At 53.4% G+C, this 135,826-nt stretch overlaps 12 protein-coding genes across 20 annotated transcripts; 9 read left to right on the plus strand and 3 right to left on the minus strand.

Moving 5' to 3' along the window:
* Positions 1–5,244: 5,244 nt before the first annotated feature.
* On the minus strand, positions 5,245–5,699 carry LOC142458062 (large ribosomal subunit protein eL36-like). Its single transcript, XM_075559115.1, has one exon. The coding sequence runs from the start codon at positions 5,683–5,685 to the stop codon at positions 5,284–5,286; it is 402 nt and encodes a 133-aa protein (XP_075415230.1). The 5' UTR covers positions 5,686–5,699; the 3' UTR covers positions 5,245–5,283.
* Positions 5,700–24,733: 19,034 nt separating this feature from the next.
* On the minus strand, positions 24,734–25,824 carry TMEM256 (transmembrane protein 256). The gene is made up of 4 exons (XM_075560839.1): positions 25,699–25,824; positions 25,363–25,394; positions 25,047–25,127; positions 24,734–24,954 (listed from the first exon to the last, which is right to left on the minus strand). The coding sequence occupies exons 1-4, from the start codon at positions 25,781–25,783 to the stop codon at positions 24,811–24,813; spliced, it is 342 nt and encodes a 113-aa protein (XP_075416954.1). The 5' UTR covers positions 25,784–25,824; the 3' UTR covers positions 24,734–24,810.
* Positions 25,825–26,488: 664 nt separating this feature from the next.
* On the plus strand, positions 26,489–41,511 carry NLGN2 (neuroligin 2). 2 transcript variants are annotated; one of them, XM_075560840.1, is made up of 8 exons: positions 26,503–27,279; positions 29,745–30,446; positions 33,936–33,986; positions 36,082–36,231; positions 36,426–36,611; positions 36,712–36,904; positions 37,246–37,842; positions 38,624–41,511. In XM_075560840.1, exons 2-8 carry the CDS (start codon positions 29,990–29,992, stop codon positions 39,495–39,497), a joined length of 2,508 nt encoding a protein of 835 aa, XP_075416955.1. In that variant the 5' UTR covers positions 26,503–27,279; positions 29,745–29,989; the 3' UTR covers positions 39,498–41,511. The 2 variants fall into 2 exon arrangements, with proteins under 2 accessions (XP_075416956.1, XP_075416955.1); XM_075560841.1 differs by lacking the exon at positions 33,936–33,986 and having other exon boundaries at positions 26,489–27,279.
* Positions 41,512–41,935: 424 nt separating this feature from the next.
* Positions 41,936–43,114, plus strand: SPEM1 (spermatid maturation 1). Its single transcript, XM_075560842.1, has 3 exons — positions 41,936–42,123; positions 42,201–42,258; positions 42,402–43,114. The coding sequence occupies exons 1-3, from the start codon at positions 41,983–41,985 to the stop codon at positions 43,112–43,114; spliced, it is 912 nt and encodes a 303-aa protein (XP_075416957.1). The 5' UTR covers positions 41,936–41,982.
* A 2,030-nt stretch (positions 43,115–45,144) lies between these two features.
* SPEM2 (SPEM family member 2) lies at positions 45,145–46,975 on the plus strand. The gene is made up of 3 exons (XM_075559564.1): positions 45,145–45,279; positions 45,476–45,530; positions 45,657–46,975. The coding sequence occupies exons 1-3, from the start codon at positions 45,145–45,147 to the stop codon at positions 46,973–46,975; spliced, it is 1,509 nt and encodes a 502-aa protein (XP_075415679.1).
* Positions 46,976–47,716: 741 nt separating this feature from the next.
* SPEM3 (SPEM family member 3) lies at positions 47,717–51,261 on the plus strand. Its single transcript, XM_075559565.1, is given in 5 exon segments — positions 47,717–47,854; positions 47,984–48,041; positions 48,169–48,553; positions 49,241–51,224; positions 51,226–51,261. Coding segments are annotated over 5 exon segments (2,601 nt in total).
* Positions 51,262–55,452: 4,191 nt separating this feature from the next.
* Positions 55,453–57,751, plus strand: TMEM102 (transmembrane protein 102). The gene is made up of 2 exons (XM_075560848.1): positions 55,453–56,108; positions 56,206–57,751. The coding sequence occupies exons 1-2, from the start codon at positions 55,895–55,897 to the stop codon at positions 57,534–57,536; spliced, it is 1,545 nt and encodes a 514-aa protein (XP_075416963.1). The 5' UTR covers positions 55,453–55,894; the 3' UTR covers positions 57,537–57,751.
* Positions 57,752–57,932: 181 nt separating this feature from the next.
* Positions 57,933–64,760, plus strand: FGF11 (fibroblast growth factor 11). Of its 5 annotated transcripts, none has more exons than XM_075560843.1 (5): positions 57,933–58,449; positions 61,395–61,505; positions 61,753–61,856; positions 62,470–62,668; positions 62,917–64,760. In XM_075560843.1, the coding sequence occupies exons 1-5, from the start codon at positions 58,080–58,082 to the stop codon at positions 62,985–62,987; spliced, it is 855 nt and encodes a 284-aa protein (XP_075416958.1). In that variant the 5' UTR covers positions 57,933–58,079; the 3' UTR covers positions 62,988–64,760. The 5 variants fall into 5 exon arrangements, with proteins under 5 accessions (XP_075416958.1, XP_075416959.1, XP_075416962.1 ...); XM_075560844.1 differs by having other exon boundaries at positions 62,554–62,668; XM_075560845.1 differs by having other exon boundaries at positions 58,306–59,712.
* Positions 64,761–64,906: 146 nt separating this feature from the next.
* CHRNB1 (cholinergic receptor nicotinic beta 1 subunit) lies at positions 64,907–72,882 on the plus strand. Of its 2 annotated transcripts, none has more exons than XM_075560853.1 (11): positions 64,907–65,028; positions 65,117–65,256; positions 65,814–65,858; positions 66,303–66,412; positions 66,519–66,627; positions 67,004–67,151; positions 67,432–67,641; positions 70,683–70,906; positions 71,249–71,430; positions 71,887–72,034; positions 72,299–72,882. In XM_075560853.1, the coding sequence occupies exons 1-11, from the start codon at positions 64,965–64,967 to the stop codon at positions 72,437–72,439; spliced, it is 1,521 nt and encodes a 506-aa protein (XP_075416968.1). In that variant the 5' UTR covers positions 64,907–64,964; the 3' UTR covers positions 72,440–72,882. The 2 variants fall into 2 exon arrangements, with proteins under 2 accessions (XP_075416968.1, XP_075416969.1); XM_075560854.1 differs by having other exon boundaries at positions 66,306–66,412.
* A 928-nt stretch (positions 72,883–73,810) lies between these two features.
* Positions 73,811–92,459, minus strand: ZBTB4 (zinc finger and BTB domain containing 4). Of its 3 annotated transcripts, none has more exons than XM_075560852.1 (4): positions 92,340–92,459; positions 81,283–81,353; positions 79,784–80,826; positions 73,811–78,440 (listed from the first exon to the last, which is right to left on the minus strand). In XM_075560852.1, the coding sequence occupies exons 3-4, from the start codon at positions 80,815–80,817 to the stop codon at positions 76,490–76,492; spliced, it is 2,985 nt and encodes a 994-aa protein (XP_075416967.1). In that variant the 5' UTR covers positions 80,818–80,826; positions 81,283–81,353; positions 92,340–92,459; the 3' UTR covers positions 73,811–76,489. The 3 variants fall into 3 exon arrangements, with proteins under 3 accessions (XP_075416967.1, XP_075416964.1, XP_075416966.1); XM_075560849.1 differs by lacking the exon at positions 92,340–92,459 and adding an exon at positions 91,653–91,804; XM_075560851.1 differs by lacking the exon at positions 92,340–92,459 and adding an exon at positions 90,896–91,114.
* On the plus strand, positions 91,892–95,448 carry SLC35G6 (solute carrier family 35 member G6). The gene is made up of 2 exons (XM_075560855.1): positions 91,892–92,168; positions 93,338–95,448. The coding sequence occupies exons 1-2, from the start codon at positions 92,037–92,039 to the stop codon at positions 94,352–94,354; spliced, it is 1,149 nt and encodes a 382-aa protein (XP_075416970.1). The 5' UTR covers positions 91,892–92,036; the 3' UTR covers positions 94,355–95,448.
* Positions 95,449–95,710: 262 nt separating this feature from the next.
* On the plus strand, positions 95,711–119,071 carry POLR2A (RNA polymerase II subunit A). The gene is made up of 29 exons (XM_075560856.1): positions 95,711–96,209; positions 104,783–104,915; positions 105,043–105,179; positions 105,276–105,449; positions 105,627–105,908; positions 106,186–106,347; positions 106,457–106,677; positions 106,891–107,023; positions 107,380–107,504; positions 107,608–107,818; positions 108,241–108,450; positions 108,553–108,721; positions 108,879–108,973; positions 109,108–109,311; positions 109,446–109,668; positions 110,027–110,210; positions 110,586–110,757; positions 110,841–110,946; positions 111,049–111,254; positions 114,130–114,354; positions 114,480–114,726; positions 115,180–115,280; positions 115,919–116,023; positions 116,103–116,285; positions 116,437–116,640; positions 116,772–116,958; positions 117,044–117,157; positions 117,252–117,401; positions 117,496–119,071. The coding sequence occupies exons 1-29, from the start codon at positions 96,117–96,119 to the stop codon at positions 118,650–118,652; spliced, it is 5,913 nt and encodes a 1,970-aa protein (XP_075416971.1). The 5' UTR covers positions 95,711–96,116; the 3' UTR covers positions 118,653–119,071.
* The last annotated feature ends 16,755 nt before the right edge of the window (positions 119,072–135,826 follow it).

Genomic DNA, 135,826 nt, shown 5'->3' on the forward strand with positions numbered 1-135,826 from the left:
CCCACACCTGAGCTCCTCTGGCCCCATGGGGAAGGACAACCCACCTCCACATCTGCCCAGGGCCAATTGCTGCAGGCCAGTGCTCAGACACCCCTCGCCCTCCAACGTTCTTTATCTCTTCTGACTGGAGCCCTTCCTCCCCCCACAGGGCGGGACTTTCCCGCCGGTTTCGATAACTTGTTGCAATCGTGACAGACCCCACTGAGCAAACGCACAACCGTGGGGGTTATCCCATCCACCAAGTCACGGCTCTCTCTCTGTCCTCGGCCTCTTGGTCGTCCCTTGGCCTCTAGTCCGCCGGCCCCAGTAGCCACTGGCTGCGCTGCCTGACCGGCTCAGAGTCTTCTCACCTTGCCTCTCTTTGCTCTCAGAGAGGCATGGGGCCGCTGCCTCTGCCACTGTAGACAGGGGCTTCCTACAGGCTCTGATGCTGGCTCTTCTTCCTTGATGGTTCCAGAATTTCCCTTCGTTCCTGCTTCTGAGAGGGCTCCTTCCTAGAGCCAGGTGAGTGGCACCTAAAACCCTACAGTTTATTGGAGGGAGTGAAAGACACACACAGGGGTAGTTACATAACCTGGTGCCAACTTGCGAAGGAGTGGAGTCTAGCCTGTCAATCGGGTTGCAGCTTGATGACCTCATTTGGAGGCTCATCGGAGGTGGGACACACACTCTCCCTGTGAGACATTCCTGTTGACAAGCCACCTGGAGCTGCACTGATGGAACCAGAGCCCCAGAGGTGGAGGAGCCACATGGACACCCACGTCAGCGCTGAGATGCTTCCACCACCACTGGATCCACAAGACTTTCCACCCACTGGCCTGTGATCTTCCTGCATTCAAGGTCATTGCATGTGTTGTGTGAGTCTGAAGAGGACTTTATAGACTGGTATCGGACATATGGGCTAATATCGGACTGATGGGCTTGAACTGGACTGGGATGTTTTCTTATATAATTGCTCTTTGATATAAAGTTCTTTTTTCTTTTCTTTTTTTATAAAGTTCTTTCTTACACACATGAGTGTATATGAATTTGTTTCTCTAGTCTACCCAGACTCATACATGGATAGAAAAACCATATTAAGAAATCTCACTTCACCCCAATTTGTCAGAGGATATTTGGACATGTGTACCTATGCTACTATGCATACATTCACGAATAGAGTAGAGTACACTGAGGGCCAGGTTAGGAAAACTTCTTAGACATAACCAAATCCCTTGAAGGTATGAGGCTCAGGGCCATAGCCTTTGGAGAATTCCTCCGTTATTACCGTGGTTCACAAAGAATGCTCTATGTCCTACTTTGGTGAGCAATGACTGGGGCTTTAACGGCTCGTACGTGGCCATCAAAGGTACGACGCTTGGTCTCTCCCTGTCTGGAGCGAGGAAGAACGAAGGACAACAAAGAGAAGTATGGAAGTAATCCAGTGGCATAAACTCCAGCTTCCACTATCCCGAGACCAGAAATACTACATAACAGCCTGCTACAGTTACCAACCGCTCGGAGAGGGATCTCATGAAAACACCCTAGCTCCACTGGGATAAACACATGGAGCAAAACTCAGAATACAAAAAATAAAACAAAACGAAAAACCAGACTTGCTGGGTGGGTAGAGACTGAACCCCTGAGGCCTAGGTGATTGAGTCAAGTTCAGGCCTGGACCGGAGCTCACCCCTGTGGCTTAATTTTCAGGCAAACAATAGACAGGCCTATAAGGGGAGGAACCACCTAAGTAGGTAGGAAATCCTGAGAACCTTAGAATAATTAACTCTCTGTGATCAAAGGCGAAGTTCAGAGCCAGGAGAGGAGGCTCGAGGGCGGGAGTGCAGGGATGTGATGGGAGGTAGTGGCCTCCATTGTGTGGGGTTGCCATCAATGACAGGGAAAAAATTGCAATATGAACTATTGACTATGGAACAATGCTCAGCAAACCTTCCTCAATTCACAATAAAAAAGTTAAGGAAAACAAAACAACCTCTCCCCCCACTAATTTCTGGCATAAATAGACCATGAGGCACAATTAAAAACGCACAGCCAATCAACTATGAACTACAGAGACAGGGCCTCCCCCTAATGAAATTATTTTATCCATCCAGAGACTTCATCTAAAGAGTAAAAAGAAACCCTGGAGCTTTGGGAAAGCATTTTGGCCACAAGATCACTGACAAGGTCCAAATCTCTAAAACGTATGGAAAACTTCAACACCTCAACATCAAAAGACAATCTAATTTAAAAATGGGCAAAGAACAGGAATAGACACTTGATCAATAAGGACATCCAGGTGGCCAACAAGCACATGAAGAGTTGGCTTTTCAAGAGCTACAAATCCAAACAAAAAGAAGAATGTCATCTCGCTCCAGCATCATCAGCATTGTTCAAAAAGCAGTCAACAACCAATGCTGGCAAGGCTGTAAAAAAAACCCTCAGACACTTCTGAGGGACTGCAAAACGGTACAACCCTGTGGTGAAGCGTATGGTAATTCCTGAAGAATGTAGACTCCGAAATTCCTTAGAATCCCTAGATGATCATACCAGAAATTCCTAGGAAAATAACAACTATCCCACAAATAGGCGTAGGTATGCTGGAGTTCTCTGTTTCTGCTTCTGAAAGGGTTCACTTTGTAGCCAGTGGAATCGCAAGACTGACCAGCCCCTCCATTAGACTTCCACAGGCCCTACTTTCACCTTCCCATGCAGTCATGTGGCGGAGTTACAGCCGATGGGTGGGGGAGCCATACCATGTCAATTTGCTTCACAATCTGAGGTGCTCATGGCCCAGCCAATGGGATTGGGTAGCGTGTTAATGATGTAAACAAGGTACATAGCACCCTGGTGGTACAGCCATGCAAATAAGGTGTGTGCAACCCTAAGAGGGGATTGGTCCAGGTTACCATCCTGCCAGATTTAAAATGAGCCATCCTACAGGCCGGAGTGCTCCTTAGAGACAAGGATGGTGAGACTTTGGCTTATACCAAAAACATTTTTTTTCCCTCAAAGCTATATATTTGAATTTTTTTTACAAGACAATCTTATCACCTTCAAAGTACTCTCCATTACACTTCATACATTTTTCAAACCTGGGATTCCATTCTTGGAAACATTTTTCAAACTCATCTGTTTGTATGGCTGACAGTACCTCCCGTGTTTTTTTCTTCACCTCTTCTATATCATCAAATCTCTGTCCTTCATGTCCCTCCTCATTCGAGGAAACAAAAAGAAGTCGCAGTTGCACAGAGCGAGGTCCGGTGAGTCAGGTGGGTGGGGCAAGAGACACATGCTGTTTTGCCCAGAACTGGAGCACTGAGATGGCTGCGTGAGCAGGTGCATTGTGGTGGTGACACAACCAGTCCCGTCCGCCACAAATCAGGCATTTTTTTGGTCACACACTGTTAAGCAATCTTTTCAGAATCTCTAAGTAGAAAGCTTGATGAACAGTCTGACCTGGTGGAAGGAATTCCAAATGCACTACTAGTTGACATTTTTGTCCTTTCAGGAAGTTGACAGATGTTCAGAATGAGATTTGTCATCCACCAACATTTCACTTTTTGAAAGGCGAAAACTCCTCTTACACTGGAGTTTTTCCTCACAGTGTTGTGCTTATAAGTTGCATTCAACATCACGACAGTTTCTGGGGCATTTTTTCCTGAGCCGGGAACAAAATTTCACAGCTGCACATTCTTCTCTTAAATCAACCATCACAAAAAACTAGGTCTGAAAAAAAAAACAAACAACCTGGGTTTGTGCAACACTGCTATTATGAAAAATTCACTGTGACCAGAGAGAACCTTCCCAGGTGACGCCACTGGGTGCACTAACTCAGAGCGAGTTGTTTGATTCTCGCCTAGTGGGAAGAATGTATACCAGGAAAGCAACGCTCTGCCCAGCACAATTAGTTTTGGGGTGGTACACCCTCGTTTATTTTGGACATGTCAGAAGAGTCTAGTCCCTGGAGAAGGACATCAAGCTTAATAAAGCAGAGGGACAGTGAAAAAAGAGGAAGGTTTTCAAGGAAGTGGATTGACACCCTGGCTTCAACGGTGGGATCGAGCATAGGACCAATGGGAGGGTGGCGTGGGATTGGGCAGCATTTCAACCGTTGTATGTAGGGTTGTTATAGTCAGAACCAACTCTATGACAGCTTAGCAACCACAACAGGCAGAAAAAGGATCTCACTCACATCAGAAGAACCGCCCCCTGAGTAGTTTCTGATCCTGCATTGTAACCGCTTACTTCACTAAGAAACCCGGAGTGTTGTCTGTACATTTGTGTGGCCATTGCAAGGAATTATTGAACCCATAGAGAAGTAGAGTGTGCCACAAAGGATGACAGTTGGTGTCAGAAGGTTAGGTGTGGACGCGTGTCTGATCTCTGCCGCAGAGGACTCTGCCTTGGGCTGGTGCTGATGCTGATTTCCTTCCTCACTCCTTGTGAGGTCAGAGAAGGTCAGGCATTGCTGCCACACTTTTTTTTTTTTTTTTGGTAGTTAGTTCAAGGACGGTTTGTTGGCTTTTAGGGGAGTTTTCCAGTCCAGTCTGTTGGGGCACCACGCCCTGGCTCCAAAGTCCACCTTCAGCATTCCCTGGGGACTTCGACGCTCCATTCCCTTGCTGTTCTGTTGCACCCCCTTAGTGTTTTGCCTCGGTGTGGCAGGATCAGATCAGGTGCAATTTCCACACTGTGTCTCTGGTGTCCCCTATAGGGCTATGGGTCAGTGAGGGACATCATGTCTCATAGTGTGGCCGGCCATGTGGTCCTCTCTGTGGACTGGCTGCTCTACTTGGGAACATTGTCCTCATGGCCTGGTGGGCCAGGATAAGCTCCACTCTCTTCTCCTCCCGATGCTACACTGTTTTTACCTGAAACATTGATGCAATAAAAACAGCTAAATTCAACATAGAAAGTTATTTTAGGAGGGGGATTCTAGAAGGATAATCCTGATGTATCTTGTAGAAGGATACAGGATAATCATGGAGGCTTATTATGAAGATGTCTTAAGAAAACAAAGCTATATGGATGAGAAAAGGGGCAGGAAATGGGACCAAGGAATTTTCTTTCAGTGCAACAATGTACCTGCTCATTCTCTGAGTGTAGGAAGGACTTTCTTACAAGAATTTCATTTGGAAACAGTACCCTGTCCACCCTGGAGCCTTGATCTTGCCCCTCCCAAACTTCTTCAGAAGTGCATAGACCTAGATTGGGGCTATTTGAAGAAATAATTGCTACACATTTTGATTTTTTTTTCTGGAAAGACTTTATTTTGGGGGTGGGGAGAGGGGGGCACGGCACTCAGTCCTTGGCAGCGGCCTTCCTCATGGCGGCCAGCATGTTGCTCAGCTCCTCTCTCTTCCTCTTGGCCCGGATATGTGTGCCCACCCGCTTCTTGATGAACTTCAGTGCCCGCTTGTCCTTGGAGACCTTGAGCAGCTCCATGGCCCTCCGCTCGTAGGGTGCGAAGCCGCACACCTCCCGGATCATGTCCCGCACGAACTTGGTGTGCTTGGTGAGGCGCCTGCGGCTGCGGCTGTACCTCGGCTTGCTCACGTTCTTGGTCACCTTGTGGCCCTTGTCGAGGCCCAGGGCCATAGGGTACGCACAGCCATGGCTGCGACTCTTCGGTGGGTGCCGCGGCGGAAGGCCATTTTGATATTTTTGCTGAAGAAAGGTTCCTATCAGGATCCCTGATGGCATAGTGGTTATGTGTTGGGCTGTTAACTACAAAGACAGCAGTTCAAAACCATAAGCTGCTCCTTGGGATAAAGATGAGACTTTCTACTCCTATGAAGGATTACAACCTCAGAAACGCAGAGGTGTCAGAGGAAACCAGTCCCCAAGAACCGAAGGGCCAGAAGGTGCAAATATACAGCAATAATATATAAAGATTATAGTAAAATCATAGAGGATAAGAAAGATAGGCGAGAGAATAAAACAGACACATTTGATGGTAGCATGCTCACCACAGCTCCTCTCTCTCTTTTACTTTACTTAAAAAAAAACAGAGTTTTTTCTTCTTAAGTACTTATTTATTTTCAAGATCTTCTCACTGGGAGTTCTTACAACTCTTAAAACAATCCATACATCAATTGTATCAAGCATGTTCGTATCTTGATGGACCACATGGAACTGGCAGGAGTGAGAGCCTCGCCTTTACTATCTCAGGGCAGGCAGACGTAAGGCATGCACATCCAGCAGTTACAGAGGTCACAAGGCAGGTGGTATCGACATTAAAGGTCCCCGAGCTCACAGGTGAGGAAACCTAATACCTGCATTGGGGGAAGGTATAAGGGAGGTTGGGTGGCAGAGAGCGCAAAAGGACCATGCCTGTTTCTATAGCGAGCTAGACTCAACCATGCGCTCACTTTAAGGCAGCATAGCTGTTGAGGGGGCTACCTGGGAATGATTTTTAAAGCAGGATAATGTACCTAGACTTGATCTCTAACTTAACCAAAGTGGAGGCTTTCCTACCGTGGAATACCAGCTTTCCAGATCCCTCTGTAAGAAGTTAGGGAAGGAGGGAGGGGAAAAAAAAAAAGAGGACCTGATGCAGAGGGCTTAAGTGGAGAGCAAATGCTTTGAGAATGTACGGATGTGCTTTATACAATTGATGTATGTATATGCGTGGATTGTGATAAGAGTTGTATGAGCCCCTAATAAAATGTTGTTTTTTTTTTAAAAAAGAAGTTAGGGAATACAGTCCTCATCCTATTTCCCTCACTGTTGGTTTCTCACACGTAGGGATGAGTCAGAATCAATTCAATGGCAATGCGTTCGCGTTTGAAAAGTTTCCATGGTTTTGTCACGATTCTTTTTGACTTAACCTCACATAGTTCAGTATCTGGGGGCACACTGTGTAGACATCGGAACTGAACTGCTGGGCGTGACTACTAAGGACCAATCTGGAGGCACACCTCGGCCAATTAGCAAGCATGGTTCATAAGTATCATTGTCGACATCCTAGTCTGGTGAGCATATTACAAGCTTATGAACAGACATCTGAGGGACAGATACTGGTCTCTGCACACCTGGATCAAAGGAGAATGAAGAAACCCAAGATTGGGCGTGTTCTTAGTCCCCGTGACTCAGTGGCCACAGGAACCACAGTCTCCCCTAACCTGAGACCAGAAGAACTAGATGGAGCCTTGCTACCACAAGAGATGGTCCCTGTGAGGAGGGGTTTGACACAGGAACCTTAGGGTCTGCAGGAGACGGACTAGATGCTCCCTTCAATTCCCCAAGGCAGCTTTCTAACTTGACACTGAGACATCCCAGAGGCAGACTCTCAGCCAATGACTATGAAATAAACAAGAACATCCACGAAGACCAGTCAAGTACACGAGCTCAAAAGGACATTTACCCCAAAGCAGAGGCGCTGACAGGAAGAAATGGAAAAGACACACAAACACAGTATATACATACACAGAAGAACGGAGGCAGGAAAAGTCCGAGGGGAGAAAGGCAGAGAGCTGACACATTCTGGGCATGGCATCCAGCATCAGGGAACAATTTGTGTGAATTTCCTGTGAGAAAACTAATTTGCTCAGTGCACTTTCACCGGAAGTACAATAAAATGTTCAGAACCAAAAAGCTCTCTCGCCCTGAGCCCTCCTTGTTATAAAATGAGCCACGAGTCTCGACAGACGCGGCTGTTTTTAAACCGAGCCGACGGATAGCCATGTAGAGCTTGACTGCTTTCTAGAGCTCACGAGATTGTGCTCAACACCTGCTAGTCATTCACAAACAAACCAAAGACACTGCCACGAGTTCCGTTTGGACACAAAGCGACCCTATTGGACAGAGTAGACTTACCCCAGTGGGCCTCCGAGCCCATACATCCTAATGGGAGTCGAAAGCTTCATCCTTCGACCCGTGGAGCGGCTGGTGGGTTCAAACCACTGACCTTGCAGTTAGCGGCCCAACGTGAAGCCCACGATGGCGCCAGGGTTCTTCTGCTAGCCAGAGAGGAGATACAAATCATGCCTAGCCATTCAGTGGGACCCTCTGACCCAGAGCCTCCCCAGCTGGCTTCCAGGGGACATTCTGTGCCTAGCTAATGCAGGGACCTCCTCTTCCTGTGAGTTCCCTGGTCCCCTGTCCTTGCTGCTGGGTCCTCCCAGGACTTGCCTCTGGAGCGCCTCCTGCTGCAGAGAACTGCCTCCTGCATCGTGAGCGGTCACTAGCCGGGCTCCAAAATAGAGGGCTTTGTTGTGCAACACTGCTATCTGGTGGCCATGTTGTTTTTCCTCCGATGGACCCCAAACGCTCTCGAAGTCTTCGCACCCCTTCACAGCAGTTAAATACAACATCCGAGGCTTGAGGGGCCAGTCCCAGACCATTCTGGGGAAGTCCCCCGGCAGATTGGAACGTGCTGCAAAGGGTGCCCACCGCGGGGTGGCCAAAGACTGTCTCACAGGCCGCTTTGATGAGCACACACTCTGGAGAGCAGAAGGAAGGACGTTTTGTCGACGTCGAGGGGAGATGGGCATGCCAGTGGGGGCCGAGCGACAGCAACAGAAGCAACGAGAACCGGCCAGAGTCTGGCTCTGTCTTCGAGCCAACGGGCTTTGGTGATGGCTTGGCTGTGGCTTGTGAGAAAGGAAAAGAGCAGGCGAAGTTGCCCCTGCTTTGGGCCTCGGCCGCTGAAGGAAAAGCCCCTTCACTGAGATGGGGCGGGCATCAGAACAGGGCTAAGGGCCGGCTGGGGATGGTTTGGGCCTGTCCAACAGAGCTCCGTCCCTCTGCCCCTCCCAGTCGGGTTGGATGCGTCCTTCTTTCCACCTCTTGGGTGTCTGTCTGTGTGTGTCGAGCTGCGGTGCCTTGCATGTTGCTGCGGTGCTGAAAGCTATGTCGCTGGCATTTCACAGACCAGCAGGGCACCCAAGGTGAACTAGTCAAGTATCCACAGAGTTTCCCACCCCTGAAGAGATGGCGAAGAAGGAGCAGTCTGCACTTCGGAGGAATCGGCCACTAGGAACCGTAGGAATAGCTCTGGGCCGGTGTCAGATGCGGACAACCTCCTGAATGGCAGCACAGCATTGCACACAGCCATCGACTTGAACATGAGAACAAGTGTGGGGTGGCAAGAGACGGGGTGGCTATGAGTGGGACCTACTTGATACCTGAACAGCCAGACCACTCATTCTTTACCAGTTGCTCAGGCTCATGCCCATCGATGCCACCTGCAAGATGCTGCAGATAACCACCCACACCCTTCTCTAACCCACGGCCAGTCCAGTACCGTGTGTGTGTGTGTGTGTGTGTGTGTGTGTGTGTGTGTGATGGAAGACCTATGCTCCATTGAGTTTCCAGTGGCTGCCATCTTGGAAGCAGATTGCAGGCCTTTCTTCAAGGTAGCCCCCAGGTGAACTTGAATGACACCCTCTGCAGTTAGCAGCCTAGCGCATTAGCTATTTCTACCATAGATGGGTTGTCCCTCATTTTCAAAGAGCCTCCCTCCATGGTTGGTCTTCCTCCGTGATCGTCATTGTCCTCAAATCCAAGCCTCGGCGTACAAACCAGGGGACTTTGTTGCACAGTGCCGTCGGCCCGCTCACGAGTGCTTCCCATCCGTCTACCTCATCCTGGGTGGCAGTCTGTTCTCCCTACAGACTCACGGTATTACCAGTACCGTCTACTTCGAAAGCAGCAAGGACATAGACTAGAGCAACACATTCATCCACACTCAGCTATGTGTAAGAGAGAACTTTATATCAAAGGGCAATTGAAACATCCCAGCCCAATCCAGATCAAGTCCATAAGTCCTCTATCAGCCCATATGTGCGATACTCATCCATAATTTTCCTCTTCAGACTCATGCAATGCATGCAACACGCCAAATGCAGGAAGATCACAGCCAGTGAGTGGAAGGTCTTGTGGATCCAGTGGCGGTGGAAGCATCTCGGCACTGGTGTGGGTCTCCACGTGGTTCCTCCAGCTCCAGGACTCTAGCTACTGCATCAGTGTGTCTCCATGTGGCTTGACAACAGGAATGTGAAGCAGAGTGTGTGTCCCGCCTGCGGGGAGGAAAACGGGAGATCCCAGCATCCTCAGGAGAAGGCCATGCCCACACAGAGGCCTTTGCTATGACCTGATTGACAGGCTAGACTCCACTCCTTCACTCAAGTTGACAGGAGATTATGTAACTGCCACAGATACCAACTATGTTAGGCTGGGTTCTCTAGAGAAGCAAAAGCAGTGATATATATATGGTGGATACGGAGGCAGATGAATCCAAGGTCACAGGGTCAGGTGGCAGGCTCCTAGGGTTGGCAGGCAATATGGCAGGCCATTGGTACAAGTCCAAAGAAGCAGAGGTCAATGAGCCGGAACAGCAAGAAGGAAGACGCTCTCCACAGTTTTGACTTGCCTATGCAATAGGCCACACCCGGAGGAAACATCATTGGGGTTGTGTCTGAAGTACATACGGAGTTGCATTGCCCCCTGCCCCCCACCCCGGATTTCCCCACAACTGCCTGGCTGCTCACCGCAGACTCCATGACAGAGTTGATTACATTGTGTTAGATCACATCCTGGGGGAGAGGCCTCAACTGACAAACTAAAGAAAATCCGGGCCCAGGCAAGTTGCCACAAAACCTGATTATCACACCCACAAGTGTGATAGGTTTGGAAGAAGATATTTGTCCCAGGACACTGACCTTTGCTGCAAACACATCCATGCAGATGGTGGAGCACACAGGGAGCACAGTTATGAACACTTCTTAGACCTAACCGGACACCTTGAGGGAATGAGCCACTGGGCCCAAGGACCTCAGGACCATAGTCTCGGGGGGCATCAAGGTGAAGGGGCATAACATAGCTCGCAAAGACATTGTGCTACATCAGCAGTTCGCAACCTGTGGGTCGTGACCCCTTTGGTGGCTCAAATGACCCTTTCACAGAGATCATCTGATTCATAACAGTAGCAAAATGACAGTGATGAAGCAGCAACAAAAATAACATCATGGTTGGGGGGTCACCACCACATGAGGAATTGTCTGAAAGGGTCGTGGCCTGAGGAAGGCTGAGAACCACTGATCTACATCTGACTTTGGTGAGGAGGACTGGGGTCTTCTAAAAGCTCGTAAGTGGCCATCTAAGGGGCAACTATTGGGCTCACCTTGTCCAGAGAAGAGAAGAGTCACAAAAATTGAAGACACGTGGAAACAAACAGTCCAATGGACTAATGAGCTGTTCAAACGTCAGTCTCCACAGAAACACGACGGGATGCCCAGCTACCACCACCAACGGCTCTGAAAGGAAGGGGGTCACATTAGAAGGTCCTGGGTACATGGGGTGGGGAAGAGAAACAGAACTCAAAGTCATAAAAGCGACCAGGCTTTCCTATTCAGAGAGACCAGTAGATCCTCTGAGACCATGGCACTGAGCCTCCTGGTGGTTCAATTTTCAGCCAAAGGATAGACAACTCCTATTAGGGGACTGGTAACCCTAGGAAGGTACACATATCACTTGAGATCCAAGGAGCAGCCTGTGTCCAAGGACAATGTTCAGAAGCTTTCAGCTAGGAGGAAGAGGACGAGGAGGGGGAGGAGGAGGAGGAGAAGGTGGAGAAGGAGGAGGAAGAGGCAGAGGAGGAGGAGGAAGAGGCAGAGGAGGAGCAGGAGGAGGAGGAGGGGGGGAGGAGAAGGAGGGGAAGGAGGAGCAGGAGGAGGAGGAGGAGGGGGAGGAGGAGCAGGAGGAGGAAGAGGAGGTGGTGTGCAGGCAGGTAACACCGGGAGGAGGTGGGATGAGTGGCGTTGCAATAGGAGGAGATGGCGACGGTTGAAATGAAGCCAATTGAAGTACAAACCGAACCGCAAGATGCAAAACGCAGGCTCTCTCATCCCGAAACCCTGCCCCCAATTCCCCGTGACCAGCTCAGGAGACAGCTCCACCATCTTTTCGTGCCATCTGAACTTTTGAAGCAGAGAGGCACGGACGAGCCTCTGGAAGAGTGGACACAGCTGTCACCAGGCAACAGAGACCAAGGCCTTCCATGCCGGACAGGGCTGTCGAGGAAGCGGACGCGGTGCCTACTGGCCGTCGGAGCAGGCAGCTAGTTGCTGAGGTATCCTGGCAAAACCACGCGTGTCAGAGTAGCATTGTGTTCCATGGGGCTTTCGGTGGCTGCTTTCCCTGCAGCAAATTGCCACAACTTTCTTCTGAGGCACCTTTGAGGGAACTTGAAGTGGCCACTTTTCGCTTACCCGCTGGGTGCATTTGCACCACCGGGACTCGGGACCAGCAAGTGAGCAGACTTTTTTTGGTTCCCTAGGAGCCCGGCCCCCTGGCAGGACCAGAGCTCAGGAGTGAGGGGGGCCGTTACACAGAAAGTGATCAGTCCACTGAGCCTCTGATCGATCGCCTCAATGTCAACTTCCCCCTCCCCTACCTGAGATGAAGGGTGGGAACACAGGGAGAGGACTGCTTTTGGGAGGAGGCAGCACGCTGGGGGTTAACTCTGTTCCTCTGCCACTGGCCCTCTAACAGAAGTCCCTTCCCCTCCGAGGCCTTGCTCACTCATGTGCAAAATACATAGTATGTAAAAGAACTATTATGGCTCTACCCCACACGTCCCATAAAACTGAACCTGTTGCCAGCAAGTCCATTTCAACTCCTAGCAGCCCAATAGGACGAAGTAGAATCGCTCCCTGGAGCTGTCATCTTTATGGGAGCACACCGCACATTTCTCCCGTGGAATTGCTGGTTGGCTGTTTGCATCTGGGCTCTGGAACTCCTGTCCCACCAGGCTTCCCTGCTTCCCTCTCTCTCAAGTGGACCCCAAATCACGCCGCCTTTGACAGCATGCTCTATTCTTCAGCTGGGTTCAATAATTCAGGGCAGTGGCCACACAGAACTCATGATGCTCATGATCACGGGGTGTATGCGAACGTTAACAGTAGTAATTCATGTAAGAAATTTTCCAGATGGAGTTGTTCAGTGAGGACAGTTTCTTCTCTATTGGGCCCACAGGCAGGCCTCTCTCTGGCCCTCAGCCTCTTGGTCTGAGCTCTGCCTTGCTTGAGTAATGTTACAAAACGCTCATAAGGTTGCCAATAAGTGCCCAAAGGGCACACCACTCCACCATAAGCTTCAGAGCTCGGCTCCAACTCTTTGGGTCAGCAAACCTAGCTCCCCCATATAAGTGCCAAGAGGTACTCTACGCCACAAGTCAGTCTCCTGCCCCAAAGCACTCAGTTTACTTGCTGTGAGTTAGGAAGTCTACCACTCTGTTTTATGCTCTGGCTCCCAGTTCTGCTGCTGCTCCACTGTTACCCCTCTGGGGTCCCACTTTTCTCCCAGGCCAAGGAGATTCCATACATGTGTCAAGTTCTAAAAGACACGAGCCACATCAAAGAACAACAAAATCACATCATTGGGTGCACACCTCCATGATACTATCGCTGAGGACAAATGGGTGCATAAGCAAATGTGGCAAAGAAAGCTGATGGTGCCCGGCTATCAAAAGAGATAGCATCTGGGGTCTTAATGGCTTGAAGGTGAACAAGCAGCCATCTAGCTCAGAAGCAACAAAGCCCACATGGAAGAAGCACACCAGTCTGTGCGATCACAAGGTGCCAAAGGGACCAGGTATAAGGCATCATGCAAAATATATATATATATATATATATATAATATATATATATATATATATATATATATATATATATATATATATATAGTAGTGAATGAAGGGGGAAGTGCAGAGTGGAGATCCAAAGCCCACTGTCAGCCACTGGAGATCCCCTTGCAGAGGGGTCTAGGGGAGGAGATGAATCAGTCAGGGTGCGATGTAGCACCGATGAAGAATACAGCTTTCCTCCTAAGTGCTTCCTCCTCCGCCCCCGCATCCACCCCACTACCATGATCCAAATTCTACCTTGCAAGTCTGGATAAAGCAGAGGATGTACACTGGTGCATATAGGAGCTGGAGGCACAGGGAATGGCGGATGATGCCTTCAGGACCAGGGGTGTGAGGGGTGATACTGGGAGGGTAGAGGGAGAAGGGATTGGAAAGAGGGAACCAATTACAAGGATCTACATGTGACCTCCTCCCTGGAGGATGGACAACAGAAAAGGGGGTGAAGGGAGACATCGGACAGGGCAAGATATGACAAAATAATAATTTATAAATTATCAAGGGCTCATGAGGGAGGGGGGAATGGGGAGGGAGGGGAAAAAAAGAGGACCTGATGCAAGAGGGCTAAAGTGGAGAGCAAATGCTTTGAAAATGATGAGGGCAATGAATGTACAGATGTGCTTTACACAATTGATGTATGTGTGGATTGTTATAAGAGTTGTATGAGGCCCTTATAAATTTTTATTTTTAATTTTTAAAAGACACGAGCTGCTCCTGACTCTCTTGCTGCTAGTGAGATTTCCCGCTTTCTACTCCCGAGATGGCTCGTTTTATACCCAGAAGGCTGGCAACCACAATGAATCCTTCATAATTACTCACTGCAGAATTGTATAATCTAATTAGAACCTTCCCTCGCCGTCTTACGCAAACCCACTATGAAAACAGACATTGTTTGGAGGGAGCAACACAAGTTATGGCTGAAAGAGCCCCGTGAAATGATTCCGGGGTTGGAGAGGACTCGGTGGCGTGGACTCGATGTTGCAGTGTTGCCTCCTCTCGTGCTAACGACTATTGATGGGCTTCAAACCAGTCCTCAGGAACGCTTTCCCGTCTCTAATGAGCTGGGTGCCCTCTTGCTTCAGGGCTTCCTCCCTCTCGCTCTCTCCTGGGACAGGACCACGTGTGGTTGTAGTTGGTAGCTGCCTGAATCAGGGCTCAGGAGTCATGGGGACCAACTGAACAAAATGCCTCCCAGTCCTGCTCCTTCCCCATGACCGGCTGCAAACCTAACTTGTGTTGTGGATAGTTTTCCTTGGCTTAACTTTCGGAAGTCCATCGTCAGACCTTCCTTAGTCTGGAAGCCCCTCGAAAACGTGCTCAGCAGCATCGCAGTGGGCAAGCCCACCTGACAGAAGGAGCGACCACACCTGCGGGGCACTGACCAGGACCTGGACCCAGGTGCCCTGTATAGATAGACAGGGAGAATCTACCACTGAACTAGCAGTGTCCCTAGACATAACACAGTTCTAATGGGTGCTCCCCACCTCCACCCCACTATACTTTTGGAAATGATTGCTTTACACTGGGTAGAGAAGGCGAAGCTGGCTTTAAAAAAAAAAGTCACACAAACATTTTGATTAAAGACTTTGTAGAAGAATACCAATCAAAAGGGGGAAATGCAGACTGCCCTGGAGTCATCTTTAAACCTTGATCCAGAGCAGCCCCTGAAGTCATCGTAAAACCAAACAAAAGTTCAGCACCACCAGTAAAGAGTTTCTGCCTAAACTGGACATCCCCTTACAGAAGGTCTTGGGAAGGAGACCAGTCAGTCAGGGTGCAGTAGAGCACCGATTAAATATTCAACTTTCCTCTAGTTCTTTAATGCTTCCTCCCCCTCTCCACTATTATGATCCCAATTCTACCTTACAAATCTGGCTAGACCAGAGCATGTACTCGGGTACAGATAAGAGTTGGAAACACAGGGACTCCAGGACAGATAAACCCCTCAGGAGCAGTAATGGGAGTAGTCATACCATGAGGATAGGGTGGGGAAGGGGAGAAAGGGGGAACCAACTACAAGGATTGGTATATTAACTGCACCCCCCACAGGGGGATGAACAATAGAAGCGTGGGTGAAGGGAGACAGCAGATGGTGTAAGATATGAAAATAATAATAATTCATCAGGGGTCCATGAAGGTGGCGAAGAGATTGGGGAAAGAGGAGGTAATGCCAAGGGCTCAAGCAGAAAGAAAATGCTTTGAAAATAATGATCGCAACATATGTACAAATATGCTTGATACAAGTGATGTGTGGATTGTTATAATATCTGTAAGAGCCCCAATAAAATGGTCCATTTAAAAAGGGAGAATTGTTTTTCATGCACTTCCTGAAGTTCCCTCACATTCCCAACAACAAAATACATAACAAGAACAAGAAAAAGAGCAGCCACAGAGATAGGGCCACTCACGAGGGGGCTGTTGCCGAAGTACCAGCAGTGTTTGAGGACAGGGGAGCCGCTGGCCCGCGGAGTGTGCGGAGAGGCCGAGGAAGACGAGAGCGGGGAGGACATGGGATCATGGCATTTGTAGCAAGAGATGGGCTAGAAGCCTCACCGCAGAGGACTGTCGACTGGCACTCACTCTCCCTGAGCTCCCCAAGTGCCTGAGGCTGCCACTTGGATACCAACCCCTTAATCTGCCCCTCCTTCGATGTTTCTCACCTGAGTCATGGCACCTCCATCCACCCTGGTGCTCAAGCTACAAATCTCCCAGTTGCTCACATAGCCAACCTTTCTAACCATCTGAATGGCCTCTTCTTCCCATAGCAAGCCACTACCCTCGCTGGGCACCCTGGACTTGGACAATGGCCTCCTGGTGGCCAGGCAAGCCAGTTCCCCACATCTTTTAGAAATAGAATCAACCAGATCAGCCAGCCTCCTGCTTTTAACCCCCCAGTGACTGAGTATTGCACCGCAAATGAAGCCACAATGCCTGGGGCCCCACCCCTTGTCGTGGGGGGCAGCGACACTGGTTTGGTTCTTTCTTCAGCTCCCCTAAAATGTCTCCTGTCTCGAGACTCTTCTCAATCTGTTTTGTGGTCTCGGTTTTCCCTGCTGGATGCAGCGGACGGTTAGCTCCCTGTCAAGGTCCAGCTTCAAGAAGACCAGCGAAGCCTTCCCTAGGCGTGCTGGCTAAAGGGGTACACTCTCTCTTGCCCACTCTCTCTTGCCCACTGCTCCACGCCTTCCCTGCTCTTTCTTCTTTTTTTTCCCTCTTCTTTCTTTCAAGCATGAATTACACCTCAGCATGGCATATGGGTGCCTTGAAGGTCTTGCCATATGGGGTTTTATCTTTAAACAATTAATAGATGCTCGGGTTTATCCTGACGGAACTCATTTAAGGTTTTCAGCAGCTACTTCCTCTGAAATGGGCGGCCGACTCTCTCTTCCTTGTCTGTTCTCAGTCTGGAAGCTCCGCTGAAACCCATTTCTTTGGGGCAAGCCTGCGGGCATTCGGAATGCCAGTGACATCGCTTCCAGCAACACATGAGCTCCCTGGTACCTCAAACTGACAGACCAGTGATGAGGATGGTGCAGGACCAAGCAGTGTCCCTGTGGGTCGGAAGCGACCCTGAGTGCCCTACAACTATGAACTCATTTCTTTTGTAGCGAGGTGGTCGTGGCAAGACACACAAGTAAGGCATCGCTGCATTTCCTTCATAACTGGAGAAGCTGAATTAGCAACTACATTGGCAGGCCCACGTTTCGAGCCAAACCTTTAGACTTGAGGCTTGTCATTTCTCCCCAGAGGTCTCCTTTCTGAGAAGGCGGTTTAACCATTGCTGGAATTCAGCAGAGGCCTCTCAAAGCTGGGGCCCAAGAATGGACAGAATCTCAGTTCCTTCTCCGCTTTCTCTCAGTAAATGAGCAGAAATTTAGGACTCATCTATATGAATTTGTCACCTTGGTTCCAGTGGGACACCAAAGATCAGCCTGTTATGTCTTTTCTCCAGCTTTACAGCATCATGCATCTTCTTTTCAAGGTTAGAGATTAGAAAGGTCGTTTTTACAATGTAAGTCTAAAAAACTATCACCACAATGCGCTGGCTCATGCAAGGCTACTCCACGGGCATTTCAATGGGAAGCCTGACTCCATCCACTGAAGCCCTGATCTTGCTCCTTCAGACTTCTCTCTCTTCTTCAAACCCAAAGAATACTCAAAATAAAAACAATTTGAGTCCCTCAAGGGTGCCCAAAGGTGAGAGAGATGGAAACACTGCCTTCAGAAGGGCATACGTGTATAGATCTAGGTGGTGGCTATGTTTATAAACAATAGCTTCACATATTGATGTTTTTGTTTAAGAAAGGTTTTCTGTTAGGTTAGATTCTCTACAAAAGCAAAACCAGTGGGAAAATATATATATATAACCAGAGAGAGAAATATATAGCAAGAAATTGGCTCACACAGTTATTGTACAAGTCAGTCTGGTCTGGTTCAAGTTGTGTCAGATGTGAAGCTGGAGGCTTCTCCTGGCTCCTGTAGCTGCACAGGAGGTGAATGAACCAGGGAGCAGGAAGATCACAGGCTGGTAAATACAGAGGCATTGGGCTACTAACTGCAAAGTTGGCAGTTCAAACACAGCAGCCACTCTGAGGGAGCAGATGAGGCTGTCTGCTGAAGGATAGCTTTCCAGTCTTGGAAACCCTACCAAGGGTTGCTATGAGTCAGAATCTACCCATGAGCAGTGGCTCTACAGCATGGTTCTTCTATGTTTGTTTGCCAACAGCTTCCTCCTCCTGTAACTGTTATATTGCCAATGCCCCCACCTCCTTGGTTTCTGTAAAAATTATGGACATTCTTGCCTTTTTGTGCAGCAGATTTACCCAGTGCAACTCATCTTTTGATCTCTTGACTGCTGCTTCCATGAGCATTGATTGTGGATCCAAGTAAGAAAAAGTTCTTAACAGCTTCAACCTTAGAACCTTACAGCCATATATATTTGCGTGTGTGTGTTTAGTCTCATTATAGTATAAGAACATTGTGTATGTACATAGGCCAATATACATATATTTATATGGCAATACATTGAGGAAGTGGACTTTGGGCCTGCGCTCAAGCCTTCCCTCAATGCAAGAACACTTTGTTCTAACAACCTGGAGTTCTGTGATGCTCACCCTCCTGACAGGATTACTGAAGACAGAATGGGTGCATAAGCAAATGTGTTGAAGAAAGCTGATGGCGCCTGGCTATCAAAAGGGGTTTTAAAGGCTTGAAGTTAAGCGGTCATCTAGCAGAAAAGCAAGAAGCCCACATGGAAGAAGCACACCAGCCTATGTGATCATGAGGTGTCAACAGAATCAGGTAACAGGCACCAGAAGACCCCAAACAAAACGAAAAGCATTGTTGAAAATGATGGGGATTGGAGTGGAGAACCCAAATCCATCTATAGACAATGGGACATCCCCTCTCAGAAGGGTCCCAAGGAAGGGATGAGTCAACCAGGGCACAGTATAGCACAATATCCCCCTGGTTCTTTGAGGCTTCCTCACCCCCCACTATCATGACCCCAGTCCTGCCTTTCAGTTTTGGCTAGAACACAGCATGTACACTGGTACAGGTAGGAGCTCATAACACTTGGAATCCAGGTCAGATAAACCCTTCAGGTATAGAATTGAGAGTAGAGATACCAGGTGGGTAGGGGGAAGGTGTGGGGAGGAGGGGAGGAAAGGGGAACAGATCCTAAAGTTCCGCATCCCCTCCCCAGAGGGATGAACAAGAGAAACATGGTGAAGGGAGACAGCAGTTAGTGTAGGACATGAAACCAGTAATGATTTATAATGTATCAGGAGAGGTGAGGAGGGAGGGAGGAAAGAAGATCTGAGACCAAGAGCTCAAATAGGAGTGAATGTTTCCAAATGATGATGGCAACATGCATACAAACGTGCTTGAAACAATTGATGTATGGAATGTTGTAAGAGCTGTAAGAGCCCCCAATAAAATAATTTTTTAAAAGACATTGTTTAAAAAATAAAATATGCTTCAGAGGAAATGGTTTGGGGGGCACCTCTGCCCTTCTGGGGTACACAGGGGGGAGAGAATCTTACACCCCACATTAACCTAAGGCCAGTTCCTCTGAGGCAGAGGTCAGCCGGGCCATCTCCCTCCAATGTTTTTAACTCTCCTTGCCTCACATCCACTTCCCTCCCACAGTGCTCTGTCTCAGTTGGGTTCAGTCATCTGCTGCAGTGACTGCCCAGAGTTCACAGACAACACTCACCATTAGGGGATTTATGAGAGAAGCTAATGGGTTACAAAATGTTTAGGACACAGTTATTTTGTCATATTCTCTTCCAGCTATGCCCTGAGGCACACCTTTCTGGTGATCAGCCCCAGGCAGGTGTTAGAAAGCTTTTTCCGGGCTGATCTGGGGCCCCAAAGGTAGCCCACTCTGCAGGCCAGCCTCCAGCCTGAAGGTACTCAGCCTTGGCTTTTTGCTGTGGGCTGGGAAGCCCACCATTCTGTCCCAGTTTTCTGCTTCTCTGTACAGGGATGTTGGAGCCCAAAAGACTTGCTTCCCTTTTGGAGCGTCTTTCTTTAAAAAAATCATTTTATTGGGGGCTCATTCAGTTCTTATCATAATCCATCCATCCAACCACTGTGTCAAGCATATTTGAACATTTGTTGCCATCATCATTCTCAAAACATTTTTTCTACTTGAGCCCTTGAGATCAGTTCCTCATTTTCCCCACCCTCCCTCAAGAACCCTTGATAAACAATAATTATTTTTTTCATGTCTTACACTGACCAAGGTCTCCCTTCACCCTCTTTTCTGTTGTCTGTCCCCCAGGGAGGGCTTATATGTAGATCATTGTGATCGGTTCCCCCTTTCTCTCCCACCTTCCCTTTCCCCTCATTTTTGGTCCTGAGGGGTTTATCTGTCCTGGATTCCTTGATGGCCATGAGAGTCTCTTCTTTCCTGCTTCTGAAATGACTCACTTTATACCCATAAGGGCAACATTGACCAATCACATTAGAGTCCCATGCACCTTATTTGCATGTTCCCACCCAGTCATCTGGTTGCAGTTACAAAGATTGTGGATAAAAGAGGCATTCCAGGTAATATCAGCATCTGGTTACATATGGGGCTGCTAAAGGCAAGGTCAGCAGTTAAAACCACCAGCTGCTCGACAGGAACACCACCACGCTTTGTACTCGCACAGTGACAGTCTCAGAACCTTACAGGCGCAGCTCGATCCTGACCTATAGGTGTACACTATAAGTTGGAATCTACTCGATGCCAGTTTGCTTGTTTGTCTGTTTGTGTGGTATGGCAAAGACCAAGGAGCCCCAGTGGCATAGTGTTATGTGTTGAGCTGCTAACTATGAGGTTAGTAGTTCAAAACCACCAGCTGCTCTGTGGGAGATTAACGAGGTTTTCAATTATTGTAGAGTCAGTTTCACAGTGGGGCTGGCCATGTGGTCTTCTCTGTGCACTGGCTGCTCTAATTGGGGTCATCGACCTCAGGTCCTGGTGGGCCAGGATGTGCTCTACTCTCTCCTCCTCCCCCTTCATCTGCCCCACTATGAGACATGATGTCCCTCACAGACCCATGGCCCTGCAGGGGACAGCACTGGAGACTCAGTGTAGGAATTGCACCCGACCTGATCCCACCACACCGAGGCAAAGCACTGAGGGAGTGCAGTGGAACAGCAGGGGAATGGAGTGGCAAGGTCCCCAGGGAATGCTGAAAGTGGACTTTGGGGCCAGGGTGTAGTGCCCCAACAGGCTGGACTGGAAAACACTCCTAAAGGCCAACAAATGACCCTTGAACTAACTACAAGCTTTTTTTCTTATTGAGTTTTCTTTTGTTCTTTGTCAGTGGTTTGTTGTTTTGTTGTATATTGCTGCTTGGTTTTGCTCTGTCTTGTTTTTGTGCATGTTATTATCTCCGCAAGTCTGTCTAAATAAGATAGGCTGGGTGAACTATCTGGAGGAAAAACAACGGGACTGACAATTCCAGTGGGACATAGGACATGGGGAAGTGGGGGGAAAGGGAATGGGGTTAACAAGCCCAGGGACAAGGGAACAACAAGTGATCCAAATTGGTGGTGAGGTGGGTGTGGCAAGCATGCTAGGACATGATCAAGAGTAATGTAACTAAGAGGTATAGCTGAAACCCAGGTGGTGACGGAGCATGATAGTGGGACAGGAGGAAAGTCAAAGGAAACAGAGGAAAGAGCTGGGAGGCACAGGGCATTTATAGAGGTCTAGACAAAGACATGTACATATGCAAATATATATATGAGGTTGGGGAAATAGATCTATGTGCCTATATTTATAGGTTTAGTATGAAGGTGGCAGAAGGACATTGGGCCTCCATTCAAGTGCTCCCTCAATACAAGAATACTTTCTTCTATTAAATTGGCATTCTATGATGCTCACCAGCCTGACACAACCGCTGAAGACAAAGCAGGTGAACAAGCAAATGTGGTGAAGAAAGCTGATGGTGCCAGGCTATCAAAAGAGATAACGTCTGGGGTCTTAAAGGCTTGAGAATAAACAAGCGGCCATCTAGCTCAGAAGCAACAAAGCCCACATGGAAGAACACACCAGCCTGTGCGATCAGGTGGTTCTGAAGGGATCAGTTATCAGGTATCAAAGAACAAAAAAAATCATATCATTGGGTGCACACCTCCATGATACGATCACTGAGGACAAACGGGTGCATAAGCAAATGTGGCAAAGAAAGCTGAATGGAGCCCAGCTATCAAAAGAGATAGCATCTGGGGTCTTAAAGGCTTGAAGGTAAATAAGTGGCCATCTAGCTCAGAAGCAACAAACCCCACATGGAAGAAGCACACCAGCCTGTGCGATCACGAGGTGTTGAAGGGATCAGGTATAAGGCATCATCAGAACAAAAAAAATCTTACCATAGTGAATGAAGGGGCAAGTGCAGAGCGGAGACCCAAAGCCCATTTGTCGGCCACTGGAGATCCCCTTGCAGAGGGGTCTAGGGGAGGAGATGAGTCAGTCAGGGTGCGATGTAGCAACGATGAAGAATACAGCTTTCCTCCAGTTCCTAAAGACTTCCTCCCCACCCCACCACTATCATGATCCGAATTCTACCTTGCAAGTCTGGATAGAGCAGAGGATGTACACTGGTGCAGATAGGAGCTGGAAGCACAGGGAATCCAGGGCAGATGATACCTTCAGGACCAGGGGTGTGAGGGGCGATACTAGGAGGGTAGAGGGTGAGTGGGCTGGAAAGAGGGAACCGATTACAAGGATCTACATGTGACCTCCTCCCTGGGGGACAGACAACAGAAAAGGGGTGAAGGGAGATGTCAGACAGGGCAATATATGACAAAATAATGATTTATAAATTATCAAGGGCTCATAAAGGAGGGGAGAGTGGGGAGGGAGGGCGAAAAAAAAGAGGACCTGATGCAAAGGGCTTAAGTGGAGAGCAAATGCTTTGAAAATGAGGGCAAAGAATGTACAGATGTGCTTTACACAATTGATGTATGTATGGATTGTGATAAGAGTTGTATGAGCCCCTAATAAAATGTTTAAAAATTAAATAAATAAAATTAAAATGATAACAATACAAAAAAAAAGTTAGTCTCAGGAAACACAGGGGCAGTTTTACCTGGTCCCAGCGTTGGATTGACTCCACGAAAGTGAATTTGTTTTCTGTTGTGTTTTTCTTTTATGGCCAAGACCTGGGTTTGAATGCCGGCCAGTGCACTCCCCCGTGAGTTTCCCAGCCTGTAACTCTCTATGGGAGTACCAGCAGTCACCGCCCATCTGTCAGTGGAGGCTTGCGCGTGCTTCCACTCGGAGCAGGTTCCTGGGGGGCCTCTGGGTAGGCTTGAATCTTCCCACGGCTCAGTTGGCCAGCTGTGCCATCCACGGGCTCCTCCTGGCATCACGCAGCAGAGCACTCTGATGAAGGCCTGTCTCTGCCACCAGTCCAAGACAGTCAGGGAAAGCACGGTACAGTGCTGGTATAAGGACGGCGCAGTGACTCTGTAAGACAGGGTAGAACTACCCCTGTGGGTTTCCAAGATTCGAACTCTTTACCGGTATAGAAAGCCTGTGGAGGGAGGGGTGCCAGCCCCCCACACTAATCACGGGTTCGATAGGTGCAATTGTATGGTTATTATATATAAAGATTATAGTAAAGTCATGGAGGGTATGGGAGATAGAGTCAGACACATTTCATGCTCACCTCCTGGATGGCCGTGATCTTACCAGCCAGGTCTGCGCACAGCGTGGGCCGAGGCGAGGTGGGACAGGGACTCGGCAGGATGCTAGGGGACACCGTTTATTGCTAACCAAGGGTTGTATCTACTTGGGGGGCGTGACTGTAGGTAACCACACATCACAGGAAGGGGCAGTACCATAGGCACACACATTCTAGGAAGGGGATGAGCTGGAGGTGTGCACATAGGAATGGGAGGGACTAGGGGATACATGTGACAAGATGGACAGACCCTAAATTCATGATGGCTGCCTAGCTTAGGTCACCCCTGGGTGGGCTTGACCTCTCTGGGGTCTTCTACAAGGAAAAGTCAACTATCCTTATGAGAAGGGAGTGGGCTCTACTTATTGTGGGATAAACAGTGGTGACTGCTTGCTCTAGATGGCTGATATCCCTTAGGGAGAATGACCCCTGATCTACTTCTGATGACCTCCAAGTGTATAGTCATTCACAAGCAGCTAAGTTTGGCATATATTTGGAGGAGACAACTTGGGAGAAATCCTTCTGTTTCCCACAAAAGCCCTGTCTTTCTCCCACAGAACTGCTGGGGGCTTCCAACGCTGATCTTCTTAGCAGCCTACGGCATAACCACTGTGGCACCAGGGCTCAGAGTGTACAGCCAGGATCACATTCTGATGGGCCTCAGAACCACATGGTGAGCTTATTAAAATACAGATTTCTTGGCCGAGAGGCTTGCTTCAGTAGGAATCATCATCATCCGAATTATTCCTTATGAAGCACTGTAAGAACCTGACCAATTAACTTCAAGTAAATGAAATCCCCAGACTTCAGGCTCCTGCATCCAGTTTCAGCAAAGGGAAAGCATTCAGAAGTGGACAATCCTACCATTCCTATGCCAGGAGGTTAAAAGAAAAGAACAGGGGAAAAAAAGACTGCAAAGTTTTTGTTTGTCTCTTTTAATCCGCTCCTTGTCCCAACTCTAAATTTTTTTTACTCAGGTATCAAATATAAAAGAGTTCAGAGAGCTAAGGCAAGCCAGCCCAAAATAAGCAGGCTCCCTCCCACGGGGGCGGCTCGCTGGATGCTGGGGTCTCCACTCAGAGCCTGGTAGTAAAAGCTGGTGCAGAAGCACGCGGTTCCAGCGGTGAGTAGGCAGCCGGCCTAAAGGAGACATCACAGGAGAAGAACCTTGTCAGACAAGGGTGGCCATAGGCCCAGGGGCTTGGCCAGGGCAAGGCAGAGGGATAAATTACCCAGAGGGGTTTTCTGCAATGGGGCACAGCTAATAGGGCCAGGCTGTGTAAGAAGTGGTGTTTGTTGGCCTTTTCAAAGAGCTGTGAAAAAAAAAAGGGGGGGGGGACTAGGTCAAGGATACACAGACGGGGATACACACCCTCACCTGTGAAGTCCCGGCTGTCTGTCCCCAAGCTTGTCCTCAAGCCTGCAGCCTTTGCTACTCAAGAGAAACCTGGACCACCACAACCCCTCTCCCCAGCCACACTTCCCACAGGGACCACAGACTCCATGCCCTCGTGGACCCTGAAGTGGGAAACAGGGCAGTTACTTCACCTCCTTTCCGTAGGCATCCGGGAACTGGGCCCCTGTGGAGAGAGGCAAAGGTTAGGAAGAAAGCCTTGTCCTGGGGCCAGCTCAGGTCACCCCTTTCCTGGGGCCGCCCTGGGGAGCATTAGAAGGGACACCCCCAGGAGGCTACCGATCGGTGGAAACACGCATCGGACAGTTGTGGAAATCAAATGCAATGGACTAAGGGGTTTAAAAAGACTTAAGAATTCGCGCGCGGTCTGGGGGAGACAGGCCGCTTCCGAGAGGCTCCGCCCCTGCACCAGACCCCAAAGGTCGCTCCAGAGATACCCACAATCCCAGCCCCAGTCCCTGTCCCCTGACCGTGAGCCCCGTAGGTGGCCATGCCTAAGGCCCCGGCTCCGGACACAGCGCCCAGACGCCTAAAAGCAGCCCCCAATCCAGCCATGGCTGGAGATGGTCACGCGCCAGGAGAACGGGGGCCCGGGCCACCCAAGAAGCCAGCCAATCCCGATGGCCCATGCAAATAAGGCACTCGAGTGCCCAATCTCGGCCGTGTTCATTTCGGCGTCCAGGTCCTCACCCTGGCACTTGCGCCTTTGTAAAACCCCCTCTGAGTGGCTAAGACGTCCGGCGGGCGGAGAAACCAGAACCAATTCAGAGCGGAGCAGCGAAGCGGTGGTGGGCGGGTTGAGAACCGGGCTAAAGGATTTACGTCACGGATTGGCCCACTTTCCAAGTTGGATCGCCTCTTTTTATCAATACCTGCCCCCCCGCCCCAATCGCTGGACAATTTCCAAAGTCCCGCCCCTTTCCCCACAAGCTCCTCCTGCTCAACCTCAAACCAGACCCCCTCCCAAAAAGAGGCGGCCCACGGAAACCCTGGCCCCACCCATCGGACCAAACCCCGCCCACCGTCCTGATGACCCCGCCCCGAGCCAGAAGACCCCGCCTTCTTCGCGTGTTACCCCGCCCCTTGTCGCTCACCCGTTCTCTCCCCGGGGCCGCGAGGACCCCGAGGGTGGGAGATCTGGGGGGTGGGGGGGATGTCTCCTTGTTGTCCAGCTGTCCGTCCGTCCCCGCCCGCCTCCTTGCCCCGCCTCCAATCCCCCGCACTCCAGAGGGCGGGTGGGCCGGCTGGTGGGAGCAGGGGGTGTGCGCCGCTCTCTCGGCGGGGGGCGGGGGAGGCGGCCGCGCGGTGACGCGCGGGGCTGCTGCGGCTGCTCCGCCGGCGGATCATCACTCTCGGGCTGGGATGGACGCGGGGCGGGCGAGCCCCGGCGCGCGGAGCCAGGAGTCCGGGCCTCCCGGCTACTGAGCACCCCCTGAACCTCCCTTCACCTCCGCTTTCCCCCCTGGAAGCCGCGTAGACCCCCGGCCCCGAGCCTCCCGACTCGGCTCCCGCCCTCCTCCGAATCCCCAGACCTCCCCCGCCTCCCCGCCCGCCCTCGGGATCGACTGGATCCCTCCCCCCCCCTGAGAATTCCGGCTGGATCCCTGCCCCTGCACCGCGGATTCTGCGCTCCCGGACCCCTAGCTCCAGGGGAGTGCCGTGGATTCCACCTCCCGCACTCGGATCCCTTAGTATCCTTGGCCTGGGCCACCTTTTGGTTCCTCGAAGCCGACCAAAGGAGCCAGTAGATCCCTGATCCAATCCTGCCCTGTTGCCCCCTCCTCACTCGGTCGTCCTAACTGCCGGGTTACCTGTTCCCGGGTTCCCTCTGACTCTGTCCCCTATCCTTCCTCTCCCCGGGGATCAACTGGATCCCGGCCCCGCCCCCCGGGGCTGGGGCGATCCCCCTCCCCCGCCGGGTGAGACGCTGCGGGCGGGGGCTGGGCCTGCGGGGCCGCGGGGGCTCAGAGGCCGCCGCCCCCCTCCAGAAGCCTGTCCGCCCCCCGCTCGGAACCCTGGACGGAGGCACCACAGCCCCGGGGCTAAGCCAGGTAAGAGCTAAACCCGGCCTGGTGGAGGGGGCTGCGTGGCGGTCCGTTGGGGTCTCCCTGTCCCCGTATCTCTCCCTGCGCCTGGTCTCCCTCAGCCTGCTCCTTCTGCGTGTCTCCGCCTAGGGATGCTCTCGCCGTGTCTCTGCGTCTCGGTCTCTTTGTCTCTGCCTCTCTTCAGTCCATGAATGATCCTTTGAATGGGCCCACAGACCCTGTGTGTGTTTCCATCTCCCCCTCCCCCTCCGCCTCCCCTTCCTGGCCAAGCCATTTTCCCCACTGCAGGAAGGGAGGGTGATGCGGCCTGAGCCCCTGTCCCTCCACTCTCCCGGGCTGGGGGAGTAAGGCCTGGGCTGGACCCGAGAGAGCCGGGCAGAGGGATGGGGAGAAGAAGGTGGGGGGAGCAAGATGTGGCAGACAGAGATGGGGAGAGCCGAGAGAGAAAATGGGGGAGGTAAGAAGAGGTAGGAAAAGAGAGGGCAGAGCTGGAGCTTGTGGGAGAAATTTGGGGAAGGGATTTGGAGGAGAGAGAAAGGCAGGAAACACCAAGGAGAAAGATGTAGGAGAGAACAGCAAAAAGGAAAGACTGGGCTAAGAGACAAGGGAAGACCCAGAGCGAGCTGAGCTGAGCTGGAGAAGGCCGAAGATGATGCTGGGAGGGAGCGCTACCGAGAGAAGAGAGATGGGGGTGGAGGGGGGGGGCGGGTAGGGCTCCAGTGGGAAGGAAAGACATGCTGGTGAGGATGAGGCCAGGGGCCCAAAGTACTGAAGGGAGGGGGCTGTCTGTCTGATGGTATTGGCGTGAAGGATGTGGTGAAGGGGGCCACAAGGCCATGGAAGCCAAGTCCAGGCTGGCTGGCAGAGAGGAGACCATGGAGGAGCCAACCTGAGCCCCCTCCAGGTGGCAGGGGTACAAGAGCTTAAGAGGATCTGAAGAGGGGGGGAGGGCAAGACTGTGATGTGTGTGTGGAAAGGATTCCTGTGTCCTCATCTCTGGAATAAATTGACACCTGCAGAGAGCCACCGGAGGGCTGGCGCCTGGCTCTGAAAGCCCCGCGTCAGCAAACAGCTCTGGCGGCAGGAGGTGGGGGTGGCAGGAGGGTGGGGGCAAGGGGGCTTGGTAAAATGACCTGGGTGCCTGCCCTTTTGGCTTAATCTCTTCCCAGAGCCCTCTGCCCTGAGCACCCAGGCTTCTGAGCAGCAGCTGTGAGGGGTTGGCAAGAGGAAGGGGAGGTGATGGGATTGAGTGAGAGGGAAGGAAGGGGAGGTCTGGCCCTAGGACGTGGGTCAGATTTTGGTCAGGGCAGTAGTGGTGTCTGGGGGCCCAAGTTGCTCAACAGTGCAGGAGGGGAGCCTTGTTTGGACCCAACTGAAGCCCATCTTAGCACCCCTTCTTAATCAGAGGCCTGGTCGCTAAAGTCAGCTCTGATTGGCCAACAAGGGGAGCAAGAGTGGGCCTTTTAGGGTCCTCTCTGCACCCCTATTCCTCCAATTTACATACTTCACCCTCTATCCTGAGCTAGGAAAACTCTAGCATTTTGACTGCTCCCCTGCCCTCCCCCTCATGCCCTGAATGGACCCCAGAGCCAAGCCAGCCCCTTTTCCTCTGCCTCCAGACCCCCCTTCCAGGGTTAAAGCTGCTGCCCGTTGCCGAGGTAACATTGCGGGGCAGCATCCCGTCGCCCAGCAACGGGCTGCAGGATCACGCATCTGTCCCTCGATTTGCCCCTCCAGCACCCCCTCCCTATGCTAGCCCCTGCCTCAAGGCACCTCAACTTCCGTGGGTGGGTGGGGGGGAGGGAGAGGGTCTGGAGAGATAATGGAACCTGGGACCACATGGATCCTTTGGGAATTTGATGTTGGGAGAAGGTACTGGGCTTATGCAGTCCCAAAGAAAGATGGGAGTCTGGCCTGGGGTGGGGGTTCAGTGCCAAGAAATTACAGCTCAAGAGTAATTAACACGTATAAACAAACCCGCCACTTCCTGCTAATTAATGACTTGATATTTTTATTTTATTTTCCTGCTCTATCTCATGTTTTCCTAGCTAGGTGGAAATTGGGACTCCTGAGTCCCTACATAGAGTCTGAAAGGATGGAATAAAGGGTCTGAAAGGGGTGTGTGCTAGGCCTGGGGTGCTGACCTGCTTTCCCCCCCAGCTTTGCCTAGAACCTTTACCACATCCTGGATCCACCCTCAACCTCTCAGGGTGTGTGTATGGGGGGGCCTCCCTTTTGGAGAAAAGGAGAGCATTGTGGATGTATGTGGGGGTGGGTGGGTGTCCCAAGGGACTAGGGGTGGAAACAACGGGTTGGCTTGGTTTGAATTCCAAGTCACTAACCACTTGTCTCTTCTTTTCCCTTCTGTCCACCCGTCCAATCTCTCTTCCCTTGTTCCACCCCTTGTCCCATCTGTGTCTGTCTGTCTGCCTTTTCCACCTCCTTGCTCTCCCCACAAACACCACCACCAGGTCGGGCCTGCCTTTCCCTTCTCCCACCTTCGTCCCCTTCCCCACCCCTTGCCCCCTCCATGGAGAGGAACAGGCCCCTTCCCCATCCAGTCTAACCCCCACCCCTTCCCACGCCCCTCCTCCCTCCTTGCCCCCGCCCCCTCCTCCCTCCTGGGGCGAGGGGGGCCTCCCTCCCTCTCCCCCCCCCTTCTCTCTCTCTCCGAGGGGGGGGGTCCCGGGGAGGGAGGGGGGGTCCCCCGATCAGCATGTGGCTCCTGGCGCTGTGTCTGGTGGGGCTGGCGGGGGCTCAACGGGGGGGAGGAGGTCCCGGCGGCGGCGGCGGCGGCGGCCCCGGCCCCGGCCTCGGCAGCCTCGGGGAGGACCGCTTCCCCGTGGTGAGCACCGCCTACGGGCGGGTGCGCGGCGTGCGGCGCGAACTTCACAACGAGATCCTGGGCCCGGTCGTGCAGTTCCTTGGCGTGCCCTACGCCACACCACCCCTGGGCGCCCGCCGCTTCCAGCCGCCCGAGGCCCCCGCCTCGTGGCCCGGCGTGCGCAACGCCACCACCCTGCCGCCCGCCTGCCCGCAGAACCTGCACGGGGCGCTGCCCGCCATCATGCTGCCCGTGTGGTTCACCGACAACTTGGAGGCGGCCGCCACCTACGTGCAGAACCAGAGCGAGGACTGCCTGTACCTCAACCTCTACGTGCCCACCGAAGATGGTAAGGGCGCCGGCACCAGTCCGGGCACCCCCTGTGGACGCAGCCCACAAACGCACACACAGACCCTCAGGTACTGACTAGACCCCTGGGCCTGCAGGACAGTGCCGGGCACTGTGTCCGCGAAGCCTCAGCGTGAACTCCAAGGATGGTAAGGGGGCTGCAAGCAGTGCCCAGGACCCAGTCCATAGACAGCCACCTCAGAACTTCTGTATACACACGGACAGGGCATCCCCCACCTCCCAAAGACACACACACAGGGCCAGCCACCGAACCAGGCTGTGACCACCCAGCTGCCTACTTGGACCCCCACTCCGCCCCTGCCAGCCTCCGGCTGCTCTGGGGCAGAATATCCACTCTATCTCCATGTGCACCTCAAGACCGATACAAACTCCTTCCTGCCCCTGGCCAACCTGGACGGACTTCCCTCTACGGCCTCACCCCCCAGAGACTCATATTTGAGCTCAGGGCCCTTGATGTGGTGCTCACAGCCTGCCCTTCTCTGTGAGCTCTGGTCCCTAAACCCACCGGAAGGGTCAGTGCCCTTCCTTCAGCCCCTGACCTCTATCCCCAGCCAAACACCTGCTAAGTCAGCCGCTCTCATGATGCACATTCCTGTTCACTGCAGGGACCCCCGGCTTACTCTCCCAGACAGCTCTCTACCTGCCCAGCTGCAGCCCCACAAGACTAATCGAAATCCACTCACCTACTTACAACAAAGAGTCACTGGCAGATCTCCAGCCACCCCAACAGACCATCTTCACAAGTAGACCCCTCTTTCCCTTTCAGTGGCACCCTTCCAGGGCACCCCAACACCCCCAAAGAGATGATCTGTTCTAGACATGGGCTGGGTACCTAGGAACCCCTATATAAATATATATGCCCTATACACTCTACTCTCTCATATAGTGGAGGCCATGGACATCTCAGCTACTCGGCACATCCATCAAATACCACGTGCCCCCAAACCCCACACATCACAATTCCCAACACCTTTACATACAGCACACGCCCCAACATTTCTCTCAAAGTACGCACCCTATCACCCCCAGGCTTCCTACTCCCCATAAAGAGCTACAGCCGCTGAACCTTACCGGGGCAGTTCTCCCTTGAGCTGTAGAGCCGCTTGAGTTACCATCCCTCCATGGCAGCAAGTGTTGAAGTTTATCACCCACACCTATCGGTGCTTCCTAATTCTTCTTGACGTAGGTTATGTCTTCTTCTAGCCCACACGCATACACCTTGACCATATGCTCCGATATTCCACTCACGGGCAGTCCCCAGCATTCTCAACACCCTTTCCACCACATTGGTCACCCCAAGCCCTGCCTAGACATTATCTGCACCATACCTCAGGTGATGAAGATACAATTCTCCATCAATCAAGTCCTCCAATCATACCAATCACATACACCCCGTGCACCTTAACCCACTTCCATTCCAAGATCTCCCATGGGGACCACCCATTTTATAGGCCTCACACCAGCCACGCACCCTGGCACCTAACTACCTCTCCCATATAAACCAGGCCTCTTAACAACCTTCGGGCACAATGCACAGAAAGCCCAATCCCATTCCAGATTCCAAGTACCCTACTCCCTCCCTTACTGCTGACTCACAGTGACCATGCCGACTCACAGTGACCCTATAGGACCAGCTAGAGCTGCCCCTGTGGATTTCCAAGACTGTCACTGTTTAGGGGACTCAAAAGCCCTGTTTTCCCCACGGAGCTGCTGGTGGTTTCAAACTGCTGACCACACAGACCCAAGCATCCTAATGCCCCATGTACCGTTTACCCCAAATCCCTTCATACAGTTTCGTCTACTCCATCACCCTCTGTCTAAAGACCTTCCCATTGACATTGCCCCCTCCTGCTGTGAACCACGAAGCCACCTGCGAATCCAGTACCTCCACGTTGGCCACCTCAACAGTCCACAGTGTGGCCTCTACTCCCACACCTTCGCTTAGGCTGTCTACTCCAACATCCTGCTCATGGGGATTATCGCTTGTCACACACCTCCCCCGATGTGAAATGCCCAATCAACACTTTGCACTAATGGACTGTCCACCGCAACACCTCCAGGCAAATTATGCACCCTCATGCCACCCATGCCCACACCTTCTGTATTTTTAACCATCGCTTATGACAGACCTGCTTGAGGCCTGTCACATTCAGGTGACCTCACTGAATCGGCACACCAGCTTTGGGAAGAAGAGGTTGCCCCCGACACACACACACACGTACACAGCATCCTCACACACATGCATGCCCTGCTAACTTCACCCTCATGCCAGCAGCTTACAGAGGACAGGCCCTGCTGCCAGTGGGTTCCTCTGGGGGTGGGTTGCCAGATGGGAGAAAGCTTCCGGAGGCTGGCCTAGATCTTGGTAACCCATCCCCTTAGGCCTCTGGTGCCAGCTGTCCCCCACCCTACCCCACCCCTCCTCTGGAAAAAGCCTAGAGGGAATTTCTGGGCCCAGTCTGGGGTCTTTCTTGTCTATGTGTGCACTTCTGTCTCCCAGCCCCTCCTGACACCTTATGTGTCAGGTTGGCTCAGGGCACCGTTTCCTATTTCCTGCTTGAGGACTGAACCCCAAATGTGGCAGTAGGTTTGACATGAAAGCTTGGATGGGGCGAGAGGGTGGTGCCCCTAGTGGGAAATTAACTGCTCGGTTGTAAGGACAGTAGGCCTGGGTAAGGGGTAAGTTTGGTGTTGGTCGGGGGGGTGGGGGTGAGGTGGAGTGGAGGGCAAGACCTGATGACCCCTTTCCCTGCTTCACCCCACCTTGGGGAGATGGGGTGAGAAGCCAGGCCTGTGAATATGGATGGAAGAGACAGATAGCTGGCGAGAGGCTGGGTAGGTGGGCAGGTAGTCCTAGCTGACCTACCTATAGCCCTCCAGTGGGGAGCTGAGGGCTTCCCGGGGCTATAGGAGTGGAGTAGGCAGCCCCATAACCCCTTTCTACCCTCTGCCCTCCAGAGTGGTCCAGAGCAGCCTCCCTCCTCACCTGTCCTTTCTGCAGCCTGGGGAGCAGGCAGGCTGTTTGCTGCCCCTGGAGGGGCCTGTGTGAGAAGTGGCAGGGGGCTGGACTTGGGTTCCCTTTGGGCTCCCCTCCCTCCCCTTACCTCTAACACTGTTTCATTTCCAGCAATTAGCAAACACACGGACAAGCCAAATCCCTTCCAGCCAAGTCCCTGTGTCTTAAGACAGGCCTCAGCCCACTCAGGCACCCCACCCCCCAAAACCAGCCTTTTCTTTGGGGCATGACTTTTTCTGGGGAGGGGAACAAAATTGGGTTATAGAAACGTTTTTCTCTTTTCTTGGTTTCTTTTTCTTGCAAACAAATTTTGCTTTTTTGGCTTATTTTTTTCTGCCCCACCCTCCCCTTTTCTGCTTTCTCTCCTCCCCTCCCCATCCACCACCTCCCTCCGACCCCCATCTTTCCCCACAAAATTGTCCTTTTTTCTCTGTTTTGTGTTCCCGGTCTTAGGTCCGCTCACAAAAAAACGTGACGAGGCGACGCTCAATCCGCCAGACACAGGTAGATTTAAAACTCCCGCGGCTGCATGTGGTTGCTGATATGAGGACGCTCACGGCTCTGCCCCCTAACTAAATGTCCCCACAGCCCTCCAAGCCCCTCAGTCGTTCTCCCAACTAAAAACAAAAAAGAAAAGAAAAAATTTTAACAATTGGAACAAAGAATTCTGAAAACTTCAAACAAAATTTGAATGATGGACACATTTGAAAACCTGCAGGAAAAGCTAAACATGGTGAATTCAGTTGAACGGAAAAAAGAAATTGGACTGTCAGGGAAACAAACAAACAAACAAACAAACAAAAGAATTGGATAAACCGTTGAAGGAAATTTGGACGATTTCAAAATTTGAGAAACATCGTATTTGACAAGCCATTTTAATTTGGAGCAAAACAATATTTGAATTAAAAAAATTAAGTTGGCAAATTGGTATGATGGAAACACCAGAAACCTGCTCTGATTTCCAAAAGCCTGGCAGATGCAGAAAGTGCAAAACATTTGAGGTGAATGAAAGAATTTGGAAATTTTTGAAAGCAGGGCCCACTATCTTGAAGTTTCACCACAAAATTTTGAGAAGTGCAAAGAACTTTTTTCTTTTTTTTCCAAAATGGATTTTTCTTTTTTTCTTTTTGGTTTTTTCTTTTCTTGTTGAATCTGCCCCCGAGAGCTTCTTGCTTTTTGGTTGTTGTTTTTTTCTTTCTTTCTTTCTTCTTTCTTGATGCTGTTTTTTGTTGTTGTTGGTTTTGAGATCTTGTTGCCCCGGCCCCCCCTCCTGCTCCTTCCCCTTCTGACTCCCCTATCCCCACACTGGGAGCCCTGGTGGAGGTGCAGGGTGGGGAGAAGGGTAAGCCCCAAGGAGAATGCATAGGAGAGGGCCTTGAAAGAAAGGCGATTTCAGCTTTGCAGTTGCTCACAGGACACTCCAAGTGAGGGAAGACGTAGCATTTGGGGAGGACCCAGAGGATGCTGCCTGCCTAGACACCCTGGCCAGAGTAGTCATGGAAGAGAGGGTGACAGAGGAGGTCACGCAAGACAGCGACCACCACTGGGTGGGGGGGGGGGCTGTCCGTGGGAGTGTCTTTATGACCTGCTAGTTGCCCTGTCGGGAAGGAAGTTTCTAGCTGGCTGAGGGATGTGGGCAGACATGCTGGGCACCGGTTGTGGGTACCACCCAGGTCTTGTTGGCGGAGACCCCCGAGTAGTCGGATACTGAGGTGTCACCGAAGAGGGGTGCCCATTGGGTCAGAGGTGAACCTCAGCCCTGGCACCGTGCTGAGTCCTGGGAAATCCTGCTGGAGAGGGACCGGTACTCTAGCTCGGAGACCCTCACAGACCCTCCCGCCTTTCCGAATCCGTTGCCCCTCACACCTGTCTGGAGCCCCTGAACACCTACTGCCCTTTGTGGCGGAGCTGATGGGGTCCATTGGGGAATGACGAGAGCCAAGTGCAGGGTGGAACCCAGGGCTCAGGTCATTCGGGGGTCCGGAGACTAGAGCCTACACCCTGCTTCATTAAGCAGGCTCTTTCCCACCCTGCCTCTTGCCACATTAATTAGGCTGGGGGTTGCCATGGTAACTAGTGAGGTGACCTAGAAAGGAATTAGGGCGGGGAGGAGACCAAGCCCCCAGGGACCCTAGGGCCGGGCACCCCGGCACCCACAGACCAGGGGACCACGTGGAGCTGAGGCCCAAGGCCTGAGTCCCGAGGAAAGGCCAGGACCCTCTGTGTCTCCAGTTCTAGCTCCAGCCTTGGGAGCTCGCCCTGCCTGGGAGCAGGAGGGCCACTTGATGTGGGCATTGAGAGCAGGAGGTTCCTTGGTCCCAGCAGGTGCCTGGAGGAGGCCCACCCCCATCCCCACTTGGGTTGCCCTTCTTCGGAGTTGTGTGGGCCTTGGAGAAGTGTGATGGCAGGCTGGCAGGGGTGGGGAGAGAACTCCCGCCAGAGCTAGATGGGGAGGGACCGAGGGGAATCCGGTCTTGCCCCCCAGGGACGGGAATGACATGTTCCCTGAGCTTCCCGGCCTGGGAGCTAGGCGGCACTGCTTCTGGTGGGTCTGACTGTGTCCCTGTCCCTCACTTCCTGGCCCGTGCCCCCACCCCAGATATCCGGGACTCAGGGAAGAAGCCCGTGATGCTGTTTCTGCACGGCGGCTCTTACATGGAGGGCACGGGAAACATGTTCGACGGCTCCGTCCTGGCTGCCTATGGCAATGTCATCGTGGCCACGCTCAACTACAGGCTTGGGGTGCTCGGTGAGGTTGGGCAGCCAATTTGGGGGGAGCGGGAGCCTGGAGCGGAGGCGGGCCCGGTGGGCGGCGTCTGGCCTGGTGGGTGGGGATCCTGACACCCCTCGGAATGGCTCCTGGACAGCACCGAGCTGCCCAGAAAGGGGGCAGAGCTGCTGTAACATTCCCCAAGGAGCCCCTTTCTTCCTCGCCTCGGACAGGTTTTCTCAGCACCGGGGACCAAGCGGCAAAAGGCAACTACGGGCTGTTGGACCAGATCCAGGCACTGCGCTGGCTCAGTGAAAACATCGCCCACTTTGGGGGTGACCCCGAGCGCATCACCATCTTTGGCTCGGGGGCAGGGGCCTCCTGTGTCAACCTTCTGATCCTGTCTCACCATTCAGAAGGTACCAGCACCCTCCCCTGCTCCCTTCCCTTAGCCACGCCCCCAATCCACGCCCCCTCCCTCAAGGCTGGGCCCTCACTCCCTTACCCTTACCTCACCAGGACTGTTCCAGAAGGCCATCGCCCAGAGCGGAACGGCCATCTCCAGCTGGTCGGTCAACTACCAGCCGCTCAAATATACGCGGCTGCTGGCGGCCAAGGTGGGCTGTGACCGGGAGGACAGCGCCGAAGCCGTGGAGTGCCTGCGCAGGAAGCCTTCCAGAGAGCTGGTGGACCAGGACGTGCAGCCCGCCCGGTATGGGGGTGGGTGAGGGCCGGGTCCAGGCCATCACTCTTTGCTGGCTCCCAGGAGGTTGAGGTGAGAGGTGCTCGCAGACATTCCATTTGGCAAGGAGGAGAGGTGGACTTCAGGCCCCTCTCGGGCCCCTGCCTCTTGGAAACCTCCCCTAAGTGGAGGTGCCTCAGCAAAGCACGTGTTCCTGGGTGCCACAAAGCCACGAAGGGCTTTCCCAGGGAGGGCACGCCTCCGGATGGTGTCACAGGCATTGCTCAAGTTGGGGAAAGGGTCTTCCCGCCGGTGGGCTCAGGCAGCCCGAGATAAGGCAGGTTGACAAGACTCTGACCCCTTCTCCCTAGCTACCACATTGCCTTTGGCCCCGTGGTGGACGGTGACGTGGTCCCAGACGACCCTGAGATCCTCATGCAGCAGGGAGAATTCCTCAACTACGACATGCTCATCGGCGTCAACCAGGGCGAGGGCCTCAAGTTCGTGGAGGACTCGGCGGAGAGCGAGGACGGTGTGTCGGCCAGCGCCTTCGACTTCACCGTCTCCAACTTTGTGGACAACCTGTACGGCTACCCCGAGGGCAAGGATGTGCTGCGGGAGACCATCAAGTTCATGTACACAGACTGGGCCGACCGGGACAATGGCGAGATGCGGCGGAAGACCTTGCTGGCACTCTTTACTGACCACCAGTGGGTGGCCCCAGCGGTGGCCACCGCCAAGCTGCACGCCGACTACCAGTCCCCTGTCTACTTCTACACCTTCTACCACCACTGCCAGGCCGAGGGCCGGCCCGAGTGGGCGGATGCGGCCCACGGGGACGAGCTGCCCTATGTCTTCGGCGTGCCCATGGTGGGGGCCACTGATCTCTTCCCCTGCAACTTCTCCAAGAATGACGTCATGCTCAGCGCTGTGGTCATGACCTACTGGACCAACTTTGCCAAGACTGGGTGAGGGCCCAGGGGGCTGGGTTGGGGTGCCCCCTGGAAGCATAAGCCACAGCCTCCCTCCTAGGAGGGAGGGCCTATCACCTGCCACTCACTCTTGCCTTTCCCTTCTCGCTTGCTCAACTCCGACACCTGCTGGACGCCTGCATTTTGTCAGGCACTGAGCTGAGTGTCTGCTAGTCTGCAGAATAGCTCCCAGGGTTCCCTGGGCTGGGCTCCTTCTACAGCTTCACCTGGTGTCTCCCTCTCCTTCCCTCCTGCGCCTACCTATCTTCTTTTCCTCTCTGAGTGCCTCTGCCCAGCTCCCCCGCGCCCCCAGCCCCATCTGACCATTTGGCTCTCTGTGGTCACTTATGTGGATGGGGCCGTTTCTTTATTTTGGTCTCAATGTCTCCCTCCATCTTGTGAGAGGCCCAGCCATCCTTCCCTCGGCCTTCTTTGAGCTGTTTGCTTTTGCTACCTCTGAATACCTTCTGGTGCCCCCAGCCCCCGGCTGTCCCTCTGTCTCTCGCTCACCCTCTGTTTCTGCCTGTCCTTGCCTCCGTGCACCCTCTGGCAGTTTCTCTGCACCCATCTGTCTGTCTGTCTGTCTCTGGCGGATCGTTTTTCTCCCTGGCTGGCCGTATTGCCTCTCCATCTCTGCCTCGGCATTTGACATCTTGAGCTCTGCCTTTCTTTCTGTCTCCCTGGTTTTGGGCGTCTGTCTGTCTCCCTCCTGCCCACCCTATCTCCCCGCCTGAGCCTCGTCATCATTGCTCCTTTTCCTACCCTCCTGTACCCACAGTGACCCCAACCAGCCGGTGCCGCAGGACACCAAGTTCATCCACACCAAGCCCAACCGCTTCGAGGAGGTGGTGTGGAGCAAGTTCAACAGCAAGGAGAAGCAGTACCTGCACATCGGTCTGAAGCCGCGCGTGCGAGACAACTACCGCGCCAATAAGGTGGCCTTCTGGCTGGAGCTGGTGCCCCATTTGCACAACTTGCACACGGAGCTCTTCACCACCACCACGCGCCTGCCTCCCTATGCCACGCGCTGGCCGCCACGCCCACCACCCGGTGCCCCGGGCACACGCCGACCTCCACCTCCCGCTACCCAGCCTCCTGAGCCGGATCTTGAGCCAGGCCCCAGGGCCTATGACCGTTTCCCTGGGGACTCCCGGGACTACTCCACGGAACTCAGCGTCACCGTGGCAGTGGGTGCCTCCCTCCTCTTCCTCAACATCCTTGCCTTCGCTGCCCTGTACTACAAGCGGGACCGGCGGCAGGAGCTCCGGTGCAGGCGGCTCAGTCCACCTGGGGGCTCAGGCTCTGGTGGCCCGGGTGGGGGCCCCCTGCTCCCTGCCACTGGCCGGGAGCTGCCCCCAGAGGAGGAGCTCGTGTCATTGCAGCTGAAGCGAGGTGGTGGCGTCGGGGCAGACCCTGCTGAGGCCCTGCGCCCAGCCTGTCCACCCGACTATACCCTGGCCCTGCGCCGGGCACCGGACGATGTGCCTCTCTTGGCCCCTGGGGCCCTGACCCTGCTGCCCAGTGGCCTGGGGCCACCCCCGCCTCCACCGCCCCCATCCCTTCACCCTTTTGGGCCCTTCCCCCCACTTCCCCCGACTGCTACCAGCCACAACAACACGCTACCCCACCCTCACTCCACCACTCGGGTATAGGGGGCAGCTGGGGGAGGCCCTCCTCCCCAGCCCTCCCCGGCCCCAGTGGGAAGCGCCCCTCCAGAGGGAGGAGGGAGGACTCGGCCACGGGGCTCTGCTCTGTGGAGCTCTCCCGCGTGGAGGAGCGTGAAGGAGGACCCGGATCTCCTCTCGGGGATGGGTGACATCCCCGTGTTCTTCTCTGGACCTAGGCCTTTGGACAACTGGAGGGGGGGTGTTTTTACCCCTCCCCCAGGACACCAGCCTTCGGGTGTGTGGCAACATGGGGGGTGCTTTCTCATGAGGGGGTGTGTTTTCCCATGTGCAGGGTGAGGTTTTTTTTGCTGCCCTGGACACATGTTGGCCCCCTCAAAGAATGTCTGCAGGGGTTTGTGCCCCTGCGCCCTGTTCCCTCATGCCTTCTCCTGCCTCGTCCCCCTCCCCACCCCCTGGAGACCCTGGAAGTGGTGTGTTCGAGGCACGCTGTGGGCCTTGGCCACCAGACAGTGCAGGGTGGTACTGGGAAGCAGGATGAGGAAGTCACAGGCCCTTCCCCTTGCCCCCCGCCCCCAGTAAAGCATGCCGATCCCCTGGCACGCTGCGAACAGCATGTTTTCCCGGGTGGGCCCGAGCCTTCCACGGACAATGGCGACGGATACAGGTTTCCTGTCGGGGGTGGGGGCGGGGGAGAGGGAGCAGATCCACACCTTGAGGTGCTGCCTGAGAACTTGCTCTCCCAGGGGCTCCAGGATGCCTTTCTCTCAGTGGACACACATTCTTGTGCGCGCTTCCCCATGCAGGCAGCCCCTTCTCTCCAGCACTTCCCTGCACCCCCGAGCCTCAGATCTAGCACTCCGTTTCTCCCCACAGAGCAGGCAGCAACAGACTGGAAATGACAGATGCTGAGGCGGGGAGGGGGAGATATCCAAATCCTGAGTGGGGGACAGCACTGCCCCTTGCTGCCGCAGAGATGCGGAGTGGAGGGGGGCCACCCATAGGGGCCATGCATGTTTGACCAAAGTCCTCACCCAGGGTCTGAGGACAGCCTTCACCCTCAGTCTGCGGACAGTCACTCACATGTGCCAAACCGGGGAGGTGGGCTTGAGTGGGCAGAAGACGTTTCCCGAATGTGCCAAGGATTCCCCAGTCCTGGCCCAGGGCAGGGGACCCTGGGGGTGGGGCGTGCAGGTAAAGAGCCTAGTGTATGTCTCATCACCATGTCTCATCCCTCTTTTCTGCCCCAACCTACTCCATCCCGGTCTCCCTCTTTGAACCTGTCCCATCTCAGAGCAACCTCCTCCCCTGCCCTGCCCCAGCCTCCAGGGCCTGGGAAAGGAGAGCTGGGGCCAAAGATTTCACAGGACAGGTTGGGGAGAGGATGAGGTCAGCCGGGGCTGAGAAACAGGTGGAAGGCGTACTGGGGGTGGGTGGGAGTTGGGAGCCTGAGACCTGGCCTGACAACCAACAGGAAGCATTTGGAAGGAAATGCGTGTGGTGCACCCCCACACCCCGCCCAAGGAGGATGAGTTTGAGCCTCTGGAGTGAGAACCAGCGCTGGGAAGACAAGGGAACCACAGCGAGGAGAGACCCTGGTCTGCTGGCCTTTGTGGAACACCAGTGCCAAACTTGGGTAGGGGTGGGTGCTGTCCTCCATTGACACCCAAAGCCAGACCCCTAGTCTTGAATCCCCAGAACTTTACCTCCCGATTGTCTTTACCTTCCCCTCCCACTTTCACCCATGGAAATTTAGTTATTTTCTGATCCCTTCCCCTGCCTGTTCCAGCTCCTCCCCAAACAGTCATGCCCTCCAAATGCTAGGGCCCCTGGGCCCTGAACCCTATAGACAGATGCCCCCCCCAGAATTGGGGCATGGGAGAGGGGCTGGGGGACCCCATGATTCAGCCACGGACTCTGATGCCCAGCCCCTCCCCACCCAGAACAATTCCCTGACAACCCTGTCCCCCGCGGCTCTGTCCACATTTTTAAACCTGGCAAAAGATGAAGAGAATATTGTAAATATAAAAGTTTAACTGTTGGTCAAGACTGCTGTGATGTGAGGGGTGAGGGGACTGAAGATGGGCCCCCCCATCCAACTGCCTGCCCCTCCTTTCCAGGGAACGGCTCTCCCACGGCCTCAGAGAAGGGAGAGTAGGGGCTGGGGGTGATCACCCTAGTAATGGGTTGTTGGGGGAGTTAGGACAGGACCCTGGCATGGAGGTGGGGGCGGGCAGAGGTCAAAGGGAATCTATGGGCTGGCCTTGGCAGCTGACTTGCTTTTCGGGTGCGGAGTCGGCCCTCTGCTGCAATGTGGGTGCAGGCTGGAGGGTCACACCTGAGCCCAGGACGCTGAGGGGAGCCCTTGGCCCATTGTGAGGAGCATCCTCAGCGTCATTGTGACCCGCTTGCTCCCAGGAGCCCCGGGGACAGGTAAGCCCCTGGGAGCTGATGCGTGGAGCAGACAGAGTGGGTTGGGGGCCTAGGGGCCCAGGTGGCCCTGAGGACCCCCATGGCCATAGCTGAGCAGCCACCGCCTGAGTGGGCTTCCTATCACAGCCCCACCAACAGCTGCCAGGACCTGGGCAACTCCATCCTGCTGCTCCTGGGCCTCATCATCTGCATTAACATTGGCATCAACATGGTGACCCTGGTCAGAGGGGTGCCAGGCGGGAGGGTGGGTGGGAGGGAGGGTGGGCCTGGAGGGTCACTGTGTCCTCCCCCACCTAGCTCTGGCGCAGACTCCGTGGCTTCTTACATCAAGCGTTCCATTATATTTGTGTGAAAGGTAAGCAAGGTTGGGGTTTGGGCTGTAGGAAACCTTCATGCTGACTGCTCCCCCTTTCGGGCTCCCCTGCCGTGCAGTGTCCCGCTCCGCCCCTCTAGCAGTCAGCAGGCCCACAGGGCCCCTCACCTCTCCCCCACCTACAGAAGCTCTTAAGTCATCCACATCTGGAAAGCAGACCACCCATCAGCCCTCAAGGAAAAAAAGCTCCCCTCCAGTCCATCTCCGCTGCACCATGGACCCTGTGAAGATGTCTGTGACCCCGCCACCCGCGCGCCGCCACCGCCGTCGGGACGCTGCGATGCACCGTGCCCACCACCTCGCCGACTGGTGCCCCGACACTGACGAGGACGACAAGCACCCGGCAATCTGCTCCCACCACTGGGATTGCCCGGACCACTGGGAAGGCTTCCAAGCCACCCAGGGAGCCTGGGACCCCTGGGCCCAGGACGCGATGGGGCCGCCTGCCCAGACCATCCGCTTCCAGCAAACCGTATCGGAAAGGCCCCTCAAAACAGAGGTCCGGTCAGAGATGGACCTAGAGGCCTATGTGTACTCCGTGAACCCCCCACCGCCCAGCCACGAGGCCCTGAACCACAACAACAGTGGGGTGGCGGCAGAGGACGCGGCCTGCTCCCCGGCCCCACCGCCTGTCCTGGGCCCAGCGATCGTCCCGGACATTCCCCGTAGGCGATCCTCTTTCCGAGTGTCCTATGATGCCCGGGACGTGAGGCGGCGGCTGCGGGAGCTGACTCGGGAGGTGGAGGCCCTGTCTCACTGTTACCCCATGCCCTCCAGATCCAACACCAATGAAGGCACGAGCCAGGCCTGGGTCTACCGTCCCCTGGCGGGGAGGTAACTGGGGAAATAAAAGAGAGAGAGAGGTGCTGGTTCACGTTGCTGTGTGGGGGTGGCAGGCATCGCACCTAGACACTCTGGTTGCTAAGGGAATGATCTCCCTGGCAACGGGGCATGGAGGACCCTGATGAACCTCTTGCCCTCAACAGACCCTGCCCTCAGCCTTGTCCTAGACCCTGCCTGGTTCCAAGGCTCCCACCTGCCCCTCCACTGCTTGCTTTAGTGTCCAGGAAAGCCTCCCGGATGCCAGCCCAGATCCTCAGCCAGTCTTGCTCTTCAGGGGAGGACCCCCATCCCCATGCCCATAGCCCCTCAGTGGCCTCTGGCAGAGTCTAGGTTTGAGCTGTAGTGGCCGGTGAGGTAGGGACAGTCTCTCCCTCTAGGACCTGCTTCTCCGAAGGGGAAGTGGCAGTACCCCAGACGGCGCTGTGTTTCCCAGGCAGGACCTGAAGCAGATCCAGAGACTTGCTCAAGCGTTGCCTCACTAAAATATCAGGGTCCCCGGGCCCTCGTCCCTTCATTAACGCCCCCCGCCCCATGTCACGAATATAAAGGATGGAGACGCAGAGGTCTAATGACTTGCTCATGGTCGCGCAGACATCACAAATCAAGCTGGTGGCCTCAAATGTTCCATCTCCCTGTTCCTGCAGGTGGCTTCTTTTGCCAGCCTGGCCCACCAGAATCTCCCACTGTCCTCCGTTCTCCACGTCGACTTTCCATCCAGAGAACCAAAGGCCTAGAGAGGGTCACGTGCACACACATGCACACAGAGCCAGGTGAGCGCGTCCAAGCTAAAGGAGTTGGACTTGACCGTACACACCAGATGGATTTCTGGAACTCGCCAGACCTGCATGAATTAATTACCCTGCTGCTATGCTGATTCATGATCACCCAACACTTTCGGTGGATGTAAGATTCCATTAGGTGGGAATGAATCGAGGACCCCTCTGTTGGGTAGGACGCCTGATGGTCAATGCTGTCCTTTTCCCGCATTCTGTTTCTGGTGAGTGGGTCCCTGTTTTCCTGCTGAGGGCAGCCGAGAGCCTCTCCCGCTGCTCCCAGTCAGTGAGGCACCTGGTGTAAAGCAGTTACGTCTACTTTGTGCTTTGTGGGCTTCATGTGATTGTCTTAAGGGGTCGTTGACAGTTTTTGGAAAGGGCTAATCAGACCGTCAGTTGGTAAATAAAAAAACAAACAAACACTGACTTATGTCAGTGGAGGCCTACTCATGGCAACCTTACAGGACAGGGTAGAACCAAGTGCCTCTGTGAGGTTCCCAGACTGTCACTCTTGATGGCAGTAGAAAGGTCTATGTCCTGTGGAGCAGCTAATGATTTCAACAACTGCTGACCTTGAGGATCGCAATCCACGACGTACACACACACACACACACACACACACACACACACACACACGCCACCAGGGCTCCTCGCAGTTTGTCAGGAAGGACCGGCATCATGGCTGTGGGTGGCAGGGGCAGCAACCTCCGTTTAAAGCTTCCAGTTGCGGAAGAAGTGGGCTCAGTGATCCCAATAGTAGAACTTCAATCCCTGGATGTCAGAGGACGGATGCAGTAGCGTGACCTCGGGCTGGATCCTAAGGGCCATCGAGCTAAGAGCTCCAGAGGAGCACAGGGCAACGAGCGACTGCACAACGGAAAAGAACAATGAAGGGCAAGAAGTCTCCCGTGCGTGGGTCAGCCTCTAGGAAGGCTGTCTTGTGACTAGCTAACAGGGGTCAGGTGCAGGGTCACGCAAGCTCCCGTGGAGGCAGAGAGACCGACGAAGTCAGGATAGTTTGGGGCTGGACTCTGTAAGTGGGCAACAAGGGTAGGGATGGTCGTGTAAGGGGCCCACAGAGAAGACGAAAGAGCTGCCGCATCTGCATTGTGATGCCCTGCAATTTGCCTCATTGTGACCTGGCTCCTCACCAACTCAGGAGGGGGGTCCCCAAATCTTGGCATGAGTGCAGTGAGGGCCAGGGCTGGTGGGGGGGTGCACGGCCCAGGTGGCCCTAGGACCCCCCCCCACCATGGGAGACCATCCATATGATGCCCTGGGGTGCTGTAATCAATACCAAGAAAGCCCCCAGGACACTGAGGACTTCCTCCTCCTGCTGCTGGGCCTGATCATTCTTGTCAACATTGGGGTCAACATGGCAATTGTGGTAAGTGATGGCCGCAGGCAGGTGCTAAGGGTGGAGAAACCCGAGGAACTGTGCGTGTGTGGGGCCTGGTCTGTTGGGGGTGGGGAGGTGGGAGTTGCAGCTGGCATCTCCACTTGTGGGAGTGGTCTTGGCTGGGATGGGGTCAGGGGCTGGGGGTGGGGAACCTGGCCTTCACTGTCGCCGTCCCCACCACTAGATGTGGCACAGGTTCCGGAATGTCTTAGACAAGATCTTTTGGATTAATCAGAAAAGTAAGTACGGCAGTGAGAGGGGTAGGGGCCCTCCAACCACAATCCCTGGAAACCCAGGGCTCGGTGCTCGCGAGCCTGACCTCTTCTGACAGCTCCTGACCTCTTGGGGACTCTTGCCTTCCTCAGATGCCTTCCAGTCCGATCCAAACTCTCCCGAAGATCCGTGTCAGAGCCCAGCCAGGGATGTCCACATTCACTGCACCCTGGACCCTGTTGAGGTGAAAATGACCCAGTCCACCCACTGCTCTTCCTCTTCCTATCACCTTGGCAACCACCTCCACAACACCCCCCTCTGCCGAAGACGCCGCCAACGCCGACGCCGCAGCCGCAACCACCACTTCCACGGCCGCCACCACTGCAGCCACCAGCAAAGGCCAGTGAGCTACAGACCATTCCCCCATGGTCACCCAGTCTTCAGTGGCCTGCATCACAGGCACCAGCCGCCACCCCTGCAGCCCAGGCCTTGCTTGGGCAGGGAGGATCAGGACTACTACCCGGAGGACAACAACGAGGAGGACCGGCCACACCCCATGCACCCACCAGGGGGCTGGAGAGGACTCTATCCCAGGTTGGGCCTGCCCTCCAGGCCAGGCCTGTGGAGCCAACAGAACCGCATCCTGGCTAGTCTGCCTCCACCCTCTGTCTACATGTCCCCTGAGCTGCGCCGCATACCCAAGCGAGTGGAGGCCAAGTCTGAGCTGAGGCTGCAGACCTTTGGCCCCCGTTGCTCACAATCCCACGTTTGGGGCAACGTGGAGGCTGAACACTGGGCCTCCACTCCTCAACCAACATGCCGCCTGCCCCCTCCCCCCGCCTGGGTCCCTGGGGGACATAGCCCTCAACCCTCTCGGGGTCACCTAATCTATGATTCCTGGGAGCAGCGGCGGAGAGGTCTAGATTGCCCTGAGCCGCCCCCACTGGTGCCCCGGAGCTCGACCCGACCTGAAGCCCAGGGTTACCGGGATCACTATTCCCCACAGTCCCACCGGCGGGCTCACCCTAGCCATGCTTACAGCCAGCCCAACCGCAGCCCCCACCCATCCTCAGGACACTTGCCATATAGCGCTCGGGAGCCCCATGAGGCTCGGCGTCGGGTGGCTGAGTGGACTGAAACACTGCCCGGTCGGCATCTTCTGACCACCTCGACCTCCCTCACCATGTTGGGTGAGGCCTCCTGCCACCGGGGCCCAGCCCCTGGCTCGACCCTACTCCACCACTCCTCCCAGCCCTTGTCTGTGGCCCAGGCAGAGCCTGCCCCAACCCCAACCACCTTCATCCCACTCAGCCGGAGCCCGGGGGGCAATACCAACTACCAGGTGTACGACAGCCTGGAGCTGAAGCGACAAGTGCAGGAGGGCCGAGTCCGGGCTAGCTCGTTGCCACCACCTTCCACCTCAGCCTCCAGGCCCTCTCTGCACCATAGCCGGGCTGGGAGACTTAGCTGACCAGCAGGCAAGGCAGGGGCAGGTGGCAGGGTCGGACATGGAGAAAGAAATAAAGAGAAACAGAGTCCAGGAGACACTGGAGTGGTCTGCACTTTGCAAGCACTGTCCTCTCTGCCACTCTGGACCCCTGCCCTTGGCTTTCAGATGCCAGAAGTCAGTGTTTCTGGCCCCTCGTGGGTTCGCACCATGCACTTGAGACCCTGCAGCTGCACGCTCCCGGTCATTGATCTCTGGGCACTCACCCCCATCTGTCTCAGCTCTCTCTGTCCCCAAAAGGGCTCAGAAGCCACACAATAAGAGGCTAGATTCCAGCTTGGGGAGTTCTAGTCTGGACAAATGCATGCCCCCACCCCCTCTCAGCCTGGGGAACCACAGGGGCTCCACCCCAGGGCTCTAAAACCAAGGTCTGTCGGTTTCTAGAGTGGAAAAGGGACAGAAAGAGGGAGCCAAGCCGGAGGGGTGGGGGGGGGGAGGGGGCAGGAGTGAGGGAGGAAGCAGAGAAAAATGAGCTGGCAGCAGCTTTGGCTAAACTCCCCCAGGCTCAGGTTCCCTAAGCCCAGTTCCCAGGGAACTCCAGCCTAGACCTTTGACCACCTCCTCTCTCATTGTGACCCCACTGCCTGCCTCATTGTGACCCAGCCTTTCCCCCCTCCCCCACCAGAAGAATCTGGCACCTAGCATGTAGGGGGGGTTGGGCATCAGGGGGACCCAGGCAGTCCTGGGAGCCCCCCTCCCCCGGCCATGGGTGACCGAACCCACCATGAAGTCCAAGTGTGTTCGGGCACCAACCCCAGGAAGTGCCAGGACCTAGGAGACTCCATTCTTCTACTTCTGGGCAGCTTCATCTTGCTCAACGTGGGGATCAACGTGGTCACTCTGGTTAGGGCGGGGTCTGGGCAGCAGGTGGGGGGAACCCAATGTCTCCAAGGGGCTGAGGTGGGATGGCTGCCGGGGTGTGTCCAGACAAGGGCTGGACTTCTGGGTTCTCCCCTCCCCTGCTTCCCTCAGCTCTGGAGGCATCTGAAGAACTCCTTACGGATTCTTTTCCATCATTTTTTCCCCAAAGGTAAGTGTGCCTAGGCCAAGGGGGTGGGGGTGGGGGTGGCCCACTCTCCTTCCCCCGACCCTAGCTCTTTCACCATTCTCAGCTCCTCAGGGACCCAGGCTTTGTCCCAACCCACTTCTCCCTGCAGACAAGAAGCCCAGCTCTGTAGGCAGCCATCCTGTGTGTATATGCTGCTCCGTGGACCCCAAAAACCTGTGTTCAAGAGTCTCTTCCCGCTTCCATCATCGCCCCAGCTTCCTCCTTGGACAGTCTAGTCATCCCGACTCCTGGATACCAGACATGAATGAAGAGAAGCCTCCTAAATGCTGCTGGATGTCACCTCAGTGCAGACACACAGGGGCCCCCGCAGAGGCTCTGTGGGGCCTGTGGAAAGAGGAGATGATGGGAGCTGGGGAGACTCCTCCGGGAACACCTGTAAGACCCCAAGTCTCCTTTTTCTCCAGGCCGGAGCATTCTTCCCAGTTCCATGCCCCTATGGCCACGTTCAAGGCTCACAACCTGAAGATGGGCAAGTTGGACATGGCTCCACTGCCATTGCCCCAAGAGAGCAAGAGGAAACCTCCAGCTCCGACCTCCTCCCAAGGCCTGAACCAGTCCTCAGTCCAGTCCTTGGCCCAGGATCCTGTGCAGACCCCGGCTGACCCCACAGTCCACACTTCAGCTCAGGCCCAGTCTCTCAACCCTGAACACATCTCAACCCAAACCCAGCACGATGGCCGGCCCCCCAATCCTGAGCACCCATTCACCTCTGCCCCAGACCACACCCCAGCCCAGGCCCAAGATCCTGAGCACACTCCAACCCATACCCACACTCAGACCCATAGCCCTGAGCACACCCCAGTCCAGACCCCAGTCCATAGCCCCCTCCATGCACAGACCCATTCCCCGGCCCATGTTTCTGAGCACCTGTCAACTCAAGTCCGTGCCTCTGAGCACACCTCAACCGATGGCCCAACCTCTACCCTGGCCCATGCTGCTCTAACTCACACCTATCCCCAGGACCCTGGCCAAACCTCTGCCCCAGGTCCTTCTCAAACTTTTGCCTTAGTCCCTAACCTAGCCCCCGTCCAAACAACTGCCACCTCAGAGGTTACTGCCTCGCTGCTTGCCAGTAACCCAGCTCCTGTCCCTGTCCTAACCTCTGTTCCCGCTAAACCGACTGGCCCCTCCACTGGACATGTGGTCTATGATGCCCGCAGGGGAAAAGAGCAGTCCAGTGCACCCAGTGCCAGGAACTATGAGCATGCCAGCAAGGACCTGGGCACCTCCTCCAGGGGCCAAGACGGGCAGGACCTGGTGAGCTGCTGTGCACCCGAGCAAACTTCGAAGCAGCACAGTGAGGATGGCATCAACCCCCCTGCAGGGTCCCTCCTGGGGTACTTGGAGTTGGAGAAAATGGATCGGGAAATCCCAAATGATGGTAAAGGCCAATTCGTCCAGCCCATGACCCCCATTTACGGCAACAGCCATCCCTGCAGTTCCGGGAAGAAAATCACAGACGCCCAGGCTCCGTTCTACCCCAAGTTCCTGGTCTACTCACAGGATCCCGCAACTCCTCAACTTTGCTTACATTCTCCAACCACTGCCCAGACCCCACTGAACACCCTCCCTTCACCATGCACTCTCTCCCTGCCTCTTGTTCCTCCCAGATCCTTTGTCCTTCCTGAACTCGCCAGTTGTCAGAAACCGCTAGCCTCAATACAGCCCTCCCCCACTCTCCCAAACACCAAGTCTCCCCAATGCATTCCCCAGCCCCAAGCCCTCATTTCTCCACAGGCCGCCATCTCCCAACCCTCAACCCAACCCCAATCGTCTGAACTGCATAAGAGTCAAGGCCTTAACCAAGATCTTGGCCTCCAAAGAAGCTCATGTCTTTCAAAAGACTCTAACATTCGTAGAAACCCAGGCCTTATCCAAGACGCAGGCCTCCATAAGCACCCAGGTCTCTATAAGGGCCCAGTTCCTCCCCAAGACTCTGGCTATCGCACGAGAAGTCCAGGCATTACTCAAGATCCCGACTCCCCACAGAGGGCTCCACAAGACACCGGCACCACGAGGAGCCCATGTGTCACCGAACCATCTGTCCTCCAGAACAGAGGGTTTACCCACATTTCCAGCTTTCAGAGAGCCCCGGGCTTTATGCGAAATTCCGGCATCTATAGAAATCTAAACCGAGAGCCTTTGGTCAACAAGCATCAAGGTTTCTCCAAAGACACTGGCCACCATAAAAACACAGGCCCTCCTCAAGAAGCTGGCGGCTGCAAGAGGTCAGGAGTTCCCGGGAATTCAAACCCAACCCAAGAATATGGTGTTCACAAAAGTGTGGGCTTTGCTCAAGCCTCTGGTCTTCCTAAAGACTCAAACCACACTCAAGACTCAGGAGACTCGAAGAAGCCAAGCCTAACCCAAGATGGTGAGGTCCACAGGAATCCAGAGCCTTCCCAAGATTCCAACCTCCCCAAGAGCCCAACCAATACCCAAGCTACTCAAGTCAGCAAGAAAACCATCTTTGCACAAGACATTGGAGTGAACAGGAACCCAGGCCAAACCGCAGACCCTAACCTCCACAAGTACTTAGAAATTCATCAAGATCCTGGACAACATAAGGGCCCAGCCCTGACCCAGGACAGTGGCCTCCCCAAGACTCCTACTCTCTCTCAGAAACCTGCCCCCCAGAATGACCCATGCCTCTGCAAGAGCCCGAGCTTTGCTCTAGGTACTGACTCGGTCCCACTCGTAGGCCGCCTTCAGACCTCCAAGTCGGCCTCATCCCTGATGAAATCATTTGACTCCAAGGAGGTTTCTTGGATTGACACCGAACCACAGAAATCTTGGTTTTCAGTCCCTCTCCATCAGAACGCTAGCTCTTCCAAGTCCCAGACCATTTGCAATGATCTACAAACCTTCTCAGAGATCCCTGTACTAATTGAGCTACAGTCTTCCCGGCGGGCTGGTGGCCAAGATTGGGTATACCGTCCAATGGATACAGTGGCTTCCGCCTGCCAGAACTATCGACAGATGTCTGTGCCTCCCAAAGTCAACTGGAAGGTCCACTGCCATGAACCAGGACCCCGATCAGGGCATGTGCTCTTTGATGCCCGTCAGACACCAGTAGCAGTGGGCAAGGGTAAGCGTGAAGTTTTGTCTCCCAAGCGCCCTCAACAAGAAGCATCCGGTAACTCACAGGAGGCCACCAAAGAGTGGGGATATCAGTTTGTAATGAAGGGTTTGGAAAAGGGCGGGAAAAAGTGACACCACTAATAAAGATGCAAGAGATGCGTTCTGTGGTGGTTTGAGGCCTCTCACCCCAGTCCGAGCCCCAGCTCCAGGTCTGACACTGGTGACGACTGGAATTTCCCCCCCCAGGGCTGCTGTTCTAGACCTTCCGAGTGTCAACTCCTCATCTTCAAGACCCTAGCTCTCCATCGTCTCATATGGTACAGTCGCTACTAGCCAGATGCGGTGGATAGGAGTCGAAATGAAAGATTAAGGGGAATGAATTTAAGGGACCACATAATCCACACCCCAGTGTCCTCAGTACTCACATGTGGCTAGTGTCCACTCTATTGGACCGTCCAGATTTAGAACATTTTCACCGTCACAGAAAATCCTATTGGATAACAGTGCTATCGAGTTTTAGGGTGAGACCCTTCCCTGTCCCTTCCATTCCACCTCCAGCATCTTCAAAACTCCCCCAGAGTTGAGAGAACATACTTCCATTTAGGGTAACTCAGAGCTCATCATCCAGGGAGAAGGTAAGATGTAGGAATGTCTGATGCCTGGTTACCCCAGACCAAGAGAAAGGACTCAGTTATCAGTGTCCCTCACCTGGACTCTTGGATCACAATCCAAAACACACACATACACACACACACACACACACACACAGTTGCCATCAACTTGAATCTGACTCATGGTGCCCTCAAGTATGTGAGTGAAACTGTTTTCCATAGGCTTCTCATGGTCGTGACCTTTTGGAAGCAGATTGACAGGTACCATCGAGTCAGCTCTGACCTAGAGAGACTCTGCGCCCAACAGGACATGACGCTGCATGGTCCTGTGCCATCCTCACAACCCTTCCTATGCCTGTGCCCATCTATGGATGAAACCATTGTACGCATCCATCTCATCGAGGGCTTTCCTCAGTGTGCCCGCCACTTGTTGGTCAGTTTGTCACACTGTGGTGATTTGTGTGATGCTGGAAGCTATGTCACTGGTATTTCAAGTGCCAACAGGGTTACTCCATGTGAACAGGTGAGTTAGTTTATTGTGCCAACCTGGCCGATAAACACATGTGGGATTAATTGAAGGGTGGAGGGATAAATGGCTTGGTGAGCCTTTCCTTCCGAGTTCTCAGATCTCTTGCTTTGTGATGGTCGCACCAGGGTGCAGCTGCCTTAGTCAGTTCCCTGCTTCAGCTGGCAAGGCTGACTTCTTGTAAGACATCCCCAAAGATAAGCCACATGGACTTACGCCAATGCAGCCCTGGGTGCTGGAGCAGCCGTGTGGAGACTCCTGCCAGCACTGAGATGCTTACATGTTCACTGATGCGGCTTTCCTCCTGCAGTCGGCATCATTGCATCTGTTTTGTGAGATGGAGGAGGACTTTGTGGACTGGTGCTGGACATAAGGGTTAATGTTGGACTTGTGGGCTTGGGCAGACTGGGTTGGGGTATTTTCTTGATGAGCACTTAACCTTTACATAAAGCTCTCTCTCACACATGAGTTTCTGTGGATTTGTTTCTCTAAAGTACCCAGACTATTACAACAGGTTTTAGCGGAGTTTCCGGACTAAGAACAGACATTGAGGAGGAGGAAGAAGCCGCTGCAAAGCCTTATGCATAGCTTCGAAGTACTGTCAAATACTGAAGGCCGGCCTTCTAAGGCCCATGAAATCATCAATACCAACTAGCATCACAAGCCTCGCCAAAGAGAAGCAGATTCCCCCCGTCACAGAGGGGAGTTCCTTAAATGTGTGGCCAGTATGGCCCGCGAAGCATATGGGAAATATCCAGACGGCCCTTGGCAGAAAAGGGTTCCCTACCCCTGCAATTCAAACACTGCTGTCTAGTCAATTGCGACTCACAGTGACTCTCTAGGACAGAGCCGAACTGCCCCTTTGGGTTCCAAAGTTGTAGATCTTTATAAGAGTAGGAAGCCGCCTCTGTCTCCAGAGAAGCTGCTGGTGGCTTTGACCTCACGGTTAGCAAACCAAGGCAAAACCCACTACAACACCAAGAGTCCTGAGGTGTCTCTAGGTGGGTTTCAACTGCCAACATTTTGGTTAGTAGTCCTGTGGCAGTTACATAATCTGTCAGCTTTAGGGAAGGGGTGGATTCTAGCCCGTCAATCAGGTTATAGCCAATGATGCCTCTGTGTGGACCTGGCCGCCTCCTGAGGATTCTGGGAACTCCCATCTGCCTCCCTGGAGGCAGAGCACACACACTCTCTGCTTCACATTCCTGTTGACAAGCCACATGGAGTTATGCTGATAGCAGCCAGAGCCCTGGAGCTAGAAGAGCCATATGGAGAGCCTCACCAGCGCTGAGATACTTCCACAAGACTTTCCACCCACTGGCCTGTGATCTTCCTGCTCTCGGCATCATTGCATGTGCTGTGTGAATCTGTAGAAAAATTTATGGACTAGTATCAGGCATATGGGTTAATATTGGACTTATGGGCACATGGACTTGATCTGACTGGCTGGCATATTTTCTTAATATACAATTACTCTTTGATATAAAGCTCTTTCACACACATGAGTGTCTCTGGATTAGTTTCTCTAGTCAAACCAGACTAGCACATCAAGTGTTTAACCGTTTGCACTAGCCATGAATTCCAGGGGTCACACACAACCAGATTCATGGAAACGGCCCAATCCTGGGCTGTCTTGGACTCTTGGTACGGAAAGGACCTCAGTCCTGGTTGCTGAGGGGGATGTGCTTCCTTTGTGAGGTCTGCGTGCCTCAGGCCTGGATCCTCTCCTTGAGCCTCCTCTGGAAAATGAGAGTCCTCTCCTTGATCGAACTCACTCACTGCCATCAAGTTAATTCTGATTCAGAGAGACTCTATCAGATGGGGTAAAACTGCTCCTGTGGGTTTCCAAGACTGTCAGTCTTTTGACAAGTTGAAAACCCCTTGGGTCAGCTAGTGGTTTTGAACTGCTAACCTTGTGATTTACATCCCAAGGCTTTCTGTCTTTTCCCCCTTGATAGACTTCCCATTTTTCTAGTTTTCCTACTTAATTGTCTGGGCCATAGCCTTAGGCTTACCCACTCTAGAGTAATAGGAAGAGAGGATGTACAAAGTCCTGGCAATTCAATAAATTGGTCTGATCTCTGTGTGAGTCTACCTAATTTCCTATCTTTCTATGCCATTATCTTGGCCCCAGGCCCCATCAGGCATTTAAAACTGTGTCCTGGTTCCTGAAAGCACATATTGCTGAGAGCAATATTCCATTGCCTTGCCCCAGCCCTGCTTTGCGTTTCCATTTTCTCTGCCACCTCTCATGCGTGTCTGTGTGGGAGTCACTGCTAGTTGAAATGGCTCTCTCTCTCCCTGGATCAGATGCTCATTCTTGAGTCACTTCCTGTGTGTGTACTTTACACAACCATCACGAATCCAGGGAGATGCTCAGCCAGGGAGCGAGCCCCTTTCCAGACCTTTCCTGGCTCTGTGACATTGAATAAGTCATGGGCAATTTTCCTAGGCTGCAGCCTCCTCGGCTCTGAAATGAGGACACCAGCCCTAAGGTCATGGTGGAGTCCTTCCAGAGCTAAGTGGCTCTTCTACTCACACTATGGTCTTTATGTCTCTCTCGCCAGACTCAACGGTGCATCTCCCAGTGTTACTTTTTATTCACCTCCATAAGGAGTCTTGGTGGTTTGGTAAGCCACCCCCTCAGCGGCTAAGCACAAGGTCAGCAGTTCAAAACCATCAGCCGCTCTGAGACAGAAAGGTGAGGCTTTCTGCTCCATTCAAGATTTCCTGCCTCAGAAACCCACGCAGTTCTAGTCTGTCCTATTGGGCTGCTATGAATAGTGGGCTCGGAATGGACTTGGTGGCAGTGAGGTTTTTGAGTATTCAGCTCCATTCCCTTATTCCTCTACCCCAACCCCTATAAATGTCCTGTTGGGTGCAAGCTGGGCTCACAAAGATTTAGAATAGCCGATCTCCATAGAAACTACGACTTCCATCAGACACTGCTGTGGCAGAGCAGGAAGGGATGTGGAGGCGTGGCTCCGATACCCCGGAGATCCAGAAATAAACTACAACTCCCAGGATAGCCAAGAACTCAGAGGGCGAAAGGAGCGCCTGCACTCTGATGGGAGGAGCTACTACACTCTGATGGGAGGGGCGTGAACGTAATCCGGGGGCGTGGCCAGGTGGGCAAAAGGAAGAAGTTACCTGTTGACTCCTTCTCTGTCCATTCTCTTCCCCACCCTGACCAGCTACCCATAAGAGGTAGACCATAAACCTCTACTGAAAAGAGGTAAGAGAAGGGAGGCAAAGGGAGTCGTCGGGTGGCGGCAGAGAGTGCCTATTGCATCCCGTGGAGGTGGAGGAAGCAGCGACTTTGCACCTGCTGAGTCAGATGAGCCAGTCTCCGGGGGCGGGGACCTGTACGAGAGAAAAGGACAGAGCCCGAGAAGGATTTATTTGTTCGCTTTGAAGACAGATTACATTTAGAGACCTTCAGTCTGCAGACCCGGCTGTGGCCTGCGTCTAGGGCAGACCTTGGGAAGGGGGAGATTGAGGGTGATTTTTAGGTCACGAAGAAACGATCGACCCGTCTACGCTGCCCCTAGCCCACCCCCTTCCGTGTGGTCCTTAGCCCAAATCGGTAGAGCCACATGGCTTCTGTGGTCTGGGGGGGTGGCTCCTGGTGGGGCCCTCCGCCTCCGGCCCCAGCCCGGCCGCTCACAGACATCGACTTCTGCTCGGGAGCCCAGCTTCAGGAACTAACCCAGCTGATTCAGGAGCTGGGGGTGCAGGAGAGCTGGAGCCACGGGCCCAAAGCGGGGTCAGATCTCCTTCAGGCCAAGGACTTTGTCTTCTCCTTGCTCAGTAAGTAACCCTCCTTGCCTTGGGAGAGAGCCCAGCCCGGGAGCCAGGCCACGCCCTCTCCCCGCCACGGCCCCACAAGCTTTGCCTTCTCTCTTAGGTCTGGTTCATCGCCGCGACCCCCGCTTTCCTTCCCAAGCCGAACTCTTGCTGCTTCGTGGCGGGGTTCGCGAGGGTTCTCTGGATTTGGGGCCTGCACCCCTGGGTCCCTACGCCCGGGGGCCTCACTACGATGCCGGCTTCACGCTCCTGGTGCCCGTGTTTTCACTGGACGGCGCCGGGCCTGAGCTTCAACTGGACCTGGAGTCCTGTGACGCCAGGCTCCACCTCCCAGAGTCGGTGCGCGGAACCTCGGTCCAGGAGGCGTGGCAGGATTGCCTGGGACCTCCCGTCCCAGCGGGATGGGGTTTGATCCGCCGAAACGAGGACGAAGGATGCCCCACGGACCAGCCAAGCTCCTCGGACCGACAGCACGATCGCGTCACTGAGCCTGAGCCGCAGGTGTCTTCGGAAGAGTCACCGAGTGACGTTTCAGGGCCCGAGTCGCCTCGGCCTGACGTCACTGATCTTGGTGCTCGGCCACCCTGGAAGACACTGTGTGGTGACGTCACCAGGCCAGCTGTCGTCCGAAGCCCGGTCGGGAAGCCTGAGGCGCCGGAAGGGTGGCCCACGTTGTGTCCCGCCCAAGTAGCTGCTTGGTTCTTTGCTTCGCTGGCCGCGGTGGCCGAGGCCCTGATCCCCGTCCCTGGTGCCCCGCGCCTGGTGCACGCCGCCCGCCACGCGGGATTCACCACGGTCCTCCTGGCCACGCCAGGGCCCCCGCGCCGCCTGCTTCTCTTCGACTTGATCCCCGTGGTGTCCGTGGCCGGCTGGCCCGAAGGGGCCAGGAGCCACTCCTGGGCCGGTGCTCCGGTGCCCGAGTCAGCCTCTTTCTATCTGGTGCCGGGCGGCGGCACCGAGGGGCCGGGCGTCTTGGGCTGGCAGCTCTGCTTCGCCCGCCAGGAGCTGGCGCTCAAGACGCGCATCCCGGAGCCGCTGAGGCAGGCGCACGCGGCGGCCCAGGCGCTGCTGCGCCCCCTGGTGGCGGGGACCCGGGCCGCGGCGCCCTACCTGCTGAGGACGCTGCTCTACTGGGCGTGCGAGCGACTCCCCGCGCTCTACCTGGCGCGGCCCGAGAACGCGGGCGCCTGCTGCCTCGGGCTGCTGGACGAGCTGGGCCGCGTGCTCGAGGCCGGCACGCTCCCCCACTATTTCCTGAGCGGCCGCAAGCTCTGTGCGGGAGGGAACGCCGCCGCTCTGCTGGGGGCCTTGGCCCGGCTCCGCGGGGACCCCACCGGGGCGCTGCGAGCAGCAGTGGAGGAGGCCAAGGCGGCGCGCAAGGGGGGCGGCTTGGCTGGCGTGGGGGTGGGGCCCACTGAAGACAGAACCTGAGTGCCAAAAGCTGCTTTCAAGATTACCCGAGTCTCTCCGGGGAACAGACTGTGCCCAAAGGTCCAGTACCGAAAGGCCCCGTCGGATCTTCCCATACTTTCCCGTCCTCGGGTGCCCGCTCCAGACTGTCCACGCCTACAAGCGGTCGCCCGCGCACCTCCCGCCCCAGGACAGTCTAAGGCAACCGTCTCCCTGCAGGCCTTTTGGTCTTTACCCTTAGGAGCCAATGGCGATATCTGGGAGACTATGTGCTGACAAAAAGCATAAAGGAGCGAGCTATATGCAGACTGGGGCTAGTCGATCTGATTCACTCAAAAGCAGGGAATTTAAGGAGGCCGGCTTTCGCCCTGGGTCCACTCACTACTACCATCATCTCTCCAGTTCTCCCCCCTTTCCGTCCTCAGTCTCCTCTCGTGCTGTAGGATCCCCCTCTACATTCTCAGGGTGTCAACCATTTCATCTAACGTCCAGTCTCTTCCACCCCAAATCCAGGGTTGGCCTCAGCGGAGTCCCTTTCCCGTCCCTCCGCCCTGCCAAGCCCAGATGCACAGCTCAGCCTGGTTCCGGCCCCTCTGCCCGCCTCCAAGGAACCCTGGGGTTCCGCCTCCGAGTTTCTCCCCCCCCTTCTTTCCCTGGCGTCTCCGCCCCCTGCCCCGCCCCCAGACCGGCTCTCAGAGGAGGGGGAGCTGCTGTCGCCGCCACCGCCACCGCCGCCACCACTCCGCCCGGTCCAGCCGCCTCGCCCAGTGCTCCCACTACACCGGACCGGGGCGCTCTGCAAACACCCTCATTCCTTCCTGGGGGCCCAAGGCATCAATATGGGCTCGGGGGGAAGCTCCTCTCGCGAGGGACCGTGAGGAGGGAGGAGCCTGGAGCCAGCGCCACCCGTCGCCGGATCAACAGGACCGGACAGGTTGAGGGGCGTCGGGGAAGGAAGAGGGGCTGCTGTAGGTAGCCAGGGGAGGACGAGGAAGCCGGATGGACGGAAGCTCAGACTGATGCGCTCCCACTAGTAGGGGGCCTGTTCACAATTGGGAACTATTGACAATGTGGGTGAACTCCACTCGGGGGGCTGGTGGATTTGGAGGGCGTGGGATCTGAACAGCACCAGCTGTCCCCAGGGAAATTTAAGGGGCAACCAGGAAAAAAAAGAAAAAGAAAGAAAAAATAGCACCTAACACCACTTCTTTCCAGGTGACAGTGAGCCCCTCCGACAACCACCTGGTGTGTCGCTAGGAAGGGTGAATTTGGAGGTGACTTCTAAAGGAGTGGAGGGTGGCTAGGCGAGGAAAGGGGGTGGGTAGCAGAAACATGGGGGTGACTGGGTAAAAAGGAAAAAAGAAAAAGGTATTGTCTAAAAAGAGGGCCTAGGAACCTCTTCACAGAACCTGAAGAATCTGGAAATTCCAAGGCATAGGTCTGGGGTATTTCACTGAAAAGTGGGGGCTCCTCTTTATTTCGGGGGTAGCAAAGGAAACAGTAGCAAGGTTGAGTTCCTCTCTGACATTGGCGGTTCCCTCGTGGAGGTGGGTGAGCCAATATTCTCAAAGCAGAGGACTCACGCTCTGTAGATACAAGAGTGGGTCTGCTAAGGGTGCAGGGCCCCAAAATCAGGTGGAGAGGTGTCTGGCGATAGTGGAACAACATCTTGGTAATTTGGGGGGTTCTCCCCTTTGGGATTGGAGCCAGAACACTGTAGAGCAGTGTGTGGGGGCTTTCCGTAAGAGGCACATTTTGAGGGCAGGGTCGACTGAGCGTCCGGAGGGCTGCCGGGCCCGGTGGAGCGAGCACGGCACGGGGGATCCCCGAAGGTCGGAACTGGTGACTGAGTGGGGGGGCTCTAGGGCTTAGCCTCAGATCTTGTGGGTGGGGCGGTGAGTCCCGGCCAGAGGCACGAGCATGCCGTGGTGAGCGGGTTTCTCTGGGGGAGCCCGGTGCGCTCCGAGCGCCGGCCAGTTTGGGGGTGCCTCCTCCTGGGGCGCCATGGCGGCGCTGGCCAGTAGCCTGATCCGGCAGAAGCGGGAGGTCCGCGAGCCCGGGAGCAGCCGGCCCGTGTCGGCGCAGCGGCGCGTGTGTCCCCGCGGCACCAAGTCCCTCTGCCAGAAGCAGCTCCTCCTCTTGCTGTCCAAGGTGCGACTGTGCGGGGGGCGGCCCGCGCGGCCGGCCCCCGGCCCGGGTGAGTGCGGCCGGGGCGGGGACTCCGGGCCGGGGGGGTGGAGGGTCTATAGCTGCGAAGGGAGAGGCCAGGGAGGCTGAAGCGTGGGGCGAGGGGTCTCCCCGGAAGTGGAAGAGGGTGGGCCCGGACGACAAAGTCCCCGCCTGTCTAACTGCACCTCAGTTTCCTCTCTCTCCCACAAAGCCTAGGTCTCCTTGCTTTCGAGGGCAAGGGGAAAGCTTGAGGGGTGAAGTCTGGCGCCCCGAAGCCTGGCAGCTCCTGTCCCCCCCCCCCTTACACCAAACACCGGCGTCCCCACCCCCACTGCCCTCCGCCTACGTGCCGGCTCTCGCGATTCTTTCCATCCCGAGTCGAGGGGGCTGGGGGTTCTGGGCGCCCGGGTCACCCCGAGGTTTTCTGCGGCTGCCCCGCCCCCGCCCCGGTGCTCCCGCTCCTCCACGGTTTGGCTGGGTTCTTCCTAGCCGAGCCCGGCTGGCTCGGGGCCAAGCTGCCCAGCTCTCCCCCGGGTGCCCTTGCAGCTACTTGGCCAGCCCGCCCCTTGGTCCGCCCTCCTCCCGTGACCTGCGCTTCAAGATGGGCGCTGGGTACCCCCCACCCCCACCCGCGAAAGCCTCCCCGTGCGACTCGGAAACCGAGTCCCCGAGGCTCAGGGGACCCTCTGCCGGGAGGCACTCAGCTCCAGTTGCAGCTCCAGTGTGCTGGCGAAGAGCCCGGTGACTGGGGGGCTGGTACCACCGGCAAGGGGGGACACGGGGAGTCGGCAGCAAGCAAGCGACGGAGAAGGAGAAGTTGTAATGGGTAGCATGTAATCCCCGTCCAGGTAGCACGGGCAGGAAGTCCCGCTGGCCCCGCTCCCGTCCGCTCCCAGCTCCCCTGGAGACGGTCCCCTCACGCCCTCCTCCCGCTGGCACCGACGGTCCGCAGTGGTACGGTCCGCAGCCCACCCTCTGAGTGGGACCCAGCCCCCACGTGACTCCGCCTGCCTCTCCACCTCCTCGACCCCTCCCCCAACTTCCTGGGTACCGTATTGAAGGCCCCTCCACCCCAGACGGGTTACCTGACTGTAGGAGAGAGGCTGAACCTCATGGTGGGCTGCCCTCCCCCCTCCCCTCCCCCGCACGAGCCAGCTGAATGACTGACAGACAGACCGACAGATGGGTCAGTGTCAGACAGGAGGGCTCTGCGCCAAGCGGAGGCCGAAGCCAAGCCAGCAGCCGCGCGGCAGCAGGTGCTGAGTCAGCGTCAGGCCCAGCCCCACCCCCTCTCCTGAGGGGGAGCCTGCCCTGTGGTCACCCTGCCTCCCCCCTCCACACACACATATATTCGCAAACACACCACCCCCTTCGCAGTCCTGCTTATCTCCCTCCCTCCCTCCTCTGCCTTTTGATATATCTCTCTGTTTCCTCCTCCTCCCCTCCCCCCTTTCGTTTGAGCTGTAGAGTAGGAATTAAGCCATTGGAATAAATCTCTCCATCAATTAAATGGAAAGCTCTTGGTTATGGGAAGCCAAGAGGGCCCACACCCCATCTTCCTCAGGAGTCCGAGAGGTTAGAGAGCTGGGGCCCTGGGACCACCCCCTTTTTGTACCTCCATTCCCTTTTCCCACCCTTAGATCCCGCCCAGTGTAGGAATGTTCCTGGGAACAGAGATGTCATTTCAAAGATGAATGCCTCTCTCCCCAGAGCCTCAGCTCAAAGGCATCGTCACCAAACTGTTCTGCCGCCAAGGCTTCTACCTCCAGGCGAATCCTGATGGGAGCATCCAGGGCACCCCAGAGGACACCAGCTCCTTCAGTGAGGGGCACCGTCTGCTGGGAAGGGTGGGGGGAGTGAAGGGGGAGGAGATGATCATGCTAGTCCTCCTTCAGGCACAATCCCTTTGTCTCCTTGACACACACACACACACACACACACACACACACACACACACCGGCCACCCCCCCCCCAGGGAAGAAGTGGAGCTGGGTGGGGGTGGAGAGGGGGCTCAGATGAAGGCTAGAAGCAGCCTGGGGGTGCTGATTTCCACTCTCTCCACCCTCAGCCCACTTCAACCTGATCCCCGTGGGGCTGCGTGTGGTCACCATCCAGAGTACCAGGCTGGGCCACTACATGGCCATGAACGCCGAGGGCCTTCTCTACAGCTCGGTGAGACGCTGAGGCCCAGAGGCATGGGGTACAGGGCACTCCCCCTGCCTACAGCTTCCCTCAAGGACTGGTATTCTACAGCCCATGACCAACCCCTTCTTCTCCCAGCTTTGACTGAGAACCTGCCATCACTGGCCACCTGAGAGCAAGGACACTTCCTCTAGAGTCCCTCCGATCCCTGCTCTTCGCACAGCCTCTCCCGCCCCAGCAAAAGAAAACAACACCACCCAGGCCCTTTAAAAGTCCAATTTCTTTAGCCTTCTAGGACCCCTACGGTGGGTCTCCTTCAACCTCTCCCAGCATTAGTTATTGTTCCCTTCCCCAGAGCCCTTCAAGATAGGGGATGGTGTGAGGGCTGACGGTAGAGTGGAGGGAGGGAATGGTCTTAGTTCAGGTCCCTGGGAGTCGCGCTCTTAGCTCTCAGGGGCCTACCAGGCTCCTTCTCCTCCTGGTCCTCCCCGTGCCTTAGGTCCTGCCTGGACTCAGAAATTGGGCTCCAATGGAAGTGCATGGGTGACATCCCATCATATTCCTTCCCAGGGCTCCTTTCTGCTCAGTGATGTGGCTGTTTGTCTCTGTCTGTCTGTGACTGTCTGGGTCTTTGTCTCCTCAGCCACATTTCACAGCTGAGTGTCGCTTTAAGGAGTGCGTCTTTGAGAATTACTATGTTTTGTACGCCTCTGCTCTCTACCGCCAGCGCCGTTCTGGCCGGGCCTGGTACCTAGGCCTGGACAAGGAGGGCCGGGTCATGAAGGGAAACCGAGTCAAGAAGACCAAGGCAGCTGCTCACTTTGTACCCAAGCTCCTGGAGGGTGGGTATGACCTCAAGAAAAGATGGGCTGCTCGGGACGGTATTGACCTTGACACGGGCATTTACTGACACATGACAGGTCAAGCCACAAAGGCTTTGGTCTTTGCAAGTCTGGGGGGTGGTCCTCTTTCTCTGGGTTGGGGGTTCCCAGAGGGTGAGTGTATGGGAGGGGAGTCCTTTCAGAGCTCCGGCTGTGTGGATTCTTCGGTGCCTAACTCACCTTCCTGTTCCTTTCTCTCCCCCTTACAGTGGCCATGTACCGGGAGCCTTCCCTCCACAGCGTTCCTGAGACTTCTCCTTCCAGTCCCCCTGACTCCTGAAATGCGGTCGCCGGGCCGGAGGCTTCCTGCACTCCCACTGAACCAGCCACCACCACCGCCTCTCCCTGGCCCGGCTCTCATCCCTGCCTGCCACGTTCATGCTCTGGGCAGCCAGGTTCCACCAGGTGCTGTTCCCTGGGGGTGCCTTGGAGCTGGCTGGGATTTCCAAGACCCACCAATCCTGGAGCCCAGAAGGGAGGCACAGAGAGTGTCTGAAAATGGACCTGGTTGATCACTCTCCCCTTTCCTTCCATGGCCACACTCCCCACCAAACCTTTTCCTGGGATAGCGCTGTGGTTTCCAAAATGGACAGAACCAGGACCTAAACACCCCCTGCCCCAGGCCCTGCCAGTTCTTGGACCTCATGGCCCTTCTCCATTGCCACTGGACCATAGACTTCTAGTTCCATTGACGCTCAGGATTAATTTCCCTTTTTCCCCACTCCACCTTCTGCCTTGGACTGGACAGGTTCTGGAACATCAGCCCCGCCCCCTCCAGCCAGGGCCATTTCTGCACTAGAACTTTGTGCTGGAATCTAGGCACGCTGCCAAACTGTTCTGAATCCACTAGGCTTCTGTCCTTCACCCAGACCCTTGGTTTCCAAGTAGAGGAAGGCTGGATTTAATGCTTGTCAGGCCGACGCCACAGTCTGAACTGGGACCAGTCTCAGATCACCACAGGCTTAAACCTCCTTATCCCAGAGACAACCAGTTCTAGAGCACGGGGTTCTAAACCTATGTGGAGCCATACTTGTCCTGAATCTCCGCTCTAGGACATAGACCACAAATCTCAGCGCTTCCTCCCCCAGCCCCACAGGATGGGACTGGGCCCTGCATAGCCATAGTATTGCTCTAGAGTAGGTTCTAGATTCATACTCCCACGCTTCCACCCGTTAAGGCTGGGCTCTGGAAAGGACCCTGTTGTGATTCACAAAGAACAAAGTTCTGGATGAACTAAGTACCACTTCTTATTTTTCCTAGAGAATAAAGAGAAAAAATTATTCTTTCATATAGAATGCTAACCTTATTTTTAAATGCAATTTATAGCTCCTGGAACCCAGCTGGGGTCCTGCCAGGGGAATGGAGTCTAGAAAAGGCAGAGGAATTTTGGAAGGCTCCCTAGCCTATAATAGGGAAGCTGGGATGGGAAAGGGGCAAAACCCATGGCATGGTGGGACCTGTGTCTGGGTTTTGGGGGGACATGAGCTACCTCAGCAAGCGTTCCTTCCCAGCAGTCCCTTTAAAGCTGAGTTCTTTAGAATGATGATCTGGAAATGAAAGGACAAAGGGACCCAGCCTTGATCCCCAGCGAGGAGACCCCAATTCAGCAATAAGTCTCATTTCTCTCCCCTTGACACGACGACACACCCTAGATCTTCACCCGCTGCCCCAAGCTTCTAGCTTTGCATTCATTACCTTACAGGTTATGACCTCAGCTGGGTTTTAGGTACCCAAAAAAGGCCTGACCAGACTTTTCTGGAAAACAGAGAAGTAGGGGCAGGCCTAGAAAAGGCTGGGTACCCACAAGCCTAGGAGGTGACTTCCACATGCCTCAAATCGGGTGGGGGCGGGGCGTTGAATGTGAAACCTTGAGGGAGGGACTTGGGCCCTGAGCTGGGTCACTCTCCCCCGCCCTTTCTCCTAGTTTGTCGCTGGAGGGGTGGATGCCCCCCTCACTCCCACAAACGCCGCTTAGGCATCGCCCCATCTCTTGGCTCCGCACCCCGGAGAACGGGTGTCCACCCCACGCTTTCTCAATTAAAGACGATTTATACACCGAAGAAGTTGTGTCCGTTATCTGGGGGCGGCGGGCACCCGCAGTTGTCGGGGGCGGGACCCAGGACCCAGCCCTGGGGGCGGGGCGGGTGGGCTGGCGGCTGCCCCCCAGCAACAGGTGCACATTCCCGGGAGCCTCGTCACTTCCCCTGGGTTGGCAGTGCAGGCTAGGCAATTCACTCAGCCAGCTCTGCCGGCGGCCATGACCCGGAGGGCGCTGCTGCCGCTGCTGCTGCTGGGAGCTCTGTGGGCGCCACTCCCTCCGGGTGAGTGCGGACCCCGAGGGGGCAATGGCAGGCAGGGTCAGGGAGGGTGGTCCGACAGCGGCCTTCACTGCGTGCGCTCCTTCCGCAGGCGCCCAAGGCTCAGAGGCGGAGGGTCGGCTCCGCAACAAACTTTTCTCGGGCTATGACAGTTCCGTGCGGCCGGCACGAGAGCTGGGAGACCGCGTCCGGGTCAGCGTCGGCCTCACCCTGGCGCAACTCATCAGTCTGGTGAGGTCGCTCGGCGCCGCCTGGGGTCCGGCTCCCCGACGGGCCGAGGGGGCGGGGCCTGGGGCCGAGGGGCGGGGCCTGGAGCGAGGCGGGAGATTGAGTGGAAACAGGACCAATGGGAAAGTCGTGGGCGTGTCCCTTGGCCAGGCTCGGGGTGGAGCCGAGAGCGTGGTGGGTGGGCTGGCCTTGAAGAAGCAGCTGGAACCCAGGGAAGACCTTAAGGCCCGGCTGGCTCAGAAACTGCTAGGCTGGGGCGCACCTCGCACCTCGGTGCCCGACAGAGTAAGAAAAAAAAAACCCAAAATCAAAACGAACTAAAAAACCGCGGGAGGCGACGCTCAGGGCCGAACGCGCACGGGGAAGCCTGCGAAGGAGCCAGTCAGAGGGATGGGCGGAGCGAGGGCGGCAGACAGGCAGACTCCCTGGTAGAAAAGAGTCTGTGGAAATATGGGAGGAGTTTGGGTTCAGGTGGGTGGGACTCAGAAAAGGGGACCGTGACCCTCATCTCTCCCCCGACATCCCCTTTAACCTCTTCCCTGTATACATTTCCCTTTTAGAACGAGAAGGATGAAGAGATGAACACAAAGGTGTACCTAGACCTGGTACGGAAGCCCTGCGGGGTGGGACAGCCTCCTGCTACCTAGGCCATTTCCTTGACTGTCCAGGCAGGACGTCCTTCCTTTCCACCATCCCCGAAAACACATGTATAACGGAAAGGGAAGCTTCTGGAAACACTGCCGAGCTGTGCTACAGGAGAGGAGTTACGCTCCATGTGTTTTTCATTCTATTATTTTTAACTACAGGTTTTAGGCCACCCGTTGTTTGTAAAGCAGTATCGTTCTTTTTACGGAATAAAATAAGTGGGGGCTGGAGCCCACCTTAGCTAAGGCAGCGGCCGGGCGGGAGCCTGAACCCTGGGCCTCCTGACCCCACAGCCGCTCCCCGGTCCGGTCCGACGTGGTTCCTCTCCCTAGCACGCTTTCCAGGAACAGTGGAGTTCCCTCTCAGCCTCCAGCCCTAGTTCGTTCTTCACTCTGTTTTCCGAGGAGTGGACGGACTACAGGCTGAGCTGGAACCCCGAGGATTACGAGCACATTGACTCGGTGCGCGTCACCGCGCAATCCGTGTGGCTGCCAGACGTGGTGCTCCTGAACAAGTAAGGGGCCTCCAGAACCTGGGGGGGGGGGGGTGGGCAGGGTCGCGGGAGGGGCGGGGCCACAGGACCACGCCTGATTTTAGACCGAGATCCCTTCCCCTGACAGCAACGATGGAAATTTTGACGTCGCTCTGGACGTAAACGTGGTGGTGTCCTCCGACGGCTCTGTGCGCTGGCAGCCTCCGGGCCTGTATCGGAGCAGTTGTAGCATCCAGGTGCCCAGGTCATGCCTGGAAAGCTCGGGGCGCTTTTAGGAGCCCTCCCTCTCCTCTGACTTCCCGGATTGTCCCATCTCTTCCATGGCCCGCATCTCTTGTGCCACCTTGGTTTTTGGTTGGGTTGCATCTTCTCTGTACACCCTCACTGACCCCACCCCCAGTCTTCCTAAGTAACATCCCATCCCGTGTTTACCCAATGGCCTCAGTTAATACCCTGCCAATGCTCCTGTAACCTCACTTCCCTCGTCACCCCTGTCTCCTCAGTACCCCATAACCTCTGACCCCCATCTGCTCTGGCACCTCCCCTGCAAGCTCCCTCAGTCCCTACCCACTCTCTTGCCGTGCTTGCTAACAATTCCCCCCCTCTGTCCAGGTCACTTACTTCCCTTTTGACTGGCAGAACTGCACCATGGTGTTCAGTTCCTACAGCTACGACAGCTCAGAGGTCAGCCTGTGGACAGGCTTGGGGCCCGATGGAGAAGAGCGGCAGGAAATTCACATTCACGAAGGTACCTTCACTGGTGAGTTGGCACGGCCCCCATGGCCCTGGGCTTTACATTTTCCCATTTCTAACAGGCTGATAAATATACTGGGTCAGCAGTGCCCAATACAACCCTGGGTGGCCAGTAAAAGAAGTAGGACAGAGAAGGAGATAGAAGCTAGTCCAAGGTCACTGGAGATGGGGCTGCCCAGCCCAGTGTTCATAGCTAGCCCCACATCAATCTCGAGACTGGAATGTGGCTGAGCAAGCCATATCTGGGACTGACCAGGAAGACTCCCGCCTCTGTTCTCCTCCCCCAGAGAACGGTCAATGGGAGCTCATTCATAAACCCTCGAGGCTGATCCCGCCTGTCGGGGACCCGAGGGGAGGAGGTGAAGGACAGCATCAGGAGATAGCCTTCTATCTCATCATTCGCCGGAAGCCTCTCTTCTACCTGGTCAACGTCATCGCCCCCTGCATCCTCATCACTCTCCTGGCCATCTTTGTCTTCTATCTGCCTCCCGATGCAGGTAAGGGGGTAAGGTTACCCAACGCTTCTTGCACCAAGGCTCAGCTGTGAATCCAGGCAGGGTTTTCTTGCCTACTGAGGACACCAGAGTGCTGCTTCCAAAATCCCACCCTGGATTTTCCCTTCAACCAGAGAGACCCCGCTGGACCCTGATTTTCCTTGCCTTGAAGTGAGCCCAACCCCTGGTTTTCTGCCTCCCCTCTGCTACCCTCTCTCTAGTCTGGTGGTAGGACTCTAGAACTGTTTCAGTGAACTCTCAAATGGATACAATTCCTCTTTTCTCCATTCTGAGCATCCCCCTTCCCTACTTTTTCAGATATGCCCTTAACCTCCCAGGGAATTAACAGCCAGCGTTTCTCTGCAAGACAGCATAATGTAGTAACAGGGACATTTCTGTTTCTCAAGTTTCCTGATATGGAAATGGGGGCAGTACTATATAGAATTGTGGTGAGGATTAATTGCCCGGTACCCAGTAAACTCTTTAACGTGTTGGTATTCTCTGTACTAGTTTTGAGCACTTGCTATGAGATTATACAATTAGCACATCACATATATGAGCTCACTTCGAGTCTTGACAGCAAACCCAGAGAGGTAAGTACTGTACGGTCATTTCCATTTTACACTGGAGGATCAGGAGGCAGAAAGAGCTTAACTCACTTGGCTGGCCTGATAGTTAGCGAGGGGCAGTTTGGGCATTCCGACTCAAGTTGAGACCAGTCGGTTTCACGGAGGAACCCCAGGTCATTCGAGTATTCAAAATAAGGTTTCCTCCTCTCCTTTTTATGGAAGGAGATTGCAGGGTACACCCTGCCACTCACTTCCAAAGGACACTGCCCACTTCTTCTGGGAGCAGGATACATCTTGGAACCCAAAGTACTAGAACTAAAGGATTGCAGATCATGGAAGTCACTTATTTCAACACTTTCCATGAAGTTTTCCGAACCTGTTATATGCCACAGGAATGCCCAGCCACCTTGCATATCCTTGAATACTTCATTTCGTTTTAGACTCTTCCAATGGCTAAGAAGTTCTGGTAAAGGCTATAGGGGGGTTGGTGCATTTATTCCGAGGTTGAGCATCTAGTAGGTGCTAAGCACTCAGAATACATCCGTGAAGAAACATTCCAGTGGGAAAGTCCATGTACAAGTCATCGACTAGCGATGGAAAAACTGGCAAAAGCCAGAACCTGTGTAAGATAGAATCCTGTCAGAGATGGATTATGAATGGCAGTAATTTTCCCTAAGTGAGAGCAATAGAAAAATGGTAAGACTGCACCAGGACAATGGTGGAAAGTTTGCAACACCCAGGAAAATAAGACAGTTTTATCAAGTTCTGGCTCACACAGGTTCCCTTGTGAAGGGAACTAGTGCAGAAGAGGAACGTAAAGTAGAAAGGAGTGCTGGGGAGGTTGCAGACTGGGCGAGGGGCTGCATTTTATGCTGGCAAACCCTTCACTGAAAAGGGGACGATTGAACAAAGATGGGAAGGAAGCAGGCGAATGAGCCAAGCAGCTCTCCTGGAGAAGATCGTTCCAGGCAGAAGCAAAGAGTGAGCGTAAAGGGAGTGGGCTGAGAGCGGCCATTGTACTGAATGAAGTAAGTACGGGGAACGCAGTGGGAGATGAAGTCAGTGAGATAATGGGAAGGTCTTGTAGATGAGACTCAAGGTTTGGGCTTCTGTGTGGAAGGGGAGGAGGAGTCGCTGAAGGGTTTTGAGAAAAGGAGCGATATGAGTTGACTTACATTTTGACAAGATCATCCTGGCTGTTCGTTCAGTCAAGAGCACTCTGCAGGGAACCACGGATGAGGCCAGGAGAACAGCTAGGCAAATTCTGTTGTTTTGGTTTTTGTGGCAGTTCTTTATTATAACCAAGACAAGGGTAGTTTGGACCAGCGTGTTAGTGGTCGAAATGTTAAATAACTAGTTTCAGGCAAGATGGGGGCAAGTCAGAAAGCGTTGCTGCTAGGTAGGCCCCAGTTATTTATGCGTGGGTTTATTCCAAACCGTGTTCAGCAGGTGGATGGCTGCAGACAAGTTCCCTCGGTAGCATATTTGTCTTAGTTTCACGGGGGTCACCTTCAAAACACACGTCCAACCAAAACTGGCTTCTGAGAGAATGCGCTGGATCATTAAATTCAAGGCACAGAGTCTGCTCAGAAGGTTAGGGTGACTATTTTGCAGGTTACAAAGGAGTAATCTTGGTAGATTTTTCTCAAAGGACACAAGATGATCCTAAAGGTTTATGATGAAGTGTTAAGATCACTGAAAACTGAAAAAGCGAGACAAGTTGCACAGAGGAACAGTCCTGAGACTGTCCCTGCTCATCTTTAGAGGGTAGAAGGGCTATTTTATAAGCCTTTCCTTGGGAAACCTTACCCCATCCACCCTACAGCCCCAATCTTGCCCATTGGTTTTGTTCTCCGACGCAATGAACATTCAAAAGCAACATAGTTTTGGTCCCTTGACGATGCCAAAACTGCCCTTTTGATGTGGTATCAATCAAAGAATACGGAATTCTTCAGAGGAGGGTTAGAGAGATAGAAACAGATAGATGGTGGATAGACTTAGATGGCGAGAAGGTCTATAAACAATAGTTTCACGTTTCGATGTTTTTTACTTAATATGTTTCTATGACTATAACAATCACTTTTTTAATCTACCCTCATATTCTTAAGTCAATAGTTTGTTGTGGGTTACCTATGGGAGGAGACAAAGAAAGGAAAATTAAGGCTGACTCCCAGGGGTTGAGTCTGGGCCATGGGAAAGATGGAATTGTCATTTATGAGATGGGCAAGAATATGAGAGGAACAGGTTCGAAGATAGGAGACATGTTAAATTTGACATGGCTATTGGGTAGCCAAACAGGTTACGTACGCTGACAGGTGGATTTGATCCTAGATTTCAGGAGGGGAAATCTAGACATTGGAGTTGCACGAATTCGTTGTGTGCAGATGGCCTTGAGTGGACTGGAAACAGTCACTGATTATGCCATAGAGCATGCCTTCTAGAAAAGCCTAATTCTCCTTCCTCTCTGACCCCCAGGGGAGAAGATGGGGCTCTCCATCTTTGCCCTGCTGACCCTCACTGTGTTCCTGTTGCTGCTGGCAGACAAAGTGCCTGAGACCTCCCTAGCAGTCCCCATCATTATCAAGTACCTCATGTTCACTATGGTCCTCGTCACCTTCTCAGTCATCCTTAGTGTGGTGGTTCTCAACCTGCACCACCGCTCACCCCACACCCATCAAATGCCCCTTTGGGTTCGAAAGGTATGAAAGATCTGTACCCCCGATCTGTGTTAATTGCCAAATCGAGTATTTAACTTTCTGTCCCAGTGTCGTTTGACCTAATTATTCTTATCCATCTGTCATCATGCCATAGTTACTTTACATTCTAAAGCAATATTATCTGCTCTGAGTCCACGAAGAGACATTCTCCAGGTTGGAAATTATACAAGAGCTCTTACGGTTGTAGAGTGTACTTCCTAGTTAGTCTCTGGGACTAGATTTATGCACACAAAGAATGGGCCCCGGTAAGGAAGGTGGTTGCTTGTTTTCATTATGTCTGAAAGCATACCTCTTATTCAATACCTCTTATCCACTCATCTGCAGATATTCATCCACAAGCTACCACGGTACCTGGGCCTGAGAAGGCCCAAAACTGAGAGAGATCAGATGCCGGAGCCCCCTTCTCTCCCCCTCAGAGATTCTCCAGGGAGTGGCTGGGGTAGGGGAATAGATGAATATTTCATCCGGAAGCCTCCAAGTGATTTTCTCTTCCCCAAACTCCACAGGTAGGGCCTACTCTCTATCGACCACAGAGAAGGGAGGCGGGGAAACTACAGGTCCCAGAAGTCTATGCGAAAATAGGCTTATGCTCCCGGATGGTACGGTGGTTGAGCATCATGGGAGTTGTAGTATTCCTTCCGCTGTGGGGCGGTAGAAAGTAGAGGAGTGGGAGGACTTGGAGCAGGCTTGTTCGAAACCACCAACTGCTCCACGGGAGAAAGAAGAGGCTTTCTCTTCCTAAAAAGTGCCAGTCTCCGTTACCCACAGGGGCAGTTCTACCCTGTCCTATGGGGGTCTCTTTGAAGTTGCAATCGACTCAGGGGCAGTGAGCTGGGGGAACGCGGTGTTGTTGAGGGTTCCCACAGGCTGGGAGAGTCCGAAGGGCGTTGGGGCGGGCCTTAGGGCGCTGGTGTGGGTTGTGTCTTTGCGTCGGGGTGGGACCCGTGTCATTCCACCTCTAGGTTCCAGCCTGAACTGTCCACCTCCGACCTGCGGCGATATATGGATGGCCCAAGCCGGGCTGGGGGCCTGCCCCCCGAGCTCCGGGAAGCCGTTTCTTCCATCAGCTACATCGCCCGCCAGTTGCAGGAGCAGGAGGACCACGACGCGGTGAGTCCAGTGAGAGTGGGCAAGGCAGGGCCGGCTAAGGGCTCCCCCCAACCCCCTGGAGCTCAAGCGCGGTCTCTAAGCCCGTTTGGTGTCTGATTAGAGGGCTCTTTGATTGGGCACCGCCCTGGCTTCCCTGCCACTTTTCTCGCTGGCGGCCTTTCCTCTCCGGTTCTGTGCCGCTCTTTGCTCATTAAGGGGGGTGGAAGGTGCTCGGTACTCGCTGCGGGCCGCGCCTCCAGAACACTCCCTTCTGCCTTGGGCCAGCTGAAGGAGGACTGGCAGTTCGTGGCCATGGTAGTGGACCGCCTCTTTTTATGGACCTTCATCATCTTCACGAGCGTCGGGACCCTGGTCATCTTTTTGGATGCCTCATACCACGTGCCTCCTCCAGACCCCTTTCCATGAGGACAGAAGGGCCGAGCCCCAAGACCACAGCCAACGGACGCAAGAATTTTGCAGTAGTCACTGACCCTGTCCCTTCTTCACCTCTTAGCACCTTCACTAGGGACCCAGCTCTCCATTTCCCTCCCTGGGAATGAAGTGGGACTGAGACAGATGGGAACTTTGGGCTTACTCTGAGTCCTTGAAGAAGCTTCTTTGGCTCCCCATGAAATAGATCAAAGAACAAGTTTACCGTCTTATCCCCAGCGCTCCCGCACAAGGCCTCATCTTCTGTAGGTGCTTAACATTTGTTGCTTGAATTGGAAATTATTTGTCCAGAAGGAACAATACCAATTTAGTAGTGTATATCTTTGCATGTTGGGACTAGTGGTCATTTTTTCTTTTCGGTAATTTATTCTTTGGTGATGAGTATTACCCTCAGTATAAATATACATATTAAAAATAAATTAATTAAATTAAAAATATACATATAGTCATTTCTGATAGCACGTACTTGTAATGAGAGGAAAAGATTTTTTAAATTGTTCATTCAGGCGCCGGCTTTGGTGTTCAAAGATCAGACAAACCTCTGAAACTGCTCTTTGCCTCAGTTTCCTTATCTGTACAATGAAGCTAATAAGTGTTTTCCCCCAGAGGGTGGTGTGGACGTCATCAGACCAGCACTGTACAGTGTATTTCAGAGGTCGTGAACATGTGGGTTTGGCTTGGCCCATGGTACATGTTTTAAATGCGTTAGTTGATTACCTTTTGAAATTGGGATGCTTTGTAGAGAAATCTGGATGTCTGAATTCTCTCGGGAAAAAACCCAACTAATCAACTCATGTTCCATTGGCAGCAACTTGCTAGTGCTGACAAGTGGCTACCGGTCCTAGTTAAGGAATGCACGCCAGAATCCCTCAAAACCCACACCCACCTGACCACCTTCATTCATTGTACCTGCCCATTCTCCATTACTCTCGAGAAGATGCCAGGGAGGGAAGGTGGGGACAAGGAGTTGAAGTTCAGGAGAAGGTTAGGAGCACCGGAGGTCATGTCTCCAGTTTCCTTTTAATTTGGGAAAAGGCTTAAGGCATGGTCCTTGAAAGACGCGGGGACCTTGGGCCCGGCATTTGTGTACAGCAGGCTGTGTGAGTGGAAAACCGAGTTAATGCTTCTGCCCAGAGGTGAGACCAGAGAAGGTCTGAACCGGGGGCTGCGGTGAGAGCAGTGATGTACCTGAAGTGAACAGGGTTTCACATCTGTCCAATGGCTGGAAGCTGTCCTAAGGGAAAGACTAGAACTGCAACTCCCAGGGATCCCCGCAGGATAAGGCTGGATTGTCCCTGTCCACCAGGCCCACCAGCCACGCAAATAACCGCACCTGGCACCCCGATGCGGAGCACAGTTCATTTGTCTTGTTGGTTTATTGGCCTAGAGTTGGACACACACACAAATGCGGAGATAAATATCGGTCAGTTTCTCTATATCTGCGTCCTCACTACGTATAGAGCTAGTCTGTAGAATTCTAAATCTTGTGTTCTGTGGCTCAGAACCAGTGGCCTTCCCACTCCGCCGTCACCCTTCTCCCGAGAACATGGGCAAAGAGAGCACAAACTCACAAGACTCCATAGACTTCAAAAGACGAAACTGCAAAATCCCCAACTTAAAGCACCTGAAGTGCACACTACCCCCAACTCCAATACATATATTTTCATCTCCACTTTGCCACAATCTCCTTGCCCAGAACCACCAAATTCTGGGAACCGTTTTCCTAAATCATAGTTGCAAAAAAGAAGAAGAAAGTCTACAATCTCAGTTCTCCCAAAATATCCATGGTTTTTGGAATTTTGACCCATTCTGAGATTCAAATTCCCCAGCCCATCCTCAATGCCCTCTGTCTCCAGTGCCTTTTCGCCTCAGAGGAGTGCAGACTAAAGGCTATGGGCCACCTGTCATCACATCTGCCCCTGCCTCCAGGCCTCCCTCAGTCTCGTGGTTCCGCTGTATAGATAGATAGATAGATAATTTGTGTGTAGATATATATATGTACTCTTTATTACTTTTTTTCGCAGTTTTTCTAAAGTGCCAGAAACAAGATTTGTGGGACTTGTTTAATGATTTGTTTGTCTGTTTTGTCCCCAATGTTAAACTCTTGTTTTGCCTCCTTAAAAATTGGAACTCGGTACATTCAGTAGGAAACTCTTCACTCAGGTGTGGCCAAGACCAAGAAAAGTGCAAAGAGACAGTGAGGGGAATGAAGGAGCAACACTCACTCCTGTGGTTTAACGTCCAAGGAGCCGGTCAGGAGCCTCCTCCCCCTTCCTATGTGCTGGGAAGGCAGGAGAGGGCAGGATGCGCCGGCCCCTCACCCAGACTCCCCTCCCTCCAGAAGCCAGATCTTGCCGTCAGCAGATGCTCAGAGGGCAGCCATCTTGGCCCTAGAAAACAGTAGCTGGGAAAAGGCTGCATTTTGATGACAGCAACATTTCCCTCTTTGAACTGCACTCCTCTCATTCCCATTTGCCAAATTTGCTCCCCAAAACTTAGCTGGCTCTCCCCTTATGAGCTGTTTTTTTTCTCCCCCCAAAGGGTGTGGGGGGGATAATGGGGTAGAAATGTTCCTCCTATCACTGACAGGAAAACTGGGAGGCCCAGTTTTCAGGGAATTAGGAAAAAAACATTTCTTCATTTCCCCCCTTCTGGAGGGAAATATAGGGACCCCTGACCAGAGTTAACTAGTGCAAATTAGGGACTAGGGACTGTTTAAAGTCCCTGTACCCCATCCCTAGGCTGGGATCTTTGGGTGTGGGAAACTGAGTCAAGGACGGGGTGTAAGGTGCTCTTTTGGAGGGAAATTGGTGGGGGTACCCCAAAGCCCACCAGGGGAGTACAGTGGCTCCCATAAACTATTTGGAGTGACTGATGAGGGGAGTGACATGGGAGAAGATGGGGCCAAGGTAAGGATGGGAGGTCATGTGCAAATCTTGGGCTCACCCACCCATCCAACCCCCATCATTTTTCTGGCTATTTGGTCTATTCTGGGAGAAACCATCAGGAAAAAAAAAAACAGGGAACAAGTAGATTCCCTTCCCCATTCCATATGGAGCTTCTCCCTCCTGGCCCCCAAATCGGGGTGAGCCCAGAAGAGGCCATATCTAGAGGCAGGAAGAGGTGTGACATATCACCAAGTCTGCCTTGGAAGAATCTAGGGTTCACTGGATTTGGGGGTTAAGACAGGGCCAAGACTGGTGCTGCCGTGGACTAGGAAGTGCTCAGCCGTGGAACAGAGGGCTAACTAGCCCTCCCCACAGCCAGAAGACCCCCTTGACCTGGATCCCTGGATCCGGAGAGACTATGTCCAAAATCCAGGAGGATGGAAGATCCAAAGGCATGGAAGCCAAGGAAGGCATGGCATTTCAACATGAACAAAACAACAGTAACCACCGCCAGGGACACAGACACCCATCCTGGGGAAATGGAAGCTGAAGCCATGCCCCCAGGTGGGTGGGGCTGGGGTATCACAATGGTCTGGTCCAGGTCCTGGGCCTCACCCTCTCTCCTGGGGAGGGTGGGGAGTGGGAAGAAGAAAGAGAAGACTGGAATGTGCTAGGAAGCATCTGGGGAAGGAGTCCAAAGGGAAGAGAAAGCTTCAGAACCAGGTGGGATCATTGGATAAGAGATGATTTCCCCCCCCCCTTGGTTTACGAATGGGGGGTGGGGTGCAGGGTTAGACATTCAGAGCTGGTGGGGGCTGTGAGTAGAGATTCAGATAAGTATATTGCTCAGTTGCCCCGAGGGCTGGAGAAGGGCCTGGGGGGGCTGCCCTGCCCCTCAAGGAGGCCATTCCCTGGAGGAGAATTGAGAGGGGGAACCATCAAAGACCCCCGTCCCAGGAGATGGGAAAACTACAATCTCACACAAAGCCGCCTGACCCCTGTGCTCCAGGGGCCCCCCAAAGTCCCTGCACAAGAGTGTGGAGGGGCTCCCAAGGGGCAGGGAGGCCAGGGCGCTAGTAGTGGTGGCGGGGCTCAGGGAGGGTAGCAACTGGTGAAAGGGGGCAAACTGGCCCAGAGCTCACCCCACATCTCCCTTCTGGGTTCTCTCGATCCCTGCCCTTTCCCCTTCCCCCTTAGGGGGGACTTGGGGAGGAAGAGTTGGGGGAGCTGGAGGCGGCGGGGTGGGAGGTGCTGCTTGAGGGCTCACTGCATAGCCAAAGACCCCTGGTAAGAAGGGAAGGGCCCCCCCGCCCTTCTCATCAGGCAGGACCATGTTGAGAGCCACGGGGAGGGCGGCCAGGTTGCTGAAATTGTATGGGTAAGCTGCCAGGAGCTGGGGGCCATAGACGAGGGGGTAGGGCTCGGGGTAGAAGGCCACTTTGGCGGCCCCCATCGCCTCCACGCGGTCGCCCTCCCCACCACCCGCCACTGGCCCCTCACTCCCAGGTTTGCCCTTGCCACTGCCCGATTCCCGGCCACTGCCAATCAGAGCCAAGGGGAATTCCTGCACCGGCGGGTAGGTGTAGCTGCCCCCTCCGGCCACCACCGGGGGCTCCTCACCCCCCGAGATGACAGGGTCCTGAAGGGAGGCGGGCTCACAGGCTTCCTCGGCCGCAGCGCCTCCGCCCCCTGCCTCTCCGCTGGACGAGGAGACTTGCATCTCCTGCGGGGCCTCCTCCTTGACGCCCCCGGGGCCGGGCCGCGCGCCGCCCTTGGAGTAGGCGATGACCGGGGTGGGGGCGCCCCCGGGGCGCTCGGCGGCGTGCCTCTGCACGTGGCGGCTGAGGGCGGCGGCCGTCTTGCACACCTTGGCGCAGTGCGGGCAGGTGAAGCGGCTGCAGGGCTTCCGCCCGGCCCGGGAGCCGTGGGAGCCGCCGCCGCTGTGGGCCTCCTGGTGTTTGCGCAGCTTCCGCAGCGTGGCGAAGGTCTGGGCACAGTCGGCACAGCGGTGCCTCCGCTCACTGCGGGCACGCCCGGCTGGGCCCTCGGCCGCCGGCGCCTCCTCCCAGCCCCTGCGCTCCAGCTTCGGCCTCCAGCGCAGCGGCCGCCGGCCCCGGGGCACCGCGCTGCCCCCGCCGCCGCCCGCCGCCCCGGCCTTGCGCTTGGGCTTGTAGGAATAGTAGGGCCTCCAGAGCTGGTCCTCCCCACCAGCCTTCGCCTCTTCCTCGTCGTCGTCGTCGTCGTCCTCCTCCTCCTCGTCCTCCTCCTCGTCCTCTTCGCTCTCCTCCCCGTCCTCGCCGCTCAGCTGCCCAGGATGCAGGTCGGTTTCCGAGATGCGGCGCTGCACGATGGCCTCCTCGCCGATGCGCACGGTGATCTGGCAGAGCGGTGGCGGCGCCTGGAGCTGCGAGGGGCCGCGGCCAGGCCCCGCCGGGGGGCCCCCGCCCCCACCGATCCCGCCAGCTGGCTTGGCGGTGTACGTCAGAGTCCTCCCCGCTCGAGGGGTCTGGCCTTTGGTCTCCTCTGCGGCCGGGGCGGGCCCTGCTGCTGGGGCGGGGCTCACTTCTGGGGCCGGGCTGGCTGGGGTGCGCGCAGGCTCTGGCGGGGGCGGTGGGTACTCACGCTTCTTGGGAGGTCTTGGGGGAGCAGTGTAAGTGATGACGGAGGCTGCCTGGGCCCCTCCCGTGCTGGCAGGCCCGCCCGAGGCCCCGCCACCGCTACTACCCCCGTGGACAATGACCGAAGGGGCTGGGTGGGCAAATGTGATGACTGAGGGTGGGGGCCCAGGCTCTGGGGCGGGTGGGGGCCCGGGGGGTGGGCTGGCTGGGACCGCTGCAGGAGCAGCTTTGTGGAGGCCTGGCGAAAGGGCGGGCTCTGGGGCTCCCTGGCTGTAGGTCTTGTAAGGGCGCTTGGCGGCCCGCATGGGTAGCAGGCGGTACAGCTTGAGGGTATTGAGCTTGGGCTTGTAGCCCCCGTTGGGAGTCTTCTCACTGGCTAGGAGGCCTGGACTAATGCCGTGGAAGGCTCGCTGGTGGGTCTTCAGGTTGTAGTAGGTGACAAAGGTCTCCCAACAGAAGATGCATTGGTACCTGGTGGAAACAGCAGGGAACAGAGTCAGAACAGAGACACTTGAGTCGCGGGTCTCTGAACCCAGGCTTCAGCTTCCTCCACCCTCTACTGCCATGAACTCCAACCTCTAACTCACTCCCCTGGCCATTTGCTCTCCCTCCTTCCCTGCTGTCTGTGCCCCCCCCCACCTACCCCCAGCCTCAGCAGGAGCACCAGGCCTGGCTCAGCTCCCCACCAGCTGCGAGGCTCTAGGCGGCCAACTGCTCCATCTGCAAGCTGAGCTGGGAGTCAAGGCACACCCCACCTCATTTGCAGAGCGTTCTTTGGAAGCACAAAAGGCAGGACTGGAAACTGGGGGATGTTTTAGGAACCAAACCCTGACCTAACCAGTTGCCCTAGAGTCAAACCCGGCCCAAGCTGACCCCAGATGTTCCGGAGTGGACCTGTGTTCTGCAGGGATTTCAGGACGGATTTTTTTTTAAAGTAGTAAATCACCAGGCCTTTCTTCCGAGGCGCCTCTGGATGACCTTGAATCATCAATCTCCGGGTTAGCGATGAAGTGTGTGAATTAAGCATTTGTACCACCCAGGGACTCGGTCTTAAGGACGTGATGGGTAGCTTGTAAAACACCAAACTCATTGCCAAAGCCACCTCTGAGCCAGAGTAACCCTGTGGGACAGAGCAGTGCCGCCCCTGTGGCTGCGGAGGCTACAAGTCTTTACGGGAAGCCAGGCTCATCCTCCCACGGAGAAGCTGGTCGTTTTAAACTGCTGACCTTGAGATTAACAGACCAATGCAGAACCCACTAAGTCACGAGGGCTCCAGCCATTTTGGCTACATTATGGAAATATAAGATATTGTCCTGCATAGTAACAGCCCCTGGTTACGCATTGGGCTGCGATCCCCAATGGCAGCAGTTCAAAACTACCGACTGCTCCACAGGAGAAAGACAGGGCTTTCTGCTCCTGTAAACAGTTACAGAGTCGGAAACACTAGGCCACCGGTTTACCCTGTCCCATAGGGTTGCTATGAGCCGACAGCAGTGAGAGAGAGAGAGTCCTGAATAGTTTCACTGTTCGTGGCCAGGGCTGAGCACCCTCCAGTCCTTTCAAGGAAGGGCACCTTTCTCCATAGTACCAAGATGTAGAAGTGCTGCTCACTACCATCAGGGAGGCAGGTGGGTGAGCTGAAGACAGCTGGGGCACCAGCCTCAGGATGACTTTTGAGACCCATGCTCAGCTCTGTCCCAACCCTGTCCTCACAGTCCAGAACAGGGGTCTAAGGTCTAGCTCCTGACCCCTCTGTACTGCCCAGCCTCCATCCCCCTACTCTGCCCTCCCCCTCCCCGCGCCAGGCCACTCACCTGCGCTCCCCAGTGTGCCACACTTCATGCTTGGTGCGGTACTCGGCCAGGGCGAACACCTTCTCGCAGTAGCGGCAGGGGTACTTCCTCCTCCAGGAGTGCACGTTGCTGTGCCGCTTCAGGCTGGACAGCGTCACGTAGGAGCGCTCGCAGGCCGCACACACATACAACACGTGGCCGCCCACCACCTTCACCACGTGCTCAGGGCCACCTCTGAAAGCCACTGGTGGGGGCAGGGCGGAGGCATCCACTCCCGCGGGACCGCCAGGGCCAGAGCCCGCAGCTCCCAGCCCGGTAGACCCTCGAGTGCTGACCCCTCGTCGGCATTGAGCCTCGTGGGTCTGCAGCCGCTTGGGATGAATGAAACTTTTCCCACATCTGGGGCATGTGAGCAGCCGCCGGGACAGCGAGGACTGTGAGTCAGAGGCCTGGGCCTCGGCCCCATCACCCTCCCACTCTCCAGCTGGCCTGGTCCCTGGCCCGAAGCCATCTTCTTCGGATTGCAAGGTGGCCATGGAGGTTGAGGCAGGGGGAACCCAGGCATCACCTCCCTCCCCCAGGCCCTGCAGGCGGGAGATGCCCAGCCTTCTCCCCAGAGCTCCGATCTCTGCCACCGCTGCCCCGTCCCCTCCCCCACCAGGTAGAGCAAGCCTGGCACTATAGATGAAATTGAGGACATCAGAGAAGGCAGCTGCTGGGACGCCTGGCAGTTCCAGGACCCGAGGCGGGGGTGAAGTAGGTGGCGAGGCCGGTGGGGGAGAGGAGGAAGATGAGGAGGAGCTGGCTGCTGTGGTGGTGGCAGGGTTGGGGGCCAAGTCCCCAGTAACTGGTGGGAGGGGCAGTGGGGCTGAAGCAAGCAGCGCCTCTCTGAAGAAGGGACTGGAAGCCGCCAGGACACTCCGGTGAGCGGGGAACTTGGTGTCCCCAGCTATGAGGGTGACGTCACAGAAGAGGCCACGGAGCCGCTGCTCATTGAGTTGGCGCAGGACAGCAGGCGCATGGGTCGGGTCCGTCACCTCTGCAGGGGGGGGCATGGCGCCAGCCTACATAGGGAAGAGGAGGCCAGCGTAGAAAGGGACCCTGACAGACGGTGGGGGAGGGTGTTCTGAATGGCAGGCAGGGCACCTAGGAAGGGTCTCAGAGGCAGAGGGGCCTCTAAGAGGAGGGAGGTGAGCTGGGAGGGGCAGAGACTAGGGGAAGGCTGAATTACTGCAGGTCACAAACGTCAGAAATTCATCACCCAATTGGATCTGACCAATGTCCACCTGGGGCTAAAAGGGACCTGGGGTACCTTAGGTGGCAGTGAAGGTCAAGGGGGGCATGAACTCCAACATCATGCAACTAGAACTAGAGGGGTAAGCAGCAGGCGGTGGGAGATGCCTCCAACAGTCCTGTAGCCCTTTCACAAGACTTCTCAGCCTAGCCCCCAAAGCTGCCCTGCTGGCTGGTGGCCTTAAGGGCCCAGGTTTCCTGGCTACATCTTCCTGCTGCTCTCTTACCTGACAGCACGGCCACCATGGAGCAGGGGGTGGTGTGGATCAGCAAGTTCCTGCTGTCGGGCCTCTTCCTTCTGTGGAAACACGGAAAAATGCCAGGGGAGGCCGGGAACGTATTCCCAGGAAGGGAAGGTGGGGAGAGAGAGAGCCCAAAGCATGAGGGGAGGCACCGAGGTGGGAGCTGGAGAGGGCAGGGCGTCTGTGTGGGAGGGGCCTTGGTCAGGTTATTTGCTTAGCTGCCTCCAGTGTGACCCAGGAGGTCACACCACTTGTTGCAAAGCCTGGTTCGGCTGGCCCAGGGAGGGACAGCAGTGCCCAACTCACTGCCTGCTGGCCTCCAAACAGGAAGCCAGCTTGTTCAGTCCCTAGGTTCCCGGCCTGTCATCACGCTTAAGTCTTGCTGGCGCAATCTGAGGGGCTTAAAGGAAATCAAATATTTGCATGTTGTCTTTCATCACTATGGTCTTGTGTACATATCAAACGATGTGTGCGTGATTTAAAAAAAACGGGACCAAGTGGCTGGATCCAAATTAAGAGAGGACCTCCCCATAGGTCCCCAACCCCTCCTAAAACAGTGACAGGTTTCTGGGTGCCGAGGGACCACTGACGATCACTGACACTCTCTCTCTCTCTCTCTCTCTCTCTCTCTCTCTCTCTCACACACACACACACACACACATACACACTGCTTGCTGCAGTCACCTAGGGCCACTGGAAAGACCACCAGAGCAGTACAGAGGGACTTGGATCCTACCCTGTATTCCATGACCTGGTGGCCTTGAGACAGGTTTTGAAGGGGTGGGGGACAGAAAGGAAACTGATCCTGAAGGAGTGGCAGGAAATCCACGTGTTAGCAATCACAGCCCTGGGAGAATCCCCTGGCCACCTCCCCGGTGGGACTTCTGGTGGCATTTCTCCGGTGTGGATCTGAGCTCCAGGGACCTACAATGACTTATCCAAAGTCACAACCAAACCAAAACTCACTGTCATGGAGCCAATGCCCACTCAGCGGCTCTATAGGACAGGACAGGACCGCCCTATGAGCTCCGTGCTGCCTACTCTTCACAGGAGTAGAAAGCTCCATCTTTCTCCCGCACAGAGCTGGCAAAAACAGGTGGGGACAGTTTGCAGATCCTGCCCTGGGACATCACACCTACCCAGGGGTGTCCTCTCTCTTTGGGGGATATCCTTCTGGGTGCCCTAGGTCATGATGTCTGCAGAAGGGGTCCGCATCAGAGATTCCTCATGGAATTCTGCCCTCCCCACAATTGCTCTTTCCCATTTCCCATTCACCCTCCCCCCATACACCCCCACAGGCTTCCTGACACCTCTTCTGGATGAGAAGAAAAATCAACACTAAAGCATTTGCCGATTTCTCATTCGTGTGTGTGTGCGCGCGCGCACGCGCGCACACACCTGCTCCCCAGGCTGTCGTGCTGTGGTCTTTCAGGAGCAAAATGTCAGGTCTTTCTTCCTCGGTGTCTCATTGGGTTCATGAACTCACTGGATGCTGGACGAGAAGAAAAATCTCACTGCCATCAAGTAGCTGCTGCCCCATGGCACTATAGGACAGGGTAGAGCTGTCCCTGAGGGGGTCTGAGACCCTAACTCTTTACGGGAGTAGAAAGCTTTCATTTGTGGTGGAGGTTTCAAACTGATGACCTTGAAGTGAGCAGCCCAATATGTAATGTAACCCACTGCCACCAGGGCTCCTGGAGGAGGAGGAAGACAGTGGTAGGAGGGGTGAGCTGCACAGGTTTGATAACCTTGACTATTAGACCCAGGCCAGGTCCTGGGTCAGTGCATTTGTTGCTGAGTTGAAGATAGGTAGGGAATCCTGCGGAGAGGCCTCGTTCCCCAACTGGTGGTTATACAGAGGGCAAAGGCTTCCCATTCCCTTCCCGAAGAACCACCGAGAGCCCGAGACTCACTTGGCACGGTACAGGCTTGTCTCCCTTGTGAGCTCTCACCGCTACCCAGCCCCTTTGTAAAATGACAAACCCAAAGCGGAGCTGAGGGGCGGCACACCCAAGGGGATATGACATATGAACTGGGGCTGGAAGCTTGCCTTCAAAGTCTGTGCCTGAGGACTGTCCCACACCTTCCACCCACGAGGGACGTGTTTACACGCTCCCAGAAGGGGCTCCCATGAACCCATCTAGTGTTTTTGTAAAAACCACCAGGAGGGCTCTTTCCTCCCAGACCTGCCAACCCGGGGCCAGGCCTGCCAGCCCTCATTGCCCCATGTGGCCGGCCGACTGCTGACTGCGGCCCTGCTGTGCGCAGGCTGGAGACTCTGATAAGGCCAGGCGGGGCTTCTCGGCACCAGAGGTCTAACACCAGACTGGCCCTTAGAGATCCCCGGAATCATTACCATGATGATCTCTGCGTAACTCTCATTTATACAAGATCTGCCAAGTGTTTGTTTTAAGGCCTAAACCGGTGGCCATTGAATCAATCCAAGTCATGGCGGCCCTGTGTATATGTTAGAGTCCACCTGCTGCTCCGTGGGAGTCTCTTTGGTTTATAGGCTTTTTGGTGGCTGGGATCTTTCTGAAGCAGAAGATCCAGGCCTTTCTTCAGCGGCACCTCTGAGCGGATTCACTCCACCAACCTTTGGGCTAGTAGTTGAATGCTTAACTTTTCTGGCCACCCAGCGTTTCCTGGGACAGCAGGTGGCTGCTGGGACTGTCCAGTTGATTCTGGCCCATGGGGATCCCATGTGCGTAGAGGGGAGCTGCTTCATGGGGTTCTCAGGGTGGCAGAAGTTCAGAAGCAGGCTGCCAGGCTTAGCTTCCGAGACCCGTCTGGGTGAGTTCAAACCACCAGTCTTTCGCCCAGTAGTCAAGCACTTAACTGTAGGCCCCCGGAACTCCTGTCAAGTATAATGCTAAACATTTTGTCTGCATCATCTTATTTCAACACTCACAACGACCCCCATGAAGCAGGGGCTACTCTTGTCAACCCCATGTTACAGATGAGGAAATCGAGGCAGAGAGAAGTTACTTGAAATTACCCACTTTCTGGTCGAGAGACCATCATGCTGGATGATTTGCCCGTGGTCTCAATGCTCTCTGGGCCCAGTTACCCTGAGTTCAAATGTCCCGTCACTGGCCACTGCCTGATGTGTGCTTGGACAACTCACTGCTGACGTTCCGATTCAGAGTGACCCTATAGGCCAGTCGGACTGCTCCTGTGGGTGTAACTCTTGAGGCAAGTAGAAGCAGACTGCCACCACCACCCCCACCACCAAAGTGGCCGGTTTAACCACCGTCAATCCTTCAGTTGGCTGCCCCTGAGGGCCTTTACCCACTATGCATCTGTTGCTACCAGGAGAGAAGGCATTCCTAATTGACCTTGAGCAGGTGACCTAACCGGTTTCCTTGTCTATAAAACCCTGTGCCCTCAAGCAGATTCGACTCATTGCAACTCTTCATAGTGGTCTCGGGTTGCTAGTACGGAGACACCACCAGCGGGTGGCTTTAACCAACAGAAATGCCTCTTCTTCTCACAGTTGAACCTACTGCCACCAAGTCCTTCCTGCTCATAGTCACCCTCGTGGTCACGGTCTCGGAACGTCTCTGAGACTGTGACTCTCAATCCGAGCAGCCAGCCACATCTTTGTTATTTTTTTAACTTTTTAAAAAAAATCTTCATTAGGGGCTCCTACAACTCTTATCACAATCCATACATAACATCAATTGTGTAAAGCACATTTGTACATTCATTGCCCTCATCATTCTCAAACATTTGCTCTCCACTTAAGCCCCTGGCATCAGCTCCTCACTTTTACCTCTCCCTCATGAAGCCTTGATAATTTATGTTATTAATTGGTCATTTCTTGCACTGTCCGACGTCTCCCTTCACCCCCTTTTCTGTTGTCCATCCCCCAGGGAGGAGGTTATATGGAGATCCTTGTAATCGGTTTCCCCTTTCTACCCCACCCTCCCTCCACCCTCCCAGTATCTCCACTCTCACCACTGGTCCTGAAGGGATCATCTGCCCTGGATTCCCTGTGTTTCCAGTTCCTATCTGCACCAGTGTACATCCTCTGGTCAAGCCAGATTTGTAAGGTAGAATTGGGATCATGACAGTGGGGGAGAAGGAAGCATTTAGGAACTAGAGGAAAGTTATATGTTTCATCTGCCACACCTTTCTCCCTCCAATCAGCCGGTGGGTTTCAAGTGCCAACTTTGTGGTTAGCAGGCCAATGCCTAAGCCAAAGCACTGCCAGGCAGCCAGCCTTCTCTCTGTTTACCAAAACACTCACTGCCATCGAGTTGATTCTGACTCAGAGCAACCCTCTAGGACAGCGTAAAACTGCCCCTGTGGGTTTCCCAGGCTGCACATCTTTACGGGAGCAGAAAGCCTCCTTTTTCTCCTGTCGAGGGGCTTGTGGTTCTGAACTGCTGACCTTGTCTGTTGTTAGTAGCCAAAATGGTAACTGCTTATGTCACCAAGACGTTTTTCTTAAAAAAAAAAAAACCCAAACAACTCACTCCCGTCGAGTCACTTCTCACTCATAGCGACCCTACAGGACAGGACAGCATGGCCCCTGTGGGCCTGTAAACGCTCCATGGGGGTAGAATGTCTTTCTCCCACTCTCATGCCTTAAGAGGCTAGACCTTTGAATTCAGAGGCCCTGTCCTGGTCTTGCAGTGGGTAAGCATTGGGCTGCTAACCACGAAGGTCAGTAGTTCAAAACTGCTAACTGCCCGGCAGGTGCTTTCTCCTGCTGCTGAGAGCTCCAGGCTCAGAGAGCCACAGGGATGGTCCTACCCTGTCCTAGGGGCCCCTAGGGTCACTAGGAGTCTCGATGGCAGTGAGTTTGATTTGGTCATAGAGAAACAATGTTCACTGCTCGCTCTAGAGGAAGAGTCCTGGGTCCTCAGCTTCTGCTTCCTTGGCAATCTCTGTGGGTCCTGGTATCTGTCTTACCTCATCTCTACTTCCACTCGTTTAACCTCTCAAAAGAGAATGGCTCAAGACGTACCCTACATTCATCCTATCTCACTGGCATCACAAAGACACCCATTCCCCAATGGGGCTGATAGCCACAAACTAGGCTCTACAGCACTTCTTTTGAGGGGAAACAGTGCAATGCTAATGGCCATCCTGGGGGACAGGGCAGGACGGAACTTCCCTACAGCATTGCTAAAACAGTAAGGCAGCCCTTGTGGCCAAGTAGGTTCCAAGTTGGGCAGCTAACTGCAAAGTCAGCAGTTCAAATCCACCAACTGCCTGTAAAGAGTTACAATCTGGGAAACCCAAAGGGGGCAGATTTACCGAGTCAGAATTGCCTCACTGGCAGTGAGTTTGGTTTGGAATTTGTATGGAGGAGCTTGGTAGTAAGATAGGTTCCACATTGGGCTGCTAACTTCAAGCAGTTCAGGAGGGAAAAGATGGGGCTTTTTGCTCCTGTATTTATCTTCAGAAGCCTATAGGGGCAGTTCTACCCTGTCCTGTAGAGCCACCATGAGTCCAAATTGACTCAACGGCAGTGCATTTTAATCTTTCCGAAGCAGACTGTCAGCCACATCTTTTTCTCCTTAGAGTTGCTGGGGGTTCAAACCTCAACCACGTGCCACCAGGCTCCTGCCTTCTCCATAAAACGGGGAGATGAATGGCTCTGGTTTCTCGAGGTTGTTGTCAGGATTACATAACACTCATCCATGCCAGCACCGAGCAGCAGAGTGCCATGGTTTGCACTGGGCTACCAGCAGAAGGGCAGCACTGCGAAGGGAAGGCATGGCGACAGCCGCTGCCCATGACCATGCCCCATGGGGCCACCATGGTCAGAACCCGTCAGACAATGGGTTTGACTTTTTTGGGTGGGGGCGGGGGGTTGGTAAAGTGTCTGGTGCACAGTAAATGCTGAGTGAGTGCTAGAGCTCTTATTACCTTGAACTCAGGCCCGGAAAACAGTGGTAGGGGAGGAAGTGGTGATGAGAAGAGAGGTAGAAATCAGGCTTCAGGGTGGGTTTGTCAGCCCTGTGGCTTTTGGTTTTGTTTCAGTTTGTTTTTACAGTTTCTCTGTGCTCAACTGGCTGTGTGACCTTAGGGGGGCCCATGGGGTGTGTGCACTGCTGCCAGCCATGTTCCACTCTTGCCGTACCCTCCGCCTGGAACCTTCTTTCCATTAGACAGCCTCATGCCTGGCTGCCCCCCCTTTTTAAGCCTCGACTCAAAAGTCACATCCTCCCAGAAGCCTTCCCTAGCCATCCCCCCAGATTGTTTTTCTTCTTGGCACTGGGTAAACTTATCGCTCACTTATCTCTAGAATGTGAGCTGCAAGGGGTGGGGGGCAGGGGCAAGAGAGGGGCTTTTGTCTGCTTTGTTCACTGCCGTATCTCCGGGGCTCAGAATCATGGCTGGCACATAATGGGAAGTAAAAAGATTTTTGGTGAATGAATGAACCTGCCTGCTTCAAAGTCAGCCTTCAGTCTGTCCACCTTCTCAAAGGAAGCCTCCCTCTATGCCGCGCTGAATCGACTGGGACCACCTCAGGAACATGCACCATTTCCCTGGTACACTTCTGGGGTGTTGGATGCACTGTCTCCCTTAATGAGATCCTCAAAACCGTTCCCACCCCAATTAAAAAATAACAAAACAAAGAGCCCCGGGTTAGAGATGGTTCAGACTCCTGGGGACCTGCTCTAGGGTTTCTGAGACTGTAAATCTTGATGGGGAGGGGCAGGGGGAGGACTCTATCTTTCTGCCAGGGAGCGGCTGGGAGATTTGAACCACTCACCTTACAGAAAACAGCCCAGTGTTTAACCCACGGCGCCAAGGGCACTTGCAAGTGGCCATTTATATTATTTCCGTTTTACAGAAGAGGAAACAGCTGGGTCTTGCTCAAGGTCATATAGCTTGTAAGCAGCAGACTCAAGATTTGAACTCGGGCCCATCTGTCCTCAGAGCGGCAGAATGTTTCCCTTATGCCATGTTGTCAGGTCCTGCTGTGAGTGGGGCCTATGGCTGGCCAGCTGGTTACATAAATCATCACACAAGGCCTCACGTGCTAAGCGCTAAATGTGTCATGTCTGACTCCACCCTTTCTCTGCTTCCCACATCCAGGCAGTCACCACGTCTGGTTGGATCTGAGGCTGAGCTTGGGAATGGCTCTGGGAGCCTTCCCTTCAGCTCCCTCCGCCTCTGACCCTAAACTAGCTTAGGTCCTTATTAACACCTATGGCCCGTGGCCTCCCATGTGGGTCCCCTGTCTCCTCCCGGCATCTTTTCTTCTATGGCCTTTCTCCCTTCGCAAGCCCCCTGTCCAGCCGCCGCTCAGCAATGATCACTCCTGGACTCGGTGGATCCTCCACTGGTTCCCATCAGACTCCAGAATAAAGTTCAAATTCCTCAGCCAGGCATTCAAGGGCTCTGGTCTAACTCCAACCTTCCTTCCAAATCTTGCATTGCCTGATTCTCTTCAAGCACCCAGTGTGCAATCTAACCTCCACATGTCCCATGTGTCTGTGCTTCTGCATGTCTGAGAGCTTCGTGCTGCAAATGCCCTCTCCCTCGCTGCGTCTCAACCTCCCTCTCCAAAATTGTGAAGCTCAGACCCAAACGTCCCCTCATCATCCCTCCTTGATTCATCATTTTGTGCCTCTCTGGGGAGCACCTCATCTTGGACACTTTATTTCTCTGAGAACGCCACCTAAGTATCCCATACCTACCAGTCTTCTAAAACAGATTCCTGCAGCTGCGACGTTCCACAGAAATTGGGGAGACGTGCGTGTCAGGGGAGAGGCACAACGAGGTCTCCTGAAAGTGCCTGCGGGGCAGCAGACTCCAATGGTTCAGGGCATAGGATCTGGGTCTTGACTGCCTGAGTTCAAATCCAGCTCTTCCTCTGACTTAGATAAGTGACTCTGAGCAAATAAATGACTTAATGTCTCTGGGCCTCAGCTGCCTCACCTATTTCCCATCATAGGTTGTTACCACGGCTAAATGGATGATCGCGTGTACAAGTGCTGAGAACAGTGCCTGGTACCTTGTTCATGCTGTGTTTATTGCTGTTTTTGTGAGCAAAACCCTAACAAGGGCGCCCTCAGAGTTAACTGACAGTGGTGGCTGACAGTGGCTGGCACAGCCATTGTCCCCAAGCCCGCTCCCCAGGTGCTACTGAAAATCTTCCTGGAAGAAGGCAAGGCAAGTAACTGGCCCCATTTTGCATGTGAGGAATGGAGGCTCACTCAGGGAAAGAGCCAGTGAGGACTCCACGGTCAGTCCGGCCTGGGGCTCTTTCCCCTTTGCCAGGCTGCCCTGTGCACCTGTTGCCCAAGCCTGGCGTAGCAGCCAGCCCCCTCCCTCTCCCCGTCCCCTAGGTGAAGGAGGCCCCAGCCACCACGGCCTGTGCACTTCTGCTCATACATTCTCCCCACTCCTGAGCAGGCCCAGGACACGACATGGTGGGGCGGTGTGCATAGTCGGAGCACGCATACCAACACACACACACACAAACACACACACACACACACACACACACACACACAACCACGGGAGGGACCAGGCCTCAAAGGTGAGGGAAACCTGTTCTGAGGAATCTGCCTGGTGAGCAGATTCTGTTCCCAGAGCCCTCCATGGCGGCTGTCGGTGGGGGTGGGGGGGGACGGAAAGGAAAGGCAGAGCTGTCTGCAACTGCGGACAGACAGAGGACGAAAGAGGAGACTGAAAACTGCCCCCCCCCCATTTTAATGACAAGAGTCATACCCCCGGCCTTTACATATACATGGCCAAGGAGCTAGAACTCTGTCCAAGCTCGCTTCCCTAGCAGCCAGCCTGGCTTCTCCTCCGGGTGACCCTGACATACTGGGCGTGAGGGCCGAACATGCAGACCCTACACAAAGGCTGGCTGGGCCGCTCGGACAACATCTGTGTCTCCAACGGCTGCCCTTGGCCTACCCTATATTTATCTCCCCACCTTCCTCATAGCACATCCCCACGGCAGCCCCACACCACCACTTAGAAGTCAGGCACGCACACGCAGCCCTCGCTGGACTCTCGGGTCTGAGGCCCACAGTGCCCTTGTAACGCCACCTCCCTCCCCACAAGTGTTTTCTGACCTTCCAGTCCAACAACCCGGATAGGCTCCCGCATACCACGTCATAGAAGAATCCCATGGAGAATGTTGCAAACACACCACCACCACCCCTCGCTCGACTGCCCACAATCCTGTAAACACAACCTGCCCCATCCATCTGGGCCCTGACCCTCGGGCCAGCCCAACCCACCAGGACTCGGGACCCAACTTGGGCTTCTCACTGACCAAACTGCGCACAGGTCCTGGGTTCGAGACGCGCCACCGCCTCGTCACTCCGCTCATCACACAGCCTCATCCAGCGGCCTGCCTTCGCCACGACTGGACCACACCGCGCCAAGGCCACAGACATGGGACCCAGACGGGGCGCCCGTGGGGCTCCAAGATACAGAGCCGCCCCCTCCCCCCGCCTCCCCCCCATAAGCGGGACCCAGACGCCGGGCATTCTCGTGCCCTCCACAACACACACCGCACGCCAAGTAGGCGGACAGCAACCGTTCGCACGCCGTTCATGCGTGTAGCACGAGACATATATGTGCAAGAAAACACATGCTCAGGTAGAAAACGTACCTCGTACCCCACTGCTAACCAACTCCGCACTCTGCGAACGGTGCCGTTTCCAATGCCCATCTGTCACTCTCGTAATTCTGCCCCAACACTGGACACCCTTGTGCCTTCCTGGCCCCTGTGTCCAGGGAGGGCCCTCACCCGGCCGGCCTCCAGGCTGCCCGAGAGCAGCAAACGGGGGTGCCCGGAGAGTTTCACCTTGCCCACCACACAGCCGCCGGGCGGTCTCCCCACCCCCACCCCCCGGACGCACCACCCTGCCCCGACGGCGCGGCGGCTCGGGGCCCCAGCTCGCCCTGCGCACCCCGCACACCCTAACTCTGGGGCGCTCGGCGGCCCACCCCTCCCCCGCTCTCCTAGCTCCTACGCCATCGCCCTCCCGGCAGCTTGCAGCGCCGGCCCGGGCTCACACCCGCCCCACCCCACCCCCCAACCTGCCCCACAGGGGGAGCGGGGCCTTGGGCTGCAGAATTAACCCTTCCCGGGGTGCTGATCGCGGCCCCTCCCGCGGCCCCAGGCGATCGCGCCCCCTGCCGCCTCCCGGTCCGACGCCCTACGGGGCCCCCTCAGTCGCCCCCCAGCGTCGTGCGCGCCTGGGGGCGGGGCCAGGTTCAGCCCGCGACCCCTGAGCCCCCGGGTCAACCCCAAAGGGGGGCGGGCGGGGCGCGGCCCGGGCCCCCGCGGCGCCGGGCAGCGGGGAGGGGGCCGGACTGTGCGCTCCGGGGGGCCCTGGCCCTGCCCGGCTCGCCCCGGGGCCCACCTGACTGCGATGGCGCCGCGTCCGCCAGGCCCGGCTCATCCCCGTGGCCGCCCCCGGCCGCTCCGGCTGCGCCCGCCTCCAGCTCCGGCTCCGGCCCCGGCCCCCCCAGCGCCTGGCCCCGGCCCGGCCCCGCCGCCGCCGCTGACATCATCGGCTCCCCCCGCCCCGGTCCTACCCCCACCCCCACCCCCGGAAACAGTCCCCCCCCAGCGCCGCCGCCGCCGCCGCCGCCGCCGAGAGGAGGCCGGCGCAGCGCAGCCGACACTGGACTCGGGCTTGGAGCGGCGCCGTCCCGAAGGAAGGCCTCCGCCAGGGCCCATCCCAAAGGGGACCGCGCCGCGCAGGGCCACCAGGCCGGTGGACAGCGAGCGGGGCGCGGGCCAGATGCAGCCTCCCAGCCCCCAAGGGCCACCCGGTCGGATCGCCCACTCTCGGGAAGGTTTCCCCCACCGCCCTCCTGCACGCCCTTCATTCAGCGGGGCGCACCACCCAGGGGAAGCACACACCTTGTCTAGGGTAAGACACCCAACATGGCAGGCCCACAGACCCGAGGGTCAGCCCCGGGACACACACACACACACACACACACACACACACACACGCACACCTCTTCCCGGGAATGTGCACCCGGCCTCCGGCAAATGCGACTCAAGCTTTCCAGAGAGGGCCGCACGCATCAGTGTCTACCTGGACAGCCACATTCCATCTCCGGCGCAGAAATGCCCAGGCCTTGGGGCCTCCTTGGACACGCCAGCAAAACATCAGGTGGAAGCACACACAGAGGCAGCACATTCCTGAGACTCCTGAGGGACCATTCCCCAGAGTTCTCCCTGCTGAGGAAAATCCAAAGCTCAAGAGAGACTGGCAGAGGAGACAGCCCTTGGAACCCGAGTTAAATCCTTAAAAACCTTTCTGAAACAGGGGAGACATAGGCAACCATGTTAATTTAAACAGCAGTCTCTTCACAGAAACAGTTGCAAAGGAAAAACAAGCATCAGACACAGCTCTGGGTTGTGGGAGACATAGCTAGAAAGCAAGCGAGTTGGAAGGAGTGTGAAAATGGGCCCACCTATACCTCAGGGAGGTTCCAGGTTGTACCCCGCCTACCCCCACCCCCCACCTCAGGGAGGTTCCAGAAAAGAACTCCACTTCAATCAGGTCACAATGGCAGGAGCGCTGAAGGGCCCACGTCCGTCAGGGGCTGTGAGCCAGGAGGAGAGGAGGAAGTCTAAGGAGAGATGGTGAGTGTGGGGGCTAGGTGTGCCTAGCTCCTGGCTGCTCTCCTCCCCATCCTGTTCCCTTAAAACTTCCCTGTAATCTGAGAGGCACATACAAATGAAAAAAAATCTATCGTGGGGTGCCCCCATGTCCTGGAACCTGTGACATCACACAGACACACAGCATCTGAGACCACCTCCTCTTCCTCAAATCAACAGTGCATCCATGGGTCCTCTTGTTCGCTTCTCAGGAATAGCTTACCCAGGAAAGCCCAGGTCCGCCCCTGCGTCCTGCTTTTGAGTCTCAAGGCCCACCTGATTCAGGCTTTTCTAGCTTCCAAGAGTTCGTCAGCAAGAGAGCCTGCCCCTGCCACCCCACAGGGCCCTAGAACCCCCACCTGGTGTTTGCCTTGTCCCTGGTGCCCGGGCTGTGGCTGCCCTCATGCCTGAGAACCTTTTCCCTAACAGGCCAGCAGTCATCCTTACTTCAACCTGCCCGACTTCACCCAGCCGTCACCACCCTCCACTCCACCCAGCCTCCCCTCCAACCAGCGATTCCGGCCTTCTGATGTCACCAAGGGGCTGCTCGTGGCCCTGCTGGGTGGGGGCCTTCCTGCTGGCTTCGTGGGACCCTTCTCCCGTATGGCTTACCAAGCTTCCCACTTGCCCTCACTGGAGCTGCTCATCTGCCGCTGCCTCTTCCATCTCCCCATTGCCCTGTTACTTAAACTGCGTGGCGACCCACTGCTGGGTCCTCCCGATGTCCGGGGTCGGGCCTGCCTCCATGCCATCCTCAACGTTCTCAGCATTGGATGTGCCTACAGCGCAGTGCAGGTGGTGCCTGCTGGCAACGCTGCCACTGTTCGCAAAGGTTCTTCCACAGTCTGCTCCGCTCTCCTTGCCCTCTGCCTGGAGAGCCAGGGCCTCAGCGGCTACGACTGGTGTGGCCTTTTGGGCAGTACTCTGGGACTAATCATCATTGTGGGGCCTGGGCTAGGAACACTGCAGGAGGGGACCACAGGTCTCTACACCGCCATGGGCTATGTGCTGGCTTTCTTGGGGGGTCTGGCGCTGTCTCTGGGGCTTCTGGTGTATCGCTCCCTGCACTTCCCCTCCTGCCTCCCGACTGTGGCCTTCCTGTTTGGCCTGGTGGGGCTGGTGGGCTCCGTGCCTGGGCTCTTTGTGCTGCAGACACCTGTTCTGCCGAACGACCCCCTGAGCTGGAGTTGCGTGGGGGCGGTGGGGATCCTTGCCCTGGTCTCCTTTGTGTGTGTCAGCTACGCTGTCACGAAAGCCCACCCGGCCCTGGTGTGTGCCGTCTTGCACTCGGAAGTGGTGGTGGCCCTGATGCTGCAGTACTATGTGCTCTATGAGACAGTGGCACCTTCTGACATCATGGGGGCAGGAGTTGTGTTGGGCAGCATTGCCATCATCACTGCCCAGAACCTCAGCTGTGAGAAGGAAGAGAAGAAGGAGGAGGAGTGAGATCACACTTGAGCACCTGGGGGTGGGGGTGGGGGCAGGGTAAATAGGAGAGGCTGGAGTACTTACAGGGGAGAACAGGTGACTGCAAAACTACTGGCATGGGAGACGGACCACCCTCAGAGCCACGGGGTGACCAGACCTGGAGCAAATTTGGAGACCAAGACGTGGAGTCTAGGCTAGGTCGTGGGAACTAAAAAGGGCATCATAAGGAGCAAGATCTAAGGAGCTGATGAAGGGACCTAAGACTTTTGTGGGTTGAGGCAGGGTAGGATTCCCCTAGCAGCCTTGGGGTAGGAGTGTTTGCGGTGTTCAGAGCAAGCAGCAGGGCAGGGGAGGAGGGGAGAGAGGCCCCCCCCCCCCCACTCCCTGCCGCAGCCCCACCCAGCCTGCTTGGTTTCACTTCTTCGTGGTTGCGTCCCCCTCCTTGGGATGGCGCTGTGACACTGACATCAACAAGGATCACTCTGAATGTGACTGTGGCGTCGCTGTCATCTGTTGGAAGTCCTACACCGCACTCACCGAAGAATCCCTTAGGAATCCTCCGGTCCGATTCCTGAAACTATTCTAGGAGGAGGCGGCTGTCCTAATATTCAGATTCCTTGACCCAGAATCCCCCAGGCCTTTCGTGGCCCGCCCCGTGGCTAATCTGCTTTTCCCGGATTGAGGCGGTCCCAGGATCTCTCCCGGACAGGGGCCGGCTTCCTTCGGGGGTTAGGCCTCTGAGCCGAGGCTTCTTCGCGCGGCTCCGGCCTGGCCTCTTGGGCCAAGCCTCTGCACAGCGCTCCACTAAAGGCCGGGAGAAGCAAAGCACACCCATCTCCGAAGGCCGCTCGATAAATACCGGCTACTTCCGGACCAGCGAAAGGCCTCGCCATCTTGATCTGTTTATGAATATTTAGCGAACTCACTGCATATTCATGATTGAAGACGGCCCCAGAACTGCCCCCCGCCCCGCGGGAACCCACTCTGGAAAACCCGACCGGCCCCGCCTTCATTACCGATTCGCAGAAGAGACCATTTTCTAGCTGGGGGAGGGGGGGACATCTCATGAGAGACTTTTGCTGAAGATGAAATTATACTCCAAACGAATAAAAGTGGTCTATATTTATTCTCGTTCCTTCACGCTTTAAATCTCAGTGAGGGAGCGGGCCCCGAGGGGAGGAGGTGGGAGAAGAAATTCCCTTCCCTCTGTCATTTCCAAAGATCGCCCTACCCGGGAGCCGGGAAGGGGCGATCGACGACACAAGAGCGTGCCCCGTGCTGGCGGGCGCGAGCAGCCCCGTAGCGCAAGGGAGGGCGGGAAAGGAAGGGGCGGGGACGCAAGGGCGAGTCTATAAAGGGCGTCATTCAGCCAGTTCGCTCCTCAGAAGCGCGGAGAGCGCGGCCGGGACGGTTGGAGAGGAAGGCGGCTCCCGAAGGGGGAGAGACAAACTGCCGTAACTTCTGCCGTTCAGGAGCCCGGTTACTTATTTATTCGTTACCCTTTTTCTTCTCCTTTCCCCACAACCTTTTCCTTCCTCCCCTCTTTGTTTTTTCCCCTTTTTTGGGAGACGAAAACCCTCCGGAAAGGAGGAACAGGGCTCCTTTCGCTCCCTTCCGTTTCCCCGCCTCCTTCCCTCCCCCACCTCTCCTCCCCCCGGCCTTCTCCCTGCTCGGGAGGTCCTTCCCGGTGGCCGCCCCGACGGGGTCTGAGCGCCTAGGCGGAGGCGGCGCAGGCTTTTTGTAGGGAGGTTTGCGCCTGCGCAGCGCGCCTGCCTCCGCGATGCACGGCGGGGGCCCCCCCTCCGGGGACAGCGCATGCCCGCTGCGCACCATCAAGAGAGTGCAGTTCGGAGTCCTCAGTCCGGATGAACTGGTAAGCGGCTCGGCGCTCCCACTCCTCCTCCCGCCCGCACTCGCGGGCGGGGCTGGACGGTAGCTGCGGAAACGGGGTTTTCTAGCTGCCGCGCCGAAGGCCGCGCTGTCTCCTGCCTCGTGTCTCCCAGAGTTAAATTTTGAGAGTCTGAGCAAGCTGGAGAATCTTGGAGGAAGCTTGTAGAAGGGACTGGGAGGAGAGAAAGGGGGGCCGATTGCACCCGAGCAGACGAATTTCGGGGAGCCTTGTCCCCCCTACAAATATGAATATTGAGCACGGCAGTTTTGCCCTCATCGCCCTCTTGACAGATACTGTCACTGCGCCTCGCTTTGGTAGCGCAGTGGTTACACAAGTTAGGCTACCAACCGCAAGGTTGGCAGTTCAAAACCAGTAACCCTTCTGGGAGAGAAAGAGGAGGCTTTCTGCTGCCGGAAGAAGTTACCGTTTGGGAAACTCAGAGGGGTCGCCCATCCTAACCTGTCTGTCGCTGTGAGTCCAGATGGGCTCGATGGCAGTGAGTCAGCCACAGATACCTGGGAAATTGAGCTGCCGACTGACCTGCCTCCTTTGGGAAGGGGTCAGGGAAACAGACAATAGCATATGAATAAATGAAGGAGCAAGATATTGTAGTTCATGTCCCATGCATAAAATAAAGCAGGGATAATGGGCTAGAAACCCACTGAGGAGGGAAGACTTTTAGATGAGGTGGTTGGTGTCAGGCAGGAAACCATCTCTGACTGAAAGGCCAGTGTGCCTGAGATTTAGGGAAACGGGCTTAAGAGGGATCTTGTCAGTATTTCCTAGGAGGAAGCCATTGGAGACGCGGGAGGGTGGCATAATCAAATGCTCATTTAAAGCAACAAAAAAGCCAAGTACCAGGGTTGCCCAGGGAAGGATCCTGGGGGGTGGAATAAAAATGGAAACGGGAGTGGGGTGGGGGTGGGGGATGGAAACAGGGAGAGAGGGTAGGCCCTTGGGAGGGTTGTTGGTGACTAGGACTTTGTTTTTGTGTAGCTAATATTCTCACCAATTGGCTGAGGAGAATGGCGTTAAACCCCTATGATGTGGCCTGGGAGACCATTTTGCTGGGCAAGAGCTCAGCTGTGGAGTGAGAACGTTCTGACCTCGCACCACGCCACGGGATACATTCCAGATGGAGTTAAAACTTAGATCTCAAAAACCTGAAGGGGTGGTGGGGGGAAGGCTTTGAGGGACCTGACATCAGAGACAGAAATCCTAAGTAAGGAATGAATTACAGGTAAATGGTTCTGTGGGCTTACTATGTGCTGAACAAGGAGCTCAGCATTTTGCATTCAAAAAGCAAGGCCGATTTCACTGTAAAAATAAGAGCCACTTATGTTTATCAAAGATGCCATGGATAAAGCTTAAGACAGATTGGGAAATATTAGCATTTTGACATACTGTTAGATTTCTTAATACACAAATCAGTAAGAGAAGCATATATCTAGTAGAAAAGTGAGATGGGGAATATGAATAGACCACAGAAATAGTGCCGTAGTAGAAATGGCAAATATAAGTCTGCTTGCAAATCCCAGAAAGGCTTTAAAATGTAATATTTCCCTCTCCCTGATTTCCCTGTTATCAAAAAATACTGGGAAATGTGCGTGTTTAGACACTTGGTGCAGTAAACAAGTACACTCACTCATTTAAATGGAACCTAATTTCTGACATTTCACATTTAGGACAATAGGATAATCTGTGTTGACAATATTAACGACATACCTTGGGCAATTATGAATGGCGAGATATTGCATAGTTACGGTTATGCCTGGGTTCTGAATTTTCAGGGGTCTGGCAGTTAAGTGATGATGTTGTCATCCTCCATTTTTGCATAAGACATTTTCACATAGCGACCTAGTCTTTGGAACCTCACTGTGTCTCAGTAAATGCATATTGGGGGTATAACCTTCCCGGAGGGCCCAGTCTCACATTTTTTATCAGTCTTGATTTCTGCATTTAATTGGATCCAGCATTTTCAAGAATTTATTAAAAACTCATGTCCCTTCTCCACTCTTGCCTTGTTTTGTAAATGGCACTACCATTACTTAGGCAGAATCCCCTCCCTCTCTAATCTAAAAGCTACCTTTAACTCTTCTTTCTCAGTCTCCATTCAGTTCATCTGCAAGCCTGTCAGTCTGCCTTTCCCAATATGTCTGGGATCCAGCCTTTTGTGAGCAGCCTCAGTCGAGCCAGATACCGTTAGTTTGCAGACGGGCTAGAGACATCTTTTCCTCTCGTCTCTCCCCCGCAGACTGTTCTCTCCAAAGGCTCCCCAGTCCCTTAGATTTCAAACAAAATGCAAACTCTGTCCTGGACCCCACAAGGTCCTTATGACCTGGCCCTTGGCTTTCCTTAGCATTCTCCTTTGGGCCTTTTTAAGGGTTTTTTTTTTTTAAATTAACCACACCGAACTGCTTGTTCCTCCAATCTGACCAGCTCGTTTCTGCCTCCAGGACGGTATGACTCACCTTGCTTCTGCTTGGAACAGCATGCCCTAGCTGTCCACAGAGCAGGAGAGCTCTGCCCTGACCACCTTATTGAAAACTGCACTCCTGTGGTTTCCTGGGCTCAGCTCAGCTGTTAGCAGAAAGGGTGATGATGGTGGTTAGTTCCCCCAGACCAGACATGGCTGAGAAGGAAGATCTGGTGATGTACTCATGACAACTCTGCCATTTGAAAACCTTACTTTGACACACACACAGTCGCCGTGAGTCCCCCTGTTCTGTTTTTCATCATAGCCTGTTAACCAGAAATGGCAAGTTGGATGTGTTTCTGCTCCCTTGCGTGTCATCTTCACAAGTGATCTTGTCTGTATGACTTATCTCCGTTCCCTTGACACCTTGATAGACTTGAGTTGCAGTCTGGAATGCATGGAGATGATTGGACATAGAGTCTTACCGCAGTAGTGTTTGAAGACGATGATGCTAAACAATTTAAATACTCATTAATAGGGACCCTTTGACTAACTCGGGGCATAGTCTTACAATTGAGCAAGGTCTTCCAATGGGTTAAATCCACAGTTTCTGAACTGCTGATGTGCCCCGGGCAACTCGGCTGACTCACTAGGGTTCAGTGAGATATTTTAAATGTTGGAGAAAACACCAGCCACGTTGTGGTGTGCCCTGGGAGCTACGAGGTGGAGCCAGCTCAGTTTCAGCATCACATGGCATGGATGCCTTTCTTGATGATGTCATATTTTTGTGAAGCTGGAATCTCAGCAGATGCTAAGTACGTGGCAAAAATCAATGTGAAATGAGAGCAAGGCTGCTGCTGTCCAATTAAAATCCAAGATTTGAGAAGTTGGGAAATCAATACATAACAAGTACTATTAGTAATTTGATAAATAAAAATGTTTTTTCAATTTTTGCGTTATTTTTTCAAATGCTAAGCTGTTAAGGACAGAATTACAAATGAGTTGTTTGGATCTGGCTACCTAATATTGGATCTTTTAGGTGACTCTTGGCATGGAGGGGGCTGGGAAAGTTGCAGAGACACTAAGCGCATTGGAGGTAGCCCTGGTGGTGCCGTGGTTAAGCGCTTGACTGATCAGACCCAGCAGCTAGGGCAGGCTTCCATGAAGATGACAGTCCGGGAACACCTGTGGGGCCGTTCTGCACCGTCCTGGCCTAAGTGTGACTCCACAGCCATGGGGAAGCGCCTGATGACCTGGTCCAGTCTGGCAGTCTCTGGCTTAAATTGAAAAGTTAACAGAATGAGACCTGACATATCTTGATGCATTTTTTTAAAAAGCTTGTAAGACTGTTGACAACTTATAGGGCTCTCAGATAAGCATTAGGCTGCTTGCTACCTTATGGTCACTGGTTCAAACCTAGCAGCCTTTCCATGGGAGAAAGAAGAGCCCATTTTCGTAAAAATTTACAAACCCATGATACCAAGGGCTCAAGTAGAAATAAAACGTTTTGCGAATGACAGCAACAAATGTACAAATGTGCTTGACACGATGGATGGTGATAAGAGTTGTACAAGCCCCCAATAAAATGATTAATTTTTTTGTTTTGTTTTGCAAACCCTCTGAAGTCCTCTTACAGGCTTCTAAGAGTCGGCACCGACTGCACTGGTTTGGTTGGGTTCCACTTTGGGTAAAGGGGATATGAGAGTTGGCTGGGCATCCTTTTGTGAACGAGTGGTATTTAAGGTTGGAATATGCTCAGATCTTGGGGACGAGTGGCTGCAGGAAGCCCTTAGAATTGCCATGTTTGCTATTATACGAGGTTTTGGTGTTGCTGTTTTGTTCAAGTCGGGAATGAGATGTGCTTGATTATTCCCAAAATTTATCCTCATTCATTAAAAGCCTTTATGCCTACTGTGGGATGTATAACTTCATTTATACCCTAACAACTCTTTCCAGCAAGGACTGAACGCTGTAATACACTGCATTAGCTAGAGCGTAGATGACATTGGTGACTTAAAATTCAGTGATAGATTTCCTACACATACAGCAAATACTTTTTCTCCACCTGTAAACTATTCAGCACTTGACTGCTAATCAGATAGTTGGAGGTTCAAGTCTACTTTTGGGAGAAAATTCTGGTAACTTGCTTGTAAAAGCCAGCCATTGGAACCCAGTGGGGGAGGGTCATTCTGATGCACATGGGATTGTCATGGACTGGAATCTGTTTCATGGCAATTTATTTTGTTTAATTTTCTTTTTGGTACCATGTGCTGCATACTCCTGGGCACTGAGAGCACAAAGAGAAAACCAAACACGATCCTTGCCCTCAAGGATGGCAGGGCCGTGGGAGAGACAAGTGTACAAACAAAAGTGCTGACAGCCACACTCTGGGGTATCGAGAGGAAGCGTGCACGAAGACTGTATAGGAAGGCGACCTCTGAGCGGGTGCTTTAAATGAGTAGATGCTGACTCAGAGGAAGCATATGCAAAGCAAAATGGACTCGGAGAAGTTGTGTGTAGTTGGATTGTGATGTGTGTGTGTGGGGGGGATGGAGAATACAGAAGCACATAAAGCTGTTAAAAGTGGGTTGCTTCAGAAGGGTAAGGATCTTGAATACTTTGCTGAAGGCCAAGGGAAGAATATTACTGTTGATTGTCTTCTACAGACAGGCTTTCTGCGCTCACACAGCTCTGGTGGGGCAGGTCCTGAGCTGGAACCTACCTACTTTTGACCTACCACCTACCACCTCAGAAGTTTAACCTTCTAGACCACAGGCTCCTTTTTGGACGAAAGACTGCTTTCAACTGCCATAAAGCGTTACAGTCTTGGAAACCAACAGGTGCAGTTCTGCCCTGCCCTACAGGGTCTCTCTCAGTGGGCATCGACTTCATGGCAGCAGCGAGTCTCTTGCTCAAGAGCCTGGTGGCGCTGCCTGCCAACTGCAAGGTCGTCAGTTTGAAACGACTAACTGTTCCACGGGAGAAAAGATGAGGCTTTCCCATCTTTCAAGTTAAGAGTCCTGGACACCCAGGGCAGGTCTACCCTGTCCTGTAGGCTTGCTCTGGGTCAGAATCTACTTGATGCAACTTAGTTTGGGTTTGGTCCTCTTTGCAGAAAAAGACAGACAAAAAGAGGAGTGGTAACTACTGCTCTTCCCCACATCCCACTGGACAACAAGACACGTTCGTACTGTTCGTTGCCTTTCATCCAGGATAAGTGTGGGTGTCTGCTTTTTCAGCCCCTCCGAGATTGTCCAGGGGGCCGGATTGTCTTCTTTGGAAAACTGTTCCTAGTCAGTGAGGAAACCAGTGTTCGGTTGAGGGGTTAAAGTTAAAATGGATGACAGAAGGATAGTCCTTCCCATCGCCTGAGCCTCTGTGTCTGCTGCACAGCCCACCCCTCCCTGGCCTCAGCATACCTGCCCCTGGAGCTCATAGTTCACAGGTGATACTGGGGGAGACGCGGAGGAGGACGAGCTTTGACCAGCTGTTTAACTGAGGCTACTAAGCGTTTGCTGGCATCCAGCATGAAGGATGGGTGGGGCCTGCCCACCGGGAGCCTCTGACCTTTGAGGGGGCGCCTCTCAGAGAGGAACCTGGGGAAAGATCCCTGGAAGAAGACTGCTTGAGCTGACTCTTGAGATGGAGATTAGTTCAGCAGAGAGATGGCCTGTGTGGGGATTGTGCTGCTGGCAACTAAGCAGGGAGGTTTGGTGCACTGGAAAATGACGGTAGGAATGTCACTTTGTCTGCCATTACCCGGGGTTTGGGTGTCGTGAAGAAGAGGGTGTGAATGATCCGCTTTCTCCTCGGGAGAGAACAGGCGGAGTGTGCTGTGGATGGATTGGGAAGGGGAAGGCTGACCCAGGAGACACGACTTCACCACCTGAACTAGACATTGGAGGAGCAAGATGCCAAGCCTAGTGGGCAGGTAAAAGTGTGACGGGGCCTTGGAGAAAGCTAGGTAACAGCAACAACTGTCTTTCCTTTGGGCTTCAGCGAGCTGACCCCGCCCCTGGTGGCTGGAGCACTTCCCTAAAGAAGGGCCTCGACTCTCAGCTGTGCAATGGAGTCTGGCTTTCTGACATGAGGTTTCTGTGGGAAAGAGAATGGACTTTCAGACACATCCACGTTGAGCTGTCTGTGGACTGTCTGCCAAGGACCCCGGATTATGGTGAAATGTGTGTCCAAAGTAGCAGAAAAGATGAGAACTGGAGGTAGCTATTTGGGAGTCGTCGGTAGGTGTGTGGAAATCAGAATGGGTAAGCTGAGAAGTCCACCTCAAGCCTATGGAAGCAGCAGAGGAGTCTGGGAGGGAGGCTTCAGGAGCGTGTGTGGAAGCAGAGGGCGAACCCCACAAGCTGAACAAAGCTTTCATCTCCAGTGTCACTTGCAGCAAAGAAGCCTGTGACTGGCTGTAGACTTGGCAGAATGTGGGCGCATCAGCCTGTCTGAGGTGGCTTTGGTGATAGGATAATGGGAGGCGATGTTTAGTGAGAAAGCTGTGTTTTGCCCATTTGAATTCACTCATCCTTTCTCCCCCAGCATGATGTTGTCAAAGCGAACAGACAGGGCTTTCGATCCGCTCCACCTTTTGCTTCTAGTTGTGTGACCGTGGGCCCGTCAAGTGTATGATATGGAGAAAGAGACCTTGACGCTTACTTTGTGAGTGTGTGTGAAGAGTGAACATCAGCCAGCACTGGGCTTGGCACCAGGAGGATGCTAAATTTATTCCAGAGCAGCGGTTCTCAGTCTGGATCGCGACCCCTTTGGGAGTTGAATGATCCTTTCCCAGGGTTGCCCGGTTCATAACAGTAGCAAAATGACAGTTATGAAGTAGTAATGAAAGTAGTTTTATGGTTGAAGGGGTCACCACAACATGAGGAACTGTCTGAAAGGGCCGCAGCGGCATTAGGAAGGCTGAGAAACCACCGTGGTAAAGTCATTACGCCCCAGCCTGGGTGAGAGTGGGTGATCATGGGTGGGACAGAGGGAGGGTGGCATTCACTTTCTACTGGCGCCTTTCTCAGAAGGGAGGCATTGGCAGGTTACCTCAGGCAGTTTCAGGTTTCTCAGAAAAAGGGCCTAGAGGATACGGATGTCCATCCTAAATTCAAGCTCCAAGGAAAATGCGTGTCTGTCACCTCTTCCTCCTGGGAGGTTGGGGGACCAAAGCCCAAGAAATTAAAAACTCTTGGCTTTCATGTGGGTAGGTACTAAAGGCCACTTTGGGCTGCCGAGTCCGGGGCCCCTGGTCCATCTTGTGTCAGCGTTTGAGACTCTTCCTCCCTCACTGGCTTGACACCATGCTTCCAGGCACTGGGTCAGTCCTGAGCCCCCGGTGAAGCTCGTTTTCCTCCCCGTCTTCCCAGAGGAACCTGGTGGGGCAGTGGTTATGTGCTGACTGCCCCTTGAAAACCACCAGCAGCGCCAAGGGGAAACACTGGACTCTCTACTCCCATCCACAGTGAGACCCGGGAACTCACTAGGGGGCGCTCGATGGCAGTGAGTCGTCCTAGGAGGGCACCAGCGTGGGTGCATCTTGGGCTGCTGACCACAAGGTCATCCTTGGGAGAAAGAGGAGGCTTTCTGCTCCTGTAGAGTGACAGTCTCAGAATACACAGGGCGCTTCCACCCAGTTCTCCAGGGTCGCCAGGAGTCAGAATCCAGTTCTCTTGCCTTAGGGTAGTCTCATCCACACACAGAAGGGTTTAGTCAGGTGAGACCTTGGAGAAAGGTGGGACAGGTAGGCTGTCACACCACCAGGTGGACAGGTCCCACTGGGCTCCAGCTGGGGACTCAGTTTAGACTTGGTTTCCAGTTTGGGGGAGAAGTAAAGTATTGCCCACACACCACCCCCAGCAACCTTGTATTCTTTCTTGTGGTAAAGCCTGAGCCTGGCTCTCGATGTGGACTCCAAGAGAGAGGGCTGTCTCAGGCTCAAGTCCCAGAGGTGGTTCTCTGGAAGCAGTTCGAGGGGAGAAGTCCCTACTTCCACCCAGACGGGCCAGAACCAGCTTTTGGTTTAGCATTTGCTGAAAAGACAGCCGTCCCTTATGACACTCCCTTTAGGCTACACTGGGAATCATACTTAGGTGCTGTGCTTTTTTTTTTTTTTGTCTCCCCCTCCCCCCTCCAGAAGCGAATGTCTGTAACAGAGGGTGGTATCAGATACCCAGAGACGACGGAAGGAGGCCGCCCCAAACTTGGGGGGCTGATGGACCCAAGGCAGGGCGTGATTGAGAGGACGGGCCGCTGCCAAACGTGTGCAGGTGAGGCCTGGGGGCATTGTTACCTGGGCGGACTCTTGTGGGGCAGGAGGGTGGCTTGAGCCCTTTAGAGAAAGCTGGGGCTAATGTGGAGCTGGAATGGAGGAATGTCAGCCGCGTCCTCTCCCAGGAAACATGACGGAGTGTCCTGGCCACTTTGGCCACATTGAGCTGGCCAAGCCTGTCTTCCATGTGGGCTTCCTCGTGAAGACCATGAAGGTCTTGCGCTGTGTCTGCTTCTTCTGCTCCAAACTGCTCGTGGACGCTGTGAGTAGCTGAGGGCCCTGGTGGGGAGGGGCTGCTTGGTGGACGGTAAGGGTGGGGGGGGCAAGCCCAACTGCCCTTTCTCTGCTCTGTCTCCAGAACAACCCGAAGATCAAGGACATTCTGGCCAAGTCCAAGGGACAGCCCAAGAAGCGACTCACACACGTCTATGACCTTTGCAAGGGCAAAAACATCTGTGAGGGCGGGGAGGAGATGGACAACAAGTTTGGTGTGGAGCAGCCCGAGGGAGATGAGGATCTGACCAAAGAGAAGGTGCCTGGGACTGGAGGCTCTCGGGCTGGGAGCGGGGCTCAGGAGGCGGTCAGTAGGTTCTGCAGGGAAGGAGGAAACAGGAGATGGAGGAGTGCCAGGGGCTGGGCTGGCCCAGGCGGAGGGTGGCGGGGCTAGTTCTTAGCCCTGGACTCTGAGGGTGCCCTCTCTCCTCGGAAGGGCCATGGCGGCTGTGGGCGCTACCAGCCCCGGATCCGGCGCTCGGGCCTGGAGCTCTATGCCGAGTGGAAGCATGTCAACGAGGACTCTCAGGAGAAGAAGATCCTGCTGAGCCCCGAGCGAGTGCATGAGGTCTTCAAGCGCATCTCCGACGAGGAGTGCTTCGTTCTGGGCATGGAGCCCCGCTATGCGCGGCCAGAGTGGATGATTGTCACCGTGCTGCCCGTGCCCCCGCTCTCTGTGCGGCCCGCTGTGGTGATGCAGGGCTCGGCCCGCAACCAGGTCAGCCTCTCGACCTCGGGCTCTCCCCCAGATGACTGGGTCTGGGGGGCAAGGAAGCCACAGGGGAGGTGCCTAGGCTGATGGAGAGAGACCTGTGCTTTGGAAATGTCACTTAGCTGCCAGGTGACTGGCAACGAGGTCCTTCAGCCCAGCGTGTTGCCTTCCCTGTGAAAGGCCTGCCCCTCCCCCCGGGGGGGGTGGGCCGTAAGGGTGGAAGGGCTGGCCCTGAGTGTTCCCTGGTGGTGGCTGCGATGGTGGTGACTTTGGCCTTACTCAGGACGACCTGACACACAAGCTGGCCGACATCGTGAAGATCAACAACCAGCTCCGGCGGAACGAGCAGAACGGTGCAGCGGCGCACGTCATCGCTGAAGACGTGAAGCTCCTGCAGTTCCACGTGGCCACCATGGTGGACAACGAGCTGCCTGGCTTGCCCCGTGTGAGTCTGCACGTCCCCAGGCCCAGGGAAGGGGCAGCCGGAAGCCTCAGTCCTGGTGGAGAGGTCAGTGCTAACTCCTGGGGACTCCCCGTGCCCGTTTTCCTTACAGGCCATGCAGAAATCCGGGCGTCCCCTCAAGTCCCTGAAACAGCGGTTAAAGGGCAAGGAAGGCCGGGTACGGGGGAACCTGATGGGCAAGCGTGTGGACTTCTCGGCTCGCACAGTCATCACCCCCGACCCCAACCTCTCCATCGACCAGGTCGGCGTGCCCCGCTCCATTGCTGCCAACATGACCTTCGCAGAGATTGTCACCCCCTTCAACATTGACAGGTGCGCCCACTTCAGAAACCCTGCTTTGGAGCCCAGGCGTGAGGCCCTGCTGCTGCTCTCTCGGCCTTAGGCGATGGGCTCTGGTGGGAAGGCAAGGGGTTCTGCAAGTCAGGAGGCTGGACCTTCACTCTCAGTTGTGGCCTTGAGGTGCAGGTGGGTGGTCACAAGGATTTGTGGGGAGCATTTTGTTTATGGCTTCTCTTTTCTGCCTAGACTTCAAGAACTAGTTCGCAGGGGGAACAGCCAGTACCCAGGGGCCAAGTACATCATCCGAGACAATGGCGATCGCATTGATCTGCGTTTCCACCCCAAGCCCAGCGACCTTCACTTGCAGACCGGTTACAAGGCACGTAGCAGGAGGGTCTGTGAATGAGCACAGGCCGGGGTTGGGCATCAGAGGCTGGCCTGTACATGAGGTGCCAGGCGTGCCCATACTGTCTGCCGCTGACCTTCCCCAGGGCTGTCCCATGACCCCAGGGAAGCCGGGGTTTTCTAGAGGGTAGGAAGGCGCTTTGCCAGAGGTCTCGGGCTGACTTCCCTCAGACTGAGTTTCCTGGGATGGAGGGACCCGGCACCCTGGTGTCTGCTGTTGCTGCACACGGACTAACTCCACAGCAGTGTACATTTGCTTCTACAGAGCATTGGAGGTCCCTGGTGGTTTTTCTCTCATCCCTAAGGCCTTTTCCGCCCTCACCGCCCTAGGTGGAACGGCACATGTGCGACGGGGACATTGTCATCTTCAACCGGCAGCCGACCTTGCACAAAATGTCCATGATGGGGCACAGGGTCCGCATCCTCCCCTGGTCGACGTTTCGCTTGAACCTTAGGTCAGCCCCATGATGGAGGGAAGCAGCTGGGAGCAGCGGGGTGGGGCTGCCCCCCGACTTCGCAAGGGCCATGTGCCCAACCTGGCTGCCTTTCTCGCTGCAGTGTGACCACCCCGTACAATGCAGACTTCGATGGCGACGAGATGAACTTGCACCTGCCGCAATCCCTGGAGACACGAGCAGAGATCCAGGAACTCGCCATGGTGCCCCGAATGATTGTTACCCCGCAGAGCAACCGCCCGGTCATGGGCATTGTGCAGGACACGCTCACAGCAGTGCGCAAGTTCACCAAGAGAGACGTGTTCCTGGAGCGGGTATGAGGCCCCGGAGCAGACCTGGAGGCTGGGCGGGGAGAGGGGGGAAAGAGCAGCCCGTGAGGTTGTGCCGTCTGCCCAGAGTGAGACTGGCCTTCTGGTAAGGTAGAAGGAACGCGGGTTAGGGGAATCTGGGGACCTCTAGCACGCTATTAAATTCCTTAACATTCCGTGTAATTCTGAAATTCCTGGTGTTACCTGTAAAGGAAAGGTGAAGGGAGTAAAGTTTTTATTTAGCTGTTTATTTAGTTTTACCTTCACGTGTTACCTTATTTTCTAATTGTGAAAGTACTCCTGCTTGTGTAAAAACAACGTTCAGTTAATAAAGATTTAAAAATACTTTACCTGGCGACCCTTTGCTTCCAGCGTCTGGCGGTCCCTCAGCTGACGTGAGAGCCGACTCCCCCATTGTCCCCCCACAGGGAGAAGTGATGAACCTCCTGATGTTCCTGTCCACCTGGGACGGGAAGGTCCCCCAGCCGGCCATCCTCAAGCCACGACCCCTGTGGACAGGCAAGCAGATCTTCTCCCTCATCATTCCCGGCCACATCAACTGCATCCGGACCCACAGCACCCATCCTGATGACGAGGACAGTGGCCCTTACAAGCACATCTCTCCTGGGGACACCAAGGTAGAGGCTAACTTCTGGACACGGCGGGCGGCAGGGCAGGGGGAGGAAGGATTTGGCCACGGGAGTCAGAACCAGGCCTCTGAGTCGATGCTTTGTTCCTAGGTGGTGGTGGAGAATGGGGAGCTGATCATGGGCATCCTGTGTAAGAAGTCTCTGGGCACGTCTGCTGGCTCCCTGGTCCACATCTCCTACCTTGAAATGGGCCATGATATCACTCGACTCTTCTATTCCAACATTCAAACCGTCATTAACAACTGGCTCCTCATCGAGGGTACGAGCTGGAGTGCTACCAAGACCCCCCCCCCATGCAGCACGTCTCCCCTGCTTCTTACTGCCCTTCCTCCTTGGCTTTGGGGTTCTTCCACCTGCTCTTTGGGCTACATTTCCAGAGAAGCTAAAGGGGTGCTGTTGCTGTTCCTTCCTTCTAGGTCATACCATTGGTATTGGGGACTCCATTGCTGATTCTAAGACTTACCAGGACATTCAGAACACTATTAAGAAGGCCAAGCAGGATGTAATAGAGGTGAGAGGGAAGGTGGGGCAAAGACTGAGTCAGAAGAATCAGAGGACTTGAAAGGGTGTGAGGGCCGAGGAAAAGGGAAACAAGCAGGGGCTAATGTCTTGCTTAGCGCTCTGCCCCCTTTTTTGCCCACCCAGGTTATCGAGAAAGCTCACAACAATGAGCTGGAGCCCACCCCAGGGAACACTCTGCGTCAGACCTTTGAGAACCAGGTCAACCGTATCCTCAATGATGCCCGAGACAAGACTGGCTCCTCGGCCCAGAAATCCCTTTCTGAATACAACAACTTCAAGTCTATGGTGGTGTCTGGAGCTAAAGGTTCCAAGATCAACATCTCCCAGGTGGGGGTCCTTGTCTTTCAGATAGAGGGTCACAGATTGGAAGGAAAGAGGAAGCCAGGCGTGTTGGGTGGCGGGAGCTGGAGAAGAATATTGGCGACGCGGGAGGGAGTTCAGCCTGCCCTGCTCTTCTCCAGGTCATTGCTGTTGTCGGGCAGCAGAACGTGGAGGGCAAGCGGATCCCATTCGGGTTTAAGCACCGGACTCTGCCTCACTTCATCAAGGATGACTACGGGCCTGAGAGCCGAGGCTTTGTGGAGAACTCCTACCTGGCCGGTCTCACACCCACCGAGTTCTTCTTCCACGCCATGGGCGGTCGTGAGGGGCTCATCGACACAGCTGTCAAGACCGCTGAGACAGGTGAGGCCTTCAGATCCTGGGCCCTGCCACGGGCCCTGTACCAGGGGTACCACAGGCTGAGAAGCCAAGGTGGAAGTTCAGTTCTGGGCATGTGTGGAAAGGGTGGAGGCGACACGCTTCAGAGTGTGGTTGATGACCCTCGTTCTGACTGCTGTGGAGCCGCATCCCGAGGTGCAGAGGCTCTGCTCTGGGCCCATCAGTGGGGCTTCTCCTGGCCCCCTTGTAAAGCCCCGAGGGCTGGGGTCTCCCGGGGAGAGCTGGCTCTTGCACCACCTGTGGGGATCAGGCAGACTAAACCCCAGTCTCACCAGCTGCCTGAGTGTGGCCATCCTTCTCTGCCCGCGGGGCCTCCCCTCAGGTTACATCCAGCGGCGGCTGATCAAGTCCATGGAGTCGGTGATGGTGAAGTACGACGCCACAGTGAGAAACTCCATCAACCAGGTGGTGCAGCTGCGCTACGGCGAGGACGGCCTGGCTGGCGAGAGCGTGGAGTTCCAGAACCTGGCCACCCTGAAGCCTTCCAACAAGGCTTTTGAGAAGAAGTGAGGAGTGGGTGCTATCCCTGGGGGGAGGGTATCTTCAGGGTGTCCCCTCCTCCTTCCTGACCAGAGGATGCCCTGCCCTTTTAGAGCATTGTCCTCACCCCTCTGAGAGCAGAAGGGCCTTGGGGGAGGGGGGGTTGCGTTAGAGTGTACAGGTGAGCTTTGACCCTGATGGTGGCTGAAAGCTAGCCCAGGGGTGGGCACACATGCCCAGCCCCACTTGGCAGCCAGGCTCTCCGATCCTCTCACCTAGGATTCCTGCCCCAGAGCCCTGTTCCCATGGGCCTGCCACTCGGGGAGCCTCACCGTGCACCTTCGGGGCGGGGGGTGAGCACCCTTGTCACCCTCTGCTGACGGGCACGCTCCTCCATTCAGGTTCCGCTTCGACTACACCAACGAGCGGGCCCTGCGGCGCACCCTGCAGGAGGAGCTGGTGAAGGATGTGCTGAGCAACGCGCACATCCAGAATGAGCTGGAGCGGGAGTTTGAGCGCATGCGGGAGGACCGCGAAGTGCTCCGGGTCATCTTCCCCACTGGCGACAGCAAGGTGCGTGTGGGCGCTGGTGAGTGTGCCAGCTCGGGCTGGTCCCTGCCCATGACCCGGATCTTCCTTCTGTCCCCCGCCCACAGGTCGTCCTGCCCTGTAACCTGTTGCGCATGATCTGGAACGCCCAGAAAATCTTCCACATCAACCCACGCCTTCCTTCTGACCTGCACCCCATCAAGGTGGTAGAGGGTGAGTGACCTGCTCAGTAAGTGGGTGGGCCCAGGGAGGCCCAGGGACAAGAGCCTGCTGAGCCCTGGGTCGACCATCTCTTCGCCCTGCATTTGGGCCCAGGAGTCAAGGAGTTGAGCAAGAAGCTGGTGATTGTGAATGGGGATGACCCTCTGAGCCGACAAGCTCAGGAGAATGCCACGCTGCTGTTCAATATCCATCTCCGGTCCACGCTCTGCTCCCGCCGCATGGCTGAGGAGTTCCGGCTCAGTGGAGAGGCCTTTGACTGGCTGCTTGGGGAGATCGAGTCCAAGTTCAACCAAGCCATCGTGAGTGTTGTATTTTCATCCCGTCCTTGGTTTTCTCCCTTGACCCGTGACTTCTCGAGCTCCTAGGATAGCCCAGCTCGGCCTGCAATCACCTGCCAGCCGCTGTCATTGCCTGAAAGGTCTGTGCCCGTGCCAGGCCTGTGGTTCGTGGCTTATGCCGTTGTATCGTGGCAGCCTCGGAAACCTGGCCGGGGGGGGGGGGGGCGCGGGGGGGTTGTTGGTTCCATGCCACCAGGCAAAACCTGAGGTGCGGACAGGTTGTGCGACTACATCGTATCCCAGGGGTGTCATGGCTGGGATTTGAATTGGCATTACTGTTTTTTATTTTCAATGTCCTGGGCAGAATTCTGATTCAGATGGTGGTAAGGGGGAAACACACAACTATTAGAAAACATTGCCACTGCCTTTAAGAACGTATGGGTGCAACAGAAACACGGGTGAAGGGAAACAACGGATGGTGTAAGATGAAAACAATGATTTGTAATTTATCGAAGATTCATGAGGGTGGGAGAGTGGGGAAAATGAGCTGATGCCAAGGGCTCAAGTAGAAAAAAATGTTTTGAAAAGGATGATGGCAACATACATACAAATGTGCTTGACACTGTGGATTGTTGTAAGAGACACCCCCCCAAAAAACCAATTAAAACAGCAACAGAATGTTATAGCTAAAGGAAGGGGAGACAGAAAAGTATAATACGAGTCCCCTTTGAATCCACTTAATGCCAATCCAGTTTTATAAGTTGATAGGGAAGACCTCCGTGTCCAGGGGTGGTCAAGACCACATGGTGTGGGCAGGAGACGAGAGGGACATCTGTGTCAACTTGAGCGACAGCAGATCCAGAAATGAGCCCTTAGTTTATGGCCATGTGGGTTCTGGGGGCTGCGAAGCCAGTGAATGGGGAGAGGGTGGTTCTTGTCTCAGCGGTGCTGAGACAACTGGGCATCCACTGCAAACCGATGAAGTCGAGGCCGTGCCTGACAGCCTGCTCAGAATAACTGAAATTGGGTGTGAGAGTTAAAACTTCACACGGAGCTCGTAGAAGAAAATGTAGTTCTGATGTTCTTGACCTTGGATTAGGCAGTGGTTTTGTAGATGATACCAAGAGCCAAAGAGAAGAAATTTGACTTTATCATAATTTAACATCTGGTACTTGAAAAAGAAACCATTTAGAAAGCGAACAAACAACCCACTGAACGGGGAGAAACATTTTTAGTTATGTAACTAATAGGGGATTTGTGGCCAGAATATAGTACACCTAAGCCTTGGAAGTCAACAATAAAAAGGAAAAAAAAATGTTTGGGACAATTTTTGTCCAATTACATACAAATGGTCAGTAAGCTGTGAGGAGATGGTCAACCTCATTAGCCACCAGAGAAATGCAAATCAAAAACCACACTTAGCCTATTTCACACTCAATAGGATTGCTGAGACAAACGTTGCTGAGAATGTGGAGAAACTGGGCCTGTTAGGATAGCTGAGGGAATGGTGCTTCTGCTTGGAAAGGAATCTGATGGGTCCTCACAGTGCTGAGCACAGGGCTCAAGTGACTGTGTGACCTCGCAGGTGAGAGAACTGGAGACATGTTCACCTAGAAGCAGAGACTCCACAACAGCATGGCTCACAGTGGCCACGCTGGGGAACGAATAAGCAAGATAGAGGTCTGGACCAGGGCAGAAAGCGTGAGCTCTCCAACCGGAACCCCCAGCCCCAGGAGCAGGTCCATTCCAGCTCCTAGCAACCCCCTCGAGATTCCGATGCTGCAGACCTTCCCAAGAGCAGGCAGCCTCACTGCTCTTCCCAGGAGCAGGTAGTAGGTTTGAACGCTCAGACTTGCAGGTAGCTGTCCCAATGCTCCCGTGACAGCATCACCAGGACTCTAGACAGACGTAGACACCCTTAGGTGCATGTGACGGAAGAAAAGCAGTCTAGAGGATACTTAACTGTGATCCCAACTAAAAGGGTAAATTTTATGCCATGTGCTTATATCTTCAATTTAAAAAAAATTTTATTGGGGGTTCTTAACAGCTCTCAGCACAGTCCATCCATCCATCCATTGTGTCAAGCACATTTGTTTGTTTTGGGTTTTTGTGCTTTTATTTTTTAAATCATTTTATTGGGGGCTCATACAACTCATCACAGTCCACACACAATTGTGTAAAGCACATTTGTACATTCATTGCCCTCATCCTCAACACATTTGCTCTCCACCTAAGCCCCTGGCATCAGCTCCTCATTTTTCCCCTCCCTCCCCGCTTCCCCGTCCCTCATGAACCCTTAATAATTTATCATTAATTTTGGAACAATCATTGTGTACAGATTAATTGTCCTCATGTTGATCGTGGTGTGAAAAATGTAACAAATACGGATCGGTTTGTGTGGAAGTTGTCAAATACGCTCCTAGTGTGCTGCGTAGATTTTCACCAGCTGCGCTGCAGTACCACGCTCTGCTGGCCTCTGATTCTGACTCAGCCAATCCCACAGGGCAGATTTGAATTGCCCCATGGGTTTGCAAGCCTGTTACTCTTTACAGAAACAAACTGCTCCGTCTTCCTCCAGAGCAGCTGGTGGGTTTGAGCCTCCAACCTTGTCATTGGCATCCAAGTGCTTTAACTGCTGTGCCACTGTTAGACAAAATTTCGCATGAAGACTGCTGCAAAACAAGAATGTACCCTGTCATTTGAGCATGTTTCCCTCTCCCAAGTTTGGGTTTTAGGTGGCACTGGTATCTGGGGCTGTAGCTAAGTGGTTCACTGTGAACAGAGCTCTAGACCCAAGTTTCTTACGCTCCGAGTCTGGGTGGCCCTGGCTGTGTCTGATTCACGGAGCGGCAAGCACTCGGCCATGTTTCTGATGCCAGCTTCCTGTCCTCCGCAGGCCCATCCTGGGGAAATGGTGGGTGCTCTGGCCGCACAGTCCCTGGGGGAGCCTGCCACCCAGATGACCTTGAACACCTTCCACTACGCTGGGGTGTCTGCCAAGAATGTGACGCTGGGCGTGCCCCGACTCAAGGAGCTTATCAATATCTCCAAGAAGCCAAAGACCCCGTCCCTCACTGTCTTCCTGCTGGGCCAGTCTGCTCGAGATGCTGAGAGAGCCAAGGTGGGGAAGGCTGTGGGGCTGCTGAGCTTAACAGGTGGAGAAAGGGGAACTTGTCCCTCTGAGTAGGAGGTTTTGGGGGGTTTGAAGTAGTCTTTGGAGTTCCAAGAATCCGTGTTCCTTCCCAGGACATCCTGTGTCGCCTGGAACACACCACGTTGAGAAAGGTGACTGCCAACACTGCTATCTACTATGATCCCAACCCACAAAGCACCGTGGTAGCAGAAGACCAAGAGTGGGTGAATGTCTACTACGAGATGCCTGACTTTGATGTGGCCCGCATCTCCCCCTGGTTGTTGAGGGTGGAGCTGGATCGGAAGCACATGACAGATCGGAAGCTGACCATGGAGCAGATCGCTGAAAAGATCAATGCTGGTGAGGCCGGGCGGGCAGGCCCTGCTTGGACTTCTACCACTGGTGTGTTCGCGTCCCTCTAGGCCAGCGGTTCTCAACCTGTGGGTCTCGACCCCTTTAGGGGTGAACAACCCTTTCACAGGGGTCGCCCAATTCATAACAAAGGAAAAATGACAGTGATGAAGTAGCTATGAGAATTATGTCATGGTTAGGGGGTCACCACAACATGAGCTGTATTCAAGGGTCACGGCATTAGGTGGAGAACCCCTGCTCTAGGCCACTTTCCGTGTACTGGGTCTGTTGCTCCCAGAAATCTGTCCAGAGTGCCCCCTCCTCAGCTCTCAGTGTATCCAGGTCCCGGGACATGCCCACTGTCCTTGGTGTTTCACCTCCTGCGGAAGAGTTCTGAGTACGGAGGGCAGGGACACAGGGCAGAGTGTGGTCTGTCTTATGGGTCACCCTCCTCCCTGCCAGGCTTTGGTGATGACCTGAACTGCATCTTTAACGATGACAATGCCGAGAAGCTGGTGCTCCGGATCCGGATCATGAACAGTGACGAAAACAAGATGCAAGAGGTGCGTAGGACCCAAGAAGAAATCACTGTCAGCCCAGAAAGATGCTACCTCCCATTTGTGCCCAGTGAACTGTTAGATGCTCCATCTAATGGAAGTTAGTGGGAAGCAAAGGCTTATCCATTTTTCACAGTTGAAATCGGAAGCCATAGAGGCCAACCCGATCAAAGAGGTGGTGCTGGGTCCCCACCTCTCTCTGACTTGACTTCTCCCCTCCCGGAGCTCCTGTAGCGTATTCTTGGCGGGCAGTCCCAGCGGGCAGCACAGGGGCAGGGTGTGCAGTAGGAACTGCTTTGTCCTCGGGAAAGTGGGGAGAATAAGAACCCAGGAAAATGTTTGGTCACTGAGCTCACTCCTGGGCCCTAAAAGATGCTTGTTCTTGGTTAAGCACCAGGGCCAGAGGAGGAAGTGCTGGGTGCCCGGCTCTAGCTGCATATGTACATGTGTGGACAGAGGACCTTGCATAATGGGAATTTGGTTAGGAGGGTGAGATGTGGGCACCTCTTCTTAATTTTTTTTAACTACTTTTAAAATATCATCGATTCGCTCACTGGATCTGAAGGGGGCAAGGCTGGGGTTTGGGGGGAGAGCCAGAAGAGGCCCAGGATCCCCTGCTGAAGCCCCTCTCCCCCTTGTGGCAGGAGGAGGAGGTAGTGGACAAGATGGATGATGATGTGTTTCTTCGCTGCATCGAATCCAACATGCTGACGGACATGACCCTGCAGGGCATTGAGCAGATCAGCAAGGTCAGCCCTTCTCTTGCAACCTCCTGCCCCTACCCCGTCTCCCCCCTGCCAGCCTGACGGAGCTCCCCCTCCCCCTCAGGTGTACATGCACCTGCCCCAGACGGACAACAAGAAGAAGATCATCATCACAGAGGACGGGGAGTTCAAGGCCCTGCAGGAGTGGATCCTGGAGACGGATGGTGTGAGCCTGATGCGCGTGCTGAGCGAGAAGGATGTGGACCCCGTGCGTACCACGTCCAACGACATCGTGGAGATCTTCACGGTGAGGGGCCAGGGCTGGCACCCAGACTGCAGCTGCCCACAATTTCCGTGTACAGTCTGCCTCGGACTCTGGCACTCTTGAGCCGGGTGCCGGGCAGCAGCGAGGAGCGTGCTGAGGTGACATGGTGCTGACTGCCTCCCTCCCCTGCCAGGTGCTGGGCATTGAGGCCGTGCGGAAGGCCCTGGAGCGGGAGCTGTACCATGTCATCTCCTTCGACGGCTCCTACGTCAATTACCGGCACTTGGCTCTCCTGTGTGACACCATGACCTGCCGTGGCCACCTCATGGCCATCACCCGGCATGGTGTCAACCGCCAGGACACGGGACCTCTCATGAAGTGCTCCTTTGAGGAAACGGTGATGGCAATACTGCTGAGCAGGGCAGGGGCGGGAGTGGGAAGTGGGCAGTAGGAGGAGTCGTGTCCTCCACTAGGGCCCGAGGCACTGAGCATGGAGGGTCTCAAGGTGCCCCGTGTTTGGCCCTTCAGGTGGACGTGCTCATGGAAGCCGCAGCCCATGGGGAGAGTGACCCCATGAAGGGGGTCTCGGAGAACATCATGCTGGGCCAGCTTGCCCCCGCTGGCACCGGCTGCTTTGACCTCCTGCTCGATGCCGAAAAGTGCAAGTATGGCATGGAGATCCCCACCAACATCCCCGGCCTGGGGGCTGCTGGGCGTGAGTATGGACCTCCCGCAGGGTGAGGCTGGGGGTGCCAGCCCCTGGGGCTCTGCTCTGTAAGTCACTGCGCACCTTGTTCCAGCCACCGGCATGTTCTTTGGCTCCGCGCCCAGTCCCATGGGCGGCGTCTCCCCTGCCATGACACCCTGGAACCTGGGTGCGACTCCTGCCTATGACGCCTGGTCCCCCAGTGTAGGTGAGTGCGCCCAGCCGGCGAGCCAAGGTCCCGGAGGGGAGGTTCAGGGGGAGGCTATGGAGGCAGGTGCGATTTAACCTGTTTTTCCCCACAGGGAGCGGGATGACCCCAGGGGCAGCCGGCTTCTCTCCCAGCGCTGCTTCAGACGCGAGTGGCTTCAGCCCTGGCTACTCCCCCGCCTGGTCTCCCACCCCAGGCTCCCCCGGCTCCCCGGGTCCCTCAAGCCCGTACATCCCCTCACCAGGTACGTGGTTTCCGTCTTTGCTTTTTTCCTTGTCCCTTCCTTCCAGGTGAGTCTCTGCATCCCTCTAATTTCTCTATTGGCTTCCTTTGCCCAGGCGGTGCCATGTCTCCCAGCTACTCGCCAACATCGCCTGCCTACGAGCCCCGATCTCCAGGGGGCTACACGCCCCAGAGTCCCTCTTACTCCCCGACCTCCCCCTCCTACTCCCCGACCTCGCCATCCTATTCTCCTACCAGTCCCAACTATAGCCCCACTTCGCCCAGTTACTCCCCGACCTCCCCCAGCTACTCGCCAACCTCCCCCAGCTACTCGCCAACCTCTCCGAGTTATTCTCCAACCTCTCCCAGCTACTCACCGACCTCCCCCAGCTACTCGCCAACATCTCCCAGCTACTCCCCGACGTCTCCAAGCTACTCGCCGACATCTCCCAGCTACTCCCCGACCTCCCCCAGCTACTCTCCCACCTCCCCCAGCTACTCTCCTACCTCCCCCAGCTACTCACCAACGTCTCCCAGCTACTCTCCCACCTCCCCCAGCTACTCACCAACTTCCCCCAGTTATTCACCCACCAGCCCCAACTATTCTCCAACCAGTCCCAATTACACCCCGACATCACCCAGCTACAGCCCCACGTCCCCCAGCTACTCACCTACTAGTCCCAACTACACCCCGACCAGCCCCAACTATAGCCCCACCTCGCCCAGCTACTCCCCAACCTCTCCCAGCTACTCGCCCACCTCCCCCAGCTACTCACCTTCAAGCCCAAGGTACACACCGCAGTCTCCCACCTATACCCCGAGCTCGCCCAGCTACAGCCCCAGCTCGCCCAGCTACAGCCCCACATCCCCCAAGTACACCCCAACCAGCCCTTCCTACAGCCCCAGCTCACCCGAGTACACCCCAACCTCACCCAAGTACTCGCCTACCAGCCCCAAATATTCGCCCACTTCCCCCAAGTACTCTCCTACCAGCCCCACCTATTCGCCAACCACCCCAAAGTACTCACCAACATCACCCACCTATTCACCCACCTCGCCTGTCTATACTCCAACTTCGCCCAAGTATTCACCTACAAGCCCCACATACTCACCTACATCTCCCAAGTACTCTCCTACCAGCCCCACCTACTCTCCTACCTCTCCCAAAGGCTCTACTTACTCTCCTACCTCCCCTGGCTACTCCCCCACCAGCCCTACCTACAGCCTCACTAGCCCGGCCATCAGCCCCGATGACAGTGATGAGGAGAACTGAGGGCCTTCAGAGGGTGGCCGCAGCTGGCTAGGGAGGAGGGCGCCTCAGTGGGATTCCCCGGCCCTCTTGTACATAATGTCTGTGACATAGTTCCCCCCCCCACCCCCCCGGCAGAGCGCTGGTTCCCGTTTTCAGTGGGCGGCTTGTCTTGTTTTCTCAGTGTGCTTTCTCAGAACCCGCCTGCCCAGTTGTGATTTCTCCTTCCTACGTACCCACCCCAGGCCTGCCCCACACTGAGGAGCCTGCCTTGCCTGTGGTTTAATTGGGGCTACAGGGTGTTTTTACTTCTTAAAAGGGAGGGTCGTTCCTGTGTTGTGGGTCATGAGAGCGGATCCTCCAAAAGAACAAAGCTGAAACTGCCTCTTTTTGTTTGTTATTTTATTTTTTTTTGAAATTTAAATAAAGTTTACTAATTTTGACCAAAAGTGTGTGCTTCGAGTGTGTAACTGGTGCTTGGGGGAGGTAGGCGTACCTAAACCCCCGGCCCCCGCCCCCATGGTATGCATCACACGGCCGCTGACCCCTGCAAAGTCGGGGACACTTGATGGAACAAACACGGAGACCCTGCGCTGCTGGACCTTCTCCGCACTGGATTTGTTGGGTCAGAAGATGGCTTTGTCCTGCATTGACACTCGGTAAGTGATGTCACAGCTTTTTTAAAAAGTAATTTTATTGGGGCTTATACAACTCATCACAATCCATCCATCCATTGTGTCAAGCACGTTTGTACATTTGTTGCCATCATCATCAAAACATTTGCTTTCTACTTGAGCCCTTGGTATCAGCTCCTGCTTTTTTTTCTTCCCTCATTCCCCGCTCCCCCCTCCCTCATGAATCCTTGATGATTTCTAAATTATTGTTATTTTGTCATACCTTACACTGTCTGTGACGTCTCCCTTCACCTACTTTTCTGTCTGCCCCCCAGGGAGGAGGTTATATGTAGATCCTTGTAATCAGTTCCCCCTTTCTACTCTACCCTCCTGGTATTGACACTCTCACCAATGGTCCTGAAGGGACCATCCGTCCTGGATTCCCTGTGTTTCCAGTTCCTGTCTGTACCAGTATACATCCTCTGGTCTAGGTGGAATTGGGATAATGATGGTGGGGGGAGGAAGCATTTAGGAACTAGAGGAAAGCTGCATGTTTCAGCGTTGCTACACTGCACCCTGACTGGTTCGTCTCCTCCCCATAGCCCTTCTGTAATGGGATTTCCAGTTGCCTACAGATTGGCTGCATTCCCCATCATTCACAATGATAGGATTTTTTTGTTATTTGATGCTTGATACTTTGATTCAACACCTCATGATCACCTAGGCTGGTGTGCTGCTTCCATGTGGGCTTTGTTGCTTCTGAGCTAGATGGCCACTTGTTTACCTTCAAGCCTTTAAGACCCAGACGCTTTATCTTTTGATAGCCAGGCACCATCAGCTTTCTGCACCACATTTGCTTATGCACCCATTTGTCTTCAGCAATCATGTCAGGAAGGTGAGCATCACAGAATGTTTAATACAACGTGTTCTTGCATTGAGGGAGTACTTGAGTGGAGGCTCAATGTCCATCTGCTAATGTAACAGCTTATATATATGTTATACATATATGTAATATATAACATTTTAAAGGTCTCGTACGGAGGTGTAACAATTTGGGTAATTAAAGGGAGGCGTGATAAAAGCAGAAAGTTATCCTTGATCCAGCCACCAGGAGGCAGAATTCCTGTGGTGTATGTCTGCATACAGAGATTCCTAACCCCTTTCTCAAGGTCTATAACACGCAAACTCATGTAATATTTTTGTTTTTTTCTTTTTTTGGTTTTAAGCCAACAATGGCTAGATTACGGGGACTGTGGAATATTTTAACGGCCAAAATTTAAGTGGACACATTGGAGAAATGTATGGATTGTGATAAGAGATGTAAGAACCCCCAATAAAGTATTTGGTACAGATTTTTTAAAGTTTTATTGACTTATAATTCATATAACATACAATCAATAGTTCAGTCATACTGTGCAGAATTCCATAGTCATCACCACACTGCATCCTAGAACATCTTTATTGTTACATTCCTAATGTTTCACACCTCCTTTCCTCCTAACCACCTCCCCTGCCATTAGTCTAATGAGGTACTTACCCTGGATTTTGTTCACAGAAAGCTGTCCTCCAGGGCAAGATATGACAAAATAATAATTTATAAATTATCAAGCGTTCATGAGGGAGGGGGGAGCTGGGAAGGAGGGGAAAAATGAGCTGATGCCAGGGGCTTAAGCGGAGAGCAACTGTTTTGAGAATGATGAGGGAAATGAATATGCAAATGTGCTTTACACAATTGATGTATATATGGATTATGATAAGAGTTGTATGAGCCCCTAATAAAACAATTTTTAAAAATTAAGCTGTTCTCACCTTAATGTGGATGTCAACTTGGTATATTCTCTACAAGAGTTATTTCTGTTTTATTGGAGAAGTTTTTCATTTAAAAGATTGAATATGAAATAGCTCAGAATCAGAAAAAATTGGGCAACACTAATATTACAGGTGATAGTATTTTACCATACTTAATTAAAACTTATTAAAATGTTTTCAAAGATGATTTTGTAAAAAGAGCATGCTTAGATTCAAGCACTGTGGGAAATACAAAGGGGGAAAACCCTCAAATCTTTCTAAATCTTACGATATAGAAATTAGTGGGTGAACATAATTACTGACATCTGTCAACATAGCTTGAGGATATAGAGCCCCTCCTACTCCCCAGCAAAAAAAAACAAAACACACCAGTCGCAGGCATTGTATTGAATCCAACTTAGAGCCACCTCATTCTGAGCCTTAACTCTTCATATGTCAGTAGAAAGCTTCTTCCTTCTCCCCAGGAGGTGGTTTCAAACTGGTGCCCTTGGGATTAGCAGCCTGATGTGAAACCCCCAGTGCTACAGCACTGAGGGAATAGATCGAGAGGTCGGCAGTTTTCTAAGAAAGATTATTCTCCACATGTTAGTTGCTGCCAGCCAGCTCCGGCTCCTGATGGACCCTGCCCAACAACAGAATAAAGCACGCAGCCCTGTGCCCTTCTCACCGTCCAAGTGGACAGTTGGGACCACTGCATTTCAAATGTGCCCTGAGCACAGAGCTTGAATTTTCCACTCATCGATATTCTATTGTGATCCATGGAATTTCCATGGGCTCGTGGAACGCTAGGCCTTTTCAGTCTGTCAACCTCTGGATGTCCCAAACCTGTACAGCAGGATGATGGCATCTCAAATCCTGGTGGCACAGTTTCCAGCATCCCAGGGCATTACAGTGTTACAAACCAATGGTTGGTTTACATAATACTGTAAGGAAAAAAACAGAAAAACTGGCGAAGTTGCTGGATATCATATCAGTGCTTTTTCTCCTAAAGTACACCTAAAAGGTCCCTGTAATACTAAGAGGCACCACTATTTGTTGGCATTTCTCAAATTGAAGGAACTGAAAGAAAAAAAATTCAAGCTTCGAGTTGCAATATTGAAGGATCCCAGACAAAATACTGAATGATCCATGAAGCATCAAAAAACAGGAAGACTACACTGTCACTATCAAAAAGAATTGATTTGATGTTCATCCATTGCAGGAGGTAGCATATGATCAAGAACTGATGGCACAGAAGGAAGAAGTCCAATCGGTACTGAAGACATTGACAACAAACCAGGTTCCTGGAGTTGACAGACACCCATGGAAATGCTTGGAAATGTTCCATGGAAATGTTCATTCGTCTTTAACTCGAATTTTGGAAGACAGCTGCCTGAACAACTGCATGGGAAAAAAATCATGCTTGTGCCCACTCCAAAGATGTCCCAACAATGTGGAAATTATTCAACAATATCATTAATATCACATAAGTAAATTTTGGCTCTAGATAATTCAAAATTGGCTCCAGCCATAGATCAACAGGGAACTAAGAAATGCAAGCGGGATTCAGCAGAGGACGAGGAAAGGAAATATCATGGCCAACGTCAGGTGGATCTTGTGTGAAAGCAGAGAATACCAGAAAGGTGTCGACCCTTGTTTTATTATGTATAGGCATTCAATTGTGTAATCAGCAAATTATGGATAACATGGCAAAGAATGGGAATTTCAGAAAACTATGCCTGTGTAACGTATGTACAAGAGGCAGTTGTTGGGGTGGGGGTGAAAAAAGACCTTCGAGAGGAACAAAGGGATGCTCCGTGGTGAAAAAAAATGTTTACAGGAGGGCGTGAGGCTTGTATCCTGATGCTATACATGTTTAATCTGTACCCTGAGCAAATATCGTGAGAAGCTGGGCTATATGGCATTAGGATTGGAGAACTACTTACTAATAACCGGTAGTATGCAGATGATGCAACCTACCTTGCTGGAGATGAAGAGGGCCTGAATATTTACTGATGAAGATGCAAGACGGCAGCCTTCCATATGGATAACACTTGGACTAAAGAAGACAGAAATGCTCACAAGGGAACCAATAGGCACCATCATGATACATGAAGAAAAGATTGTAGTCAACTAATGCATCTTACTTGGATCCACAATCCATGTTCTTGGAAACAGTTTTTTTTTTTAAAAAGCATTATATATGAGGCAAATCTGCTGCAAAAGGTCTCTTTGAAATGTTAAAAAATTAAAAAGCTGCTCGCTTCTGATCAGCCATGGTGTTTCCCCTCGCGCCGTCTTCATGTGAAAGCCGGCCAATAAAGAAGGAAGGCTGTCGTACTGGTGCACTTGACTGATGGTGTTGGTGAGAACACGGAATGTACCACGGACTGTCCAAAGATCAAACCTACCTTGAAGGAGTACGGCCAGAATGCATCTTAGAAGTTAGGATGATAAGGCTTCATCTCACGTAGTTTGGACATGTCATTATGGGGAAGAAGCGGTCCCTGGAGAAGGGTCTCACCACCGGTGGAGTAGAAAGCGAAAAGTGGAAAGACTTTCAAAGATGGGTTGGCTCCGTGGCTGCAACACTGGGCTCAAACCTACGGTTGTGAAAATGGCACCAAACCTATCCACTGCCATCGAGTCAATTTTGCCTTGCAGCGACGCTGCAGTTTGCGAGTGTGTAACACTGCAGGAGTAGAAAGCCGCGTCTCTCCCGTGGAGTGAGTGACGGACTTTGAATGGTTGACTGCAGCCAGTCAGCAGCCACACAGATAACCACTGTGTTTCACTCTGGTGTATTTGCTGTGAGCTGGGGGCCCATTAAATAGCACCTAAGGGAAAAAATAAAATAAATAGCACAATAGTAAGAGATGAAGAAAACGAGAAGGTGGGGATGTCATGCTGTTTTTAAAATATGTAAAACTTTGATAATATGGGCGTGTTCTTATATTCCCTTTTCCCTTTAAAATAATTTTATGTCATTTGGAAGATAATCAAATGAATGTATATCTCTATTCTATGTCCCTCTCACCCAGCTGCATGAATTGCGTCTGGGTGTGTCTCCTATGGCTCTGCTATCACATGGCCTCCCCCTGCCGTAGAAGTGACTACTATTTTGAAATTTTTATTAGGTTGTTTGGGTTTTGTTTTTCCCTTGATAGACCACTACAAACATATTTTTAAGAATGTTATTTTCAAAAAAAAGATATTTTCTTAAAATGCTATTTGATGTTTTTTAAATTTTTATATAATAAAATTAATTTGTATATATTCTTTGTGATGGGTTTTTTGGGTTTTAAACTTTTATTGTGAAATGAGTGAAGGTCTACAGAGTAGATCATCAAGTTTACATTCAAGAACTCACACCATTTTGTATCATTTTACTGCAGCCCTCTCCAGGAATCGCTGCTTCTCTCAACTCCTCGTGTTTCCTGTCTCCCTCCCTCCCTCCTTTCCTAACCCTGCTGAACTGTGTCTTAGGGGAAATGCTCCCCTTTTGATTTTAACTGCCTGATTATTCGAAAGTGTTATTGCCCCCTTGATAGATCTGTCTAATGCTTGTTGAAACATTGAGCCACGGGGGTAAGTTCATTTCCAGACCTGAAGAGTGGTTAAGCATCAGTCTTGGGGGATTCACCAGTAAGTCTTATCTCGCTATGGCTGTGAGTTTTGTCCCACATTTCCCTCACACTCTCTCCGTCATCTTCTAATGCTGTCCTTTTCAGAGCAACCGAGCGCGTCTAGTTCTGGTTTCAGAGCTGTGCACACTGATGCAATTTGTGTGGCCCATTCGTTATGCCACTGGACTAATTGTTTCTGTGTGTTGGTTATATGTATTGGAAATGACCCAGTTTTATGGTTTGGCTGTTCACTCTTTGTGGTGTCTTGAGTTCTTAGTTCATTATAGATGAATTTACTATTTTTAAAAGCAGTTTGTTTGTGTTAAGAATTCAAACTTCCTGGGGCAGGGAATGTATGGATGTGCTTTATACAATTGATGTATGTATATGTATGGATGGTGATAAGAGTTGTATGGGTCCCTAATAAAATGTAAAAAAAGAAAAGAGGAGAAAAAAATGATTAGGGCAAAGACTGTACAGATGTGCTTTATACAATTGATGTATGTATATGTATGAACTGTGATAAGAATTGTATGAGCCCCTAATAAATTGTTAAAATTAAAAAAAAAAGAATTCAAACTTCCTCTATATGATATGCTCCTATATTCCAAAAGTATTGTATATAGTTCCATCTTTATATATATATTTCCATCTTTAATCTACCTGAAAAGAATTTTTTGTTTGGTGGGAGGGAGAGACTCCGCTTCCTTGATGTGGTAGTTATCTAACTTGTCAACTTGTTAAGGGGTGGAGTCTAGCCTGTCAATCAAGTTAAAGCCAATGAGGCCTCTGTGTGGGCATGGCCTTCTCCAGAGGATTCTGGGAACTCCTATCTTCCTCCCTGGAGGTGGAACCCACACTCTGCTACACATTCCTGTTGACAAGTCACATGGAGCTACACTGTTGCAGTAGCCAGAGCCCTGGAACTGGAGGAGCCACGTGGTGAGACCCACACCGGCGCTGAGATGCTTCCACCGCCACTGGATCCACAAGACTTTCCACCCACTGGCCTGTGACCTTCCCGCACTCAGCGTCATTGCATGTGTTGCGTGAGTCTGAAGAGGAACTTATAGACTGGTATCAGACATATAGGCTAATATCGGACTCATGGGCTTGATGTGGACTAGGCTGGGATGTTTTCTCAATGTACAATTACTCTTTTATATAGAGCTCTTTCTTACACACATATGAGTGTCTATGAATTTGCTTTATCTAGTCCACCCAAACTAACACACTTCCACATAAATACCTAATTGTCCCAGCATAATTTATTAAAAGATAGTCCTTTCCAAATTACCTGACCATCTGTCTAAATGCTTTTCAGATATACCTGGGTTTCATATATATCTTCCTGGGTTCTCTATTCTGTCCCATTGCGCTATTGTACCTTCCTCTGCTTGTTCTAAATTATTTTACTCTTTCTTTTTTTGCCATAAAGTATCATTTCCATTTCATTTTTGTTTGGATTTGTTGTTGTTCGGCATCTAATCTTACACAGGCATGGAGGAGTTCGTGGTGCAGCACCTGAGATCTAAATGGAGATGGGTGTCTGGATCTACGGGGCTTCCGTGACCACCGTACTGTGAAAGGGTCAGCTCAGCCCTCAGTGTGTAGCTTCATGGACAGCACGTGAAGCACACTTTCTTCAGACAGGGCTCGGACGGCTGCACCCCCCGTTACGTTTCAGATGACAAACTGCTTGACTGGCTTGTCTTTGGGCACGAAGCCTGCATGGTTCGTGCAACATATAGGCTGCTCACTTTTTTTTTTTTTGCCCCTCCATGACCGTTGTGTGGTTTCTCCTTTGTCAGCTTGGAAGCTATTCGACTTAATACTTGGAAAAGCAAACTCCCCCTGGTTCTGCAGCAATGTTGGCTGCCTCTGGCCCTTTGCTCTCACATAAAAAGTTGGGAATCAACTCGCCATGTTCTATAAAACAACACAGCTAGGATTGTGAAAGTTTCATCAATTCTGGAGCTCAATGGATGCAGAGTCCCCACACCGAATTTTAAATGTTCTTGCCTTAAAACTTTTCTTGTCTTAAATCTTTCATTTATTTAGGGTTAAAAGGTAAAAATACCCTTTAATAAAATTGTATAGTTTTTCTTCATAGAGTTTGCACTTTTTTGAATAGGATTGTTCCTGGATTCTTTACACATTTTAATTGCTACTATTTTATTGATACTATTCAGTATCTTTTTTTTTTAACCACAAATTACTATGTTTTATTTTAGGGTGGATCTTTTAGCTCTAGCATATGATAATTAAAAACATTACTACTGGGGGCGTCTTACAATCAGTATCTTTTCATAAAACTTTTTCTAATGTCTCGGTGGACAGAAAGAAAATCGCATTCTGTGTATTGAGTTTACAGCTAGTAAACTGTGTAATTTCTCCTAATAGCCTATTAGCTTAGTTTCATTTGTAAGAAATAGCCCAACTAGGAAAATCCTGAGGGACAGAACTCGGATTGGTGGAGAGGGGGAATCAATTACTTGATACCAACTTCCCCCTCTCCCCAAAACTCAGTGCCATCGAGTCGATTCCAACAGGGTGATGGAGCTGTGCTGAAGTAGTGTCATATACACTGGTGGGACTGCTAACCTGCTCATGGAAAGGTCAGTCGTTTGAACCCAGCAGGGGCACATCGAGACAGTTGGCTCTCAGTGAAGGTTTACAGCCCCAGAAAGAGCTCTGCTCTGTCCTACAGGGTCTCTGAGTCGGAATGGGCCCTGCAGCAGTGGGTTTGGGCCTCCTTTTCAGGGCGAGGCAATGTTTTGTAGCTAGATGGAAGTGCTTCCAGGATGGTGAATGCACTAAATTGTTTTTTGAATTGCCACTAAATTGTATGAAATTGCGGTGGAATTGCTCGCTGTAAGACGGTTAATTTTGCATGATGTGAATCACTCCGATGCAACAGCAACACAATTTTAAATCTGTGTGTTGATTCCCCTCCCTCTTCCATAATGATCCCATCATGGGCAAGTAGCAGCAAGTTTGTTTCTTCCTTTCCTTTGGTAACTTTCATTCCTTTGTTACTGAAATTCCAGGACTTGAAGCAAATAGGTGAGCACGAGAATGATAACTCATCCTTGTAGGCTCCTGATCTTACGGAAAAAAATAGAATGTTCCTATTGTTTCACCATAAAATTATTATGTGTGCTACAGTTTCTTTTTTAAATAAACTTTCATCAGGTTAAGGAATTGTGCTTATGACAAAAGAACAATTTATAAATTATCAAGGGCTCATGAGGGGGAAGCGGGGAGGGGGTGGGGGGAAGAGGACCTGATGCAAAGTGCTTAAGTGGAGAGCAAATGCTTTGAAAATGATGAGGGCAAAGAATGTACGAATGTGCTTTACACAATTGATGTATGTATGGGTTGTGATAAGAGTTGTATGAGTCCCAAATAAAATGTTAAAAAAAAAGAAATTGTGCTTACGTGGCCAAGAAATGTATTACGGCGAGCTAGTCGATTTTTGAGTTGTGCTAGCCTCCAGAGGTGCTTTTCTTTCCTTTCACAGAGTGTGGGTGTAGTCAGATGGAGGTTCCCCGGATATTTGATGAGACTCATCTGAACTGTGGTCAGCGCCAGCTTGGGAAGTTAGACATGCACTGGCTCAATCTCTTCATATTCTGAACTGGTCATGTTTTGGAAGGAACCCTGGTGGGAAAGTGGTTAAGCCGTTGGCTGCAAAGGAAAAGGTCCACCGTTTAAGCCACCGTGCTGTCTGCTCCTGTCTAAGGTCACGGCGAGTCGGGCCAGCTCCATGTTGGGCACACAACACAGCCACGCTCGCTCTTCGTGCCTTAGATTTAGGAGATTTCCTTTTCCTAGGAGCTTACTGCCTAATAAAACCAATCATAACCAGCACCAGCTGCCATTAAGTTGGTTTCAACTCATGGAAACTCCCTATGTGTCAGAGGAGACCCGTGCCCCACGGGGGGGGGGGGGGGCTCTTCCACTGCACGCGGGTTTTCCACAAGGCTTGTGGAAATACGGAATGAAAAGACAGCGTCCTTTTCCCACGAGCTTTCCAGACAGTACACCCATATCTCATTTCATGTTGTGGCTGAGAAGACGCACAGCAGAAGATGCCCATCCAAGAGTGTCTGCATCTAGAACTCAGCGGCCTCAAGGGCACACCAGTCATTTCTAGCTGTTCTCCGCCCCGTCACGCACGCACGGCTCCGCGTTTGTAGCTGAGCTTTTTGGATGCTGTGTCAATGGGATCCCATGTAGATGGTTCTTAAAAGAGTATAATGATCCAGGCAGTTAAGCTGACCTACTATCTGTTTTCTTTCTTTTTACCGCCCCCTACTATTTGGTTGTAAGAAGACATCGAGGATAGTTTGGGTTGAAGTTTGAAGAGTGTCTCCGGGCAATAGTTTCAGGAGTCCATCCTCCCTCCCTGGCTCCAGAAAGGCGTGAGTTCCAGAGCATTTGAGATTCTGTCCGGTGTCTCCCCCTCTGACCAGGGAGAGAAGCCACGAGTGCAAGAATCAGTAGTGGGAGCCACACGCAGTTAGTTCTGGCCTCCTGGCGAAGGAGCCAGTTGCAGCCCATTTTCCCCTTTTCCTGACTCTGCTTCCTTTGTTGCCACAGGTAAGTGCCCTCTTTAAGCTTTCAGGATGCCGCCTGGCTGGACACAGTGGCTGAAGCAATGGACACCGACATGACCATTGTGAAGAGGTGCAGGTCTGAGAAGTGGTTCTTTCTGATGAACACCGGGTCACGAGCAGCTGGAAGTGACTGACTGACCTCACAACAACAAGGCTACCGCAACGAGGATTGTCCGGGAAAGCCCGGGCCAAATCCCATAAGAGCGTCTCCACAGCTAGCTTGGTTTTTGTTGTTATAAATATTCCATAGGGTCTCCAATAGCTGATTTTAAAAATGAATATATTTTGTTGGGGGCTTCTATAGCTCTTGTAATAATCCATATATCAATTGCATCAAACACATGTGTACATAGGTTGTCATCATTTTCAAAGCATTTTCTTTCTGCATGAGTCCTTGGAATCAGCTCCTCTTTCTTCCCCCCACCCTCCCCAGTAGCTGGTTTTCCAGGGAGCCAATCGCCAGGCCCTTCTGCTGAGACTGCTCTGAGCGGGTGCCAACCCATGGAACCTCTTGACTAGCAGCCTGGCGTGGTAACCACCCAGGAATTCTGAAGTGCTCAATACCTTGGTTCTCCGGGATTTGCATTTTGTTGTTGCTGGAGTTCTAGTATCATTTTGTTCCTTGTCTTGCTTTTTTTTCCTCCAATTATATTTTACCAGGGAGTTTTCTCATTTTCACTTGAAAATAATGAATTGTGTTTTCCCCTTTGTTGCGTCCATTACAATTGAATCCTGTTTTTCTGTTCCTGCGCTCCTGCCTTTCCGTTCACTCTGCTTTCCCGGAATGTGCTCTCGGTGTGTTTGAGCTTCTTCAGCTCCCACAGTGGTGCTCTAGTGAAAGAAATTAAGAGGAAAATGGGGGGCTGTTTCCCAACTCGGGGCACTTGCTGAGTTACCCTAGATACATGGGCGAGCATTGCAACTAGGCTTCCCATTCCTGTGTGCATGAGTGTACGCCAGACAGACGTTTAGACATGTCTCTATGACCAGTGGATGGCTAAGACCAGTTCTCTCAGTGAGACCCTGTCTTAGTCTCCTTAGAGAGTAAAGAAAAAGAAGAGGAAAGAAAAGATCTGGTTTGTGCTTGGAAACAACAATTTAGAAGATGGGACGAATAGAACATTTTAACAAAACTCAAGAACATCTTCCCAAATCACTGAGGTTTTGAAATACATGTGTGGGAATCCTGCTCCACATAAAACTACAGTTTGGGATGGCTGCAGTATTCTGAGGAAGGATGGAAAGAGTTCAAAGATGACCCAAGAGTAGGAAGGCCAAACTCGTGGCTGAAGGAACGGGTAGCAGGAGACCATAGAATTGTTATTGAGACAGCAGCTGCTGACGTTGGGCTGTCACACGGTCTGGCATTCTCAGTTTGAAGTGAACATCTTGGCCTCAGCAAGCTCTCAAAGGCATGATAGAAAGATCAGTTGGTACCCCCAAATTGACCTTAACATCAGTCTTTGAGGAAAGATGGAAGCTAATGAGGACAATTTCATGGACTGCAGCCTAACAAGAGCTTAGTCTTGCTTTACCAGTATCATCTACAGAGCAGAGTCCAATCCAAGCACTGGCTTCCAAGGGAATGGGCGAGTCACTTGGATTCAAGACTGAGATCCCCTCAGGAAGTGATGGCGGCTGAGTTTTGCTTTGTTTTGGGGTTTTTTCCACCCAAAGGGGTAAGTAGTCTCAATAGATTTTCTTAAAGGACACAGCACAATCACTGGGGCTTATTATGATGTCGTTTTTATAAATTTGAAGAAGTGCCTTGGTCATACAGCTTTCCTCTAGTTCTTTATTTTAATCGTTTTATTAGGGGCTCATACAACTCTCATCACAATTCATATATACATCCATTGTGTAAAGCACATTTGTACATTCATTTCCCTCATCATTCTCAAAGCATTTGCTCTCCATGTAAGCCCCTGGCATCAGGTCCTCATTTTTCCCCTCCCTCCCCGCTCCCCCTTCCCTCATGAACCCTTGATAATTTATAAATTATTATTTTGTCATATCTTGCCCTGTCCGACGTCTTCCTTCACCCACTTTTCTGTTGCCATCTGCCAGGGAGGAGGTCACATGTAGACCCTTGGAATCGGTTTCCCCTTTCCAACATAACCTCCCTCTACCCTCCCAGTATCACCACTCACACCACTGGTCCTGAAGGGATCATCTGCCCTGGATTCCCTGTGTTTTCACTTCCTATCTGTACCAGTATCCATCCTCTGGTCTAGCCATACTTGCAAGGTAGAATTGAGATCATGATAGTGGCGCGGGGGGGGGGGGGGGCGGAAGCATTTAGGAACTAGAGAAAAGTTGTATTTTTCATTGTTGCTACATCGCACCCTGTCTGGCTCATGTCCTTGAGACCCTTCTGTAAGGGGATGTCCAGTGGCCTACAAATGGACAAATGGGCTTTGGGTCTCCACTCCGCACTCCCTGCCTCATTCACTATGGTAAGATTTTTTTGTTCTGATGATGCCTGATACCTGATCCCGTTGACACTTTGTGATCGCACAGGCTGGTGTGCTTCCATGTGGGCTTTGTGGCTTCTGAGCTAGATGGCTGCTTGTTTACCTTCAAGCCTTTAAGACCCCAGACACTATCTCTCTCTCCCTTTTTTTAATTAAATAAATCAATTTATTGGGGCTCATACAACTCTTATCACAATCCATACATACATCAATTGAGTGAAGCACCCTTATACATTCGTTGCCCTCATCATTCTCAAAATTTGCCTTCCACTTGGGTTCCTGGAATCAGCTCATTTTTCTTTTTTGACGCTATCTTTTTTGATAGCCTGGCGCCATCAGCTTTCTTCACTACATTTGCTTATGTACCTGATTTGTCTTCAGCGGTTGGGTCAGGAAGGTAAGCATCATAGAATGCCAATTTAATAAAAGAAAGTATTCTTGCATTGAGGGAGTACTTGAGTGGAGGTCCAATGTCCCTCTGCTACCTTAATACTAACCTTATAAATATATGCACATAGATTTATTTCCCCGTCCTCATGTATAAATATATTTACATATATACATGTCTTTACTAGACCTCTATAAATACCCTCTGCCTCCCAGCTCTTTCCTCTATTTACTTTGACTTCCCTCCTGTCCCACTATCATGCTCAGTCTCCACCAGGGTTTCAGCAATTCCTCTTAGTTACAATACCCTTGATCATGCCCAACCAGGCCTCCAACACCCTCCTCACCACCGATTTGGATTGCTTGTTGTTCCCTTGTCCCTGGGTTTACACCACTACCTTTCCCCCCACCTCCCCCTCTCCCATGTCCCCACGGAACTATCCGTCCCGTTGTTTTCTCCTCCAATTGTTCATCCAGCCTATCTTATTTAGAAAGACCTGCGGAGATAATAACATGCACAAAAACAAGACAGAGGACAACCATGCAACAATATACAACAAAACAACAACAAACCAATGACAAAAATAAAACACAACAAGAAAGATATGTCCCTCTTCCGGAACTGTAGATTCAGTGCCGTCCTTTGAAATAAATTCTTCTGAGGGGAGGGGCAGATGTCCCGTTAGTAGTTGGGGTTTGGGCCGGCCCCCCACACCTCTCCACTGGTTCCCTACTACACGCCGGCATGTTGCATTCACATCTTGGAGCATTGGATTGAAGTTTGGTCCCTCTTTCCCTGTGGAGACACAAACAATACCCTACCCTTGGGCGGGTTAGTGCCCTGTGCCCCCGCTACCCTTTTCTTTTTTATTATTATTTTTTCCCTTCCCCACCTCCTTTTTAGTTGTCTACCATGTGTATCCCTGTATTTGGTCTGGTCCCTGCCATATTACCTGGTCCTCACCCCAGGGATTCTTGTATACTGTAATTTTTTTCCCTATGCCCCTTTTGCCTTTTTTTGTTCTTTAGAACTTACCTCTTTCTATATTTAAGCCAATGCTATCTTGAGGTCTATTTTCTCTATTTGCCCTCTGGGTGAGGTTGTTCTATGTGGTGGTCCCTTATTTATGCTTAGTGAGTGTTGTTCTTCTGCCCATACTGAGTCAGCAAGGATCTTTTGTAGGGCTGGGTTTCTTCTAATGCATTCTTTGAGTTTTTCCTTGTCTGGGAAGACTCTTACTTCTCCATCTATCTTGATTGATGATTTGGCTGGGTAGAATATTCTTGGGTTTGCATGGTTTTCCTTCAATCCATTCTCTCCTCTTCTAAATAGTTTCTGCTGATAGGTCTGAGTATATTCTTATTTGGGAACCTTTATATGTGATTGCTTCTTTTTCCCTAGCTGCTCTCATGATTTTCTCCTTTTCCTCAAAGTTGGATAATTTAACTATTATGTGCCTTGGTGACTTCTTCTTGGGATTCAGTCTTGCTGGGATTCTTTCAGCCTCCTGAATGGTTGCCTGGTTTTCATTCACTAAGCTGGGGAACCTTTCCTCCAAGAATTCTCTCACTATTGTTGTAGATGACTCCTTTGTTGTGTCTTCCTCTGGTAAGCCAATGATTCTAATGTTGTTCCACTTCATAGGATCAGACATAGTTCTTAAGTTTTCTTCAGCTTCTCTGATGATCTTATTAGATTTTTGTTCGTGTTTGTTAAAGTCTGCTTGGCTGTCCTCCAAGTCACTGATGCGGTTCTCTGATTCCTCCAGTCGCTTCTCGAGGTCCATGAGTCTGCTACTGGTTTTTGTTATCTCCTCCCTAAGCTCCTGTATTTCTCTTTGATTTATGGCTTTTATCTCTTCTATCATTTCATCCTTTTTCTTTATTGTTTCCCTCATATCCTCTGTGACTCCAAGTAGCATTCTGAAAATTTCTTTCTGCGGCAGCTCAATGTCTGCTTCCTCTATGCGTGTCATTATGTTCAGGACATCTTCTGGCATTGCCTTTTGTTTCTCCTGTTTTCTTGTTGAGATCCTTGGGACTGATGGCTGTTTGCATTGTATTGTTTTAGATGAGCCAGGTGCCATTTTCCAAGGAGTCGAAGAGCACTGGCTCTCTCTGGGAGACTTGTAGGAATGCTTCTTCGAACAGCCTATAGCTTATTTCACTATGGAATTAACTTACCATTTTATCCTCCTGTGGCTTCCCTCTCAGGGGAGTGACCCAGTGTGGGGCCCTGGTTTACAACTGCTGCACCAGCACCATGACAGGCTGCATAAAACCAAAGTCTGGGGCAGGCTTAAGCTCTAATTTCAGATTCCTGGACACTGAGGTAATTCTGTCAGAAAAGGCATCACCAGACTGACCAGTAGGGAGCAGCGACCACCAGCCCCAATTGACCAGTCAAGAAAATATGCGCGGAACTACTCACCAACCACCACTGGACAACGCTGATGCCAGAAGTTTTCTCCAATAAATTTAAAGAACAGCAACACTGGACTGCCCCCCCCCCATCCCTGGCCCCATAAAAGCCCAGGGAACAAAGAACTCGGGGCTGATTCCCTTCTGGATGCTAGGTCCCGCTGCGCTGGGCAGTGGAGGGAAGGAAGCCCTAGCTTGAGCTAGCAAATAAACTCCTTTTGTGGTGTTTGCATTTCAACTGGTCGTAATTCTTCCATGCACCCAAGGTGAGCTTGCATTCTCTTCCCCAATCTAACACCAGAAGGCTGGTGGATTGCCTGCTTTGGTGTTGCGGAGGTTGGGCAGAGGTTCCTGCAGCACCTTGGAGCTTTGAGGAGTGTTGGCTCAGCTGTCATGCCCCCAGGCACACAGGCACGAATTCCCCAGTAAGAAGTCAAGTAGAGTATCACCTGGTGGGGGTCAGCAGGGCTTTTCGAGCTTCGCTAGCTACACAGGGTGGTGCTCACCTAGTTGGGTGTGGCGCAGGCGTAAATGCCCTAGTCTAAGGGAAGTGGTCTGGAGGTTAGCAGTAGAGTGTGAGAGACCAAGAAAGAGGTAAAGAGGAGGGAAAAAAACGTTAAAAAGCAAGCCCAATGGGTCTGTGGAAGGCAGGGGAGTAGGGATATAGTGAAGAGATGGAAACAAAGCAACAATGTTGCTGAGTCTCCATCTCCGCCAGTGGAGCTGCAAAGGGTTAGTCCATGCTCAGAGGTAGCAGCAGCAAGCTGTGGCTGTGTTGAGAAAAGGCTCCTGCACAGCCCTCCAAGACCGAGGGGGGCACAGAGAGGAACCACAAGGGTCCAGTCTCTGCCCCAAGGCAGGGGGCATCAAACGGGCTGTGTTGAGACCAAGCTGCCCTACAGGCTCCAAATGGTCCCGGCTCCGGCAGAGACAGTGGTGGGGCCAAGGTCAAGCCCCCGCCGGCTTGCACTGAGGTAAGCCAAAAGGCCCCAGCCCCTCAAAACCCCATGCGTCTGTGCCTACTTATCTTTATGATGCTCCTCCTGTGTTCCAGCAGTGTTGAATTTCCCTCTAAGTAACTCTCCTGGGCTGGATTCTGCGGAGTCCCTCTGGTATGTGTTACTGGTATGTGTTACTCTGTCGCCATCTTGCCGGAAGTTCCCAACATTTTATTATTTTCTGTGCACAAATCTTTCACCTTCCTGGCTAAGTGTATTCCAAAATACTTTATTCTTTTACATGTTATTGTAAGTAGTAATATTTATT

Source organism: Tenrec ecaudatus, chromosome 10 (assembly GCF_050624435.1).
Source record: "Tenrec ecaudatus isolate mTenEca1 chromosome 10, mTenEca1.hap1, whole genome shotgun sequence".
NCBI classification, from domain to species: Eukaryota; Metazoa; Chordata; class Mammalia; order Afrosoricida; family Tenrecidae; genus Tenrec; species Tenrec ecaudatus.

What these genes read in the sequence shown, in the direction of transcription:
- LOC142458062 (XM_075559115.1), bottom strand. Translation starts at nt 5,685, where the DNA reads ATGCCATCAGGGATCCTGATAGGAACCTTTCTTCAGCAAAAATATCAA.
- TMEM256 (XM_075560839.1), bottom strand. Translation starts at nt 25,783, where the DNA reads ATGGCTGGATTGGGGGCTGCTTTTAGGCGTCTGGGCGCTGTGTCCGGA. An exon ending in CGGATGCCTACGGAAAGGAG is followed by an intron (nt 25,128 to 25,362) that starts GTGAAGTAACTG and finishes TTTTTTTCACAG; the next exon opens with CTCTTTGAAAAGGCCAACAA. An exon ending in ATTGCAGAAAACCCCTCTGG is followed by an intron (nt 24,955 to 25,046) that starts GTAATTTATCCC and finishes TGTCTCCTTTAG; the next exon opens with GCCGGCTGCCTACTCACCGC.
- NLGN2 (XM_075560840.1), top strand. Translation starts at nt 29,990, where the DNA reads ATGTGGCTCCTGGCGCTGTGTCTGGTGGGGCTGGCGGGGGCTCAACGG. An exon ending in CTACGTGCCCACCGAAGATG is followed by an intron (nt 30,447 to 33,935) that starts GTAAGGGCGCCG and finishes TCCCGGTCTTAG; the next exon opens with GTCCGCTCACAAAAAAACGT. An exon ending in CCTGTCTCACCATTCAGAAG is followed by an intron (nt 36,612 to 36,711) that starts GTACCAGCACCC and finishes TTACCTCACCAG; the next exon opens with GACTGTTCCAGAAGGCCATC.
- SPEM1 (XM_075560842.1), top strand. Translation starts at nt 41,983, where the DNA reads ATGGCCATAGCTGAGCAGCCACCGCCTGAGTGGGCTTCCTATCACAGC. An exon ending in GCATCAACATGGTGACCCTG is followed by an intron (nt 42,124 to 42,200) that starts GTCAGAGGGGTG and finishes TCCCCCACCTAG; the next exon opens with CTCTGGCGCAGACTCCGTGG. An exon ending in CCATTATATTTGTGTGAAAG is followed by an intron (nt 42,259 to 42,401) that starts GTAAGCAAGGTT and finishes CCCCACCTACAG; the next exon opens with AAGCTCTTAAGTCATCCACA.
- SPEM2 (XM_075559564.1), top strand. Translation starts at nt 45,145, where the DNA reads ATGGGAGACCATCCATATGATGCCCTGGGGTGCTGTAATCAATACCAA. An exon ending in GGGTCAACATGGCAATTGTG is followed by an intron (nt 45,280 to 45,475) that starts GTAAGTGATGGC and finishes CCCCACCACTAG; the next exon opens with ATGTGGCACAGGTTCCGGAA. An exon ending in CTTTTGGATTAATCAGAAAA is followed by an intron (nt 45,531 to 45,656) that starts GTAAGTACGGCA and finishes TGCCTTCCTCAG; the next exon opens with ATGCCTTCCAGTCCGATCCA.
- TMEM102 (XM_075560848.1), top strand. Translation starts at nt 55,895, where the DNA reads ATGGCTTCTGTGGTCTGGGGGGGTGGCTCCTGGTGGGGCCCTCCGCCT. An exon ending in CTTTGTCTTCTCCTTGCTCA is followed by an intron (nt 56,109 to 56,205) that starts GTAAGTAACCCT and finishes CTTCTCTCTTAG; the next exon opens with GTCTGGTTCATCGCCGCGAC.
- FGF11 (XM_075560843.1), top strand. Translation starts at nt 58,080, where the DNA reads ATGCACAGCTCAGCCTGGTTCCGGCCCCTCTGCCCGCCTCCAAGGAAC. An exon ending in AGAGGACACCAGCTCCTTCA is followed by an intron (nt 61,506 to 61,752) that starts GTGAGGGGCACC and finishes CTCCACCCTCAG; the next exon opens with CCCACTTCAACCTGATCCCC. An exon ending in AGGGCCTTCTCTACAGCTCG is followed by an intron (nt 61,857 to 62,469) that starts GTGAGACGCTGA and finishes TTGTCTCCTCAG; the next exon opens with CCACATTTCACAGCTGAGTG.
- CHRNB1 (XM_075560853.1), top strand. Translation starts at nt 64,965, where the DNA reads ATGACCCGGAGGGCGCTGCTGCCGCTGCTGCTGCTGGGAGCTCTGTGG. An exon ending in GTGGGCGCCACTCCCTCCGG is followed by an intron (nt 65,029 to 65,116) that starts GTGAGTGCGGAC and finishes CTCCTTCCGCAG; the next exon opens with GCGCCCAAGGCTCAGAGGCG. An exon ending in CTATCTGCCTCCCGATGCAG is followed by an intron (nt 67,642 to 70,682) that starts GTAAGGGGGTAA and finishes TCTGACCCCCAG; the next exon opens with GGGAGAAGATGGGGCTCTCC.
- ZBTB4 (XM_075560852.1), bottom strand. Translation starts at nt 80,817, where the DNA reads ATGCCCCCCCCTGCAGAGGTGACGGACCCGACCCATGCGCCTGCTGTC. An exon ending in TGGCACACTGGGGAGCGCAG is followed by an intron (nt 78,441 to 79,783) that starts GTGAGTGGCCTG and finishes TGTTTCCACCAG; the next exon opens with GTACCAATGCATCTTCTGTT.
- SLC35G6 (XM_075560855.1), top strand. Translation starts at nt 92,037, where the DNA reads ATGCAGCCTCCCAGCCCCCAAGGGCCACCCGGTCGGATCGCCCACTCT. An exon ending in AAGCACACACCTTGTCTAGG is followed by an intron (nt 92,169 to 93,337) that starts GTAAGACACCCA and finishes TTTCCCTAACAG; the next exon opens with GCCAGCAGTCATCCTTACTT.
- POLR2A (XM_075560856.1), top strand. Translation starts at nt 96,117, where the DNA reads ATGCACGGCGGGGGCCCCCCCTCCGGGGACAGCGCATGCCCGCTGCGC. An exon ending in CCAAACTGCTCGTGGACGCT is followed by an intron (nt 105,180 to 105,275) that starts GTGAGTAGCTGA and finishes CTCTGTCTCCAG; the next exon opens with AACAACCCGAAGATCAAGGA. An exon ending in CCCGTACATCCCCTCACCAG is followed by an intron (nt 117,402 to 117,495) that starts GTACGTGGTTTC and finishes TCCTTTGCCCAG; the next exon opens with GCGGTGCCATGTCTCCCAGC.